At 47.1% G+C, this 144179-nt stretch overlaps 2 protein-coding genes across 2 annotated transcripts; both read right to left on the reverse strand.

The window, feature by feature from the left end:
• Positions 1 to 60964: 60964 nt before the first annotated feature.
• LOC125427894 (intercellular adhesion molecule 1-like) lies at positions 60965 to 71714 on the reverse strand. The gene is made up of 2 exons (XM_048487460.1): positions 71608 to 71714; positions 60965 to 61236 (listed from the first exon to the last, which is right to left on the reverse strand). The coding sequence occupies exons 1-2, from the start codon at positions 71663 to 71665 to the stop codon at positions 60965 to 60967; spliced, it is 330 nt and encodes a 109-aa protein (XP_048343417.1). The 5' UTR covers positions 71666 to 71714.
• Positions 71715 to 83533: 11819 nt separating this feature from the next.
• Positions 83534 to 103870, reverse strand: MRPL4 (mitochondrial ribosomal protein L4). Its single transcript, XM_048492057.1, has 9 exons — positions 103685 to 103870; positions 102747 to 102831; positions 97802 to 97970; positions 93360 to 93411; positions 89530 to 89647; positions 89261 to 89367; positions 88078 to 88187; positions 85638 to 85708; positions 83534 to 83840 (listed from the first exon to the last, which is right to left on the reverse strand). The coding sequence occupies exons 1-9, from the start codon at positions 103730 to 103732 to the stop codon at positions 83695 to 83697; spliced, it is 906 nt and encodes a 301-aa protein (XP_048348014.1). The 5' UTR covers positions 103733 to 103870; the 3' UTR covers positions 83534 to 83694.
• Positions 103871 to 144179: the final 40309 nt, after the last annotated feature.

The following is a 144179-nucleotide window of genomic DNA, read 5'->3' on the forward strand; positions in this document are numbered from 1 at the left end:
GAATGTGGCCAGCACAAAATTGCCACTGTACACCAGGGAGATTGTAGTGATGACCACCCTTTGAAAAAATCCAGTATCCATCATTTTTATGGTTTGTATTTTCCTGGTTATGCAGAGAACTGCGCTGTGTAGTCCCCAGTCTGAAAAGCCCGTAAGAACCAGAATATCCTAAGAATGGAAGGAATGTTAGACCTGCTACCAATCTGTGTCAATTATATAGGTTAAAATGAATGACGGATCTCAATATCTTTACTGGGATTAAATGTATAATTTTCATAGTTTTTTAAAGTGAACTTTTTGGGTTTTTTTTTAAGGAACACATTTCCATTTTTACATGGAAATTCAATGCAAATGCATAATAGCATCAGCCAACGCAGCAAGTTAGCAACCCACCTTCTGCTCGTAGCTGTCCACTGGATAAAAGGGAAGAGAAGGGTTAATTTTACAAGAAGGCAAAATGGCCCTGCATACCAACCATATCTGTTTGCCTGCTCAGGAAGTGTTTGTTTACTTTGAGAGCCTGCGATTGATCTGATACGTTTACTCTGCCTTCTTCAGGTGGAAATGGCAAAGGAAGAGTAGGAGAAGAGAAGAGAGGGAGGAGGAGAAAACAGAGAAGAAGAGGAGGAAGGAAGGAGGGAAGGAAGGAAGAGGGAGGAGGAGGAGGAGGAGAGGGAAAGGCAGAGAAGAAGATCAGAAGGAAGGAGAGAAAGAGGAGGCAGAAAAGAAGGAGGAGGAGGAGAGGGAAAGGCAGAGAAGAAGATCAGAAGGAAGGAGAGAAAGAAGAGGCAGAAAAGAAGGAGGAGGAGGAGAGGGAAAGGCAGAGAAGAAGAGAAGGAGAAAAGAGAAGAGGATGAGGGGAAGAAAGTGGAGGTGGAGAAGAAAAGCAGGAAGCATAGAAGAAAAGGAGGAGAGAGAGAGAAAGGCAGAGAAGAAAAGGAGAAAAGAGAAGAGGATGAGAGGAAGTGAGGAAGAAAGGAAGGAGGAGGAGGTAGAGAACAAATGCAGAAGGCAGAGAAGAAGAGAAGGAGGAAGGAGGAGATGCCCAGAAGAGGAGAAGGGAGGAAGACAAGAGAACAGTTCCTCCTTGCTATTTGTGAACACTTTGCAAGGATTTCTTATGCAATAGTTGTCACTCTCCACATAGGACTATTTCGGGCTCAAAAATATTCCACAGAATTTCCCAGGTCAGTGAAATACATGCCATACATCATTTTCTTTTTCCTGCCCAGGACAATAAAAATGTGCCGGAAATGTTCTGCAATGCAGGCAGACACAAATCTGACATGAATATTTCATAAAGTCATTCCAGAGTGGAAAGGGAGAGGAGCTGTTCCCTGACGCCTGCTGGGAAATTTTCTGAGGTCACCGTGTTTCTTCCAGTTGGGTCTAGCCCAGACATCACGGGCTCACTTGGATCATTCGTTTGTTTTTAATTGCCCAGCCTTTCCCATTTCTGCCAAAGATATCTTACAACTTCCTTTTAAAAAAGCAAACAAACATAAACCGCACAAGGTTTGGAACAGAGGTCCTCAACTTAGTGCCCTGGGCACCGGGGCACCGGCTGACACCTTTCCCGGTTCTTGCCAAATATTTTTAGAAAGTGTCAGAAGGGCCTTTTGCCTAGTACAGGGGTAGGGAACCTGCGGCTCAAGAGCCGCATGCGGCTCTTCTGCCCTTGCACTGCGGCTCCACGAGCCGAGCCGCCGGCCCCATCCTTGCCCACCCTGCAGGCACCAGGGTGGGCGCACCAACTGCCCGCGGTTGGCCGCACCGCGGGCTTCCCCTCTTGCCTGCCCCGTTGGAGCAGAGTGGGCGCTTTCCCGGCAGCCGGCGAGGCCGAGCCACCAGCTTCATCCTTGCCCGCCCTGCAGGCAGCAGGGCAGACGCATCCATGCGCTTCTCAGAATGAGCAGAGTAAAAGGTAAAAAAAACCCCAATATATACAGTGTTATCTTTATTTTAAATGTCAAAAATTATTTGCGGCTCCAAGTGTTTTCTTTTCCCGTGGAAAACGGGTCCAAATGACTCTTTGAGTATTAAAGGTTCCCTACCCCTGGCCTAGTAAGACTTCGGATCAACCAGTGGAGATTGGGTTGGCTGTGAAGATTTTTAAAAACTTTGCTTTGGCAGCAGCTGCTGAGCAATCTTCACTGTGTGAATGAAGGTAAGCGCTGGCAGCCATTTTGTGTCAGGCTCCGCCTCCAGCAGCAGCCATTTTGTGGCAATCATTTTGTGAATGGTTGCACTACACCGTGTCATTACTCCAAAGGTGCCCACATGCTCACAAATGTAGAGGAGCCCTGGATTAGAAAAGAATGATAGAAAATTATCCCATAATACAGACCATCGCCAACCAAATAAAAATAATATGTCTGTCCAGTGGACAAAGAGAATATTAATGCTATTAACAGTAGACCCTCAAAAATAGGATTTGGTTTTTCAGGTCCTCCCAAGTACTATTTGGCAAGAGCTTTTAAAAACATCTCTCTATGAGACTATTTCACAGAAGAGGAACAGCAACTGCAACCAGGAGCAGCAGTGGCGTAGGAGGTTAAGAGCTCGTGTATCTAATCTGGAGGAACCGGGTTTGATTCCCCGCTCTGCCGCCTGAGCTGTGGAGGCTTAGCTGGGGAATTCAGATTAGCCTGTACACTCCCACACACGCCAGCTGGGTGACCTTGGGCTAGTCACAGCTTCTCGGAGCTCTCTCAGCCCCACCTACCTCACAGGGTGTTTGTTGTGAGGGGGGAAGGGCAAGGAGATTGTCAGCCCCTTTGAGTCTCCTGCAGGAGAGGAAGGGGGGATACAAATCCAAACTCTTCTTCTTCTTCTTCAGGTGATATAAATCCCACCCACACCCCCGAAGGATGAGTCAGAATGGTTTGCTGTAAGTAAATAAGCTCTTGCATTTGGTGCTAGGCATTTTGAGATGTCTTCAAGGGCAGCCCCAAATAGAACTCGGTAGAGTAGTCTAGCCAAGAAGTTATAGCAGGGGGGATCCGTGTGGGTAGGAGAGTAATCCTAAGCAGGCTAACTCATAAACGAAGTTCCATTTTATTCAGTGGGACTTACTCCCTGGAAAGGGTGCTTAGGATTTCACAGGGGGCTGATGGGAATTGTAGTCCATGAACATCTGGAGAACCGCAGGTTGCAGACTCCTGGTCTAGGACCAACTCTTTTGGCAAACAGAGACAGGGCTTTTTCACTGGTGGCCTATTGCTTGTCGAATACCCTCTCCCATTGTCAAAAGGGGAAAGAAGCAAGATAACCACAAGATCCAGAATAATCGACTTTTATCAAGCGTAGGCAAATCAATCCCCTCTACAACATCAGGACCAGCAAGCAATCTACTCCAGATTTTGAGTCCAGCTTGTCTTTCCCCACCCATTTGGCAGCCGCAGCAGGGGTTGGCACCAGTTTGATACTCGTCTCTGGAGGCTTAGGCAATACAGAGCTGGGAGTCATCAACTCGACACCCAACCCCCAAGCTACCGATGATTTCACTTAACTGTCTCATGACACATCTAGTGTAATGAAAAGCATGAACCCTGAGGGATGCGATATTTAAGATCCCAGACAGACATTTCAACATCTGAAACTGAGCATATGTAAACCTAAGGCACTCCAGCCGCCCTTTGGCGGACACTCATGCTTTCGGTAATGTCTCATTCCGCTGGGTTTTAAAATTTTCGCTAGGTAGCGGGGAGCGCACGCAGCCTCGTAGGAGTGCACTGCCTTGGCGGCGCCTCGTTTCAACCGAGCGCCGCCGCAAAAGGCAGTGTGCTCCTGGCGCCACGCAGCGGCCCCACCGCCAGCCGCGACTGCCTTCTGGCACTTCCCCTTCCCTGACCAGGAGCTACCGCCAGCAGTGTGCTCCCTGGCGTCGTATGGTGACCTACAAGACATGCGCTCGCTGCTACAGGAGTAAAAAAAATCTGGTCACCTTATGTAACCCCATGCTCAGAATGGGTTGACCCAGTAAGGGGTGGAGACTCAAAGCAGAAGAAGGCTGCAGAGCTCATGTAGTTTGGAGGAGACAAGGCTACCAGACTCGGACCTTGGTTGTATAAGCCCTTAACACCTTGTTAAAGGGTTTTTTTAATGTTTGTAATGGGTGAGAGTTCTCCTGGAAACCTTCATCGTGTTGAACTCCTGTTCATCAAGAAGCCCCTTGGAGTCTTCAGGGAGCCAACCCACTTGCACAGAGAAGAATTAGACTTGAAAGTATCAGAAGACTGTAAATATTAAGGACTTGAAAATGCAGCCTGAACAGGACCTTGAAGTGTGACGTTAAATGTTGATGTTTGATGTCGTATGTTAAGAAGGTCTACCATTTTGTTGTTGAAATTTGTTGTTGCAAGCTCATTCCAGGTTCTGCCCCACAGAACCCACAGATAGAGGTTACACATGGTTAGGGGCAAAAAGGGTGAAAGTATCAGGGGATATTGTCAGAGTCTAAGGAAGGCCAGCCTCCACATGGGACCTGGGCATTCTCTGGAATTACCGCTCATCTCCAGACTACAGAGATAAATTCTCCTGGAGAAAATGTGTGCTGTGGAGGGCGGTCTCTATCGCATTGTACCCCACAGAAGTCCCTGTCCTTCCTAGGCTCCATATCTACATCTCCAGGTGTTCCCCAAACTGTAGTTGCCAAACCTACACCCTCATTCCCACCGGTGACCAGGAGAGACCAGGGAATTCTACAAAGAGTCCCACTCACAGAGGTGTAGCAAGGGTGAAAAGTGCCCGGTGCATCCTCCACCCCCATCCTGCCCTGGAACACCCCGTCCCACCCCAGAATGCCCCCACCACGCCCTTGTCACACCCCCACAGGGGCATGTGTAACCCCCATGCTCAGAATGGGTTGACCCAGTAAGGGGTGGAGACTCAAAGCAGCAAGAGGCTGCAGACCTCATGTAGTTCGGAGGAGACAAGGCTACCAGACTCAGACCTTGATTTTTATAAGCCCTTAACACCTTGTTAAGGTAACTGCAATGTTGTTGGGAACTACTGGGAAGGTAGTTGTTTATTTTTGCTATGTTGTAAATGTTGGAGTTTATTGTTTCAGGGTTTCTTTTTGGGATTGTAATGGGTGAGAGTTCTCCTGGAAACCTTCATCATGTTGAATCCTGTTCGTCAAGCCCTTGGAGTCTTCAGGAGCCAACCCACTTGCAAAGAAGAATTGGACTTGGCAGTATCAGTAGACTGTAAATATTAGGACTTGAAAATACAACCTGAACAGGACCTTGAGATGTGATGTTAAATGTTGATGTTATGTTATATGTTAAGAAAGTAAATCATTTTGTTTTTAAAATTTGTTGTTGCAAACTCATTCCAAGTTCTGCCCCACAGAACCCACAGATGGAGGTTACACATGCACCTGGTGCGTCGCCCCCCCCCCCGCCCCCCGGAGCTATGCCTCTGCCTGTTAGCACTGAAAGTATAATCACATTTAATCACATTTAGTCATATTTAGTGGCATTTATTACTCACTTATGTTCAATGATTGTGATATGCTTGTTCCTATGTTATGCCAGCTATTTTGGGTTGCTCATTGTGGGAAGCCTTCAGCTCTCAGCTTGAGCTGGATGGCGGAGAGCTAGACAACATGGATGTCTACACTTTCTGCTGATTCGGCAGACCCTGACGGCATAAGTAAAACATAGCCTAAAACAAGCCCCTAACACATAACAAAAGAAGGCCTTCAAGGGTACACCAGCCAAAGCGTTCAGCAGTAAGTCCTCCTGCCTGAACCAAGGTCGGAGACAGAGAGTTGAGTTAGAGTTGCACTTTGCCTCCTGTCAAGTGCATTCCTCCTCAATCAGATTCTGTGTGGTTTGCCATCCATCTAAGCTGGGTGAAGGCTGCAGGGGCAACCTCGAGATGTGGTGCCAGGGGTCGAGAAGCGTCGGGAGAAAGTTGTTTTAATAAAGTGGAAAATTGTTTAAGGATTGTCCTGTAATTGGAGCAGCAGTGGCGTAGGAGGTTAAGAGCTCGTGTATCTAATCTGGAGAAACCGGGTTTGATTCCCAGCTCTGCCGCCTGAGCTGTGGAGGTTTATCTGGGGAATTCAGATTAGCCTGGGCACTCCCACACACGCCAGCTGAGTGATCTGGGGCTAGTCACAGCTTCTGGGAGCTCTCTCAGCCCCACCCACCTCACAGGGTGTTTGTTGTGAGGGGGGAAGGGCAAGGAGATTGTCAGCCCCTTTGAGTCTCCTGCAGGAGAGAAAGGGGGGATATAAATCCAAACTCTTCTTCTTCTTCTTCTAATTAACCCTGAGGTAATAGAATGAACATGCAATAAAGAAGCGATCAATCTATGGGACATACCTCTCAGAGTCGCCAAAAGAAAACGTATTTATGTCAAAAGAATCATTAGCCGGGCAAAATTATGTCTGTCGTTAAGTTTTTGTATGTTATTCCAAGGTGTCAAGAGTTTTGTAATGTATAGGAATTTAATGACTTAGCAGGTGATGCTTTTCTATAAAAGGGACGGTCCCCAAAGCCGAAGTTGAGTCTTTCCTCCCAGGGTGCTATTGCAACCTGTTCCTCTCTAATAAACTTACTAACCTCTTGAAATCATTTTCTTTGTCTGTCTCTTTGATTCTCTAAATCTGAATTGGGTAACTTATCCTGTTCCCTCTATTCAGGGTAACATGCCCACTCAACTTCCAAAATCAACATGGCATTAAAAGCTGCAGTTAAATGTAATGTAACAACAACAACCCAGTAGGCTAGTTGAAAACAGAGAATGTCCACCAGTGTGAGCTATGCTTTTTATTTTCAAAAAAGTCTGGATGATGTCGTTGGCCCTTTCCACACGAGCCCCTGAAAACATTTTGCAAACCTTTTCAAAGCCCACTGTTTGTCCACAGTCGCCTCTTCGAAAATGTTTCCTGGCCATCATTTTGTGGTTGTTTTGATTTTGAAACCTCTTCTTAGATTTGTAGCTATGAAGTCTCAAAGCCTCGTGCTGCGATTCTCTAGGGGCCGTGTCTACATAGGTGCTTACCTTTAAGGCCTTACGCGGCCTGGGACCTTCGTACCTTCGGGACCGTCTTACCCCATACGTCCCTACATGGCCTCTACGTTCGTCAGAGGCCAATTTGCTGGTGGTCCGTAGCCCCTCGATGATGCGGCTGGCCTCTACCCCGGGACAGGGCTTTTACAGCCCTGGCCCCTGCCTGGTGGAACACCTTACCACCAGCTATTCGGGCCCTGCGGGACCTTGGAGAGTTCCACAGGGCCTGTAAGACCAAATTGTTCCACCGGGCGTTTGGGGAGGCCGGCCGCTGAGGTGCGCCCCGCCGCTTCCTTTCTCCCTTTCCCCTTTACTTCCTGGGTTCTTCACTTCTCTGTTTTGTTTTTCCAGGGTGGATTTATGAAGTCTGTGTTTATGTTGGATGCCACTGCAATGCATTGTTATTAATCTGTTTTAATGGGGGTTTATTGTAATTATTGTTTTTATCATGTTGTTCACCGCCCAGAGCCCTTCGGGGGAAGGGCGGTATACAAGACCAATTATAAATAAATAAATAGATAGATAGATAGATAGATAGATAGATAGATAGATAGATAGATAGATAGATAGATAGATAGATAGATAGATAGATAGATAGATAGATAGATAGATAGATAGATAGATAGATAGATAGATAGATAGATAGATAGATAGATAGATAGATAGATAGATAGATAGATAGATAGATAGATAGATAGATAGATAGATAGATAGGCACAACCCCCAAAATTAAAGAAAAACTTTGATGGAAATACAGCACAGGGCGGTTAGCGTGAGGTCAGAGAATGATGCCGACAAGGAGGTCCGTGGACTGTGGAGAGGCACGGGAAACATTTTAAAGAGATCATGCAACACGTGAAAACTCCCCCCCCCCAAAATAAATCACCAGGGAACAGCATGCAAATAAAACATTCTCAGGCAGGAAATAAAACATTTTGGGATAAAAACCATGCAGAACTCCAAGGAGGAAACGTTTTATTTCCTGCCTTAAAACATTTCATTTGGTTTGTGCGGAAAGGACCGTTGTCTACTTACCACATTTCAGTAAACCGAGCAGAGGTTGGGTGCCATCTTGCATTTCCATGGCAACCATGGTATACTTTGAGGCTAGGTGAGGATCTCCTGGAATTACCACAGCGGTCAATTCCTGTCAGGGGGATTCTATCTATGTGACTGAGATGCATTCCTACCTCAGTGTAACTGCTTGCAACACTTAATCAATGCTGCTACAAGATATATGACACCAGCCTGCTATATGTTGCCATTGCCATCTGGGGCGTTCTTTCCTTAATACTGCAGGTATTGCGGGTGTAATATTATCAGCCACAGCTTTGCATAGCAAGTTCCACCCAAACACTTACTGACTGGTTCCCCACCCTGGGACATGGACAATATATACCCCACTAAAACATTCCCTTCTCACTGGACACAGAATGTAACAGACTTCTCTCTGTGATACACCTCTGAAGATGCCAGCCACAGATGCAGGAGAAACGATAGGAACAAGATCCACCAGACCACGGCCACACAGCCCGGGAAACCCACCAGAATCAGTTGAATCCAGCCGTGAAAGCCTTCGACAATACAGAGTCCGCTTATTGGCTTAAGGTCCGAGACTGAACGATTCCGCTGGAGAAAATGACTGCTATGGAGGACGGACTTTATGACGTCCCTCCCCTCCCAAGGTGCTGCCCCCAAATTCCAGGGACATTTCTGACTCAGAGTTGGCAGCTGGGGTAGTTGCCTCAAATTTCAGCCCAGGAACTTCTTCTTTGAGGCAAGATAAACAGAATGAAGTTTTGAAGATATGGCTAATATATGCGGATTGGGTGGAAGAAGCTCGAGTCAACAAACATGGGAGAAGAGGCTGCAGCAGGGGTCTTCAAACTATGGCCCTCCAGATGTTCAAGAACTACAATTCCCATCAGCCCTGCCACTTGGCCATGCTGGCAGGGGCTGATGGGAATTGTAGTCCACGAACATCTGGAGGGCCATAGTTTGAAGACCCCTAGGCTACAGAGAATGAACTTACTGCTGTTTGTGTGACAAAACTATGCAGAAGATGAAACGGGGGACGGAGAAAAGGGGGAAACGTATTGTTTGAAAATGTAGGGAGAAGGAATTATTATAAACTGTAAAATTCAAATGATACAATAATTTTTTTTTTTAAAGAGGACTTCTTCTTTGGGGCCGATGTCCTCACTAGAGGTTGAGGAGGCAGCAAGGGGACGGATGGGGTGGGAGAGGGCAACGGCAATTCAGTAGGGATTGCAGAGGCCACCATGAGTTAACAGGAAGTAATTAGTTAATCGGAGGAGCTGAAGGGCTCACCACAAAGAAGAAGTGAGGCGAGTAACAGGGCCGTCCTGTGTACAGAGAAGTATAGCCATTGCTCAGCAGGATTCACTTCGCTTCTAATTCTGAGAGTCAGTGCGGTGTCATGGTTAAGAGAAAGTGGATTGTAATCTGGAGAACCGGGTTGGATTCCCCACTCCTCCACCTGTGTGGCAGAGGCTTATCTGGTGAACCAGATGTGTTTCCGCCCTCCTACATTCCTGCTGGGTGACTTTGGGCTAGTCACAGTTCTCTCAGGGGTCTCTCAGCCCCACCTACCACACCAGGTGTTTGTTGTGAGGGGAGAAAGGAAAGAAGCTTGTAAGCCACCTAGGGGCTTTCCGCACTGACAGAGTTGTACTGGTTTCTATCTAGGTTCACCTCAGTGTATCCGCACTGCAACCGAGCTCAACGTTGTTTTGCCTCCCCTCAGAACTGCGACATCCCTGTCGCAGTTATGAACTGCACCTTTCTGCTGGAACAAGGTCGAGCACGCTCAAGCTTCGGCGCGGACGATCGGTCCACACCTCATCCATTCAACCAATCAGGAGCCGCTTTTGTGGCATTTGCAGAACGGCAGAGTCGTGGCGGGCATGTAACTGTAAACTGTAAACTGTAAAAACTGTAAAAAAAAAGAACTTTCCTGTTTCCCATGGTAACACAAGCTCCAATCACGATCGAGGAGCGAAACAGGCACCAAGATGATCCCGCCCACTTAGCTCGGTTCCAGGGGGCCAAGTAAGTTGCTGTGCGATTGTGCCTGGAATTTCCCCACAAAGGGAACCGAATGAATTTTGTGAAGCTCCTTCTGAAAGGAAAGCCCCCTAGAGTTTCTTTACAGGAGAGAAAGGTGGGATATAAATCCAAACCCCTCTTCTTCTAATTAAACAAAGTCCATGGAAATGGGCACCAGGGTTGCTGATCACTGGTAGGGAATGGTAGGGTAGAGTTGCCAGATGCAGGTTAGAAAACTCCTGGAGATTTGAGGATGGAGCCTGAAAGAACAGAGACCTCATTCGGGTATGATGTCATACTGTTGAGTTGCCACCTTCCAGATGATACCTGGAGGTATCCTGCTGTTACAGCCAAGATCTGTTCCCCTAGAGACAGTGGCTGCTTTGGAAGGTGGAATCTATGACCTCACATCCCACTGAGGCTCCTCCCCATCGCAACCCTCCCCAGACTCCACCTCCAAAACTCCAGGTATTACCCAACCCACAGCCAGCAACTCTATGCCATGGAGTTCACCCTCCAACACATCCACTTTCTCACAGGGGTCTGCAACCTGCGGCTCTCCAGATGTTCATGGACTACAATTCCCATCAGCCCCTGCCAACATGGCCAATTGGCCAAGAACATGTCCATGAACATCTGGAGAGCCGCAGGTTGCGGACCCCTGCGAGGAACTTACGGGTCTCTGTATTCTGGAGATGGGTTGTGAAGTCACTTGGAGGCTGGCACAACTATCTGCCCCAACTACTGGCTGGTCACCCTGGTTGATAGGGTGAGTAGCTGCGGCAACTTGTGTTTTGAAAATTTAAGTGGAGACTTTTGGGAGGGACATGCTCCCCCCTTCCGGGCCAATCGTTTGCTTAGGGTCCTTTTCCCGAGATCAAAACAGGGTTTCCCTAGATTACCATAGGGTTTCAACTTGTTCTCCCAATAAAAACTGAATGGGGAATTTGTTTTAATGTGCAGTCTTGAGATTCTGACTGCTGCTTGGGGAAGAAGAAGAAGAAGAAGAAGGAGGAGGAGGAGGAGGAGGAGGAGGAGGAGGAGGAGGAGGAGTTTGGATTTATATCCCCCCTTTCTCTCCTGTAAGGAGACTCAAAGGGGCTTACAATCTCCTTTCCCTTCCTCCCCCCCCCAACAAACACTCTGTGAGGTGGGTGGGGCTGGGAAAGCTCCGAAGAACTGTGACTAGCCCAGAGCCCTTAGGGGAAGGGGCGGTATATGAATTTGAAGATAAATAAATGAATAAATAAATAATAAAATGTGTTGGACTGCACAAGCTAATCTAGTTCCCCAGATAAGCCTCCACAGCTCAAGTGGCAAAGTGGGGAATCAAACCCGGTTCTCCAGATTAGAGTACACCTGCTCTTAACCACTACACCACACTGGCTGGAGATCTGAGGACAACTGGGGAGGGCAGGGTTTAGGGAGTGGAGGCACCTCAGCAGGATATGCGATACAGTCCATCCCCCAAAGCTGTCATTGAGGGAGCTCCACATAGTGTTTACCCCAAAAGTTTTATTTCCAGCCTGAGAACGTTCTAAATGTATCCTCAAGAATAGTGTTTCTTTTGCTGCAATGTTGTCAAAACGTTTTGACTCCCTGTGTGATCTCTTTAAGATGTTTCCAATGCCTCTCTCTGCAGTCCCCAGATTTTGTCCTCGGTTCCATTTTTCGAGCTCACTCTGTTCTGTCTCACCTGTTTATTTTCGTCAGTTCTGGGGTTTTTTTTATTATTTGGGGGGCAGGATGAAGCGTTGCTTACATGAGCTATGACGAATTGCAGCACGAAGCATTGATGCATCAAAGCCACAAAGATTTTTTTTTAAACCCTGAAGAATCACAAAACGGCAGCCAGGAAGCATTTTGAGGACAGGAGTGTGGATAAATGGGGGGAGGGGAATCAAAAACTTTTTGCAAACATTTTGCAATTTTTTTCGGTGCCTTGACAGAAAGAAGAAGAAGAAGAAGAAGAAGAAGAAGAAGAAGAAGAAGAAGAAGAAGAAGAAGAAGAAGAAGAAGAAGAAGAAGAGGAGGAGGAGGAGGAGGAGGAGGAGGAGGAGGAGGAGGAGGAGGGGGAGGGGGAGGAAGAGGAAGTGGAATATTGGATTTATACCCCCCCTTTCTCATCTGTAAGGATGTTAATTGATGCATGCTAATCAGTGAGTGAGGTCAGAAGTCACTGACCAGGTAGTTGATCCCTATTGGCCAAGCAGACCCGGCATGGGCTACATGCAGGTCTGCACGTCGGCTATAGATTTATATTCTTTGTTACTCTCTGCACATGCTCTCTGCACATGCTCTCTAGCCATGTTATAGTCAAGCTGAGAGCTAGTTAATGAAGCCAGCCAGTTAGAAAGATATTTTCCTTTTCTATTGCCTCCAAGTTCCCCCTACCCTGTCTTGTAGCTAGTAAACATCATTTACAGTAAGCAACTGGCTCTGGAGCAGCAGTGGCGTAGGAGGTTAAGAGCTCGTGTATCTAATCTGGAGGAACCGGGTTTGATTCCCAGCTCTGCCGCCTGAGCTGTGGAGGCTGATCTGGGGAGTTCAGATTCGCCTGTGCACTCCCACACACGCCAGCTGGGTGACCTTGGGCTAGTCACAGCTTCTCGGAGCTCTCTCAGCCCCACCTACCTCACAGGGTGTTTGTTGTGAGGGGGGAAGGGCAAGGAGATTGTCAGTCCCTTTGAGTCTCCTAGGGGGGATATAAGGGGGGATATAAATCCAAACTCCTCCTCCTCCTCCTCTGTCTCATTATTATGCAAACTCTGCTTTTTAAGTCTCACAACACAATTCCAGTGGAGTTTCCAAGTGCCGGGAGGGGGGGAAATGCCTCATTCCTTTAACACAGGGGTCTGCAACCTGTGGCTCTCCAGATGTTTGTGGACTACAATTCCCATCAGCCCCTGCCAGCATGGCCAATTGGCAGGGGCTGATGGGCTGCTTTCTCAAGCAGCACAGGACTGGGGAATGAGAGGAGGAGGAAGAAAGCTACAATTGGCCATGCTGGCAGGGGCTGATGGGAATTGTAGTCCATGCACATCTGGAGAGCCACAGGTTGCAGACCCCTGCTTTAACAGAAGCTCAGGGGGTGTTATTTACCAGGTGAGATTCTTTCCCTCTGTGCCATGAAAGGTTTCACTTGTCCATTTCCACACATTTCACCTCTTTTAAAGGGAGAGGGCATCCCCCCCCCCTTTTGGACCTATTGGGAACGTGAGCAGCACCCAGGTCCGTGGGGGTGGGAGAATGAATAACCTTCATGCAGGATGAGTCACAAAGCCACTCTGCCGAGAGGAACCGGAATAGAAAGCAAGAAAGCCGCTTCCTCTTCCCTGAAAGGAAAGCCCCCTTTGGCCTTCCTTCCAGCGAAATTTCCCTTCCTTCCAGAGAATTCCCCACACTTCACACCCCAGCCCCAGCCTATGATCAACCAACCCAGCAAGCATCTGAGGGCGTAGCAGTGGCTAAGGCTGCCGAGCTAGCAATCTCTCTCTATTACAACTGATCTCCAGGTGACAGAGATCACCTGGAGAAAATGGCTGCCCAAACCCAGGCTCCACCCCCAAAATCAACAGGTGTTTTCCAACCCCAAGCAAACAACCCCAGTAGTGCTGGGGTTTCACACAAATTCAGTACCAACCAGCCAAAAAATGGCGTGTATGGCGGAGAGAGGGTCCACTGCATATTTCCGCCGTGTTTATTTTAAAGGATATTTTTTGCACAATTTATCTGCTCAGAATTGCTTTCTCAAGCAGCACAGGACTGGGGAATGAGAGGAGGAGGAGGAGGAGGAGGAGGAGGAGGAAAGCTACAACCCTTTCCACCCCTTGCCATTTTGTCACTGGAAAAACCCACCCTGCGCTGCTTCCATTGTGGTTGGGGGAAAGAAAGGGGGTACTTGCAAGTTTTCCCCTGAAGAAGTATAAATAACATCATATACATAACGCCTCATTAAGCCTCTGTTAAGTGGGCAGGACATTTTCCCTTGAGGTTTTTAGAAACCTTAATATGGCCCATCCACCCACCCAGACATACACATGTGGATTCCTCTTGAGTCTTGACATTTCTCACAGCCCGGTTCCTTGACATAGCCTCGTGTCTCCACCATGTGGCAGATTTGGGAACCAACAGAAGGAGGATAGTGAGAAATATTTTTGGGGAGGTTTACTCCCCCCGCCCCATCACTAAGGTTCTCACACAGAGTTAGAGGCTGATTATGCACTTGCGCTCTGCCCCGCCGCAAAGAGATTCTTGTACTGACGCCATTCACGTGTCGTTACTGGAGATCCCTGACGCCCCAGGTTTGCGAGAGTGGGGAAACTGTGAGGTTTCTCTAGCTGCATGGCTTGCCTCCTTCAGGGTGGCAAGATCAAAGGTTGCCTATTTTTATTTTTTAAAGCCCTTTAAAGCTAATGTTGATTTTGATTATATTGATATTGTGGAGGCTGCTTCCGTGGCTTTTGCACTTCAAGGGAAATGCCGGCCATCGATCTCTAAGGGCCTTTCCTCACTTACCTTAAGCCCCGCGCTACTCTCCTCAAGTAGCATGGGGTCCCCAGGCACTCCCCACAACAGGGGCGGCGACAGCGCAGCCGTCCCAACGCTGTTGCGCCCCCTCAGCGCGTGGCATCCCTGGCGCGCGGCATAGGGGGGATCATGGAGAGTGGGGAAACGCCCTAAGAAGTACAGTGGGGAAAGGTCTCTCCTTAGGGATCGACAGTGGACTTTCCCCTTAAAATGCAAAGCCATGAAAGTGCCCTCCACAATATTGATATAATCAATATCGATATTACCTTTTCAGGATAATATCAATCTTTCCTTTTGACTGGATGCAAGATTGGAAGTGGGGACTAGAGAGACTTTTAACTGGGGAAATGTGGGGGCATCGTGAGCCGTGCAGCAGACGGTGGGGCAGCCCCTTCTGTTTAAACAGGGAAACGGGAGGAGACCCCGCTGTGGAGGGACTGCGGGGCTAGCACCGCCGAGGAAAGTGTTCCTTGCACAATGGGGTCAGGGTGTTTTACGCTTAAAGAGAAACATAAACATGAATCCACGCATTTCAAAACTAGTGTAGTAACTGGGGTGTCTGGCCTCCGCCTGGTGACTGGCGATCCCGCAGAATTACAGCTGGTCTGTTCCCAGCTCTGGGTTAGAAAATATCGGGAGATTTAGGTGGAGCCTGCAAAGGACGGGGTTTGAGGAGAGACTTCAGTACAGTATAATTGTTAGGTGAATTCTACGTACATCAGAGTAGGACAGAAGACGCAGATTCTCAACTGCTTTTGTATAAATGAGTTTACTAACTAGTAGGGAGGGTTACATGGAGAAAAATAATACATTCTTTCCTGTTACATATCTACAGTACTACACTTGGTTACACCTTGTCACATGGTGTCTGTCTATCCTTCTTGGTGTGCTTTCTTCTGCGCTTCCAAACAAAGAAACAGAGTTAACTGTATAACTTCTGGCTACGTGCTTACCAGGCACTGCGCAAGGCTGAAATGCATACACAGACAAGTGGGGTGGGAAGTCAGAGGACTTGGGAGGGGGGCTTACCTTGGAGCCAGCGTGGTGTAGTGGTTAAGAGCAGGAGCTCTCTAATCTGGAGAACCGGGGTATTTGTTGTGAGGAGGGAAGGGAAAGGAGATTGTCAGCCCCTTTCAGTCTCCTTACAGGAGAGAAGAAGAAGAAGAAGAAGAAGAAGAAGAAGAAGAAGAAGAAGAAGAAGAAGAAGAAGAAGAAGAAGAAGAAGAAGAAGAGGAGGAGGAGGAGGAGGAGGAGGAGGAGGAGGAGGAGGAGTAGTTTGGATTTATATCCCCCCTTTCTCTCCTGTAAGGAGACTCAAAGGGGCTGACAATCTCCTTGCCCTTCCCCCCCTTCTCACAACAAACACCCTGTGAGGTAGGTGGGGCTGAGAGCTCCAAAAAGCTGTGACTAGCCCAAGGTCACCCAGCTGGCGTGTGTGGGAGTGCACAGGCTAATCTGAATTCCCCAGATAAGCCTCCACAGCTCAGGCGGCAGAGCGGGGAATCAAACCCGGTTCCTCCAGATTAGAATGCACCTGCTCTTAACCACTACACCACTGCTGCTCCTTTCATGTTCACAGTTAACCCTTTCATGACTGAGTTGTGACAGACACTTGCAAATATCCCAACAATAATGCCATAGATCTGACTCTCCAAAGCAGCCATTCTCTCCAGGGGAATTGAGCTTGGTCGTCTGGAGATCAGCTAGAACAGCTGGAGATTGCCAGATGCCACCTAGAAGTTGACAACTCTGTCTCCAGAGGACAGAGCCCACTTACCTTGGAGGAAACAGCTGTTTTGGAAATGGGTCTCTAGGGGATTGTACCTTGCCCCTCCCCTCCCCAAATCCCATCCATTCCAGACTCTACTCTCCAAATCTCCAGGAATTTACCAAAGATGGCAACCAGTTGGAACACCCATCCTAGGAAGAAAGGCTTAAGAGTCCGGGGCTTTTTAGTTTAGGGTACAAATGACTGGAGGGCATTTGAGAGGCTTATGGAAGAGGAAGAAGAGGAGGAGGAGGAGGAGTTTGGATGTATACCCCACCTTTATCTCCTGTAAGGAGACTCAAGGTGGCTTACAAACGCCTTTCTCTTCCTCTCCCCACAACAGACACCTTGCCAGACAGGTGGGGCTGAGAAAGTTCTGAAGAACTGTGACTAGCCCAAGGTCACCCAGCAGGAACGTAGGAGTGTGGAAACGTATCTGGTTCAACAGATAAGCCTCCACCAGTCAGGTGGAGGAGTGGGGAATCAAACCCGGTTCTCCAGATTAGAATCCACCTTCTCTTAACCACTGCGCCACGCTGGCATGGAGTTAAGCATGGGGTGGAGTGGCAGGGTTCCTAGGCATTGGCTTAAAATGAGAGGGGAAGGAAATGGACAGGGATAGGGGAATGACATCACACCAACAGCATGACCCTAAGCAAATACCTGGAAATGACATCATGGAATTGATGTGATGTTGGCACAGCACTAGACAGAGTCAGAGGCATATTTATTTATTTTATTTATTTATTATTTAAATTTATAGACCGCCCAATCCCCAAGGGGCTCTGGGCGGTGCACAACATCATCTATGTACAATATATAACAAGGGTCACAATAGTGACCATATGTACTAAAATTCGTTAAAACCATTAAAACCATGTAAACGGCGGTCAAAAACAGTAGCAATAAAAATGGCGTCCCGCAATCCGATTCCTTTAAAAACCACCCCAAAAAGAAGGGAGCGACCAAACTCCTCCCTAAAAATAACAATAAATATACAAGAACAGGTTACAAAAATAGGGAGCAAGAGAGCCAGGGGGCAAAGCAGAGAAGGGGGGGGTGGAAGGAATGTAGCCAGGAAATGTAGCCAGGTGCAAAATCGGAGTTTTTCACCCCTCTCCGCCCCCCCCCCCCGCCCCCGTATGGGCAGCCGCCCTACCCCACCACGACCAAACAACTTTTTTTGCACCAAGTCAGTGTATGGATCCGGGGGGGTAGGGGGAAATTTTCCGCCCTCCCACATGACTAAATGGCTGCAGCCTGGGGACCCCTGGCGGTACGCCCCTGGACAGAGTTGCAAACTCTAGGATGTGAAATCTGTGTAGATTTGGGGGTGGGACCTGGGGAAGGAAAGGGCTGGAGAAGAGCAGGACTTTGGTTTGGTATCACACCAAAGAGACCCCTCCCCCCTCTAAAGAAGCCAGGTTCCTCCAGGGGAAATGATCCCTGTGGCGTGGAAATCAGTTGTGGTTCCAGGAGATCCCCACACCCGATTCTAGAGCGTGCCTACATCAGACCGGCAGACCAGCAAAATCACAGCACTTCCGGGTATTTTGTGCAAGTGACTTCCCTATGAGGAGAGGCTGCAGTGTTTGGGACTCTTCAATTTGGAGAGGAGACGTCTGAGGGGGGATATGATTGAAATCTATAAAATTATGCATGGGGTAGAAAATGTGGACAGAGAGAAATTTTTCTCTCTTTCTCACAATACTAGAACCAGGGGGCATCCATTGAAAATGCTGGGGGGAAGAATTAGGACTCATAAAAGGAAACACTTCTTCATGCAATGTGTGATTGGTGTTTGCAATATGCTGCCACAGGAGGTGGTGACGGCCACTAACCCAGATAGCTTTCAAAGGGGCTTGGACTGATTTATGGAGGAGAAGTCGATCTACGGCTACCAATCTTGATCCTCTTTGATCTGAGGTTGCCAATGCCTTAGCAGACCAGGTGCTCAGGAGCAGCAGCAGCAAAAGGCCATTGCTTTCACATCCTGCCTGTGAGCTCCCAAAGGCACCTGGTGGGCCACTGCGAGTAGCAGAGAGCTGGACTAGATGGACTCTGGTCTGATCCAGCAGGCTTGTTCTTATGTTATGTTCTTATGTTCTTATGTTCTTATGTTCGTTCGTTCGTTCGTTCGTTCGTTCGTTCGTTCGTTCGTTCGTTCGTTCGTTCGTTCGTTCGTTCGTTCGTTCGTATGGTGAACTGCAAACAGCCTGAGTGCTGAGTGTTCTTATGTTCTTATGACTTTATGGCATCAACAGGCTGTTGTGGGGTTTTCCGGGCTGTGTGGCTGGGTCAGGTAGTTTGTCTCTTACCTTGACCTGGATGGTCCAGGATAGCTCAATCGCATCAGATCTCAGAAACTTAGCAGGGTCGGCCCTTGTTGGTACTTGGATGGGAGACCCCAAGGAATACCAGGGTCTCTATGCAGAGGAAGGCAACGGCAAACCACCTCTGTTTGTCTCTTACCTTGATTTGGATAGTCCAGGATAGCTCAATCAGATCTCAGAAACTTAGCAGGGTCGGCCCTTGTTGATACTTGGAAGGGAGACCCCAAGGAATACCAGGGTCTCTATGCAGAGGAAGGCAACGGCAAACCACCTCTGTTTGTCTCTTTCCTGGAAAACCCCATAAGGAGTCACCATGTTAGCATTTTACACACACAGCTGAAGAACAGGGCTTTGCCCTGAACAAAAATAAAAATAAATTAAAGCTTGCAATTGTGCTGATGTGAACAAAACCAACATATCAATGGCAGGGAACGCACTGTGAAAATGCACTCCAGGCATTACCTTTCATTAGGCATTTCAGGTAGGTGCACCTTAGTTTCAAGACATGAAAAACAATGAAATGTCTGAAAAAGTTGGTTTTTTTCTGGTTTGAAAACAAGAAGAGTTTGCCATGACCTGGATAGCCCAGACTAGCTTTATCACATCAGATCTCAAGCATTTGAATTAGACACCTCCAAGGAATACTGGGGTTGTGATGCAAAGGCAGATAATGGCAAACCACCTCAACTCATCTTCCCTGCCCTGGATAGCCAAGTTAGCCCAATTCTGTCAGATCTTGGAAGCTAAGCAGGGTTGGCTGCGGTCAGTATTTGGATGGGGGCAGGCAGTGGCAAACCACCTCTGAATATCTGGCTGTTTTTGCACGGCACAATTACTCCGGGGTTGAAATGGAATCATATGTACTGGGGCTGTTTTATCCCAGTTTCTGCCTGTGCACGGTTCTCCACTTCAGCCCAAGAGCAGAGTTAAGACCAGTAGGAAATGCTCCAGTTTGCTCTGCACGAACCAGACTTCTCTATTTACTTTGGAAGCATTTTTGAACATGCCCAGTTTCCCACATTCTGATTGGCTATTGTTTTTGCGTGTCAGCTTGAATGGACATCTAGCAGGGAGATCAGACAGCTGGGCGGGAAAAATACACTTGGTCTGCTCCCGATCGGTGTTTTTGTGTATGTGCTGTGGGAATGGAAGAAATTGATCTGTGTTTTTAATGGTTTAAAATAAGATTGTGCTGTCAGAGGGATAAAATTAGTTAATAGGTGTGCTAATTGATTTAAAATAAAGCTTGTACTGAGGAAAATATACCAAGTGATTGTTCTGACTGGCTGTTGCTTTTGAGTGACAGCTGCAAGCGCCTGTGAGCTTGCCCGGCAATTCCCGCGTTCTGATTGGCTATTGTTTTTCAGTGGCAGCTTGAATGGACATCAGGTGGGGAGATCAGGTGGCTGGGTGGGAAAAATAAACCAGTTCCGCTCCTGATTGGTTTCTGCACGGTACAGGCACGAGCAGGGTCACACCGGTACTTTTTGAAAGAACCTCCAAACTGACCATTTTTGAAAATCCTGGCTGGCTAAGGTAAATATCGTACGGCAACACCAGGGCAGACCCTGTGCAGCTTTGGGAGCCATGCAGAATTCCTGGCTGCACAGGGATATTTTCCATGCTCACCCCAGGATATTTTGACCGTGCAAAAACGGCCTCTGTTGCCTTGAAAACCCCACGGGGTTGGCATTAAGTCACATGAGTCTTGATAGCAAAACAAAAACGAGTTTTCCGCAAAAGAGTCAGGCACAAAACATTTATGTGTTAATAGAAGAAGAAGACGTCACATGGAGGGGAACCCCACGAAAGAGGATGACCTGGGTTGCTAAAACTGGGATATGCTGGATAATGGGAGTTCCAAACTGCGTCCCTTACGCAGCCCTGTGCTTAGAACTGGGGCAAGACACCCTGGAACATAAAGCTTGGCTTAGAGCCTTCAGATTTTGGCTCCGCCTTCACTACCTGCCATCTGAACGCTCCCTTGTCTCATTGACACTACAGGACACGCAGGCTAACCCCTGGTTCTCTCTAATTGAGAGGAAGATTATTTCCATCGGCCTGCCTATTGAATCACTCTACCTAATGTCCTACTCAGAAGCATACAATAGGCTCAGAGATCGGCCTTTAGATCTAGAATTTGCAAAATTGCATCTAGCAGCCAAACGAACCTGCTCTCCAACACAACTCCTAATTCCATTTGAGCAGAGACGTATGGCCTACTACCTCCATACTTTAACAAACCCACGCACAAGGAGAGCCCTCACCATTGCGCGTTTTAACGTTATGCCCTCTGCCCTATACAAAGGTAGAAGTCTAGCAATTTAGATAAATCTGCTAAGGTTATGCAGGCTGTAAACTTAATGTGGTTGAAACCCTGACTCACCGGTATTCATGCACCGGTAACTCATTTGATAACATCAGACCTAAATATACCAACCTACATTTTTTCTTCCAATCTGGGCTGCCTGATCTGACTAGGTTATCTCTATTGTTAAACAACTCGGACCCCGGTCCTTGTGAAGAGATCGCCAATTTCATTGCGGAGATAGTTGAGAGTTCCCAGTAGAACATATTTGTTGTGCTCCCCGTGGGGCTTTTTATCTATCATGTATCCATGCAACTGTTCCTGATTTATGTAACTTTTTTCTATGCCAATAAAGGCTTATGTATATATGATATGCTCACAATGGAGATACCCCACAGAGGCAACATTATCCGGTTCTTCCCACGTGAGCATTCTTTCAGCCAAAAGCAGTTTTAAGGGAGAGGGCAAGTCAAGAAAGGGAAGCTGAACGCCTATTCCTGCTGCTCCCAAAAGCTAAATTCTGCTGTTATGCAAGTCAAGCAAACTGACGTGTTTGGAATACGCTGCCACAGGAGGTGGTGATGGCCACTAACTTGGATAACTTTAAAAGGGGCTTGGACAAATTTATGGAGGGGAAGTCCATCTATGGCTACCAATCTTGATCCTCTTTGATCTGAGATTGCAAATGCCTTAACAGTCCAGGTGCTCGGGAGCAACAGCCGCAGAAGGCCATTGCTTTCACCTCCTGCACATGAGCTCCCAAAGGCACCTGGTGGGCCACTGCGAGCAGCAGAGAGCTGGACTAGATGGACTCTGGTCTGATCCAGCAGGCTCTTTCTTATGTACTTATGTTCTTATGACGTAGCTGTTTTCTGTGTGATACATCATGCATTTTTAATCTTATTATAATTTATCTGGGATCAGATCACTTAACAATGTTTTTTCTGCAAGCTCAGCTTACTCCTAGCAATAGATCCACTAGCTCCGAAACGAGTCCAGGCATGGTTCTTTTGCATTTGCATTTTCATGTACTTTATTTTGGACATGTTTCCTTAAATATCCAGGATTTTCAAGGGACGGCGTGGGTGTCATCGTTGGTGTCACAACACACATTCATCTTTTTTAAATTTTTGCACAAGCTTATGTCAACATACATTTATTATTTCATTAAAACATTTATATCCTGCTTTTCCTCTTAATTTAAGGAAGCTTACAATAATGATAGGTCTAGCACAGGGGTAGGGAACCTTTAACACTCAAAGAGCCATTTGGACCCGTTTTCCACGGGAAAAGAAAACACTTGGAGCTGCGAATAATTTTTGACATTTAAAATAAAGATAACACTATATATATAGGTGTTTTTTTACCTTTTACTCCGCTCATTCTGAGAAGCGCATGGATGCGCCTGCCCTGCTGCCTGCAGGGTGGGCAAGGATGAAGCCGGCGGTTCGGCCTTGCCAGCCACCGGGAAAGTGCCCGCCCCACTCCAACGGGGAGGGCGAGAGGGGAAGCCTGCAGTGCGGCCCAGCCGACCGTGGACAGTTGGTACGCCCGCCCTGCTGCCTGCAGGGCGAGCAAGGATGGGGCCGGCAGCTCGGCTCGTGGAGCCACAGTGCAAGGGCAGAAGAGCCGCATGTGGCTCTCGAGCCGCAGGTTCCCTACCCCTGGTCTAGCATGTTTTCTGAATTCTCAGCTTTCTTTTTTTTAAAAAAACAACAATAACAGGGCTCTATTTCCTTCCTTTGTGGAGACGCATCTTTTTCCATATTTCTTTAAAAGGATTGGGGGTGGACTTTTTAAAAAAATGGGAACCTACCACTATAATGGCATATCGATATATTAATATTTTTAAAAATTGACCTGAAAATGAAACCATTCGTTTTCAGGGCAGGGAAGGAGCAATGAAAGTCTAATTTTCGAAAGGTGGGCGGGACAAAGAAAACTGACAGAAAGACGTGTGGGGGAACAGGTGACTCAAAACTGACTTCCAGAAACAGATTGGGGTAAAAGTAGTCTCAAAAGAACCAGATAAAACTTGAGTACTTGGGGTGGGGAACAGGATGGGGCAGAAATGAAAATTAAAGGAATATAAGTCAGTCAGTCATTCGTTATTGGCATGCAAAAATATGTGAAGAAAGCAGGGGAGAAACTTTTCCTTTCTTTCAAGCACCTGTGATCTACTGATCTTGAGCAGCAAAGAAGAAGCCATTATTTCTTTAAGGGGAAATATGGCAGAGAGATACTTGGCCACTGTTAATGTAATCCTCGGTCACGCCAGCTGGGTGACCTTGGGCTAGTCACAGCTTCTCGGAGCTCTCTCAGCCCCACCTACCTCACAGGGTGTTTGTTGTGAGGGGGGAAGGGCAAGGAGATTGTAAGCCCCTTTGAGTCTCCCACAGGAGAGAAAGGGGGGATAAAAACCCAAACACCTCCTCCTCCTCCTCCTCCTCCTCCTCCTCCTCCTCCCCTTCTTCTTCTATCTACCAACAAATAGGGGACTATGTTATCCTTTGTTTCAGTTAAAGATGATTTAATTAAAATAAGGGCAACAGTGAAGAAACCAAAGTAGCATGGGGCCAGGACAGACAAAAAATAATTTGCAGAAACGCCCCAAAGGAAAAGAATGCAGCCGAGCACGGAACCGTTCCACTCAGCCACTGGGAATCTTTCAGAAGATAATGTCCACCCCCCCCACCCAGTCAACCATTTCTTCAGAGCCATGAGGGTTAGAAAGTTGGTTTCTTTTTTCCAAACGAAAAGCAGATTATCAGGAAGTTAAATTCCATGCCCATTGCTGTATTCTTCCTGCGCTGTTTAAATACTCTTCATTCCAGATGAAAATGAGGTATTTGCTTCGGTGTAAGAACAGACAGAGTGGGAATCAGGTCCACCAAGCAAAAGAACATAAGAACTAGCCTGCTGGATCAGACCAGAGTCCATCTAGTCCAGCATTCTGCTACTCGCAGTGGCCCACCAGGTGCCTTTGGGAGCTCATGTGCAGGATGTGAAAGCAATGGCCTTCTGCTGCTGCTGCTCCTGAGCACCCCGTCTGCTAAGGCATTTGCAATCTCAGATCAAGGAGGATTAAGATTGGTAGCCATAGATTGACTTCTCCTCCATAAATCTGTCCAAGCCCTTTTTAAAGCTATCCAGGGGAGTGGCCATCACCACCTTCTGTGGCAGCATATTCCAAACACCAATCACACGTTGCGTGAAGAAGTGTTTCCTTTTATTAGTCCTAATTCTTCCCCCCAGCATTTTCAATGAATGCCCCCTGGTTCTAGTATTGTGAGAAAAGCATTATCCAGTGTCTGATACCTATGATGTCTCAAACCACACAAAGATTCTTTTGTAGCATCAGTTGCAGCTTGTCAAAGGAAAAAAAAATCATGTACAGAGGAGGGCAAATAAAATGGTAAAAGTTCTGGAATGCATGACCTGTGAGGAGAAACGTAGGGAGCTGCGGATGTTTAGTCTGGAAAAGTGAAGGTTAAGGGAGGACATGGTAGCCATGTTTAGATATTTGAGGGGATGTTATGTTGAAGAGGGAGCAAGCTTATTTTCTGCTGCTCCAGAGACTAGGACCAGGAGTAATAACGGGTTCAAGGTGAAGGAGAAGAGATTCCACCTAAACCTCAGGAAAAACATCCTGACAGACAGGGCTGTTTGACAGTGGACTAGGCTGCCTCAGAGGGTGGCAGAGTCTCCTTCTTTGGAGGTTTAAACAGAGGCTGGGTGGCCATCAGTCAGGAGTGCTTCAGTTGTGGGTTCCTGCATGGGGTTGGACTGGATGGCCCTTCTGGTCTCTTCCAACTCTGTGATTCTATGGATCCGCAGTAAGCTTTGTGTCCCCGAAGAGGTCTAGATCTGTCCTCTTCCAAGTGATCATTTTCGGCATAGGTAGCAAATGCCAAAGACTGAGGCCACCAGGACCAACACCACCACAACCACCACGGTGGTGACCCAGTTGCGAGACTTCCCTAAGCACAAAAGAGAAATAGGACAATGCTTATATTGAAAACCATGAAAAATTGTAGAAAGAAAAGGCAAGCACAAACACAAAGAGTGAGTATCCGCGAGAGGGCTACTTGCTACACTTGTCTCTATCATCCAGAGGTTAGAGATATACTGCCTCTGATCTTGGAGGTTCCATGTAGCTAGAATGACTAACCAATTTGGACAAAAGACCTGGAAAGGGACAAACCTCTCTGCTAGATCCAATGGAGAGCAGGCAGGTTCAATGGTCTGAGTAACTCAACAAAGAAACCCAGTTGCCAATCCAGAATCCTGAGCCATCCTTTACAGGAAGTCTTCAAGCTCTGGTTAGAGAGATCCTCGTTCACAAATTTTCTAGCTCTGGATTCCCTGCATTCAGCAGGAAGTCTGAACTATCAGTCCACCAAACATTTATTGCAGTCATAAGCTAGCAGGAGTCTGGACTAGATCCTCTCTCCCAGCTCTAGGACTCCACAGCGCTCCATCTTGCCAAAGACCAGCGTGGTGTAGTGGTTAAGAGTGGGTGCACTCTAATCTGGAGAACCAGGTTTGATTCTCCGCTCTGCCACTTGAGCTGTGGAGGCTTATGTGGTGAACCAGATTAGCTTGTGTATTCCAACACATGCCAGCTGGGTGACACTTGGGCTAGTCACAGTTCTTTGGAGCTCTCTCAGCTCCACCCACCTCACAGGGTGTTTGTTGAGGGGGAGGGAAAGGAGTTTGTCAGCCCCTTTGAGTCTCCTTACAGGGATATAAATCCAAACTCCTCCTCCTCCTCCTCCTCCTCCTCCTCTTCTTCTCAACTCCTGCATTGGCAGTTGTGAGATCACGGAGGTCTAATGAACCCGTTAGCCATGCTAGCTACATGGAACCTCCAGTCTCAAGGGTAGTATTTCTTTGAAGGCCACCTGTGGAAAATGAACAATGGGCCGGTTATAGTAGACAGTTCAATGAAAGTGAAATGCTTCTTTGCAGTGATTAAAATGTGGAATTTATCGTGAGGTGGTAGGCGTAGACAGCTTTAAAAGACAGATTAATGGAGGAGAAATGTCTGTCAGCGGTTACTAGCCATGGTGACCAAAGGGAACCTCCCAGCTCAGAGGCAGTCAACCTCTGAATCCCAGTGCCAGGAGGCAACATCAGGGGAAGACCTTGGCCTCTATGCCCTGTTGTGGACCCTCCAGAGGAACTGGTTAGCCACTGTGTGGGAAAGCATGCCGGCCTAGATGGAGCCCCACTGGTCTGACCCAGAAGGGTTCTTCTAGTGTTCTTCTGGGGGATTCACAGTACCTTCATACAGGATATCAATGTGCGCTGACGTTTTGCCGTAAGTATTTTGTGCACGGCACTGGTACGTTCCATTATTGGGGCTCTGAGCTGAATGGATTGTGACCGTCCTGTTGTAGTCGGAGAACTCCACGTTGTCCACGGAAGGCAGAACCCACGTGAACTCCGGGAAGGGTTTTCCGTCCGCGTGGCACCTCACTGTGATGCTCGAGCCAGCTTTGTATGACGTGACGCTCGATGTGAGGTTGATGTTGAAAGGCCTGGCTGTGGAAAGAAAGGAAGGAGCCGTTGAGTTGTGAGAGCCTGAAGTCCAAGGTATTTCTACAATATATCTTCGCCGTACCTCCGACGTACCTTAATGCTAGCCCGACTGAACGTCCTACCCTCAGCAGTCCTGAGCGGCAGATTTCTCCAGATCCCATACCAACAAAGAACGTGTCCCTGCTCACAAAAAGCCATTGAAACAATCGAGCACATCCTCCTAGATTGCGAACTATATGCTTCATCTAGAAGACAATATATAGACCCATACACTGAGAACTATGCCTACTCATCAGACAAGGTCAAAGCTTTCTATCTGCTTTGTGATCAGTCTCCTCAGAGATCCCTAGACGTTGCCAAATTCCTGGCGCTGGCACAACAGATTCGCCACAGATTTTAGTTTATTTGTTTATTTATTGTTTTAACTGCTGGAAATGTCTTTTACTTATTTTATTTACTTATTTTAACTTGATTCTCCTCAACCTCTCTGTTGTATTTTAAACTCATGCCAATAAAAGGTTGATGATGATGATGATGCAACGCTATGGCTCTTCTGTGCTTCCGGAGTCCCAGGGAAAAGGAGCTCGTAGCAAATGCTTCCAGATGTTCCAGCCCAGAGACTGACATAACATTTCCCCGGGAGCTCAGCTTGGCTCGAGAGCTCCAGAGTTTGGGGAAGCTATCATCAAGAAGGGCCCCTACACTCCGAACAGTTTGATTTGCGCCCCGACCAACAAGATATGAGCTTCTAAGAGTCAAGCTGAAGCTCGTGCAAAATGCAGCCGCCAGGTTTCTGGCGGGAACATCTATTAGGGACCGGATTACTCCGGTCCTGCACCAACGACACTGGCTGCCGATCGAGTACCGGGTCATGTTTAAAGTTCTGGTTTTGACCTTTAAAGCTATTTGTGGCCTTGGACCAGCATATCTACGGGACCATCTCTCCCTATATCGCCCTGCTAGGCCCCTCTGCTCCTCGGAGGCGGACCTTCTGGTGATCCCTGGCCCCAAGGCGATCCAGCTGGCCTCTACAAGGGCCAGGGCTTTTACGGCCCTGGCCCCTACCTGGTGGAACAGGCTCCCAGGTGAGATCAGGGCCCTGCGGGACATACAGAGTTTCCGCAGGGCCTGTAAAACGGACCTGTTCCGCCAGGCATTTGGCCAGCCGGGATAACACCACACTTCTGTGACAAATATCTGGCCTCCAGTGGGTGCAAGAATGGGGAAGGGGAAACAATTTTAATCGCCATCTGAATTCTTATAATTTATATATGGTTTTAATGGATTTTAATTGTTTTTATATAATTGATGGACACTGCCCTGAGCCCTTCGGGGAAGGGCGGTATAGAAGTTTAAATAGATAGATAGATAGATAGATAGATAGATAGATAGATAGATAGATAGATAGATAGAGAGAGAGAGAGAGAGAGAGAGAGAGAGAGAGAGAGAGAGAGAGAGAGAGAGAGATAAGACTCCCTCCAAGCCTTCCAAGGTATGGCAGACTTGACATTGTAGCAGAAGAAATTCTAGTTGGCTGCCCACACACTTGGCGTTCCTTGGCAAACGTGCCCTGGTCTAGTCTGCTTACTACTAGGAATGCCACAAACTTAGTAGCGAACAACTTACTTTGGTGGACCTAATTCAATTGCTCCAAACTAAAAGAATTCCCAATGACTGAGACACTGTAAGATTTTGCCATAGCAGGTAATTAATAAATTTGGATGTTTGATCGCTGCACAGCTAGACATTGGATGTAACACAGTGATGGGATTCAGCCGGTTCGCACCATTTCAGCAGAACCGGTTGTTAAAATGGTGCTTGTAAACAACCAGTTGTTAAATTATTTTAATCCCTCCACCAGAACCGGTTGTTAAATTGTTTGAATTCCACCACTGACGTAATATAAATTCTGCCCCAGTTTGAAATAATTAATAATTTGGTTTCTTCATGCATTCTCTTCTTACGAATTGGACATGATTGGCCCATTGCATGATACTCTTTAAGAGAACATGACCTTGTGTGGAAGACCTGGGTCAATTTCAAACAACTTTCAGAATTTGTGTTCATTGATTTTTTTTATGTATATTTAAAGTGTTACATCAAATTGGGTAATTATATTTTCTCCTTGTTTGTTTTTGTTTACAGACAATTGCTCCCAGTCATAAAAATGTTATAATTGTAATTTGTAGTCAGGAACTAATACATTATATTGCTATATTACTTCTGACCACTCAAAAAGGCCAGAAGGTCGGAACGCCTCTGATTTTAAGGGTAAGAACATAAGAACATAAGAACATAAGAACTAGCCTGCTGGATCAGACCAGAGTCCATCTAGTCCAGCATTCTGCTACTCGCAGTGGCCCACCAGGTGCCTTTGGGAGCTCCCGTGCAGGATGTGAAAGCAATGGCCTTCTGCTGCTGCTGCTGCTCCCGAGCACCTGGTCTGCTAAGACATTTGCAATCTCAGATCAAGGAGGATCAAGATTGGTAGCCATAGATTGACTTCTCCTCCATAAATCTGTCCAAGCCCTTAAAAAAAGTGTCCCACGGGACCCTTTTGTGTATTGTCATTGTGATATTGTGTACATAAAGCAGGCTATTTTGGGCCTTCTACAATATGCTGATGGTTGCAATTTGTAATAAATACATATGTGTTTTTGATACTTAGCAGTTTTATATTTAGTGGGACTTTTAATTACTTCCGGAACTTTTAGGTACTTAATTCTCATTTGTATGGATACGTTTGTTCCTCTCTCTTTTGGTTTGTGCATTCCATGTTCACCAGCTATATTAATAATAATAATAAGCCTTTATTTGGCATAACAATAATCATAACGCAATAAAAAACCTGAGATAAAAGGTATACGAGTACATAGGTTTAAGGTAGAATATAAATTATTGATTGTGCATCACCTCCAGTAAAAATCGTGCTACCAAGTCACAAGTTTCATTGTCAGAATTGTCCAGAAGGAAAGGGAGTCTACCTGATTCTCCCACTTCACTAGGTATCCTAGAAAGAATATTGGAATATTTTGATCTGATATTAGCAAATTTAGGGCAGCAAAGCAGTTGATGTGCCAATGTTTCAATTTGTTGTGGCGAACCTTTGGCACTCAGATGTTATAGACTACAATTCCCATCAGCCCTGCCAGCACCTTGGCCAATTGACCGTGCTGGCGGGGGCTGGTAATCCTCTGGAGTGCCAAATTAATAATACCTAACCTAGATGGTTTTGCACTTTTTTGCACTGAATTCTAGTTAGAAATAATTTCACATCATCTGGGACCCAAAGGTACATAAAATATCTTCCAGATGTCAAAAAGACTGATTGGAATGCCGTGAGCCATTTGCTGGAAGTAAGCCACACTAAATGCAGCAGGATTTACATTTGTGTAGATATGGATAGAACTGTGCTGTCTTTTAAAGGTTAAAGTTTACTCCCCTCCCCCCCACCGGCAAGTTGGTACTTTAATTTTTTTGGATGTTTTACTTTTGCTTGTCGCTGAAGATGAATATGAATTACCCCTGTAAGACATATGTTTTATTAATCAGACACCTGAACATAAGAACATATGAACTAGCCTGCTGGATCAGACCAGAGTCCACCTAGTCCAGCACTCTGCTAGTCGCAGTGGCCCACCAGGTGCCTTTGGGAGCTCACGTGCAGGAGGTGGAAGCAATGGCCTTCTGCTGCTCCTGCTCCTGAGCACCTGGTCTGCTAAGGCATTTGCAATCTCCGATCAAGGAGGATCAAGATTGGTAGTCGTAGATCGACTTCTCCTCCATAAATCTGTCCAAGCCCTTTTAAAAGCTATCCAGGTTAGTAGCCATCACCACCTCCTGTGGCAGCATATTCCAAACACCAATCACACGTTGCATGAAGAAGTGTTTCCTTTTATTAGTCCTAATTCTTCCCCAGCATTTTCAATAGATACTGATTCTAGTATTGTGAGAAGAGAAAATTTCTTTCTGTATGTGTTTTACCCATGCGCAGGTACATAGACTTCAATCCTTATCCCCAGTCTCTCTCCCAAACTAAAGAGTCCAAAATGCTGCAGCCTCTCCTCATAAGAAAGATGTTCCAATCCCTCAATCATCCTTGTTACCCTTCTCTGCACTTTTTCTATCTCTTCAATATCCTTTTTGAGATGTGGCAACCAGAACTGAACACAGTACTCCAAAGTGTGAATTACAGCACCACTGCCCCATATAAGGGCATGACAATCCTTGCAGTTTTATTATCAACTCCTTTCCTAATTATCCCCAGCATAGAGTTTGCCTTTTTCACAGCTGCCATGCATTGAGTTGACATTCCCATGGAACTATCAACTAAGACGCCCAAATCCCTTTCCTGGTCTGTGACTGATAGCACTGAACCTTGTAGCGTGTATGTGAAATTTGGATTTTTTTGAAACTACTCATGAATCTTTCCTAAAGAAGGCTGAGACCATTCTCTGATTTTGTGCATTTCCCCCCTGTGTTTCTGCACATAAGAAATCACAAAGTGACCCTGCTGCATATACATAATATGACTAGGGTGTAAACATACTGCGAGGCAAAGATAGTTGCTGAAGAAATGAGCAAGAGTTGAGGTCCCTTCTCACAAAACTCATGTTTAGACTGTTCATTGCTTGCTCTTTTGAGAATGGAAATAAAGACCAGAAGATATAGTCAAATTCTCATAAAGTAGAAGTAACAAGGGATTCTGAAGAGTTGTCCCCCCACTGCAGTAGTCAGGACAAGTTTAAAAAGCTGTCCATGTACATCTAGGCTAGTTTTGTGGGCTGAAAACAGTGCACAATGCCTGACCTATGGCAAGTCTATTGAATGATGAGACATGGCCGCAAAATATTGGCTGCATATACATTTTCTAGTGGGGATCCAATAGCTATATTCCTCTCTGTTATCAGATCACTTTATTTCAGAATGGTATGCTGATCTTTAGAAAGGTTAGGCTATTGGTTTTCCCCTTGGAATCACTCCTTATGCTCACAAGGTGGAAGCCTTCAGACTAATTAGAGGCAGGCTCTTGGATCTTGATTTTCCTTAATTTGACTCGTGCTGCCAAGAACAACCTGTTCTCGACTACATTATTAATCCCATGCGGCGTGGAATTATGGCAGCATATCTTCGTCTGCTGATTAATCCCACCCAGAGGAGAGCCTTGGCTACTGCAAGATGTAAGGTGCTGCCATCAGCTCTGCTGGAGGGAAGATTTAAGAATATGGAACGTTCTAAAGAGTTTGTTCATGTGATATATTCACGGTTGAAACACTTGACCATTCTCTGTTTCTATGCCTAAATACAATAAGATATGCATGAAATACATGAATTCCATTTTCTTGCAATGTTCTGATGGCATGAGTGTTATAAGATACCCAATCTCTGAACAGCTCCGATGTGCTCTTTTGTGAAACTGTTGCAAATTTTATACTGGAAATTAGTAATTTTAGCAATTTTAACTGTATTTCTTAACCTTGTTTTTCCAAAAAAATTTGTCATATTTTATATGCCAATAAAGGCTTCGTGTGTGTGAATGATGAGACATAGCTTAGAACAGGATATTTTTTCATGTGTCTTTGTAGTCCTACTTGGCTCTGCTTGATGACAGAAAGGAAGGCAGGGCGTGGGAATATGGTTTCTAGCCACCACCCAAATAACCAGCGAGAGCTCACAAGAACAGTCTTGTCATAGCACTGCGTATTTTAATGTAATTGGAACTATTGATTTTGTTCTTCCTTTTTTTAATATTTCAGATTTTCTGGAATCGCTTGAGACTTTCCTCAGATTTTAAAGGGCATTCCCCACCCAGCTTTCTCCCTGGCTGCATTATGTGGATTTCCTGATCCCAGTCAGTGGCTCCTGGTCAGAATAAGATTTTTCATGATATGAGACTTGAAGGAAATGCTTCATGGGTCTTGCCCATCTTTTTTACCTGAGGTATCTTGTAGATTTCTAAGATATTAAGCCATTTAGGCAGATATTTCATGGGTAAAAGCCCCAATGACGCAATCCAGATTCTTTGACTTCGTCATTTGAAATTAAAGACCATCCCAGGCTGGTTAGAAGTCTCAGGGTGTTCAAGAAGTCATCCTTGTATTCAAGTAACTGTCATATATGTCAAATCCCAGACTGACGTTTGGGAGAGGATGTTAAGGGTTCTCATTATCTCTTTCACAACCATGCAGGACAAGAACCTGATGGTAGACCTTTGGTACAGATCCTAAAGGAAGAATCACATTAGGTATGACAGAAACATTCAGTGTACATGATACGTTTTTTAAAATGTACCAACTATGCATATCATCATGATTCTTGGTATATATGGTACAAAATTAACATTTCCTCAACTTCATATATATATAGAAAAGTTCTTTAAAATCTTTTAAATGCTGCAGTTCTTTGACAGTTCTTTTTTGATAATCTTAATATATTGGCTGCACTTTGGTCGTTTCCCCACTTACCATGACCACAGTTTTCTTGTCGCTACTCTCGCGTCATTTCTATAGCCCAGCATCCCTGGCTTCCCACGACCCAGCGCAAAGCGTTTGAGAGTGCCAGGAATGGCCAGCTGAGGGCCTTGAAGCGTACCCGGCGTCGGGTAACTGCGTTAATGCGCCGCCCTAATAGTTAGGAAGTGCGGAGGGACCCGAGCAGCAATGGTAAAGATGGAAAACTACCTCTATATGTTGTTTCCAACTGTCTCCTGAAGATATGATGTTTCTTTAGAGTATTCTGCAAATGTTCAAGTAAAACTGAGCACTGAGTAGAAAAAAATGAGAGATCACGGAAGAGGATCCAACAGACCATGAAGAGATTCTACATTTTCAACATGCATTTGTAGCCATTCATCCTTCATCTCTGGATCCCCTTAATTTACAATATTTACTTCACAGATAGTTTGAAACAGAATAGGAAATGTCAAATGCCAAACAACTGAAAATGGATCTTCAATAATTGCAACCATCAAAAGATAAATGATTCCTTAAAAAATACTCATCATGTATGTTCTAAAATCTGCTTGGGACACAGACAAAAGTGCGATTATTAAAGTAGGGGAGGGTGGGGTTTAATGTTTTATCAAATCAAACATGTTCATCATGGGGTATGATTGAAATAATTTGTGGAATACACAGCAGACAACCAAAATAGGAAATGCCACAGCTTAGAAAGTGTGTGAACATTTTTTTTAAAAAAAAGATTAATAATAGACACTACATTTTGAAAAAAGATTTAGGCAACCTCAGATTTATTTATTTATTTTAAAAAAACTTAATTTATAAGATACTGAATAGTTTAAAAGAGAATTGGAAAAATCAAGCGACAGGGAATTTGAATGGATCTTCACTAATTGCAATCATCAAAAGATGGATGATTCCTCAAAAAAAATACTCATCATGGGTGTTCCAAAATCTGACTAAATGTCTAAAAATTTAGGACTAAACATACAAAGGACTAAATGTACAAACATACAAAGGAAGAAGTGTTGTTTTAAAACAGGGGAAGGTAAGTATTTGATGCTTTTGTAAATCAAATTGGAAGAATTTTGGAATAGACAATAAATAACAGGAGCAAAAATACCACAGTTTATAAAGTGCGTTAACTTTTTTTTTTTTTAAAGGCTTATAATAGTCATTACATTTGAACGAAAATTTAGGAAACCATGCATTGGACATAGCGGTTTGATCTCAGATATATTATTAAAGAAAAAGTAAAAGTTTTATCTTACATATCCTTCTTCTATTTGAATTTGGGGATAATGCCTGAAAGATATTAGTTCAAATAGGTCACTGAAAAACAGAACCCAAAGGCTCAATTATTTGGTGCAAGCTGATAATATTTATAAGTCAGTGGCTGTGGTCTGTCATCATTACAAGGCACCAGAGCTGTTTTACCAGTTGGAAGTAGGGTAGTTCAAAAATTAAGAGCAACTGAAAGATTATTGCCATCAGAGGAATCTGAATGTAAGCGTAGCTTTTTCTTATCCAGCTTCAAGCCAGTTACCAACTGATTATTTTCTCCTGACTTCCCCATGTTTTAATAAGAAGCAACTGGCAAAGATTTTGCTAGTACCCTGATCTGCTACCAGTCTGTCAGCCGGGATCTACAAGAGTGGTATTTGTCATAAAATTTCAGCCCTGACGTGGGCCTTGAACTATGCCTATGGGATCTGTACGACAGAAGCTCATTTAGTCATTTGGAATAATCCACAGTATTTAAGTCAGCTGTCCAGATCATAGTGTTGGATGAGGCCTGGATTCATAGCAGAAAGCCAGAAGCTTGAGTTTTGTTGTTCTCTCTCTCTATCCTAACACTGGTCCCCAACTTTTGAGCATGTGGTGTTCTGGAATTCCTGAAAGAAAATGTGGGGGGTAACTACCGTCTCCCACCTCTGGCTAGCTGAACCCACTTTCTAAAAACTCTGAGTGCCAGAAAAGGTGTTAGAAAGGTGTTGGCAGAGGTGTTGCCCAAAACAGTGGGGTCTTCCCTTTAAGAATGGGGGGGAAATTGGGGATGGACCTGAGTAGCAAGAGGATGGGTAAACTCTACATCTCTGTTGCCAACTTTCATGTAGATTAGCCTTTGCAAGAAATCACTTGGGAGAAGCCCGAAGCAAAGGTTTAACTTTAAAGTTTAAAAGGTAAGAATAATAAATGTACAAGCAATTTGCAAGGCAGATTTTGGCAGAGTTTTACTGTCATATTGGTGTCACTGAGATAATGTAGAGGATGGCATCCATGTGGAACTGCATCACTAGGCTACCCTGCAAGGTTAGCGATATGAATAAAAGTTACATACTTCAAAGTTGACCTCTAATGGTTTGCCTAGTAAAAGTAGTGTCCACTGTTTCCAATTTAGGAGACCCATAGCCTAATGGGGGGGGGGGGGCAACTCATCTGTAGGAATCGATTGCATCCTGCATAGACATGGGTTCCCACCCTGCTGGGACAAGGGGCAAATGCTCTGGCAAAATGGGAGAGATATGTTTGTGGTGACACAATTGTAGCTCTGCAGTGCTTAACTCTAGAAGCCAATGCCATTCTCTAGCCCTGCTGGCTGTAGAAAGATGTCTTGGTGTCACTAGGGAGGGCATTCTGTGGGGGATTTCAGGGGAGGAGCCGACTTACACTGCTCTCCAGCCCCTGCACACCTACAGAGCTGTCCTCGGATGCTTGAAATGCCACATTTTTGTGGGTAATTCCATTATCTATGGAAGGATTTAGCCAGCTGTTGCATTTCTTTGCAAAGTTGGAAAGGGCTTTCCACACTGCAGAGAGAACCTTTTAGGAGAGCAGACTGGAATCCCCATGAAGGACTGGATTGGGCTTATAGTGTTGTGCAGGTGTTAAAGGGTGAATTTAGCGGAAAGGACATGGGAAACCAAGTTCCACAGCCCAACCCTACACGAGGAAGCTCAGTTAGTGACCTTTGACCAGACACACCCTCTCCTCCTGACACTGGCTAGTATTTGGATAGAAGACCTCCAAAGGGAATACCAGAAGAATTGTGGCTCAAGAGGCAGAGCAATGGCATATCACCTCCAAAGTGTTAACATTTCTCTCTGATAAGAGATACCTTTTCATTACAACAGAGGTGCACAGAGAGGCAAAAACACGATTGATCTTTCATATTAGCTGCTCTTTGCTGTTCAACCAAGGCCTAACTTTAATTATGTAGCATTTAGAGCAGTGTTTCCCAACCTTTTCAAGGTCAGGTGCCCTTGACCTCACTCTTCATCTTCATGGTACCCTGCATACCCTCCACCTTTCCCTCCCATTGCCCCTGCCACACACACCCACCTTCCCTCCTCCCAGGGTGAAGGAAGCTTACTGAGCTGCTGACCTTGTGGCAGGCCCTGCCCATGGAGCCAGCTCCATGTCATGCTGGTGCCGGTGGGAGACACCACCACCACAAATGAGGTGAGTAGGGGTGAGTATGCCCGTGAACCTGGGACATGCTCACGGCACCCCAAGGTACCACAGAACCCTGGTTGAGAATGGCTGAGTTTGAAAAGACAAAGGCCAGCAATCCAGTACTGAAACCAGGATAAGCATAGCTATATGATTTTTTCTCTTGACAAGAGATGGAATGAAGGCAACCAAACCCTGCAAAACTGACATGCTGAAAGAGATGAAGTTTACTTTTAGATCTGGCAATTTTCTGGCTGAAAACCATCATGAAGCTGACAATGCACAGAAACCCCAGTTCTCTCACCTTTGCCATAAGCTCACTATCAGGAGTCAAGGAACTTCCTGTGATGCCAAAGGGGTGGTGTCATCAGCCAGGCACAGTTTGGGGCAGATATGGCACATGAGGCATAAAAGGGTTGCATCCGCCTGGTCCTATGAAAGCTAGCTCAGGCCAAACTCCTCTGACATTGTGTGTCTTTAACTGAGCAAAGGGGGCCCAAGGACTTCCCTTTGAGCAGTGCTCAAGTTGGGGAGAAGCCCTGCTTTTCACCTGACCCATCTATGGCAGAGGCAACAATCACTGCTTATTCATATCTCATGGCCCAGTTGGGCTCTAGTTACATGGAAAGGAGAGAGTGACATTTTAAAACATCAGAGACAGTGGTGGAGGCTGGCATGGGGACACTTTGGAAGTCTAACCAAGTTGCTAGGGGCCACAGTTGAAGGTCTCCAGAAACCAATGTCCTCCCAAAGTCCTTGGCAGTGGAGCGAAGCAGGATGAGGCCTACCTCTCTTGAGGCCTCTGCTGCTAGCTGACTCTGCCACAATCCTCCTGCAGCTGAAGGATACATATTACTCCCCAATGTCCCACCTATGCATCCCAGAAACACAAAGCTTTTTCCTATTAAGGCAGTCCCCAGGAATGGGACATTGATGATCCGCTAGAGGCAGTGAGCAGGGGTAAGGTTAGTAATTCAAGTATTTTTGTCGTTGCTAATGAAGAATAAGAAAGTTATATATATATATAAACCTTTAATGGCATAATAATTAAAACAGCAGCAATATACCAGAAAAATGAAGACCTCCAGTGTAATGATACAATCTCAGAACAGTTATGGCTGCCGTTTGCTGATGACAGAGCACAAAAAAAAAGTTAATGGCGCTTCAATACACACTTGCAGAACCACAATCAACATCGTTACACCACAATTGATAGATTAATATTATTATCAATGGGGGGTTTTAACCGAGTTTAGATATTTATTCCTGGCTAAACTGTGTAGCGGGCAGTGTAATATCCGCGTGTTGGATTGATTCTTAGAATAACTGAACTGCGAGGGATAAAATCTTTCATTAAAAAAGGCACTTTCTGTATTCTGCCTGAGTGGTATTTAGCTGAAGGGAGAATGTTACACCTAGCAAGGTCAGGGCTCAAATGCTTAATTTGGGTTCTAAGACCAAATGGAAATACTTGGCCATGGTATAGGGTTTAATGGTATACCCAAGTGCAAGGAGAGCTTAGCGTTTATTAGCCTGCTGCATCAGGTGACTATACTCGAGATCATACAATCTCTTTTTGATAGTCAGCTTTAGCTCATTGGCATTCATTAAACCAATGCATCCAAGGATAGACCCATTTCATGGATTTTCGCCTCAGAAAAGGACCACCACTCGGTTTTGGCTATGAAAGAAAGAACGTGGTAGGTAAAGCTTTGTGACAGTTGTTAAAAGCACAATGGTATCAGAATTGGAAGGTCATGCACCATGCTCTTGTATGGAGTAGATGTTGGCCACCTCAAACAGACGCAGCATATGGGACTGAGTAGAGGTAAGCCAGGTATACTATAGAGAAAGCATGACTGAACTCTTTCCATGCTCGCAGCTCCATGCTTGTAGTATCCTGGTGGGATTCATTATAGTAATTGCATGGTGATTTTTAGCATTAAATGCCTTAATGGCTGCAGATTTACAAATTCATGACCTTTAGTGCGAAAATGGCGACTAATGGCCTTGCAACTAAGTTTGCTTGATTCAATAGTAATTTCCTTTGGGTAACTTAAAGAGGAGTTATAATTAAGTAAGGAGACCCAGGTATTTAAAATGTTTGACCTGTTCAAGCTGTTCATTATTTATTGGCCAACTAAATGGTCTCCAAGAACAAGCAAAACCATTATTGCGGCACCAAAGTGAAAATAGAGTTATTATGACTGCAATATTCAACACAGCGTGCCAGTAAAAAAAGCGTTTCAAGCCAGCTTTTATGCGGGAGAAGTAATATAGGTTCATCCCAGCATACAAAAGTAAGAGATATGGTCATATGATTCAAAGCAGGGCAGTCTTTGAGGAATCCTCCATCAAAAGGAAACCCAGATCACTTAAAAAAAAGATTAAATAGGGGTTGGGGTGAAACACCTGTTTGACACCCTGATGGTGGTATATAGGACTAAGTATACCATCAGGAGCATTTGACTTGACAGGTAGTGTGTCATGATGTAAAGGCCATTACTAATAAGAAGAGTTTAGATTTATACTCCACCTTTTTTCTCCTGTAAGAAGACTGAGGGTGGCTTACAAACTCCTTTTCCTTCCTCTCCGCTGAAAACAGACATCTTGGGAAGGTGGGGCTGAGAAGAGAGTTCTGAGAAGGAACTGTGGTTAGCTGAAAGGTCACCCAGAAGGCCTCATGGGGAACAGCAGGGAAAAATGGGTTCACCAGCTGAGTGTCCTCATATGGGGGGGCAGAATCCAAACCCAGTTCTCCATATTAGAGTTGGGCCAGTGGGGAATCAAACCCAGTTCTTCAGATTAGAGTTTGTGGCTTATGTGGAAGAATTAAACCTGGTTCTCCAAAGTTAGGGAGTCCACTGCTCTTAATCACTACACCATGCTGGTTCTCAACCAGAATGAAGAAGAAGAGGGAGAAGAAGATGAAGAAGAGGGTAGGAGTAGGAGTTTGGATTTACTTTCTCTACTGTAGGAGACTCCAAGGTAGCTTACAAACTCCTTTCCTTCCTCTCCGACAGCAGGCACATGTGAGGTGGTGTGGCTGAGAATGGCTGGAAAAGAACTATGACTGGCCCAGGATCACCCAGCAGCAATAGAGGAGTCAGGAAACGTCTGGTTACCAGATAGAAGCCTCGCCCTCAAGGTGGTGGAGTGGGAATCAAACCGATTCCGGGTCAATTCATCCTGTTCTTATTAAATTTCCACATATACCCAGGACATTCCTGAGCATCCTTCACAGCTGTGTTGAGGTTGTGTACAGGTCCAGTGTGCATACAAATGCACATATATGGAGTGCCTGTCCATAACCCGGCGTGCATACATTTGGATCATGCATTGCTAAGCAATATGTGTAGCGAGCATATGGTGTCTCCACCTCATATGTGATGCAACAGGGTTTCATCATGCAGCATTGAAGGAAGGATGCAGTGGGACTCCTCCCACATTTAGGGACACAGCTTTCAAATATTCCCAGTTGAAGAGACGTGTATGTTAAAATGCAGATAACAAGTGAGTGCTCTATAACCATTTAGCCCTTGGAGGGAAGCAGGCAGGACCAACACACAAGTCATTCCATGCCCAGCTACCTGTGGATCAAACACCTGATAGAAATGTTTGCTGGACTAATGTGATTGGGTGGAAAAAATCCGCTGCGTAATGTGTGAGCGTCAGGCCTTTAACGCTTTGTAGAATGAACATCTGAAATCCTGGTGGGGTGTTCACAGAAATGTGCCCACTCCCAGTACATTCTATAAGCCCCTGAATATCATGTCGAAATCACTTATTGTTATTTTATCACATACACTTTCCTTGGAAACTTTTTCTTTCCAATAATGGGCTGTTGGAGGAGTGAGCAAAGGGAGCAGCAAGAGAGCGGATCATTTAAAACTCGTCCATTGTGTACCTATGCACCGGGACTCAGCATAACAATATAAGAAGGTTTGCAATACAGCCTATTCACCTGCATTGCGGGTTGCCTTCAGGGACCCACACCACACAGAGACAAGTTAGACTAGATCGCTTGATGAAAGCGTTCTCGTCTGCGAAACCTGCATCCTTAATGAGCGGCGACATGTAACGTTATCCGGGCAGCCTGCTGAACCACGGCTCAGAAGGAGGGGCAGCCCCCCCCTCAAGCACAAATCAGCAAAATCCACCATAATTAGGTCTAGTGTACTGACCAGCGGAGTCAGAAGCCCCGGGCATCAGGTGTTCCACCACCTAACGAGACTCTGACAAGCATCTAATTATTAAGCAGGGGTGTACTTAGGCATATACACAGTCCTTTATGATGCTACAGTTTATGTATCTAAAACACTGCATACCTTTTAGATGGATGGATGGATAGATAGATACCTGAATAAACCGAAAGATATATAGATTAATGAGCAGCTTTAAATATATACTATTTTAGTGTAAGGACCATTTAAACGAAGTGCTTTTGAAGTGGGCCGGTGGCCCTCCAGGGAAAAGAATTCAGGTTGCAAGCTGGTTGGTCGTCAGTTCCAATGTTTCGGGGAATAGCTAACTTTGTTGGACATATGCCAATAACCATGTCTTCCATTAAAAGGGCCTGCTGCGGACGTTTAATAATTCTCCAACTGGAACCGATTTAAACATTGTATCCTGTTAACTGGTTCCAAATACAGATAGATCTAATAGAGAGATAATAACAATCTCTAAATGCAGGCAACTATCTCCAATAGTTTATCTGCATTGGGAACCAACCATGATATTGTCCTTGGAATTTGATCGTGTGAAACAATTCAAGCAAAAGTTCTTTCAAACCCCTGTTTGAACATTGGGAAAAATCCTTAAATAGGACCCATATGTAAAAACTTCCGCTTCCTTGTACTCATTGATGCAAATTGGTCTATGATGTGATCAAAGACAATTTCTGCACAAAATGATCAATTGGTTTAAAGCGTGTTATTTGGAGTGCTGTATCTTAAGAGCCCTTTCTACATGGGCCCAAAGTGAGTGGTCATTAAAAGCATGCATTTTAGCGAGGAGACGTTCACACAGCCGCCACTACTTAAAAGTAACGTAGGCAGGTTCCCACCCAAACAGTGTTTCGAGAAACTCACTCCAGGGGCGAGTTTTTTTTGCAACCGCCGGTTTCCATTCCCGGTGCCATCGACCCGGCACGAGGTGGAAGCCGGCGTTTTCTCCGGCCCTCCCAAATGCTGCTTACCTCGGTAAGCCTTCTGACACATTGTGCAGGCCAGGAGACGCCCCTGGCCTCATTCTCCAGAGTCGTGGCTCTGGCCAGGGGGGGCGTCCCTGGCTACAACATGACAGAAAGGAGATGGGAGGTAAGCAGTGTTTGGGGCTGGCGCAGCCTGTGTGAAGAGCTGTACCAGCGTAGCTTCCGGCGGAGGACTGTCCATTGAACAGTCCCGCGGGGAGTCGCGCCGGCAAAAAACTGTGCCGGCGAACCCCCCCCCACCACGTGCAGAAAGGGCCTTAGAAATTTGCTTGCATTGGTTCATATCTAATGGGGGGGTGAGAATTATTTTCATGTTGTTCCATAATTTTTTCATTAAAAGAGTTAGAGACAAATCCAGTGGGGCAATCCCCACACCTTGGGATGTGGAGTGCAGGTTCACGCTGATGGGGGGTGCCCCTGGCCAGCACCAAGGGTTGCAGGTGAGGGAAGCAAAACCTCCAGGGTTGCCTCAGGCTCCAGAGTGTGTGTGTGTTTCCCCTCCTGTCTGGATTAGGTTGTAAGGAGCTTGACCTGCATTTTTTTAGTTCATATTATGAGCAAAGTTCATCTAAAAAAGACGTATTATACCAGTGGCACAACATGAGTCATGCCTAGGCACTATTTTCCATGGATGATGAAGAAGAAGAAGAAGAAGGAGGAGGAGGAGGGAGGAGGAGGAGAGGTTTGGTTATATCCCTCTTTCTCTCATGTGAGAGAGGACTCAAAGGGCTTACAATCTCCTTGCCCTTCCCCCTCACGACAAGCACCCTGTAGGTAGGTGGGGCTGAGAAACCGAAGAGCTGTGAGCTAGCCCAAGGTCACCCAGCACAAGCGTGTGGGAGTGCACAGGCTAATGCAGGTGCGATCGCCTCCACAGCTCGAAGGCAGCAGGCCCGAGGAGAATCCAAGCCTGGTTCCTCCTGATTAGATACGAGCTCTTAATGGCTATGCCACTGCTTTCATGGCTGGATGCACCACTATGCGCCACTTGCTACCATGCAATTTGGTAACTTACCCAGGTATAGCAAATGCTGAGCGTGCAGCCAAATGCTATGACTGGATGCCACACAACTCACTCAAACCGTGGTGGTCCTCCAGCCCAGAGACCTGGGTGGAGTCGGCAGGAGCCATCCACGGTGCCTAGAGGCAGCTTGCTGCATGCATCTACAAGCATTTGGGAGCTTCTTGAATAATTTCTGAATGGTCAGCAGATGGCCTGAGACACGACCTGAGAGGTTGTGGTTAAAAGATCTCTAGGATAACTTCGAGAGACCCCTGCCCTCTGTGCAATCCCAGCTATGCCATCTTCAGTGAGTGAGTGATAGCGGTTGCGAAATACTATACAAATACATTAGGGGTTGCTTTAGATTCTTGAAATATGCTAAATGCATTTCAAACATGATGGAGGAAAAGGAAAAAAAACAGATCTAGTGATGATTGTAAAATAGGCAAAGGATACAAGGGGAGACCCATGGGTTTTGAGGGGGCATCTCATTCTCTCCTCTGAAACCGGCTGGCCTCTTCTCAGCAAAGCTCCTTCCACCTCCCTATCTCCAAGCACCTACTGGCAGCCCTCTGCTGAAGTCTCCTCCTTACTACCTAGCAACCTTGTTCTGTCTTAACACAACACATGAAGCTGTTTCAAAATTTACAAGGCCAAGTCTGCTTTGAGCTGTTTGTCATTGGACACAGACCTCATAATTAATATTCCTGTGCAAGCTGGTGGTGTGCAGGGGCGTAGGTAGAATTTTATGGGTGGAGTGGGTTTGGGGTGGGGCCACACTACCCTTGCACACCCCTGAGGCATAGCCACCTCCCCAAGCCCCGCTCCCGGCATAGCACTTATAAAGCGGCTCCAAGGCGGGATGGCCAACTCCCCTGCCCACCCTGCCCTGCCACCTGCCCTGCCCTGCCCCTGGCTGAGGCTCCCCAGCAGTGGTTCCTCCCTGCCCTTACCCTCTGGGCAGAGGCACAGAGGAAAATGGAGGCGGTGCAAAATCTGAGTCCCCGGCAGCTGATGCAGAATCCACTTTAAACAGCATCACTTTCAATGGTGTTTAAACTAGAGAGCCCAAATTCTCCTTTTAAATCCACCTTAAAGGGAGAATCTGGGGTCCCCAGTTAGAACAACATGGAAAGTGATGCTGTTTGGGGGGTGGATTATCCCCCACCCTGAACCAGCATCACTTTCAATGTGGCGTAGTGGTTAAGAGCAGGTGCATTCAAATCTGGAGGAACGGGTTTGATTCCTGCTCTGCCATGAAGCTGTGGAGGATTATCACAGAATTCAGATTAGCCTGTGCACTCCCACATGCCAGCTGGGTGACCTTGGGCTAGTCACAGCTTTTAGAGACTCTCTCAGCCCACCTACCTCACAGGGTGTTTGTTGTGAAGGAGGAAAGGGAACAGGAGATTGTAAAAGCTCCTTTGGAGTCTCTACAGGAGAGAAAGGGGGATATAAATCCAAACTCTTCTTCTTCTTCTAAACTGAGGACTTCAGATTCTCCCTTTAAATCCATGCCGGAAGGGTGGATTTAAAAGGAGGAATCTAAGGGGAAATGAAGTGCCTGCTGTCAGGAGGTGCAATTGTTAAGTGAAGCACCAAACTTTCAGGGTATCTTTAGGAGACTCTCTAATGATACCACGGGATTTAGTGAAGTTTGAGTTCAGGGTCCTAAAGGTGGACCCTCAAAGGTGTAGCCACCATCTCCTATCGCTCCCATTGGAAACTATGGAGGATGGGGCACCCCTTTGGGGAATCCCATAACTGGCCCATCCTCACTAACTGGGTAGTATCATCAGAAGAGTCCCCAAACAATCCCTGAAGGTTTGGTGCTCTTAACTAACAATGCGCCCTGCAGACCAAAAAACCAAGCTAAACATGTTTTAAAACAAATGTCTAAAGCTTACCTGTCACTCTTGCTACGTCAGATCTGCCCTTGCTATTTCTCCTACTCCTGAAGGGGAAGACCCCAGTATTTCAGGTAACACTATGGCCTCTGCCAAAACCCTTTCCTGGAAGTCACAAGGTTTTTTTAGAATGTGGGTTCAGCCATTAGTGGCTACAGGCTGTTAGCTGGCAAGAGGAGTGGGAGGTGGGGTTACCCCGACCACTTTTTCCAAATTTCCAGGGGCCTTGTTCAAGATTGGAGATCTCTGAGTTAAGAAGACCTAACAAACTTGTTTCTTCACGAAGCTCTCCTGTGAGAGCGAGGCCTCATACAACCCTATGATCGGACAGTTGACTTAAAATGCAACAATTATTCCAAATTACTAAATGTGCTTTCTCTGTTGTGCCAGATCCTGTAGGCATAGTTGAAGGCCACTTACACAATCAACAACTCAGAGCAGAAATTTTAGATATAAGATCCCTCTTCCACTCATCTCTTTGCTGAAGGCCTGGAAACAGATCAGAGTGCACCAGTGAAATCTTTGCCAATTCTTATTGAAATATTGGAAATGTTTTAGTAATATTGGAAAATGATCAGTTGGTAACTGGCTTGAAACTGGCTGATAAAAACTGTGCATGCTACATCTAGATTCCTCTGAAATGGCAATAGTATTTCAGTTGTTGTTCATTTTCTCACTGCACGAACTTCCAACTGCAAAAGCTGCACCTGGTGTCTTGTGTACCATGACAGACTGTAGCCAGGTGACTTATGATTATTATCAGTTTGGAGACCAAATCATTGGAGCCATGGGTTCATTTCTTAGTAGCGTATTTGGTGAAATATCTTTCAAGCATCATCCCAAAATGAAAATGGAAGAAGTAGATGTGTAAGATAAAACTTACCTTTTTCTTTAACAAAACATCTGAGGTGAAGCCATAATCTTTACAAATAGGTTGTACAACCAATGGCATGGCTGCCTCAATTTCATTTCAAGATGTAATGACTATTATTTATCTTATTTTTAAAAATGTTCATATTTTTTTAAACGTTGGTATTTCCTATTCCAGTTCTCTATTGTGTATTCCACAAATTCTTTCAATCATACCTCCCATTATGAACTAAAACATCAAACCCTCACCTTCCCCTGCTTTAATACCACACTCCTTTGTCTGTATCCTTAAGCAGATTTTGGAACGTATCTGATCTTTAATTTTTTTAGGTTTCATCAAACTTTTGATGGTTGCAATTAGGTAAGATCCATTCCAATTCCCCGTCATTTCATATTTCCCATTCTGTTTTAAACTATCTGCCTAGTGAAGATTATAAATCAAGGTGATTCAGAGATGAAGGACAGACTAACGCCTAAATGCATGTTGAATATGTGAGATCCTGTTCTCCGTGGTCTGTTTGGTCCCCTTCCCTGATCTAATAATTCTACAGTGCTGAGTTTTACTTAAACGTTTGCAGAGTACTCTAAAGTAACCTCACATCTTCAGGGAGACGGTTGGAAACAATAAATAGAAAGTATAGCCTATACGTTAAAGTCATCAAAAGAGCATCAAAGTCTCCCAAGAATGATAGCATTTAAAAGATTTTCAAAGCATTCTTTCTTACACATGTGAGGTTCAGAAAATGTAAGCTTGTATCCTAAATATATGTTCAGTCATGAGGTGAACAGTGGGAATACTCTTCAAAATGTACCAGGAGCACTGAATATTTGTGTCATACCTGATGTGATTCTTCCTTTAGGACTGTTCCAAAGGTCTACCAACAGATTCTGTCCTTGGTATTTGCTGTGAAGGAGATAAATGAGAACCTCAAAATTCTCCCAAATGTCAGTCTGGGCTTCCACATACATGACAGTTACCTGAATACAAGGATGACTTCTCTGAACACCCTGAGACTTCTAACCTGCCAAAACAGGATGGTCTTCAATTTCCAATGTGACAAGTCAAAGAATCTGATTGCGGTTATTGGGGGGCTCACCTATGAAATATCTGTTCAAATGGCGACTATCTTAGAAATCTACAAGGTACCTCAGGTAACAACATGGGCAAGACACATGAAGCATTTCAAGTCTCATATCATTATACCTTATTGTGACCTGGGCCATTGACTGTGAATCAAGAAATCCATATAATGGAGCTAGTGAGTGGGGTGGAGGATTTCCCTACAAATCTGAAGGAAGTTCAAGGTCTCTTGAACAATCAGAAATGTTTAAAAAAATGCAAGACCAGGATTAATATTTTCTAATTAATTTAAAATGCTTCAGTGTTATGAAAAGAATGCTCTGTGAGGTCTCAGTAGTCATTTGTTTGGCTGCTAGGAAACCATAGTGCCAAGCTTCCCAAGTCTTGGTTTCTATATTCAATTCAATTCAATAAGCCTTTATTGGCATATACACGATAGTATAAAAATACAGTTCCAGTTAAAAAGTGAATAGTAAAAAAAGCGTTAGCGTTTGTGTCATACATTCAGTTTACAAACTTCTAACAAAAACTTTGGCACTTTAAGGCAACAATGAAAATCCTGACAATTTAAAAAAGCATAACTGCTTTATCTGATTCAATTATGATCAATCATAGGGTCTATAGTTTGGGATAACGAGTTGGAGTTCTTGGTAATAAGCAGTTCAGGAGAACATTGTGGGATGGAATCCAGCTGTCTATGCTACAGGGACAGAACCTCTTATCGCTTGGAGGACCTTTAAGTCTTCCTCTATGTAGCGGAGATGGCATGATGTTAAATCTAGCCAGCATATAGGCTCTCCTGTGTATGGGATTTGTGAGCCCTGTAATATAATAGGCTGGGTATCCCTGCATGAAAGGAATTGACATATTTGTTGGTGAACAAGATTTATTTGCCAAGCTCTGCAGTTGTGGTTTCTATAAAAGGGAGCTAAGTTGGACTACGAAGGCAAACTACCCATGGAAAACGTCCTGCTCCTGTTATGTCCAGTCTTCGATTAGGAGTGAGGCACAGCCTTGTTTTCAACCCACACAACTAGCCCAGGTGTGGTTCTTCATGGACAGCTTTTTAAAGTTGTCCTGACCACTGAAGGGGAAGGGAAAAGTACTTTCAGGCCCCTATTTTACTAATTAGATTTTTACTATCTCTACCGGCCTTCATTTCCATTCTGAAAAGAGCAAACAATAAACAGTCTAAGCATGCGTTTTGTGAGAAGGCACAAAAACTCTTGCTCATTTCTTCAGCAAATATCCTTGCATCAGAGTATGTTTATACCCTAGTCTTATTATGTGTGTGCAGCAGGGAAAGTGCCAACTTGAGGGGGGTGAATTCATGTTTATCCTTTTAAAGATAATAGTGCAATTCTGTCCATATCTACTCAAACCTAAGCCCTGCTATGTTCAGTGAGGCTTACTCCATGCTAAGGGCTGATTGCATTCCAACCAGTCTTTTTAGGGTATGAGAGATAATTCCTTTGGAGCACAGATGGTGTGACAATATGTGCAATTGGAACTGAATGCGGAAAAGTGCAAAACAAACCAGGCAAACACAAACCTTACCAAAAAAAAATATGAATCCATGTTTTCGGTGGAAGCTGCTAAGCAAAATGTTTTTCTGAATCTGCACAGCCAAGTGCAATTAAAAAGAAAAGTTACCCACAGAAACTCTAAGGGATAAGTGCCCGTGTAACCTCTATCTGTGGGTTCTGTGGGGCAGAACTTGGAATGAGTTTGCAACAACAATTTTTAAAAACAAAATGGTTTACTTTCTTAACAAATAACATATAACATCCAACATTTAACATCACATTTCAAGGTCCTGTTCAGGTTGCAGTCTACTGTTCAGGTTGCAGTCTATTTACAGTCTACTGATAACTGTAGAGTCCAATTCTTCTTTGCAAGTGGGTTGGCTCCTGAAGACTCAAGGGCTTGATGAACAGGGTTAACATGATGAAGGTTTCCAGAACTCTCACCCATTACAACCACAAAAAGAACCCTTAACAAGGTGTTAAGGGCTAATACAACCAAGGTCCGAGTCTGGTAGCCTTGTCTCCTCCAAACTATGAGCTCTGCAGCCTTCTGCTGCTTTGAGTCTCCACCCCTTTCTGGGTCAACCCATTCTGAGCATGGGGGTTACAGTAGCATTGCGGGGGGAAACTCCAATGGACTTTGCTCACTTTCCTAAAAAAACTTGATGAGCATCAGCAGTGGTGTCAGTGGGGTCCATGACACCCCTGGGCACCGTGTTGGAGACTCCTGGTTTAAAAGTTTAATGGTATGTGGAGGAATGCCATTGATACAAGAACATTTTTTTTCACAGCACATTTTTTCAAACAACTTTGATTATTTGCTTGTGGTTTCACACTGGATTTTCCCACCAACTTTTGAGAAGCACTGATTACAATTTAGCACCATGTCAGCTCTGCCTTGGAATAATGTATTCTGTTTTCTTTAGATCGCTTCCTGTCTATTCACTCCAGTAATGAATATTCAAACCCAGTTGCCTTCCTTCTATCGAATGGTCCCCAAGGAAGAACTGGCGCTGAGGATGGTCAGCTCCTTTTGCGGTTCAATGAATCGAATTAGGGACCATAACGGGAGATTATGACCTGGGAGATAAGTTTCTGCAGATCTTCTTACCTATGCTCTTTGAGAAAAATATCTGTGTCGCCCTCATGGTCAAAATACCAATAATAAACCATGCATTAAACGTGGTGGAATTATGGATAATCTGGAAACCACTATACTATTCTTTAATAAGATCCACAGCAAAAGCATTTATTGTAAATGCAGACCGTAAAACAATTTCACATTTTCAATGGATGCTATTCATTAATTCAATGTATGAAGGCATTCCAGAAGGATCCTTAGCTAAAGTGTGGATCATGACAGCCCACTGGGAATTCTCATCACTTTCACTGCATGGAGGTTTGGATATCAGTGTCTTCCAAGGGGCCTTATCTTTGCCGTTCCTCAAGGAAATCATGGAGTTTCGAAATTCCTTCAGTTCCTGCAACCTAGTTCACCCGAATGGGATGGTTTCTCAAGAACCTTCTGGGAACAGGCATTCCAACTGTGTGTTTGAGGACTCCTCTGAGATGCTAAAAGCAGTGGTTTTGTACAGGGAAGAAGAAACTGGAGAGAGTTTACCTGGAGTTTTCTTTGAAACAAGTATGACAGGCCTCAGCTACGAGTGTCTACAATGCGGTTATGCAATAGCACATGCTTTACATAAGGTTTATGTGTGCAGAGGGAAAATTGGGATTAAAAGGAAGAGAGAGAGGAAGTGTGGATCTTTCACATCTTCAGCCCTGGCAGAGTATTTTTTAAACATCCCAGTAGAAGTTTTCTTGACATGATTATCTCAGTTTTGTAAAAATATTCAATTTTAAATAATATATCTAAGTATGTGAATAAGGAATTGTCGAATAGAGGTTGAAGGATCATGTTTAATCAATTATATTTGCTTTTCCTATAGGCAGGCTGTAGTACAGTTTGTATGATCCAAAGTGTTATGTTTTTTTTCCTTGTGTATTGAGTGCTATATTTATAAAAAAAAAAGTTTCTCCCCTAAATCTGGAATTTTGGCATCTGTTTCAACCATACAATTACCTAATGCTTACTTGAGAACTCATCTTAGGTGGAATCCCCTACCGTCTTAGCCAGTTTCAGAACACAAACTAACCAGGTTTGAGGACGACCTCCCAGTCCCGAATCCCACTACGTCTTAGCCAGGTTTCAGAACACAAACTAACCAGGTTTGAGGGCTGACCTCGGTTGAATCCCCACTACCGTCTTAGCAGGTTTCAGAACACAAGCGACCGTTGGTTTGTGTTCTGAGAGCCACCAGCTAAACGATAGTGAACCGACAAAGGAATTGTCCCTCAAACAGACCAGGTGTGTTCTGAAACCTAACTAAACTGACTGAGTGACTAGACCCTGAAGGATGAATAGGACTACCAGCTTGCAGAAGAAACTTGGAGTTCTGCTGGAAGTACATTTTCAAGATGCTTCTTCAAAGTCAATGAGTCTATAGGTCATCTTCTCATTCCTTAGGTTTAATACACTGTGTTTGTATATATTCCAAATGTAGTATGTGTTTTTTAAGAGATTAGTTGGAAGGTTAAGAATGGAATGAACTGTTTATTTCCATCCTTTCTTTAAAATATTAGAGCAGGGGTGTCATACTCTGGCCCTCACAAGGGTCATGAATTATGATTCCATGAACTCATAGGTGGATTCCTCACAGCACAAATATAATGTCTTTAGGATGTTACAAAAAGAATTTTGGGGAAGAACTTTGCACAGCCTTTTCCCAAAATGAGTTCAACCCATTATGTTCCCCTCAACCCAGGTCTTTCAAACATCACTAAACTAGCAATCGTTCCCCCCAGCCCAGGTTGAAGATGATTACTGACTACTGACCAAACATCAGCAAGCAGGAAATTCTTCATTTCTCCCACCCAAATCTTTACTTTTCTTTGTGTCACTCATGCCTGCCATTTTGTGTCCTGCAGCAGATATTCCATGGAAATTCCCCCTCTGCTTGCAGCTCTTTCACAGACAATTTTGTTGTAAAATTATATTAAGAAAGTTTTTTATATACACCTCATTTTTCCTTTTTTGGTTTGAGGGGGACGTCTGCAGAACTACGGTGACACAAATATGCACACATTGCAGCTTCTCTATTCATGTTGCCCTAGCTTTGCAAACATCCTCCTGAAAACAAAAGGGAAAAAAAGAAAAATGACAAATAAGCAGGATCACTGTGGAAAAAAACACAACTTTCTACTTGTACTTTTTACAGTGAAAGACGAGAAAAGCTCTGTGGGGAATTTTCATGGAAAATTTGCAGCAGCACACAAAATGGTGGCCGCCACTGTTAAACTGACAAGAGCTCTGTGCAGCTGGCAGGGGAAAAGATCTGTTTTGGTTTGCAATGCTTGTCTTCTCAAGGGCTGTGGGAACACAAAATGCCAAAATGGATCCATTTATAACATCGTAACGGTGTTACATTTTGTGCTTTGTGGAATCTACCATTATCCATAAATATCTGGAGGACCAGAATTTGACACCCCAGTATTACAGGAAAGGATGAAAAGAACAGCACTTCCTTTTTATCATTTAGCAAAATCAACATTTCTCTCTTTCTTTTTAGATGCACCCCTTCCTGAGAAGTATCTCATTTAACAACAGTGCTGGGGATCTGGTGTATTTTAATGAAAATGGGGAACTAGCAGCTGGGTTGGATATTATAAACTGGGTGACTTTCCCCAATCAGTCCTTCTTAAGAGTCAAAGTAGGAACGCTGGATCCACAGGCTTCACCAGGCAGCGAGTTGAGTGTTAAAGTGGAGGCCATCACTTGGCCCAACACATTTAATCAGGTGGGACTGAGGAAGAGGTTACCAAGTAGAAATGCAAACCATCATTAAGAGGCTCTTTAGTGTGTGTTGTAGTCAGAGCTGTACAAAAAGCGAAGGGAGAATAGAATGGAAACACTGCTGTATAATGCATAGGAACAGAGGGCAGACATCAGGTATCCCCAACACCGCAAAAATCACAAAAATAAAAAAGTGCTTAAAGAGGAAGAAGCAAAACTTTATGTAAATCTCTTGGAGTCCAGGTAACTGGAATGTGGGTGGGAGGGGAGATGAGGCCAACAGGAAGCCATTAATGCAGAAGCCAGTGGAAGATGTCACATTAGGCAATGGCGTGGGCAGTTAAACAGACTTATCCCTTATGCTTGCAATGTGTCATCAAGTCACAGCCTACTTATACTGACCCTGTTTAGATTCTGAAATTTGTGCTTCCAATATCTGATGAGGTCAGGGCAGCTTGTGCTGTCCAAACTGGATCGCCCAGCCACAACACTTGTTGCGTGTGCTCTTTCTCCTGTGCAAATATCTGCCTGAACGAGGCATTGGCGAGGAAAACTCTTTCTAGCGCTAGAGTGTATGGTGATAAATGGCAAGACATGGTGAAGTTGAATCAAGGGGCTGATCTTTTAACATCATTTAAGTTTAGAAGATGTTATTATCAGGTTCAGACATTAGTACCTTTATTGGCATTTGTACAAAAGAAATCCAGTCAAGAAATAAAAGACAAATAAAATAGTGCCTCAACAGTTACAATTGTTAGGTTTTGATTACCTGTTTTTATGATCTGTGAGTTTATGCAGGATTGGGTAGTTAATGCGGGATTTTAATTAATAACTTTCAATGTTTTCTTCTCATTATTTTTGCTTGCTAAGCATCTTCAGGCAGACATTTGTTTATCGGTCCTTGTCACTTTTTCTATCTTTAAGGCAGACCTGCCTGAAAATGCCTCACTTGGTCATCCCTGGACAGGAGAGACATTTTCCTCATAATCCAGATCATGGCATATCATGACAGCTCTGCATATGAGAACATGATGCTTGAAAAACTAGAGGCCCTTTCATCTATTGACTTCAACAGAGAAGTTCTCCCTCGAGTTTGGCCCTTTCTGCGGGCCATAAGCAGGCGCCTGAGGGGCGGCAAACGCCCGTCCCAGGAAAAACTGACCATACCGGGGTGCAGCTGCTGCACAGCCGCGGCGTGAAGCCGCCGTTTTCCAACCTCCCAAGCGAGGTTTTCCCAAGCAGACTGCGGAAATGGCAGCAGCGGCTTAAATACATCCTCCCGGCCGTCGACCTACTGTCTCGCGGCCGTCGGTCGTCGCCAAGGCAGGGACGCCTCACGGCGGGCGATGCAGCGCCAGGGCAGAGGCGTGTCCCCTATTGCTAACTACGTCGAGACGACGCGCCCAAACGTATCGTCGGCTCAGGCAACCAGTACCTTGTGGCGCCCGATAAATCCCGGTAGTTTTCACGGGACCGTTGAACGAAACGGTCCCAGAAGGGTTGGGTTGGCATCATGTGCGCTGACCCAGCACTTTCCGTGGCGTTTTAGAAAGCGTGCCCCAATAAAAGATTTAGAAACCATAAACCAGTAAAACATGAAGGCCAACATCTATTTACCATTGACATCAGTGGAAAACAATAAAATAGGAATTATTATTTTTAAGATAAAAGAATTTTTTTAATGAAAAGATCTATATAAATTTTCCTGCTTCTCCTGACCTTCAACTCCTCACGGTCCCAGAAACAAAGCTGATAGACTTCTCATGAAGGCAAAGTGCAAAATTTTCTCCTCATTTTATGACTAGGTGATGCCCTGGCTGTGTGACGACAACTGCCATCCAGGCTACTACAAAGAAGAAGGAGGATTTGACAGTTCTGTTGCTACAATTTGTGTTCCACCGTGTCCAGAAGATTTCTGACCAGAAGGGTAGGTGACATCAAGCCTTCTCTCATGTGAATCTGGTAGGTAATAACCCTTCTTGTTTTACCACGCCAGGCTTCAACAGAACTAGGATGCTGGCGGCCCAAAGATGCACAAATTTCACAGTGCGATGTAGAAACCAGCATTCATTACAGAAATTCAGCATATCTAGAGGTATGGCAGCCACAAGGGATTGGTTTAGTTTAGACATTTGCTGAGTAAATCCAAGGGCATCACCGCAGGATTATGTACACCCTGGTAAATGTTGTAAAGAAGACAATCCATTCTATTTGGTCTGGGGTAGAGGGGTGATGTTTTTGCTTCAATCCTTGGAAAGACTGGAGCAAAACCAACCAGCCAATGCAGGGGTAAAGTATAATGCATTTTCAAGGGGTATGCTACCTTGTACCAAGTTACCTACATAATTGTCAATGGGACTACATCTATGGGTTTTTTTGAAAAAAACATGGCTATAGGAAAGGGCTGTTTGAAAACTTTGCTGTTTCATAATTGCTTAATTAATTTGGCTTTACAATAAATCGGACAGGGTTTGATGAAAAGATAAGCAAAATGGATGATCGTGAATACCATGAGACTTCAAGTTGTTGAAGGAAGGGAAAAGGTCTTGGTGGTTTAAGAGAGACCTCCATTTGGGCCTTCATGGGCCCACTGATTATAACACAGCACACAGCACTTTATTAGGCATTTAAAAATGGAAACCACAGAGTGTTACCAGACATTTATAAATACAAATCAAGAGTACGACCAAAACACAGGCAGAGAAAGACTGTATATAGCAGTATACATTACTTGAAAGTTTGTCGCTTGTAAAGAAATCTTGCTACTTTTCCAGAGCCTGACATCTGTGTTGTTTTTATGAAGCTCCTGTAGAACACAGTCAAAGTCCGCGTTCGAGATTGTCTAGAGACGCTGGGAGAGAAATTCCTAATGCCCCCATATCTCGGACAGTTGAGTATAATGTGGGCAAAAGTCTCCACTGATACAGCCCTGCTTTACTCCGTTACACGAGGGTATAGCCTTAGTCAAACATTCACAATAGCATTTAATCTGGCCATTAGGATTTGAGTGTAGTTGTCTGATCAAAATTAAAAGCCTCCTATCCATTTTTAATGCAAGCATTCGCCAGTTTTGTGCAGTGATATGAATGTTGGTCTGCAGTCAGGTATATGCCGGTTTAAGAACATAAGAACATAAGAACTAGCCTGCTGGATCAGACCAGAGTCCATCTAATAGTCAGCATTCTGCTAAGTGGCCCTGGGAGTGCTTTGGGGAGCCTCACTTGCAAGATGTGAAAGCAATGGTTTATTGAATTACCACTCTGCCGCGGCGAAGCTCGCTGTGGCAGTCCTGGCATAGCGAATCTACTTCATATAGTTTTGTGATGATAATGGAGGCACAGTTACCATTGATCAGAAAGAGGAGAATTATAAACTAATGTGGCCCTTTCTGCCTTTCTGTAAAACGCTCGTTTGGGGGGGATGCTTAACTGCAGGCAGCGTAAATGATGCAAAGGTTTTTTTAAGTGATCGCGGGGGAGCGAGGTTTTCGGAATATGCCGGCTTCCACCCATTGCTGAGTGAACGGCAGTGGGTGGAAGCCAGCGTATTCCCTGCGCCAGCCCCAAATGGCTTCTTACCTTGTCCTGGCTCCCGTCACTCTTAGGAGGCCAGGGTACATGCTTCCAGACATCCATCGCTGCAGCCATCACTCTGGCCATTGGGCGTGTCTCTTAGCCTCCTCAAAGTGATGGAAGCCAGGACAAGGTAAGAAGCTGTTTGGGGGGCTGCACCCGGTTGTCGGGCCTGTTCTGCCAACTCTTTGCGCCAGCCCGTGGGGCGGTCGTCGTAATGAGAGCGGTTCCAGGGTTGGCATCAGCATGAATCATGCCGATACAACCCCGCAAATCTGGCCATTCAGAAAAGGCTAATATAAAGAAATAAACTGGAGTATTTCTTCATTCGGGTACCCGGGAGCATGAAAAGCAACGACATGACTGACATCTTTAAAAATCATATGCTCTCTCTTGCAGATATGGACGACTGTTTCAAATGCCCGGAAGATCAGTATCCCGATATAAACAGAGACCAATGCCTTCCCAAAGCTCTAATCTTCCTCTCTTTCTCAGAACCTTTAGGGATCACTTTAGTGTTCTTGGCACTGTCCTTTTCTCTGATGACATCTTTGGTGCTGGGAATTTTCATCAAAAAAAAAAAAAAGTAAAGGACAGCCCATCGTCAAAGCCAACAATCCGGGACATGGTATTTCATACTGATTTCCTTCTGCTTTCGGCTTTCTTTCTTCCCTCCCTATGCATTTGGCAGGGGCCTCGGCGGTGTTGTTGACTTGCTATACATGGAAACCTCCTCGCCATCTCTTTCACAGTGACAATTTCTTGTGTGTTGTAAAAGCGCATGGTTGTGGCGTTCATAATAATACAAGCGGGGGAGCAGGCTGAGGAAATGGGTGGGAGAACTCACCATTCAATTCTTTTGTTGCTCCCTCATTCAGGCCATCCTTGTAGTTTCTGTGGCTTTGTACTTCTGTTCCCAGAGGTTGACATGCATTCTCTCGGAAGAAATCATACATCGCCAGGATGCAGCGAAGGGTCTGTGGTTATGTTTTATAGCGTTCTGGGGTACACCGGACTTGGCTGTGGTCAGCTTCACTGTGGCTTTCTAATGAGGAAGTTGCCAGGCTACTTTCAATGAAGCCAGTTCATTGCTTTCAGCATGCTGGTCTTTTGCAGTGTTTGGCATGCTTTGTTCCTCTTACCTCTGAGTACCAAGAACTGATGCATGGTGGCTGTGGAGATCACCTTGTTTTGGCCTCTGGGGCTAGGTTAACAGCTTTCATTTTTTCCCCAAGTGCTACATAATTGTTGTGAAGCCTGGCAGACCACAAAGGGCCAACTTATGAAGAGAGATAAGTAGCCTTTACAAGTCCAGAAAGTGGAAAAAAAAAAAACAACAGAGCGGCTATTTTAGATTTGTGCTCCCTACTGTCGCATTGAGTTTCGTTAGTGATTCTGGGCTGTTTGATGCCTCAAATCATAACTTTTGTGATTGATCTCTAAATACTCCTTCTCTTTTGTATTTTTGACCACAGGATGCAGCACCCAATAGATGCCTCACCGGATCACGCTTCATTTGATGATCATATTCTCCTGAAATGTGAATTGTTATACAGTGGAAAGGGGATGCACCACGTTCTGGAATTTTAAGATAGCAGATTTCAGTCCAGCTTAGCGTCTATAGTACGTGATCCTGTGAGGTGAAATACTAAAAAGAAGAAGGAAGTATTCTAGTCTAGAAATCAGATCAGGATTTTTTGTTGCATAACCCTCTTATACTTCTCCCAGATATTTAATAATGCCTTTTCGCATTATTATGTGGTCTCTGAAATGCTCTATTCCCCTGCCAGCATGGCCAATTGGCCATGCTGGCAGGGGCTGATGGGAATTGTAGTCCATAACATCTGGAGTGCCAAAGGTTCGCCACCACGGCTGTATGGCATTCCGGTGGCGGAACTGCTGGTGACCCCTAGCCCTGCGACGATGCGGCTGGTCTCGACCCGGGCCAGGGCCTTTACGGCTCTGGCCCCTGCCTGGTGGAATGCTCTACCTCCATCTGTCCGGGCCCTGTGGGACCTTGGTGAGTTCCGCAGGGCCTGTAAGACAGAGCTATTCCACCGGGCTTTCGAAGAGGCTGGCCGCGGCTTTACTGCCCCCCATTGAAATTGGAACTGAAATTGAGGCTGCCAGTTTCCATCTTTTGCCATCTTGGTTGGGCCTGTTGCTGATTCCATCAGGGCCCTGCCTGTTCCCTCCCTTTCTTCTTTCTTCTTTCCTTTTGGCCTTTGGATCGGGCGCCTGTTTTTAAACTGTTTTAAACTGTTTAATCTCTACTGTTGTGAGTAACTGCTGCTTAAGTTTTCATGGGTTTACTAAGTTTAAGTTTTATGCTGTTTTGAGTTGCTGTTTGGAGAAGAGCCATTCTGTGAGCCGCCTCGAGCCCTTCGGGGAAGAGGCGGCCTATAAGTCTAATAAATAAATAAATAAATAAATAAATAAATAAATAAAATACCCCACTGAGATCCCTCCCCATCCCCCAAACCCCACCCTCTTCAGGCTCCAGCTCCAAATATCCCAGAATTTCCCAACCGGGACTTGGCAACTGACCGTGCGTCGCTTCCAGGATCCGATAAGGCTAGCCTGGGCTACCGCTTGTTGGATCAACCCATGTGAATTTGGTCGGGATTGTCCAACACAGTTTGATTTTGGGCAGAAGGAGAAAATCCAAGTGGCGGCGCAAGTAGTGGCTGATCTGCAAAATTTGAAATAGTTCCATCGCTTCCATAGACTTTAGCGGGGCTTTTGAGGGAGAATTTCCCAACAGATTTTGCCCCATGGGTTAGAGCCATATCTTTTCCACCTGAGCTGAGCAGGTCTTGGGTGCCATCCCCCCGCCCCGCCCTCCCCCCCCCCCACGCCTTTGGGGCTAGGGTTGGGATTTTAACTTTTGTAACATTTTAAAGAGACGAATTATGTATGGGGATGGGTGCTGTGTGGTTTCCAGGCTGCATGGCCGTGTTTCGCCTGCATCTGTGGCTGGCATCTTCTGAGGATCTGTGGCGGGCATCTTCAGAGGATCCTCCGAAGATGCCAGCCACAGATGCAGGCGAAACGTCAGGAGAGAATGCTGCTAGAACACGGCCATACAGCCCTAAAAACAACACAGCACCCAAGTGATTCCGGCTGTGAAAGCCTTCGACAATACATATGTATGAGGATAAGAACATAAGAACATAAGAACATAAGAACTAGCCTGCTGGATCAGACCAGAGTCCATCTAGTCCAGCATTCTGCTACTCGCAGTGGCCCACCAGGTGCCTTTGGGAGCTCACCTGCAGGATGTGAAAGCAATGGCCTGCTGCTGCTGCTGCTGCTCCAGATCACCTGGTCTGCTAAGGCATTAGCAATCTGAGATCAAGGAGGATCAAGATTGGTAGCCATAGATTGACTTCTCCTCCATAAATCTGTGTCCAAGCCCTTTTTAAAGCTATCCAGGTTAGTGGCCATCACCACCTCCTGTGGCAGCATATTCCAAACACCAATCACACGTTGCGTGAAAAAGTGTTTCCTTTTATTAGTCCGAATTCTTCCCCCCAGCATTTTCAATGAATGTCCCCTGGTTCTAGTATTGTGAGAAAGAGAGAAAAATTTCTCTCTGTCCACATTTTCTACCCCATGCATAATTTTATAGACTTCAATCATATCCCCCCTCAGACGTCTCCTCTCCAAACTAAAGAGTCCCAAATGCTGCAGCCTCTCCTCATAAAGAAGGTGCTCCAGTCCCTCAACCATCCCGTTGCCCTTCTCTGCACTTTTTCTATCTCTTCCGATATCGCTTTTTTGAAGATGTGGCTGACCAGAGACTGAACACAAGTACTCAAGTGCTGTCGCACCTGGCTTTATATAAGGGCATGACAATCTTTGCAGTTTTATTCTCAATTCGCTTTCCTAATGATCCCCAGCATAGAGTTTTGCCTTTTTCACAGCTGCCATGCATTGAGGACATTCCCATGGAACTATCAACTAAGACGCCCAAATCCCTTTCCTGGTCTGTGACTGATAGCACTGACCCCTGTAGCGTGTATGTGAAGTTTGGATTTTTTGCCCCTCGATGCATCACTTTACATTTCGCTACATTGAACTGCATTTGCCATTTCTGAGCCCACTCACCTAATTTATCAAGGTCCGCTTGGAGCTCTTCGCTTTGGTTCTTACCACCCTACATAATTTGGTATCATCTGCAAACTTGGCCACCACGCTACCCACCCCTACTTCCAGGTCATTTATGAATAGGTTAAAGAGCACTGGTCCCAAAACGGATCCTTGGGGGACACCACTCCCCACATCTCTCCATTGTGAGAACTTCCCATTTACACCCACTCTTTGCTTCCTGTTCCTCAACCAGTTTTTAATCCATAGGAGGACTTCCCCTCTTATTCCTTCATTGCTGAGTTTTCTCAACAGTCTCTGGTTTTATTCTTTATAAGGATGTTTTTAATGTTGCAGCCGTCTACTGATCTTGCATACAGGTGGGGTATAATTTTTTTTAAAAAATAACAGAGATCAGTTCCCCTGGAGAAAATGGCTGCTTTGGAAGGTGGAGCCTATGGCATTCGGCCCCTCCCCAAACCCCTGCTCAGTTTCACCCCCAGAATCTCCAGGCGTTTCCCAACCTGGAGCTGGCAGTCATAAAGAGCAACTAATCTCTGTAGTCTGAAAATCAGTCATAATTCCAGAAGACCCTACCTGGAGGCTGATAACCCTGTGGAAGAATCTAGACCAGGGGTAGGGAACATGCGGCTCTCCAGATGTTCAGGAACTACAATTCCCATCAGCCTCTGTCAGCAGGGCCAATTGGCCATGCTGGTAGGGGCTGATGGGAATTGTAGTTCCTGAACATCTGGAGAGCCACAGGTTCCCTACCCCTGATCTAGACATTAGGGCAGTGATGGCGAACCTTTTTGAGACCGAGTGCCCAAATTGCAACCCAATAACCCACTTATTTATTGCAAAGTGCTAACACGGCCATTTAACCTGAATACTGAGGTTTTAGTTTAGAAAAAAGAGTTGTCTCCAAGGCATGAGTTACTCAGGAGTAGTCAGTGGTAGTCAGCTGCTTTGCTTTGAAGCAACCGGGCAACTCTTCCAACAGGTGAATCACAACCCTGGGAGGGTTTACTCAGAAGCAAGCCCCATTGCCAGCAACCAAGCTTACTCCCAGGTAAAGGATCGCGCTTTAGTTCTTCCCATGAAAATCAGTGGGGTTTAACAGCGCTTAATAGAGTTACCTGCACTGCTTCCCCAAAACTAGGTCTTAGGTTTAATGCTAATAATCGAGCCCAGTGGCCCAGGCCAGCCTAGATGTGTATGGGAGGGGGACTCTGTTTGCGCGTGCCCACAGAGAGGGCTCTGAGTGCCACCTCTGGCACCCGTGCCATAGGTTCGCCACCACTGCATTAGGGCATGTTAGACAGGCTTCACGGCCTCTCAAGATCTCATGGGACTGTAACTCTAGGCATACATACGATAAAGGTAGATGGGCATCTTGACAGGGTTTCCTGACGAGTCTCCATAGCATACAGGCTGGAAATCCCAAACGGTTATGTTGACAAAGCTCACAGACGTCCACCTGTCTGCTTTATGGACCTCCCCTTGGGTAGATATCTCCCAATTCAGCTGGGTATTATTTGCACAGGAGCTGGTACAGTTAAGGGTCACAGAGCCCCCAAATGGCACTATAGGATCTACAGGGTGGATGCTCAGACCACAAGGGACAGGGTGCACTGTGAAAAGAGAAGATTAAAAAAACAACAATTAGGAGGGTGTATTGCTTGTTTCCATGCCAGTTCTTTAACAGTTTGCCTGTTCTTTAACAGTTTGCCTGTTCTTTAGCAGTTTGCCTGTTCTTTAACAAATCCTCTGACATAAGTTAGGAAGGGACTAGAACAGGGGTCTGCAGCCTGTGGCTCTCCAGATGTTCATGGACTACATGCTGGCAGGGGCTGATGGGAATTGTAGTCCATGACCATCTGGAGAGCCACAGGTTGCAGACCCCTGAACTAGAAGAAACTTGACTGGGCTGCCTGCCAGCCCTCATCCTGTCGGCAGGCAGAAGCAGTCAACCTGAAAGAAGGAGTGATCCCTGCTTCCAGCATGATGACATAATTCTGGGTATACCCTGGAAGTGCTAGTATTGCAATGGGGTGCTTAAGCATGCTCCCCCAAAATCTCTATGGAAAGCATAGAGTTTTTGGAGGAGAGTGCTAGAGTGAGTATAATGCTGGCACTTCTGGGGTAAACCCAGAAGTTAGCTCATCGCACAGGGCGTGTGGATCACTACTCCCAGCTCCAACCCCATGAAGCTCACGCTGGTTGCCATGAGGGACTTGGCAACCCTACTTAACAAGTTGTGGACGCCTCACTTCAAAAAAGATGCAGCCAGAATGGAGCGGGTGTTGAGGAGAGATGGAGGATCGGAACCGGAGACCAAGCCCTACAAGGGGACTCTGGGGGACTTGGGAATATTTAGTCTGGAAAAGAGGGGATTGAGGGGGAACATGATAGCTCTCTTTTGGAAAAGTTGTCACTTGGAGGAGGACAGGGAGCCGCTCCTGTTGGTAACAAAAGACAGAAACTCACAATAATGGACACAAATTAGGGGTGGAAAGGTACCAGGTGGAAATTTACAACACGAGTAACATGGGTACACCCCTGCCCCCAGCCCTGGGAATGTCAACTCAATGCATGGCAGCTGTGAAGAAGGCAAACTCTATGCTGGGGATCATTAGGAAAGGAGTTGATAATAAAAATGCAAGGATTGTCATGCCCTTATATAAAGCCGTGGTGCGACCGCACTTGGAGTACTGTGTCCAGTTCTGGTCGCCGCATCTCAAAAAGGATATCGAAGAGATAGAAAAAATGGCAGAGAATGGCAATGAGGATGATTGAGGGACTGGAGCACCTTCCTTATGAGGAGAGGCTGCAGCGTTTGGGACTCTTTAGTTTGGAGAGGAGACGGCTGAGGGGGGATAGGAATTTGAAGTCCTATAAAAATTATGCATGGGGTAGAAAATGTTGACAGAGAGAAATTTTTCTCTCTTTCTCACAATACTAGAACCAGGGGGGCATTCATTGAAAATGCTGGGGGGAAGAATTAGGACTAATCAAAGGAAACACTTCTTCACACAACGTGTGATTGGTGTTTGGAATATGCTGCCACAGGAGGTGGTGATGGCCACTCACCTGGATAGCTTTAAAAAGGGCTTGGACAGATTTATGGAGGAGAAGTCGATCTCTGGCTCCCAATCTTGATCCTCCTTGATCTCAGATTGCAAATGCCTTAGCATACCAGGTGCTCAGGAGCAGCAGCAGCAGCAGGCCATTGCTTTCACATCCTGCAGGTGAGCTCCCAAAGGCACCTGGTGGGCCACTGCGAGTAGCAGAGTGCTGGACTAGATGGACTCTGGTCTGATCCAGCAGGCTAGTTCTGATGTTCTTATGTTCTTATGAGTAGTCCGCCAGTGGAATTGGCAGTTATTGTATTGAATTGTATTGTATTATTTGATTTGTATACCGCCCTCCCCCGAAGGGCTCAGGGCGGTGAACAACAACAGCAAACATCAGTAACCATAACATCAAGCGACAAAACATTCAATAAACATAGGATCAATAAACCCAACATTATAAACATAGAATTATAAACAAGAACATCAATAATCATAACGTCATAAGCCATAAGGCAACAATAATCATAGCAGCATATATAATCAACAGAGATAGTCATAGTCATAATAAGCATAGATGGTGACTTTCCTATTCTGTAGCCTGATGTATACCCCATATTTCTGCCCTCATAGGGTAGGGCAGGGGTGGCCATGCTGGCACGGGCTCCTGGGAATTGTAGTCCATGAACATCTGGTGTGACATAGGTTGGCCGCCCCCGGGGTAGGGTATTTACCACAGCCTTGAAAATAGCAACTTGCCAGCTCTGCTCCGGCAGTTCAGTTCAGTTCAGTAACCTTTATTAGGCATTTTCAAGAAGAAAAGACAAAGTGTCAAAACGTAATACAAGGCTAAGCTTAGCAAAACCTGAGGTATTTTTCTAACTCCACAAAACTTTCAAAAGAAATTTAGCTACAACTTCAGATAGCTCGGCTTCTGTACTGTTAAAGCAAATTAATCGTTTTAATGTTGTCTGATAATGATATTGAAAATTTGATTCTGTGCCAAATAATGATAAACCAATATGGTTTAGTGTACTGGTATAATATATATAGATATGTATTTTTAAAATACAGTTAAAAGTAATAAAATGGGAATAAATTAGCACTTTAAAATGGTTGACAGGTATAGAGCTACCATACGTGTTTATGAGCATTGTAATCTCCAAGAAGAAAACGTATGGCAACAGTAGGGTTAGAAATTTTCCTTGCCACTAATAAAGGGTGGATTAGTCTGAGACGCGCATCAGCATTTATTTGGCACTCTAGGAGGACATGGGTAAGAGAGTCAGTGGAGCCACAGCGACAGTGTCTTTGTTGTTTTGGAATTTGGTGATACCTTCCGTTGGTAGAGGCTGAAGGAAAACTGTTGAATCTGGCTAACATAAATGCCCGACGGTGGGCTACCGGTAAAGTAGCTGCTAGGTAATTGGCTATAAATCCGTACTTGGGAGGGATGCCCAAAGCCCGAGGAGAACAGACTGGAATTTTTGATGAATAGAAAGCCTGGCGTTCATGGTCTTTCAGTCTGTCTTTGATTAGGCAGAAAATAAAGTTCTCATTGCCGTTTTGAAGGACAGTTAGATCTATTCCAATGCTCCTAATTTTGTTGGTAATTGCATTGGACCATTTGGAGACGTAATTATCTTTAAGTAGGTGTACGGTAATGTCGTCATCCTTGGATCTAAAGTGGCAGACACAACAGAATTTCCAAAAGAGCCTCGGATGAAGAGGTGGCTCACATGGCCAGTTCTGAGGGACCTTTCTTAGTCTGCAGAGGCTCCTGGCAGTATAGACGAGACTGACCATCCCTGGCCTCGCTCCCTGTTCCTGGTAAGGCTGTTTGTGTGCTGGGAGAGCGGCCCCTAATAAACTGGAACACCGCAAAGGATCACGGCATGGAGAACCACCTGGAAATCCCCGCCCCAAACCAAGATCTCCAGTGTGGGGTAATGGTTAATAGTGGCGGACTCTAATCAAGAGAACTGGGCTTGATTCCGGGTTCAATGCCGAGCGATTCCGTGCTGAAGTGGCACAGAAGTGGCCCAAAAGCTTTCTGGCAGCTGTCACTTGTCAGGGGTGCTCTGAGATGATCTTGCATTGAGCAGGGGGGGGTGGACTAGATGGCCTCTTCCAGCTCTATGAATCTGAAAGGGTTTGTGAATGGGTGTACACAGAGTTGAGCACTACGGATAATCTTAAAATATCCCCTCCCCCAATGTTTAAATGTCATCAGATGACAGCAGGGTCCTTCTAATGTCAATGCCGGACAAAGTCCGTTGCACAAAAATAAATGGGCATATAGACCAAGGAAACCAAGTCCAATGAGGAAAAGCTGAGAGACTCGGGAATGTTTAGTCTAGAGCAGGGATTGGCAACCTTTACCACCCAAAGAGCCATTTGGACCCGTTTTCCACGGCCCCAAAGATCTATCGAGCCGGAGAAGCGGCTCCTCACGGAGTTGCCTCCGGCTCGGCCCCTCCACTCACCTTTCCTTCCAGTGCTGCTCTGGAGGGCTGGAGGGACATGCCTACACTACCCTCTGACCTCCAGGCCAGGTGGAGCCGCAGTATAAGGCTCAAAGAGCCGCATGCGGCTCCGGAGCCGCGGGTTGCCGAACCGTGGTCTAGAGAAGAGGAGACTGAGGGAATGTTTAGTCGGGAGAAGAGGAGACTGAGGGAATGTTTAGTTCTGAGAAGAGGTGATTGAGGTAACGTCTAGTCTGGAGTAGAGGAGATTGAGGGAATGTTTAGTTTTGAGAAGAGGTGATTGAGGGAATGTCTAGTCTGGAGAAGAGGAGATTGAGATAATGTCTAGTCTGGAGAAGAGGAGACTGAGGGAATAATTTGGTTTTGAGAAGAGGTGATTGAGGGAATGTTTAGTCTGGAGAAGAGGAGATTGAGATAATGTCTAGTCTGGAGGAGACTGAGGGAATGTTTAGTTTTGAGGAGAGGTGATTGAGGGAATGTTTAGTTTTGAGGAGAGGAGATTGAGATAATGTCTAGTCTGGAGAAGAGGAGACTGAGGGAATAATTTGGTTTTGAGAAGAGGTGATTGAGGGAATGTTTAGTCTGGAGAAGAGGAGATTGAGATAATGTCTAGTCTGGAGGAGACTGAGGGAATGTTTAGTCTGGAGAAGAGGAGACTGAGGGAATGTTTAGTTCTGAGAAGAGGTGATTGAGGTAATGTCTAGTCTGGAGTAGAGGAGATTGAGGGAATGTTTAGTTTTGAGAAGAGGTGATTGAAGGAATGTCTAGTCTGGAGAAGAGGAGATTGAGATAATGTCTAGTCTGGAGAAGAGGAGACTGAGGGAATAATTTGGTTTTGAGAAGAGGTGATTGAGGGAATGTTTAGTCTGGAGAAGAGGAGATTGAGATAATGTCTAGTCTGGAGGAGACTGAGGGAATGTTTAGTTTTGAGGAGAGGTGATTGAGGTAACGTCTAGTCTGGAGAAGAGGAGATTGAGGGAATGTTTAGTTCTGAGAAGAGGCGATTGAAGAAATGCTTAATCTGGGGAAGAGGCGACTGAGGGAACGTTTGGTCTGGAGCCGGCTGCTGCCGGGCCAGCCCCCACACTTCCGTTGGAGGCTGCAAGCAGGCGTGGCCTCCGGTAGAAGTGAGGGGCGGCAGGATCATGTGGGGCGTGATTTTGTGCCCCCCCACATGATCAAATGGGTACACCCCTGCCCCCAGCCCTAAGGACATACAGCTGGCTTCCACTAGAGCCGGAGCTCTTGCATGGTGGAATGCTGGCGGACATCAGAGCTCTGCACGACATCAGACAATTCTGCAGAGCATGCAAAACCGAACATTTCACCGTGCATACCACTGAAGCTGTATATGATGCACATGAAGATAACTTGGCCCCCTTGATTGCACCCCCTCCTTTGGGTACGAACGTATTATAAGAGCAATATATTTGGATCCAAACCACCATCTGGGGAAATCTTCCATGCCGGAATGTTTTAATTGTAATTTGCAATGTATTGGTCTTAATGCGATCATAATTATGTACATTAGCCACCCTGAGCCCAGCTTAGGCCGGGGAGGGTGGGATATTAAATCTAATAAAACAAACAAACAAATAAATACCAGAACAATGGACCTGTCTCCAAGGTATAGAATTTTATTATCTCACTCTTGATGCCAATTTTCTGCCCTCAAGCATTTCCCCTCTGCTCTGATCAAGCAGATTATAATACGCACGATACTCTTGCTTCCTTTATAAGCATTCTTTATAACCCCCTTCAAAAGGCTGAATTCCCACTGAAAATTTAATCTAGATACAACTAAGTTTCAAACTTAGGAGCTGCAGTGGCGTAGGAGGTTAAGAGCTCATGTATCTAATCTGGAGGAACCGGGTTTGATTCCCAGCTCTGCCGCCTGAGCTGTGGAGGCTTCTCTGGGGAATTCAGATTAGCCTGGGCACTCCCACACATGCCAGCTGGGTGACTTTGGGCTAGTCACAGCTTCTCGGAGCTCTCTCAGCCCCACCCACCTGACAGGGTGTTTGTTGTGAGGGGGGGAAGGGCAAGGAGATTGCAAGCCCCTTTGAGTCTCCTGCAGGAGAGAAAGGGGGAGATAAAAATCCAAACTCTTCTTCTTCTTCTTCTTCGTCAAACGAATCGGAACCTTTTCATCCAGGCTCCAACATCCTCACTGCAGCATGTTTCTAGTGAAGACGTCTAGGCCTACCCCTTGGGGGGGGGGGGGTGCATGTTGTCAGGGTGCAATTATTAAGCTAGCAGCACCAAAATTTCAGAGTATCTTTAGGAGACCCTCCTGATGATACCACCCAGGTTTGGTGAAGTTTGGTTCATGGGGACCAAAGTTATGGACCCTCAAATGTGTAGCCCCCTTCTCCAATTAGCTCCCATTGGAGTGTTTTTTCAAAAAGGTGCATATACAAGCAGGTCCAGGAAAATCCCGTGATAATGGGGAGGGGGAGCGCCAGAAATGGGACTGATCTGTGTTCTACGGTTCGGCAGTGGGGAGATCGCGAGGAAACCTGGATATTTCGGGTGACTATCCCAGGATTAATCGCCAGTGGGAAATCACCTTGAGATCTGATTCCTACCGTGTTTCCCCGAATATAAGACAATGTCTTATATTAATTTTGGCTCCCAAAGATGCGCTATGTCTTATTTTCAGGGGATGTCTTATTTTTCTGTGTTCTGTTCGTCGGGCATGCTTCCAAACAAAAACTTTGCTGCGTCTTACTTTCGGGGGATGCCTTATATTTCGCACTTCAGCAAAACCTCTACTACGTCTTATTTTCCGGGGATGTCTTATATTCGGGGAAACAGGGTACTTGCATCGGACGAAGGTAGCTTTGGCTCTTGAAATATCATACCCTGAAAATCTTTGTCTCTGAGGTGCTAGTTAAATTGACTCTAACTCCTCCACCCCCCCCCCCCCATCCATTTCAGGGTCTTGGAAGTCGGAAAATGCTGTTGTTGATCCGTTTCTTATTATTAGAGAGGGAGATCAGTTTTTCTGGACTCCTGCCCACCCCCCCACCCACCCCATTGCACCACTCTGACTTTTCTAAAGAAAAAAAAATCTAAAGGAAAAAATCCGGTTATTTCCTTTTCTCCTTCCAAAGCGTGACGCCCCCTCAACCATTAGCTTGCCTTTTCTCGCTTGCCTGTGCATATTGTTTTGCAATGGAGGGCAGCCAAAACCTGAACAGAGGATTCCAAATGCGGCCTCACCCTAGACTGACATAATGGGATTATTTGTGCTGTTAATCTTACAGGGCAAAATTGGCTGGGTTGTGGCAAAAATGAATATGTGGATGTGCAACACACAACTCCTGACAACTACTGCAGGGAAAGTGACGGAATAGAGCTGACAATGTAAAGTGAAACATTAATCGAGGACACGCTGTATTTACAAGGCCTTTAGGGACTATTTAGGGGGAAATGTGTTGCATCTGTGCAATTTATTGCAATAGTTAGAATGCTTGTTCAACGTAACGGGCAAAGAGAAGAAAGAAAGTATTTTCTCCAGCAAGGAGCAGTATGTACTAAGTTGCTGATATATGTCGTTAGAGGACATTCCATAGGTCTATCTGGTTTCCTACTTGGACATGTTCACTGGGACTTGACCCCCAAGAAGAAGAAGAGTTTGGATTTATACTTAATGGACCATTTCAGTCCTGCTGCTATTTAAATAAAATTGGGGGCTTTTCTCAACCGTAAGGAGTCTCAAAGTGGCTTACAAATTCCTTCCCTTCCTCTCCACCCAGCAGACACCTTGTGAGGCAGGGGGGGCTGAGAGAGTTCTGACAGAACCGGGACTAGCCAAAGGTCACCCGGCAGGCTTCATGTGGAGGAGCGGCAAAAAGGAGTGGAGAATCAAACCCGGTTCTCCAGATTAGAGTCCACCACTTTTAACCACTCCACCACACTAGCTCTCATATCGCTATACCATACCAGTGGGTCTGGGGCGTGCATTTAGCAAAGCTGAACCGAAAAAACCTCAATGTCGGCCATTTCAGTCCTGCTGCCATTTATATAAAATCGGGGGCAATCCTCTCTCTCCCCCTTCTCCATCAACTGCCTGGTGGGGTCTCAAAGGCGGCAGGCTCTGCACCGACATTGATTCCAAACTCCTCGAGGAATTCAGAAGTGACTAGAATTTTTCCAGACCGGGTTGAACAGACCCGAAAAATTTCAAATATTTGAAAAAGGCCCCCTTTGTGCCAGCATGGAGATTCAGCGCCCCCCCCCCCCGCAAAAATTCTGGGTTTATTAAACACAACAAAAAAAATGGTGCACAACCCTAACCCCAGGACAGTTAGACTGACGTCCAGTATCACCTTAGAGTCCAACAAGAGTTTCAGGGAAAAGTAGGAAAACCGGGATTAAAAGAGGGGAGGGAAAACTCAGTAGGTTAAAATGCCATATGCAACCCACCTCCCAAAGCAGTCATTTTTTACAGAGAAATGGAATACAGGATTTAAATAAAAAATAGGTAAGTGATTCATGTAGTTGGAAGATCTCCAGTTCTCATCTGGAGGTTGGCAACTCTAGGGTACAAGCTTGCAAGAGGGATACTGTCAAAAGGACCCTTTATTAATGCTGGTTCCCCAAAATCTATTTGGGCTCTAAAGTGCTACTAGACTCAAATGTAGCTTTTCTAGTGCAGACCAACACGGCGACCCTCGGTCACATACTTCCAGCAAAGTTTAACTGTACCACAAATGTAGTTTTAAAATATCATGAATGGGAAGCACCACATCCCAAACCTGTTGGGACCCTACCCCCCACCCCCAACAGGACATCTTCTGCTTGAACCTGGGAGGGCAGCCAATAATTGAGAGGGAGAGCTTTTGGATTCAAGGATTTCTCTGCACATGTTTCAAGAGATGGCAGAGAGCCAGGCTGGTCCAAAGCACAAGCCGAAAGCAAAAGCCATAGAGGTGTTTGCTGTTGTTGTCAAGAAAGACGCACTGCAAGGAAGACGCACTGCAAGCTTTCTAATCTTCAAGATTTAGGCTGTTCTGCCTTGTTTGGGTGGGCCTTAACAAAAGATGCTACATGAATGTGAGAATATCAGAAGAGCCCTGATGGAGCAGACCGGTGAAGGTTCCTCTAGTCCAGCTTCCTGACTCACACAGTGGCCAACCAGTTCCTCTGGAGGTCCAACAGCAGAGAGCAGCAGAACTGGGGATAAACGATAGCTGTACTACCCTAGGAATCAGTTCCTAGTTAAAACTTCCTGCTGTACATGCAACAAACCAGTTGCTAGACACATGTTTGTTCCGTGGGCACATGGCCTATGGACGCACCACAGTGACAGCTGTGTAGGAAGTCCATCACACTTCAATGCATGGGGTAGAAAATGTGGACAGAGAGAAATTTTTCTCTCTTTCTCACAACACTAGAACCAGGGGGCATTCATTGAAAATGCTGGGGGGAAGAATTAGGACTAATAAAAGGAAACACTTCTTCACGCAACGTGTGATTGGTGTTTGGAATATGCTGCCACAGGAGGGGGTGATGGCCACTCACCTGGATAGCTTTAAAAAGGGCTTGGACAGATTTATGGAGGAGAAGTCGATTTATGGCTACCAATCTTGATCCTCCTGAGATTGCAAATGCCTTAACAGACCAGGTGATCGGGAGCAGCAGCAGCAGCAGCAGCAGCAGGCCCTTGCTTTCACCTCCTGCATGTGAGCTCCCAAAGGCACCTGGTGGGCCACTGCGAGTAGCAGAGTGCTGGACTAGATGGACTCTGGTCTGATCCAGCTGGCTTGTTCTTATGTTCTTATGTTCTTATGTTCTTATGTTCAAGCCAAAAACAAAGTTTTCGTGCAAATGCATCCCGTCCTCAGGGCTGGGAAATTTCTGAAGATTAGGTGATGGAGCTAGTGAGGGAGGGGAGGGACCTTAGAGGGGGATAATGCCCCCTCCAAAGAAGCAGAACAAGAGCTTGGATTTACATCCCCCTTTTCTCTCCTGTACGGAGACTCAAAGGGGCTTACAATCTCCTTCACCCCCCCCCTCCACAACAAACACCCCCCGTGAGGCGGTGGGGCTGAGAGAGCTCCAAAGAACCGTGACTAGCCGAAGGTCACCCAGCTGGCATGTGCTGGAGTGCACAGGCTAATCTGGTTCCCCAGATAAGCCTTCACAGCTCAAGTGGCAGAGCAGGGAATCAAACCTGGTTCTCCAGACCAGAGTGCACCTGCTCTTAACCACTACACCAAAGCAGCCTTTCCTCCAGCAGAAGTGATCTCTGTCATCTGGAAAACAGCTGTAATTCCAGGAGATCTCTGGACACTGGCCGCCCCGGCCACCCTGGATGACACTTCACAACCCCATCCCTCAGCTCTTTGAATTAAACCAGCTTCCAAGTTTTAACCATTAATTTTAAACAGAGTAGAGGATCTGTCAATCCTAGCCATCTCGAGTTTTGAGGACTCACCTGCGGGCCACCAGATGCTGGAGAGGAGAGCCGCTTGCAGTAAAGGGGCAGCTGTCATCTTAACCAGCGGGAACAAACAGAACGGTTTGGAAAGATGAAACCACTCAGCCAACTAAGAGCGAGGCGGAGAGGCCTCAAAAGCGAAAGCTTTCGAGAGATTTCCTTCCTGCTCCCACCCTCCTGACTCAACCGCGCCCGTTGGTCGAGCATTTTTGGGCCTCAGACCGAGCAGCGTTCTCTTCTCTTGTCAAAAGTCACACGGGAAAAAGGAAAACCTTCGTGTTTGCGAGAAACCCTGAGAAACTCTGATGCCTTCCTTTGCAACTGCTAGCAGTAAACCACCCTGTCAGACACTGTGGCTGGGAAGCCGAACAAAACCAGCCTGTTAATGAAGGACTTGAGAAGCCCACCACCCCTGAAGATCGAGACACCTGCAAATGCAATTCAAATGTTCTTTTGTTGGGGGAAACGATTTAGGGAGGCCAGCCTCCAAGGGGGAGACTTAGGGGTCCCCAAGGATTACAGCTCATCTCTGGACAACGGAGATCAGTTCTCCTGGAGAAAACGTGTGCCTTGGAGCGTGGCCTTGCACCCCACTGATGTCCCTGTTCCATCTCCAGGTTCCATCCCCAAATCTTCTGGAGTTTTCTCCCCTGGAGCCATCTGGTACCCCCGCCCATCACCCCCTGCCAGTGGCCAGTCTTAGAAGACTGCCTGCCTTGGCTACTGTGAATGAACCTTCTTCAGTTGCACCCATTCTTTCATTCAGACACAATTTGTTGTTGTTTTTTGCCAGAAACGCATTCTCTAATCATAGAAGCAGGATAGAGTTGTAACTTTATTGCAGAAGCCCAAGTTCTTCAGGGATAGCAAGAGGGGTAAGTGGTCACTTTCTGTACGTTTCCCAATCTTGAAGGAGTGGATGAGTTCACATACACGCTACAAGGGTCAGTGCTATCAGTCACAGACCAGGAAAGGGATTTGGGCGTCCTAGTTGATAGTTCCATGGGAATGTCAACTCAATGCATGGCAGCTGTGAAGAAGGCAAACTCTATGCTGGGGATAATTAGGAAAGGAGTAGATAATAAAACTGCAAGGATTGTCATGCCCTTATATAAAGCAGTGGTGCGACCGCACTTGGAGTACTGTGTTCAGTTCTGCTCACCACATCTCAAAAAGGATATCGAAGAGATAGAAAAAGTGCAGAGAAGGGCAATGAGGATGATTGAGGGACTGGAGCACCTTCCCTATGAAGAGAGGCTGCAGCGTTTGGGACTCTTCAGTTTGGAGAGGAGACGTCTGAGGGGGGATATGATTGAAGTCTATAAAATTATGCATGGGGTAGAAAATGTGGACAGAGAGAAATGTTCTCTCTTTCTCACAATACTAGAACCAGGGGGGCATTCATTGAAAATGCTAGGGGGAAGAATTAGGACTAATAAAAGGAAACACTTCTTCACGCAACGTGAATATGCTGCCACAGGAGGTGGTGATGGCCACTAACCTGGATAGCTTTAAAAGGGGCTTGGACAGATTTATGGAGGAGAAGTCGATTTATGGCTACCAATCTTGATGCTCTTTGATCTGAGATTGCAAATGCCTTAACAGACCAAGTGCTCGGGAGCAACAGCCACAGAAGGCCATTGTTTTCACCTCCTGCAGGTGAGCTCCCAAAGGCACCTGGTGGGCCACTGCGAGTAGCAGAGTGCTGGACTAGATGGACTCTGGTCTGATCCAGCTGGCTTGTTCTTATGTTCTTATGAGTTCTATGAAGTTAGGTGTGCAAATTCCAGTCTATTATGCTGCATCCCCTGGTGGAAAAGAAGGTAAATTGGCCAGAGTCAGGAAAGTGGGTGGAGCCATTAAGTATTGATTTATTTTGACACTGGCAAAAATCGATTAGGAAATGACCACTTTTATTTGATTTTGTATCCTTGAAGTTAGCTGGATCGAGTCAGTTAAGACCGTCGGTCTCGTGCAGTTTTTGAGGATCGTTGATTCCTTTGCCTATTAAAGGTTAATAAAGATAAAGAAAGAAGCAGGATATGACAGGCTCCGAGTTCTGTCCTCGGTTCTATTGACCGCCACCAGCCTTTCCTAGTTTGTGGGAGGCACACCCAGAGCCCTGCTTGCTGCGACAGGCTAGAAGAGACTCAACAATGCTGGTACGTTACAGCCAAAAAAACAGACCAGAAAGGCAGTAGGTTCGTGTTCACCTTCAACAGAGATTTGAAAGGATGGAGCAAATCTCCAGGCTGCAAACTGGCAACTGTGAAGTGGCCCACGCTTTGATTTCCTTGGAAGTCACAGAGCACTGGACAGCACACAATTAATGCACCTAACCAATGACATGCTAATTTCTTTTCCAGAAGTTTCAAATCGTGAACAGCAGCAATTCTTTCTGGAGATACTCGTTCGCTCGTGAAACAGTTTGACAAACAGAAACGACCTGGTTCAAAAAGAACACACCAGAGACAAAGTAGTGGCACACAGATGCTTTTAACATTCACACCCCAGAAATAAAATTGGTCCCCAAACCACCAACTTTCTAGGATAGCAATAAAGGCTGGCCAACCTACTTAGAAAATGTCAGCGGCCTGGTTGGCTACCCCCTCCTTCCCCCCCCACACACCCCCTTTGTCCTGTTTTAGTAACTTTTGCATCAGTTCGGAGCATGCTCAGAAAACCTGAAACTTTTCCAGGTACAGGAGTGAAATGATGGGAAGAACTTCACCTCCTTTTGTGAGTCAAGTTGCTGTTCCACACACAGGTTCATACCGTGTTTCCCCGAATATAAGACAGTGTCTTATATTAATTTTGGCTCCCAAAGATGCGCTATGTCTTATTTTCAGGGGATGTCTTATTTTTCTGTGTTCTGTTCGTCGGGCGTGCTTCCAAACAAAAACTTTGCTATGTCTTACTTTCGGGGGATGCTTGATATTTCGCACTTCAGCAAAACCTCTACTATGTCTCATTTTTAGGGGACGTCTTATATTCGGGGAAACAAGGTAGTACCGAGAGCTCTCAGACTTTTTCAGGCTATCCATTTGGAATGAGTGACATTCTTTGTGAGATGAGGTTCCTCTCATTCAAAAAAGGACACTCTTTTATAGGATGATTTTTCCTGAGGTCCTCCAGACTTTCCACTGGAAGAATGGGAAAAGTCTCCAAACTCTTCTATGCTGTACATTTCGAGTCTGAAAAACCTTGCCTCAAGAAACGCTATAACCTGTTCTGAAAGAGAAATTATCTGATAGGACAGTGATGGCGAACCTGTGGCACGGGTGCCAGAGGTGGCACTCAAAGCCCTCTCTGTGGGCATGCACAAACAGAGTTCATCATGTGGGGGATGGAAAATCACCCACACTCACACACACACATCTAGGCTGGCCTGGGCCACTGAGCACAACGTGCATCCACCACAGTGAGCAGGGAGGACTCGGCTGGCAGGCCTGATGCCTGTGCTCTGGGTGGCTGCTGCCCGGAAGTGCAGAGGAGGCAGAGATGCTAGAGAGGCACAGAGTGGTGCGCCTGGGACTTGCTGGAGGCTAGAGCAGGCTGGCCACTGCTCGAGTGTGTGGGGCAGAGGAAGAGGGAGCCAACCGTTTTTTTCTAAACTAAAACCTCACCATTCAGGTTAAATTGCTGAGTTGGCCCTTTGCAATAAATAAGTGGGGTTTGGGTTGCAATTTGGGCACTCGGTCTCAAAAAGGTTCGCCACCACTGCTTTAACCTGTTCTGAAAGAGAAATGATCTGATAGGAGTTTGTTTTCGGTGTTCCCTCAAATGCTCCAATTTTTCCATTGGAAAAACTTGGGGGTGATTAGACACTGGTCCTCTGCTCCACTCTGAAGGGAGATTCTTTTCGATTCCCTGCTTTGCAAGGAAAACAAAAGAAATGGCCCTGAGTTATTCTTTGCTTCAGGTTTTTTTGGCTGCACCCCACCTTCCCTGCCTACCCGAAGATCGGAAGGCCTTTTTAATTTCCCCTCCACTCTAAACACTTGTACAGTATTAGATCTACTGAAATAATGATAGATCTAATACAGGAATATTGAAATAACCACAAACCTGTATCTCCTCCCGCTGCAGTGAGTTGACGGGCAGAGTTAAGAGAACCAGGAAAAGCAGACCCGGGAGATTTCAGCAGGTGAGCCAGGCAGCAAGCAGTGGGGTGTCTCCCCGTGTGTAAACAGAGGAATGTGAGGAGACCCCACTACAACCCCACTGCACAGGTAAGGGCCCAAAAGACAGCGTTTCATGAATAATGGACCTTGTTTTCCCCATTGGAAGAACTGGAAAGGTGTTTTCTCCCCAGAATTTTAAAGGTGTTTTCTCCCCAGAATCTTAAAGGTGTTTTCTCCCCAGAATCTTAAAGGTGTTTTCTCCCCAGAATTTTAAAGGTGTTTTCTCCCCAGAATCTTAAAGGTGTTTTCTCCCCAGAATTTTAAAGGTGTTTTCTCCCCAGAATCTTAAAGGTGTTTTCTCCCCAGAATTTTAAAGGTGTTTTCTCCCCAGAATTTTAAAGGTGTTTTCTCCCCAGAATTTCAAAGGTGTTTTCTCCCCAGAATTTTTCTGTGTTTTTTTTTCCTGGGCCCTCACAACTCTACTTCAGCAAGTAAGTTTTTCGCTAGCTGCCCTCTGAATATTGAAGCTGCAGGGACTGTACAGTGTATTTATGTATTTCATTTATATCCCACTTATGTATTTATGTATTTCATTTATATCCCAAAAAGGCTCATATCATTCTCCTCTCCTCCATTTAATCCTCACAACAACCCTGCAAGGTAGGTTAAGCTGAGCTAGCATGACTGTCCCAAAGTAACCCAGTGGGCTTCCATAGCAGAGTGGAAATTCGAACAGGCTCTAACCACTATGCCTACAATCTATGAACCCCCAAGTCAAATGCAGCGCAGTAATCCTGTACTGTAGGCCTGGGTGGTTTGAAAAATCTCTTTACTGTGCTGCCTGGCAATTAAACTTTTGGGGGGGGGGGGTCGGTAAAGTGCCTGGGCAAAGCCACAAAGCCATCAAGTTTTGTTTGCAAAGACCTGTTTTCATGAGAACTGGAAAATTTCTAGAAAGTATTTTTTGGCATATATAGGCTGGAAAAGCCACTTAGCAGAAGGGGAAATGAGAAGATCTTCAAACCATTGTGATAGCTTGTTTTTGTACGTTGCTCGGAAGATCTGGAGAAAAACTCGGACCAAATTGTCCATCGGTCTGTTATTGTTCCACTTATTTCCCAGTTGTCAACCCAGCAACATTGTACCTCTCTGCTGAGCAGCAAAAGAAGGAAATCACAACTTTCCTTCGAACAGGTCCCAGTGAAATATCTGACCAACTTGTTAACGGCTTGGCTCTGAAACCATTTCCAAGAAAAGGAAAAGAATTCAGCAAAACATCAGAGATAAAGAACCTCCGATTGGCAACGTGCCCAGCAGACCCTGGACACCACAGAGTCAACAGAACACAGAAAGCAATTTGAAAACGACGTTGTGTCGGATAAGAACACTGTTTTGGTAAAGTGGTCCAACTTTTTTTATTTTATTTTTTACTTCATCTTCATCAGGGTCCCCAACATCGTGCCCTTGGGAAACCACAACACATTTTTTGGTGCTCACCAACCAAACTGGAGGAAAATGTAGCCCAGGGCAAAATCTGAGTTTTCCGCCCCCTCCCCCTGTATGGGCGGCCGGCCTCCCCCACCATGACCAAACAACTTTTTTTGCACCAGATCTTGAAGTCAGTGTATGGACCCAGGGGAAGGAGGACTAAATGGCCACAGCCCTTTTGACCCCCTAGGTTCCCCTGGCTCAGGGGAAGGGAACCTTTAACGCTCAAAGAGCCATTTGGACCCGTTTTCCACGGGAAAAGAAAACACTTGGAGCCGCAAATAATTTTTGACATTTAAAATAAAGATAACATTATATATATATAGGGTTTTATATAGGCTTTGAGCTCCCAAAGGCACCTGGTGGGCCACTGCGAGTAGCAGAGAGCTGGACTAGATGGACTCTGGTCTGATCCAGCTGGCTTGTTCTTATGTTCTTATGGTTTTTTTACCTTTTACTCCGCTCATTCTGAGAAGCGCATGGATGCAAGGATGAAGCCAGTGGCTCGGCCTGCACCGCCCGGCTGTCGGAAAGTGCCGCCCGGCTCCAGCAGGCGGAAAGCCAGCGGCACAGCCGACGATGGGCAGTTGGTGCACCAGCCCTGCTGCCTGCAGGGCAAGGATGAGACGCTGGCTCAGCTCATGGAGCCACAGTGCAAGGGCAGAAGAGCTGCATGCGGCTCTCGAGCTGCAGGTTCCCTACCCCTGCCCTGGCTGGTACGCCCCTGCCGACAACATTGTTTTTAGGAAGTAGCCAGGGCCAGCCATTTTGCGGCCAGCTTTACCTCCTGCAGCACCCATTTTGTGATCGCCATTTAGTGGTTGGGCCCACCACCCTTTACCACAATCCTAAAGGCAGCTGCAGACTCGAAAAGGTCGAGGATTACAGAACTGAGAAAAACGCAAACAAATTTTAAAATTACCAATCAAATTACCAATCAAATGAATAATAAAAAGGCATGACAAAATGCAGAACTTGGGTCAAGACAACCCAAGCGTGAGGATAGAAGAGGGGCATTTTAAAGCGAGAGCTGGTGGGTGAGGGGCCGGGAGCTTCCCTGCATCCCATAGTGGGGGCCATCCTGCTGGCCAGGTGTATGCATGCAAGGAAGCATATGAGATTGTAACAGGAAATGACATGGGTCGGCATTGTGTAGGCTGACCAGACGTCCCGCTTTTGGCAGGACAGTCCCGCCTTTAAACAATTTGTCCCGCGTCCCCGGGATTTCTTCAAATTGTCGATTTTTTGGGAGGCTGCCGCTGCCTTCTGGGAGCAAGGCAGTGCGGCGGCCTCCCGCTGTCTTGGCGCAGGAGTGCACTGCCTTCTGGGGCTTGCTGTTTCCTGCCCTGTCACAGGGCGGCAAACGGCAAGCCCAGAACTCCCGATGTCCTGCTTGACTCTTAGCATCTTACTGTTCCGCCCCGCCCGGATCACAAAGGTGACCATCTGGTCACCTTAGCATTGTGGCACGCAGTGGTAACCCATTGGGGAACCCTAAGGAAGCTGATATCTGGCTGTACATTGAGTTAATCCAGTGGAATTCCGGGTCACCTTTAAGGTGTTGGTGTTGACCTTTAAGGCCCTTCGCGGCTTGGGACCCTCATACCTTCCATTGACCGTGTCACCCCCCATATGTCCGGGTGGGCCTCTGCGCGGTCAGCAGAGGCAAATTTACTGGTGGCCCCCAGCTCCTCCATGATGCGGCTGGCCTCTACCCGGGCCAGGGCTTTTATGGCCCTGGCCCCTGCCTGGTGGAACACTCTTTCATCAGAGGTGCGGGATCTTGGTGAATTCCACAGGGCCTGTAAAACAGTTCTGTTCCACCGGGCTTTTGGTGAGGCCAGCCACGGATTCCCCTTCTAGGATGCCCTTGGGTTGTGTGCCATCATTGGCGCCTGATATACTATCTAATCGGTACTGTCCCCTCCCGGCCTTGGGATCGAGGCCATATATTATTGCTGCTGCTGTGTTCTATGGTTATAGATTTGTAAATTGTTTTACTAAATTACCCTAGTTTTTTATGGTAGCCAAATGTTGTTTTTAGCCTGCTGCGTTTAATGTTATTATGTATTGTTGTTGCAGGCCTGCTGTACGCCGCCCAGAGCCCTTTGGGGATGGGCGGCTTAAAATCTAATACATAAATAAATAAATAAGGAACATCACCAAACAGAACACAGTGCCTTTTCCACATAGCCAAAATAAAACGTTTTGTGCAGTGAAACAGGAAACGTTTTATTTCTTCCCCCGAGTTTGAAGTTCCATGCCCCCCTTTGACTTGCTACTTTTGTTTTTCTGGCCATCCATCATTTTCTGCTGCTTCAGAGATTCTCCGGCTGCCCACCATTTTCTGACGCCATTTCCTATGAATGTTTTCTCATCTGGCATCACGGCCGCCCGCCATTTCTGTCATCGCTATTCATTAATAAATTAATACTTGCCTGCCAATTACGCGAACATGCCGGTTTTCTTTCTTTTTTTAAAAATCCCTATGATGTGGATTCGATGCTCCGTAAATTCGACGTCAGAATCAGCAAGACTTCGGAGATCGAGTCTTTGTAGCATTGAAGTCACAGATGGGGTTTTTTTTTAAGGGTCATTTTCACCTGAGACATTTTATTTTTACGGACTATGCGGACAGAACACATGAAAATGTTTCTTTTCAAAACATTTGCCAAACAGTTTGCAAACGTTCTAAAGGCTTTGTGTGGAAAGAGCCATGGTCAATGTATTCTAAGATAGAAGGAGCCCATGTTGCACCCTTGTCCCTGACGTGACGACATCTCTTCTCACATATTATATCAGTGGCAAAGCCTACTGCCCCATTTGTTGCTTTATCCCCAAAGGGAGATTTAGAAACCCAAACATGCAAATTCACATTCCCAAAAAGCACAAAGGTAGGCGTGTGCTCTCATTCCCCGGGGCTCTGAACAGTTTTGCAGGCAACTGAGGCGTAACTTCATTCATTGAGCTTGCAAACACATTCAAGAACCACCCCAAACCACCAACGGCTGTGTCTAAACCTCGCCTGCCATCGCAGGAAGTTCTAATGAGGCGCTTCCTGTTTTGTTCCCAAGTTTGGTACTGCCATTACTCGAGGGGAAATGGTTTTTGGAAGTGCCCCAACTTCCTGTGTTATTTTCCTGGAAAAGATAACTGCAAAAACATCAGTCCGATGTTGCGATGCTAATTTTTTCCCCCTCGTATTGTTTGCTCTGAGTTTCAGTCCTTTGACAGCTGGCTGTCATCATCTTGAACTTTTATTTTGTTCCGCACGTGTCTTGGGGTCTGCCTCACTCTGCTCTACAGAGTTTAGAGTAGGGGTCTTCAACGGGGTGCCCCGGCTCTCACCAGCATCTCTGCTGATGCTTGCCCAGTCTGCTGATGCTTGAGTTGTGAGCCACGGCCGCAGGTTGGCTCTTGGGCAGGAGCTGGTCTGCAGCCACTGCTCAACAACAAGCAGCTCAGGCGGGCACCTGAGGCTGGTTCCTGCCCTCCCCGGCCTCCCTGCTTGGTTTTACCCCCTTCTCTACAGAAACAATACTCTACAGGGCTTTGGGGGGGTTGGCCCCCTCTTCCAATTAAAGCTGCACCTTGTCATCTACCCTGTCATAGGGGTCCTGCTCTGGACCCCTATGCCATGTTTTCATGACTGTCTGAGGCTGTGGAGGCTTGACTGGCCATAAGCGGCACGCTGGGAGGTGATTCTGACCAAGCAATTTCATTGAGATACTACCCTAATGCGTTTCAGAAGGTAGCCATGCTGGTTTGCAACAGAACAGCTGGATATAAGTCCAGGCACACCTTAGAGCACAGGTGTCAAACTCGCGGCCCTCCAGATGTTATGGACTACAGTTCCCATCATCCCCTGCCAGCTGGCAGGGGATGATGGGAACTGTAGTCCATAACATCTGGAGGGCCACGAATTTGACACCTACGCCTTAGAGAGTCTCCTTACAGGAGAGAAGGGGGGGGGGGGGGCATAAATCCAAATTATTCTTCTTCCACAAACGAATCACTTACAGAAAACTGTTTTTAAAAAAGAATAGCTTGGGAACAGCATGCAAATGAAACGTATTCAGGCAGGAAATAGAATCGTTCTGAGCTAAAAAAAACAACAACCACATGGAACTCCATGGAAGAAATGTTTTATTTTGGACCTGAATTTTTTTTATTCTGTTTGTGCTGAAAAGACCCGTCGGAAACAGGGTGCGGTTGGTTGATCCTGATCCAACAGGTCTCTTCTTCTGCACACACATTAAGTTGACTTTTTACTGAATCAGGGCATCCATCTATCAAGGTCAATGCTATCTACTCCAAGGGTCTGCAACCTGTGGCTCTCCAGATGTTCATGGACTACAATTCCCATCAGCCCCTGCCAGCATGGCCAATTGGGGCTGATGGGAATTGTAGTCCATGAACATCTGGAGAGCCACAGGTTGCAGACCCCTGATCTACTCAGGCTGGCAGCCACTCTCCAGGGTCCCAGGAGGAGCTCTTTCACATCTCCTACGGTCTGGTCCTTTTAACTGGAGACGGAACCTGGGATCTCCCAGGTGCCAAGGGGATGCTCTCCCACTGAAGAAGAAGAGGAGTTTGGATTTATATCCCCCCTTTCTCTCCCGTAGGAGACTCAAAGGGGCTGACAATCTCCTTGCCCTTCCCCCCTCACAACAAACACCCTGTGAGGTAGGTGGGGCTGAGAGAGCTCTGAGAAGCTGTGACTAGCCCAAGGTCACCCAGCTGGTGTGTGTGGGAGTGCACAGGCTAATCTGAATTCCCCAGATAAGCCTCCACAGCTCAGGCGGCAGAGCGGGGAATCAAACCCGGTTCCTCCAGATTAGATACACGAGCTCTTAACCTCCTACGCCACTGCTGCTCCTGAAGCTGCGAGCTAGAGCCCCTCCCCAAACACACAAACAAACACAAGCCCTGAGCTAGAGCCCCTCCCCAAACACATGGCAATCTGTATTGGCAGCGGTTCTCCTATGCGTCAGGCAGAGCTCTTTCACACCACGGACTGACTGGTCCTTTTAACCGGAGATGCCGGGAATTGAACCTGGGGCCTTCCGCATGCCAAGCAGATGCTCTGCCACTGAGCTATGGTTCCAGCGGCATAATGTAATTAAGGAACACACACATGCTTTTTACTGAGCTAGACTCTTGGTCCATCAAGATTAGCACTGCCTGTTCAGACTGGCCCAAACACTCAGCAGTACTATGCCCTGTCAGTGGTCGATTCCCCACTGGCAGAGTCGACCTAGGTTCAACCTAGGTTTGACTTAGGTATTCCCCACAGCCGCTGAGTTCAACACGATTCTGTCCCAGCTTCACCCCCTCAAACTGTCAAATTCCGACTCCCCCAGGAAGGTACAACTTTTTCAGCGAACCTAGGTCGAACTCAGGTCGAAGCCGGTAAAGTGGGGAATCATCGAGGAACTGTTCCCTCCGGTCAGCCAATCACAGTTCAGTGTTTTGGGCATGCTCAAAACGGAAGACTCGCGGCGGGGAAAAGCGCACCCTTTAAAAAAAAATCCTTCTTGTATATGAAGCGATGGCCATACATATAAACAGCACACGTTTACATGCTACTTAAAGCTACATAGAGCACTGATGTTGCCGTTATGTAAAAAAAAACAAAAATGGACGCACGTTCACGTTCCCATGGTAACACGACAGCCAATCGGGAACAAAGAGCAGAAGAGGCGCTGAGGTGATCCCGCCCTCTGAGCTCAGCTCTGGTGGGACGAACTCAGCTGCTGTGGGGAGGAACAATGGAGTCGACCTAGGTCAGTTCCTTTTCAGGGAACCGGGCCGAATCTAGTCAACTCTGCAGTGGGGAATCAACCCTTGGGTGCTTAATGTCTGGGGCCTCTTTGGGCTTCTGAGTCTTCCTTCATTCCTTTGTTCTCCCTTTGCTGGCAACACTAGATAACAGAGGCATCTCTGGCCTTCTCTGCGAAGGGAGGGGTGACCAGATGGCTCCATATCTTTCCCTGACCTTTGGGAAAGGACTTTTGCTTTCCTCTCACTTTTCCCGCTTTTACTTTACATAGTTGGGGCCAGGGGAGGGAGTGGACAGCAGAGGTAATAAAGCGATGGGCATTGGGGGGGGCGGGTGTGTGCTTTAGAACTGGCTTTGCAAAAGCCAGGGCTTCGGTGCTCGTTTCAACAAAGGCGACTGCATCAGGGTCCGTCACTGAATGAATCCTAGACCTCACATTCCCCCACCCCCCTCCCCGGTTGCTTAACCCTTTGAAACAAACCACAAACCCGAAAGAAGAGCCCTTCCTCCCACTGGCAACACTCCTCTGTTCTGCGTAACTTTTTTAATTTAAATTTTTTGGGGGGCGGTTCACCTCTGCCGAGGGACAGGTGAGGATTTCCGCAGGAGAGTTTGCTTTGGCGGGCGGAACAGGAAGCTATTTTAGCTCCCCGTGCGGCCCCCGGCCCAGTCCGTCTCCGGTGCAAAACGCTACGGGAAGTCACTGTAGGGCAGCCGGTAAGGGTACAGCGGGCGGTATCGCGCGTCATGCCACAGGAGTTTCTCTTCCAGGAAGGCGACAGTATCCAGGGTCAGCACCAGACTCTCATATTTCAGCATGCTGTGCACGTTGAGGCCTGTGAGCGGGGAAGAAAAGCAAGCGTGTGTTTCTTCAGAGCCTTTTTTGGCATGTCATAACATTAAAGTAAAACTGGAATAATAAAAAGAGGGAAAAAGATATGTACGTTTGTTCTAATCTATTCCTACAAATACAGTTCATTTAGTAATTCATTTACTTTCGATGACTTCAAGAGAAAAGTTTGCAAACCATCTCAGTAGACACAGAATCAGGATTATTCAAAAGATTTGGGATAGCAACCGAGTCTGCAAGAGCCAAGGTAAGTAATGGGATGGAATTTACATGTCTGGCTCTGACTCCCTTAGTTCTCGGACAATGGAGGAGGGAGTGGGCAAGGGTTTCAATCTGTGGAAGTTTATCTGGGAAATTCAGATTAACCTGTGCACTCCCACACATGCCAGCTGGGTGACCTTGGGGTAGTCGCAGCTTTTCGGACCTCTCTCAGCCCCACCCACCTCACAGGAGTTTGTAAGCCCCTTTGAGTCTCCTACAGGAGAAAAAGGGGGGGCGTATAAACCCAAACTCTTCTTCTTCTATTAATTTTTGCTCCAAAAGATACGTTAGGGCTTATTTTCAGGGGATGTCTTATTTTTTCCATGATTTTGTGCCCCCCACGTGACCAGATCAGCTGCTCCGGGGAATCTGTAACTAGGGCTTATTTTTGGAGCAGGGCTTCAAGCATCCTCCAAAAATCTAGAAAAATCATGCTAGGGCTTATTTTCGGGATAGGGCTTATTTTTGGGGAAACAGGGTACACAATGTTTTCACGTTTTGGATGTATTTTCACTCTGTTTTAACTTTGCTTTGTGTGCACTTTAACAATGTGTATTTATGGGGCGGGGTTGATTTTAGTGGTTTTCAATTGTGATTTTTTCATCAGGCATGCTTTCAATTGCTAGCTACCTTCAGGCTCTTGTAAGAGCAGGAGGGCAGGATATGAATATAAATTTCGCAGCAGCACATACATTTTTGCAAATAAATAATGAACTCCCCACAGAGACTCTAAGAACATAAGAACAAGCCAGCTGGATCAGACCAGAGTCCATCTAGTCCAGCACTCTGCTACTCGCAGTGGCCCACCAGGTGCCTTTGGGAGCTCACATGCAGGAGGTGAAAGCAAGGGCCTTCTGCTGCTGCTGCTGCTCCCGAGCACCTGGTCTGCTCAGGCATTTGCAACCTCAGATCAAGGAGGATCAAGATTGGTAGCCAGAGATCGGCTTCTCCTCCATAAATCTGTCCAAGTCCCTTTTAAAGCCATCCAGGTTAGTGGCCATCACCACCTCCTGTGGCAGCATATTCCAAACACCAATCACACGTTGCGTGAAGAAGTGTTTCCTTTGATTAGTCCTAATTCTTCCCCCCAGCATTTTCAATGGATGCCCCCTGGTTCTAGTATTGTGGGAAAGAGAGAAAAATGTCTCTCTGTCCACATTTTCTACCCCCTGCATAATTGTATAGACTTCAATCACATCCCCCCTCAGACGTCTCCTCTCCAAACTAAAGAGTCCCAAACGCTGCAGCCTCTCCTCATAAGGAAGGGGCTCCAGCGAGTCAGTTCCTTTAGGGCCCTTAGATGCCATTCATCTGGCATCCAGAAGACTTGAATTTGTTGGATGTTGTTGAGTATTCCCAGAACCGGAGAAACAGGAGGCGGAGGGGCCAAAATCTCTGGAGGAAGGAAATGGCTGTGCTGGGTGGAGATTTGAAATGGGGTGGGAGGGCAAGAAGGGAACCAAGAGGCGAATCAGCTTGCTGGAGTGGTAACCTCCCCCACTTCAAAATAACAACCCCTTACCTATTGCGGGAATGACTGTGATAGTTTTAAGACTGCTAACTGCAGACTTCATGTCCTCTGGTATCTCATTGCTACAAGACAGAGAAAGGGAGAAAAGCATCGTATCAGATCGAGGCTCCCTTGGCATAAAATATGATCAATTCTCTCCCCGCACACACTCTGGCACGGCGTACGGGAACCCGGGAGTCACTGTTTCCCTCTCGCAGCTCTCTGGTGGGAAACGCCCGTACCTGGGGAACAGGCCTGGCATCTTTTCAGCAGAAGTTCCACCAGAGTCCAAGCAGTTTCGGGGGGAGGAGGAGGAGGAGGAGGAGGAAGAAGAAGAAGAAGAAGAAAAAGAAGAAGAAGAAGAAGAAGAAGAAGAGGAGGAGGAGGAGGAGTTTGGATTTATATCTCCCCTTTCTCTCCCGTAGGAGACTCAAAGGGGCTGACAATCTCCTGGCCCTTCCCCCCTCACAACAAACACCCTGTGAGGTGGGTGGGGCTGGGAGAGCTCCGAGAAGCTGTGACTAGCCCAAGGTCACCCAGCTGGCGTGTGTGGGAGTGCACAGGCTAATCTGAATTCCCCAGATAAGCCTCCACAGCTCAGGTGGCAGAGCGGGGAATCAAACCCGGTTCCTCCAGATTAGATACACGAGCTCCTACGCCACTGCTGCTCCTTTTACGGTAACAGCGTAAAAGGAATCTATGTCAATCTGCTGCAGCCAAAACACCGAGAATCCGATGCCAATTGGCTGTTGTGGGGAAGTCAATATAAGATGCATAGTGGGCTGTCGGGTTCTGTCTGTATTTTTTTTTGTCTGTTTTATGCATGAGAAAATAAAAATTATATTTGGGGGGGGGGGGGAGTCGCTTTAGCAGTAGCTGTCCCCACAGCACAAGGAGCTTAACTGAAGGTAAGCTGTGAATACCCAAAGAAATCTTTTTAAACAACATGTTCTTTTGAAAGGGCATCTTGTTAAACAGAGCTTCTGCCGGAAATGTTGAAGTCACTATTAAGAGTTAAACAAGACTTCATTTCTGAATATTTTGTAGTTAGCTCCACAGCAGTGGCGTAGTGGCTAAGAGCAGTGGCTAAGAGCAGGTGCACTCTGATCTGGAGGAACCGGGTTTGATTCCCAGCTCTGCCGCTTGAGTTGTGGAGGCTTATCTGGGGAATTCAGATTAGCCTGAGCACTTCCCCACACGCCAGCTGGGGGACCTTGGGCTAGTCACAGTTTCTCGGAACTCTCTCAACCCCACCCACCTCACAGGGTGTTTTGTTGTGAGGGGGGAAGGGCAAGGAGATTGTCAGCCCCTTTGAGTCTCCTGCAGGACAGAAAGGGGGGATATAAATCCAAACTCTTCTTCTTCTTCTTCTTCCTGGGGCAACCATTTTGGTTCCGCCTCCCGGGGCAGCCATTTTGCTTGTTGGTACCACCCCCCCTGTGGTAGGTCATTTCGTGCTTGCGCTCACCGCCCAATATCAGAACTCCTAAGATGACTGCAAGCTCAGAAGGGTTGGAGACCCCAGCACTAGAACCGGCCCAGCACCCGAGCAGGACTGTATACTGCCAAAGTTGAAGAGTGGTAGTGGGTGAAATATCTTTCAAGGAAGTCTGCCCTGTGTTGGGGGGGGGGGATTCCTCATCCTGAAACCCCTGCATTCCCAGAAAGTTCTGAAAACCACAGATCTGGAGGGAGGAAAACGTCAACGCCATGCCTCAGGGTGCAAGGAGGCCTCAGCCAAACAAAACCGAGTGCCTTCTCCTGCCAGAAGGGCAGTGTGGCAAGTATTGCATGCCTCTGTAGCTCTGACCTCCCACCACAGGGTGGAGCCATTGCGTGCGGGCGAGGGTTTTCCAGTATACACTCTCTGGGCAACCAGCCACAGCCACAACCACAGCCCAAACCTCTAACGCAGTGGTGGTGAACCTTTTTGAGACCGAGTGCCCAAACTGCAACCCAGAACCCACTTATTTATCACAAAGTGCCAACATGGCATTTTAACCTGAATACTGAGGTTTTGGTTTAGAAAAAACGGTTGGCTCCAAGGCGTGCATTACTCAGGAGTAAGCTTGGTGGTGGAAGGTGGCTTTGCTTTGAAGCAACCATGCAACTCTTTGAACGGGAGAATCACGACCCTAGGAGGGTTTACTCAGAAGCAAGCCACATTGGCAGCAACTTAGCTTACTCCCAGATAAAGGATCACGCTTTAGTTCTTTGCATGAAAATCAGAGGGGTTTAACGGTGCTTAACAGGGTTACCTATACTGCTTCCCCAAAACTAGGTCGTAGGTTAAATGCTAATAATCGAGCCCAGCAACCCAGGCCAGCCTAGATGTGGGGGGGGGGGGCACTCTGTTTGCGCGTGCCCACAGAGAGGGCTCTGAGTGCCACCTCTGGCACCCGTGCCATAGGTTCGCCATCACTGCTCTAACGGGAGCCCAAAACAGACTCACACATCCACAATCAGCACCGATCCCCCCCAGCGTCTGTAACGGGCCAGATCAGTCAGATACTGGGGGTCTGAGGTTGGTATCTCTAGAGAGTCGACAATGTGGAGATTCTCCTGAGAATTGGGGTGGGGGAAAGGAGAGAGAAACAGAAGACTCAATGAGATCGAGATACATGCAAGAAAGCGGTGCCCCCCCCCCCCCCAGCCCTCTCCTGGGGATCCCTTCGCCTGAAGCTGCTTCCCAGAATCCTCCTGCGATGCCATCTCTCCTCTCCAATTCCTCCCCCTCCCCCTCCCCCTCCCCCTCCCGGAGGCAACACAGTCCCGAGGCCCAGCGCCTTCTCTGCATCTGGACCAGGGGTCTGCAACCTGCGGCTCTCCAGATGTTCATGGACTACAATTCCCAATTGGCCGTGCTGGCAGGGGCTGATGGGAATTGTAGTCCACGAACATCTGGAGAGCCGCAGGTTGCAGACTCCTGATCTGGACATCCCAAGACCTGATCCCTAGCCTGCCTTGGATGACCCCAGCAGGTAGGAAGTGAGCCTCCTCCTCTCTCCGTCGCCCAGTTCTCAGCTCTGTTTCTTGGCCGTATCTTGAGCACGATGGAGCGCCAGGAGAGAAAGGGGGAAAGCTGCACGCAAACCACAATGTGCAAATCCCCACTCTGAATCCTACCCCAGCTAAAAGCTCACAAGGCGGCCTCAGGCCCATCACTGAGGTGGATCCAGCCCCGGCCTTGCTGAGTGAGAGCCAGCAGGGTGAAGTGGAGCAGGTGGATTTCAATCTGGAGAACCGGGTTTGACTCCCAACTCCTCCACCTGAGTGGCAGAGGCTTATCTGGTAAACCAGATGTGTTTCCGCACTCCTACATTCCTACTGGGTGACCTTGGGCTAGTCACCGTTCTCTCGGGACTCTCTCAGCCCCACCTACCTCACAAGGTGTCTGTTGTGGGGAGAGGAAGGGAAAGGAGCTTGTGAGCCACCTTGAGTCTCCTTACAGGAGAGAAAGGTGGGGTATAAATCCAAACTCTTCTTCTTCACTAGGGTGGGTGGGCCATGTCCAGATGGCGGGCCCCCTCCCCCTCCTCCCTTGCATGCCACCTTGACATATTACACTGTGCATATGAACACCTTGACATATTACACTGCCTCTGGAGACAGTGGGTAAAATCTGACTGTGCTACCTGCATCAGCTTGGTCGTCAGTGCCACTTTGAGGCCCAAGACGCGCATCCTCATGGGGAGCATGTAGTAGTAGCTGGTGGGGCCACGGGGACCATGGGCCACGCCACCTAGGAGGAAGCAAGGAGGGTTCTCATTGAAGCTGGATACAAGCAGGAGGGTTAGGACAACGTTTGGGGCACCCACATCCAAGCCACAAACTCACTGTTGTCCACTAGGACTAAGAAACCAACATCCCCCAACGGCTACGGGAAACAAAGAGCGCCACTCACCCCCACGCCACAATGGCGAACGGATACTGCCATGCCGGGCCCGTCCACTCCCCTTCTGTGGCCAGGGTTTCCTGCCCCCGCCACGCACCTCGGCTCGTGTTTTGGTCCTGGCATGACTCTGAGAAGACAAGGTAGATCAGGGAGCATGACCCCAAATAGCACGCGCCACAGATGCAAGCGAACCAGAGCAAACTAAGCGTTTCCTAACAATGGCTGCACAAGGGAGGCCGGTGTTGTTTTCAACCAGTTGATGTTTAGCGTCAGCAAATTACCAAGTGCAAACTACAGGTGAGGTGGGTGGGACTGAGAGAACTCCGAAGAACTGTGACTAGCCCAAGGTCACTCAGCTGGCGCGTGTTGGAGTGCACAAACTGATCTGGTTCCCCAGATAAGCCTCCACAGATCAAGTGGCAGAGCGGGGAATCAAACCCAGCTCTCCAGATTAGAGTGCACCCGCTCTTAACCGCTAGGCCACGTGAGCCAGAGGCTTTGGGTGGAGGCAAAGTATTATTGAAAGAAGGATTCTGCTGCTGTAGAATCTTGTTTTGCTTTTGCTTTCTAAAAGGAAGCTCTGTCTTTCGGAAGCTGAACACAGCAGCCGGGGTAACAATGCCCTTTCACAACCTCACAAGATGAAGAGACCTCGTGGCACGGCTGCACCAGAAATTACCACTGCCCTGATGGTCTATCTATGTCAGGGGTAGGGAACCTTTAACACTCAAAGAGCCATTTGGACCCGTTTTCCACGGGAAAAGAAAACACTTGGAGCCGCAAATAATTTTTGACATTTAAAATAAAGATAACACTGTATATATTGGGTTTTTTAAACCTTTTACTCCGCTCATTCTGAGAAGCGCATGGATGCGCCCACCCTGCTGCCTGCAGGGCGGGCAAGGATGGGGCCAGCAGCTCGGCCTCACCGGCCACCGGGAAAGCGCCCGCCCTGCTCCAATGGGGCGGGCGAGAGGGGAAGCCCGCGGCGCAGCCCAGCCGGCTGTGGGCAGTTGGTGCGCCTGCCCTGCTGCCTGCAGGGCGGGCAAGGATGGGGCCGGCGGCTCAGCTCGTGAAGCCACAGTGCAAGGGCAGAAGAGCCACATGTGGCTCTCGAGCCGCAGGTTCCCTACCCCTGATCTATGTAGTGCGTTACAGATTTCCCATGCATCCTGTATGCAGACGGCCAAGGAATACATATGGCAATAAGGGGGAACTGAGCAGAACAGAAAAGGAGGCTGCCCGGATCAGCAGTATACATAAAAAGGGGGGAAATCAGGAAACAAAACTAGACAGTCTTGGCTCTGTGCAGGCCAGCATTTTTTCCAACGTAGCTGGGTAGGAAGGAAGGCACAACGTTGCTTGTAGAACTCATCTCTGTAACTGAATCTGCCCCAGTTTAAAGAGAGAATGCCAGTCCTTGCTGCAGCACAGAAGTGCTCACAACTGAGTGGGATCAGCCGGCTAAAATACTAGAAGTCAGCAGCTGTGGCAATATCAGATTTCCAGCAGATGGAAATTATTAGCAGATCGGTGGAACTAGAAAGACGAGAACGAATCTTTCGAAATGGTACGAAAGATCAGCATTACAAAACAAATGACAACACAAAATAAATGCTGCCCGGATGTATAACTTTCAGGTACGGTCACAGAGATCAGTTTGTGCCGACGGACTGCCTCGGCAAAGAATTTAATTGGGGTTTTTTTTCCCAAGGGGCAGGGGCAGGGAACAAGTGCACGTGCACAAATAAAAATGCCTGAGCTCTGAATGGGATGGCCCAGGCTTGCCTGACCTCATCCAATCTCAGAAGCTAAGGAGGGCCAGCCCTAAGGAGGGAGACCATCGAGGAAGTCCAGGGTGGCTATGCAGGGGCAAAAAAAGGGCAAACCACCCCTGAGCAGCTCTTGTCCCTACAGTGTGGCCGTAAATAAGCTGTGATGAAGCGCAAATAGTCAAACTTCTGTCGCTAAGGCTACTTGACGCCGAAAACCAACTGCTTTCTACTCAGCACATGAAGGGCATTTTACCGGAGGGCTCCTACCTTCCCCCCTTCAGTAAAGGGCTACCAAGGTATTTCTACAATATATCTTCGCCGAACCTCCGGCGTACCTTAATGCTAGCCCGACTGAACGTCCTACCCTCAGCAGTCCTGAGCGGCAGATTTCTCCAGATCCCATACCAACAAAGAACGTGTCCCTGCTCACAAAAAGCCATCGAAACAATCGAGCACATCCTCCTAGATTGCGAACTATATGCTTCATCTAGAAGACAATATATAGACCCATATACTGAGAACTATGCCTACTCATCAGACAAGGTCAAATCTTTCTATCTGCTTTGTGATCAGTCTCCTCAGAGATCCCTAGACGTTGCCAAATTCCTGGCGCTGGCACAACAGATTCGCCACAGATTTTAGTTTATTTATTTATTGTTTTAACTGCTTGAAATGTCTTTTACTTATTTTATTTACTTATTTTATTTACTTATTTTAACTTGATTCTCCTCAACCTCTCTGTTGTATTTTAAACTCATGCCAATAAAAGGTTGATGATGATGATGATGATGATGATAATAAGCTGTGACATGCCAACACTTTCCTCTACCACTGTATACCTCAAGAGTGAACTTTCCTGGGTCCCATTAAATAATATGTCAATGTATACAGCCCAGCGGTGGGATTCAGCCGGTTCGCACCACTTCGGCAGAACCGGTTGTGAAAATGGTGCTTGTAAACAACCAGTTGTTAAATTATTTGAATCCCACCACTGATATTGCCCAACGATATAATGTAACTATTAGATAACGAAACCAATCAAGGGTGTCAGATTTGGGCTAGTTTACAAGTATTTGCCTGTATATACTAGTTTAGTTATAATAAGATCGGTTAACTGCAGGGGAAGTTGATATAATTGTGTTTTATGTAACTACTAAAAATCTGCTTTTTATCTTGTAAATATCATCTTCTACCATCCTTTCTTATACTCTTCTGTTTCTTTATAATCTTCCTTTGTTTTCTTCTTTTTCTTTGAATCTGACTTTATCTTTTTAAATTATTAACCTTTTCATTTTTCTTTTGATGGAAAATCAATGTAATATAACGTTTTCAAATAGTTCAACTATGTTGTCTAATAAATTCACGAAATGTTTATTATTATTATTATTATTATTATTATTATTATTATTATTATTATTATTATTATTATTATTAATTGTATTTATAAACCGCCCTCCCCCAGAGGGCTCAGGGCAGTGAACAAACAGATAGAGCACAATAAAAACAAGTTATAGATAATCATTAAATATGGCTCTATATGTTAAAATCAACCCCCAATTAAAATGCAGCATCTTAATATCAGAATTACCGATGGCGTCCTACTCATGGTCCCCTAAGAAAGGGGGGAGGAAGAGGGAGGGGGGGAACAGCAGGGTCCACAGGTGTTAGAAAAAAGGGGGGGCATTAGCGGCCGGGCTCCCCAAAGGCCCGGTGGAACAGCTCCGTCTTGCAGGCCCTGTGAAATTCAGTAAGATCCCGCAGGGCCCGCGTAGCTGGAGGTAGAGCGTTCCACCAGGCAGGGGCCAGAGCTGTAAAGGCTCTGGCCCGGGTGGAGGCCAGCCGCATCATTGAGGGGCCAGGGATCACCAGCAAATTTGCCTCTGCTGAGCGCATTTTCTTCCCCATTTCCAGTTGTGCACCACGGGAAGCTTCCCAATGGACAAGCTCTTCTACAGCCCGGCTCAAAGTCCTCTCAGATGTCGCCCTCTGCTAAGGAAAACCCCCCACCCACTCCACCCCCAGGATGTTCCCAAAATATGTCCCCGCCTATATTTCAGTACTCACAATTCTTTTGAAATTCTTCTGCCAAATAGCCACCGTGTGCAAGATATCAATGCTGGATTGGGAAGGAGGAGAAGCAACAGTTAGTAGAAAAACCTGGGAAAGAGCAACCATCAGGCTGGGAAGAGATGTGGCTGTCTTGGTTTAAGAACTGAAACACAAGAGAATGGCCCTTTTCGAACAGCCAAAATAAAAAGTTTTGAGGCAGCAAATAAAACGTTTCCTCTGAGGAGTTCCACACAGTTTTTACCTCAAAACATTTTATTTCCAGCCTGAAAACATTTCAAATGCACCCAGGTTTCTATTTATTCTTTTTGTCAAAATGTTTTCAAAATGGGGTGCTGTGTGGTTTCCGGGCTGCGTGGCCGTGTTCTAGCAGCATTCTCTCCTGACGTTTCGCCTGCATCTGTGGCTGGCATCCTCTGTGGCTGGCATCCTCAGAGATCCTCTGAAGATGCCAGCCACAGATGCAGGCGAAACGTCAGGAGAGAATGCTGCTAGAACACGGCCATACAGCCCGGAAACCACACAGCACCCCAGTGATTCCAGCCGTGAAAGCCTTCGACAATACATTGTTTTCAAAATGTTTAGGCTTGCTGTGCATATCTTTTAAAAACGTTTCCTATGCCTCTCCACAGTCCCTGGAATTCCACCTGTGCGCCATTTTTTGAGCTTGCTCCATTGTCTCACCTGTTTATTTTCATCAGGGTTTTTTTTTTTAATGGGGGGCGGGGTATCTTTAAAGCCCTGAGGGCATGATCTATGAAGAATTGCTGCATGAGACTTCCAAGAATTGAGGCATCGAATCCAGTAGTGTTTTTTTTAAAAAAAGAAATGGAACAAGCACAAAATGGCAGGCAGGAATAGTTTCTAGGTGAGTGTCAACAAACAGGGGGCAGGGATTGAAAACATTTTGCAAATATTTCATTGACTTGTGCAAAAAGAGCCAGCTGCTGCAACCCCATTTGCAACCCAAGGAAAGCATTGCAGCCAAAAGGGCAGACAGGTGCAATGTTGTCCTCCCCAAGAGAAAATGGGAGAAGTCTGCACCTAGTTGTTCTTGTTTGGTTGTTCTTGTAGTTTGGAGGAGGGAGGAGCGTTGCTTTGGAGCAGCAGTGACGTAGGAGGTTAAGAGCTCGTGTATCTAATCTGGAGGAACCGGGTTTGATTCCCAGCTCTGCCGCCTGAGCTGTGGAGGCTTCTCTGGGGAATTCAGATTAGCCTGAACACTCCCACACACGCCAGCTGGGTGACCTTGGGCTAGTCACAGCTTCTCGGAGCTCTCTCAGCCCCCACCTACCTCACAGGGTGTTTGTTGTGAGGGGGGAAGGGCAAGGAGATTGTCAGCCCCTTTGAGTCTCCTGCAGGACAGAAAGGGGGGATATAAATCCAAACTCCTACTCCTCCTCCTTTGCAGAAGTGTGCGGGGTTTATGAAATGCCTTTCCCAGCAACGGCCTTGGGAGAGAAGCAAGTTTGGAATATGCTGCCACAGGAGGTGGTGATGGCCACTAACCTGGATAGCTTTAAAAGGGGCTTGGACAGATTTATGGAGGAGAAGTCGATCTATGAATACCAATCTTGATCCTCCTTGTTCTGAGATTGCAAATGCCTTAACAGACCAGGTGCTTGGGAGCAACAGTCGCAGAAGGCCATTGCTTTCACATCCTGCATGTGAGTTCCCAAAGGCATCTGGTGGGCCACTCGAGAAGCAGAGTGCTGGACTAGATGGACTCTGGTCTGATCCAGCAGGCTCTTTCTCATGTTCTTATGGTACAGATAGCAGCTGTGCTGTTGCTTGGTAGCAGGGCCCTGATTGCGGGGGAATGCAGTAGCTTCATTGGGATAGCTTGGCAGGAAAACTTTAGTCTTGGCAGTGGTTTTCTGACGTGTAACTTGTTGGATCTCCATTCAGACAATCTATTCCAGTACTAACTGCCTCTAGTTATTGGGAGGCACCAGAACACGACAATGGGCCTTGCGGCATCACTCCGACTTGCAAGCCCATCCCCTCACTACAGACATACAAACCCCGGAACAGCAATACAAATGAAGCTGCCTTGAACTGAATGAGACTGCTGTTCTAGCTGGGGTGATGTTGTCTACCGAGCAGTGATGAAGGGAGGGGGAAACTGCGCCTGGGGCATGAGCTGCCCTCGCCCCCCCACGTGATGGCAATGGTGGCGCCCGGGACAAGCTGTCCTGGATGTCCCCATCACCACTACGCGTCTGCTACCGAGGCAGGCAGCAACTCTCCAGTCACTCACATCCCCGACTGCCTGGGCCTTTTAACTGGAGGTGCCAGGAACCGAACCTGGGGCCTTCTGCATGCTAAACAGATGCTCTTCTACTGAGCTCTGGCCCCTCCCTTCACAGCATTTAATTCACATCCTGATTTAAAGTACTTATACCCCACCTTTCTATTGTCCATATTCAAGGCGTCTTACACAAAACAGTGAAGTCTAACACTAGTCAATAACAATAAAATCCTACCAAATCACACTATACTGTTTTAAAAAAAATTAAAAACAGAATAAAATTCACTTTAAACCCCTAAATCGCTGCCTGCTAAGCTCTTCATTGTTAGCTCTAGATCAGTGATGGCAAACCTATGGCATGGGTGCCAGAGGTGGCACTCAGAGCCCCCTCTGTGAGCACGTGCAAACAGAGTTCATCATGTGGAGGGGAAATTGTCGCCCTCAATATTACTCCATAGGCTGGCCTGGGCCACTGGGCTCAATTATTAGCATTAAACCTAAGACCTAGTTTTGGGGAAGCAGTGTAGATAACCCTGTTAAGTGCTGTTAAACCCCACTGATTTTCATGCAAAGAACTAAAGCACGATCCTTTACCTGGGAGTAAGCTCGGTTGCTGGCAATGGGGCTTGCTTCTGAGTACAACCTCCTAAGGTCATGATTCACCTCGCTCAAGAGTTGCATGGTTGCTTCAAAGCAAAGCCAACAACTACCACCAAGCTTACTCCCGAGCAACTGTTTTTTCTAAACTAAAACCTCAGAATTCAGGTTAAATTGCCGTGTTGGCACTTTGCGATAAATAAGTGGGTTTTGGTTTGCAATTTGGGCACTCGGTCTCGAAAAGGTTAGCCATCACTGCTGTAGATGTTAACGCTGTCTGAAATAGCGGAAAGAGATAACCTAATTTGCTCAGATATATTCTGGTGGCTGCAAGGGGCACAGTACAGTTATATATCCGTGGTGGCGAACCAAAGTTATATATGTTATATATTTGTTATATATGTTATATATGATTGAGCCAGCGTGGTGTAGTGGTTAAGAGCAGGTGCACTCTAATCTGGGGAACCGGGTTTGATTTCCTGCTCTGCCACTTGAGCTGTGGAGGCTTCTCTGGTGAACCAGATTAGCTTGAGCACCAACATATCGTTAAGGACACTGGGCTACAGTCAGCTGCCTTTTGGCTTCCTCTTGTCTCGGCCATTTCACAGGGTGTTTGTTGTGGGGGGGAAGGGAAAGCAGCTTGTAAGCCCGTTTGAGTCTCCTTGCAGGAGAGAAAGGGGAGATATAAATCCAAACTCTTCTTCTTCTTTGTGTGTGTTTGGGGTGGTACATAGGACATACATGTCACTCTTCTGGTTAATGAGAAGCTCAAATGTGTCTCTTTGGTGTCTGAGCAGTGAGTGCCCCTGGCGAAAAGTATCCAGACCCTTTGATATGTATGGAAAGGTGCCAGGTAGTCCCACAGGTCAACCAGACTCTTCACATCTCACAGAGAACTGGGAAGTTTACCCACATCACACTTGGCCCCATTTTAATCCAACCCCCCCCCCCATTCTTCCTCTTCCCTATCTTAGCACAAGGATCCCTGACATGGTGCCCGTGGGCCCCACAGCACCTAGCAACTCATTTCCTGGTGCCCACTTTAAGAAAGGCCAGGTGGGGCTTCGGATTGACCACTGGAGATTGAATGGGCTGTACCGATGTTGGCAACAGAGAAGAGATGTTTACATTTATACTCAGCCATTCTCTCTTGTAAGGAGTCTCAAAGCGGCTTGCAAACTCCTTCCCTTCCCCTCCTTACAACAGACACTCTGTGAGGTAGGTGGGGCTGAGAGAGTTCTGACAGAACTGTGACTAGCCCAAGGACACCCAGCAGGCTTCATGTGGAAGAGAGGGGAAACAAACCTGGTTGTCCAGATAGAGTCCACTGATTCTAACCCAGTGCTGTCCCCCCAGCACAAGGATGCTCACTTGTTGACTGCAGCTAAGCTGGGGCCACCACACTGTGCCGGAATTCCAAAGGTGCCCGTAGGCTTGTAAAGGTTGGGGTCCCCTGACTTAATATCTGCACCCCCTCCCCCAGAAATAGTACACTTTATGGAAGAGATTTTTCTTTCTAGACCACATGCACAATTTTAGGCTTCTCTGTACTGAGGAGGATTAGAAATACGAATGTTGCTGCAGGACTTACCGCGGCATGACGGCAAACACGTCTGGGTGCAGGTCCGTCAAGCCCTCAAATCGGGCATCATAATGCTTCAAAGACTCCACCCAGGCCTGGACAGGTACAAGGTGTTTGGGGACAGCACTGTTGCATTTTCGTAGGATGGGATCTCTAGAGAGCCCACCGGGGCACGTTGCTAAAAGGAAGCAAAAGAAAAAGAGACATGAGAATCATTGCAAGTGGGAGGTGCCGTTTTCTGAGAAATTCTTTTTAAAGCTTGAAGAAATGTGCACAAGTTACTAATTCCGCAGACATTTTATGAGCCCTCTGCTCACACATGCCTGCCTTAGTGATCTATGACATACTGACACTTTGAAAGGAAATATGATTCACCTCTCTTCCTATGTTACTTTTAAAAATTACAACATAGCACCATGAAAGCTTTCAAAGGAAGGCTGGAAACCTCCGTAAAATAACTAAGTGCTGTCTTCAGATTGACAGACAGGAACAGCCTCTAAAAGTGTTGGTTACACGCCTAGAAGACCGCACTGAAAATTTAAGAACACGTCCTTGGGAATGCTCCCTAGTTTTGTTGTTTTGAGTACCAGAGAGTTGGTTAGAAGCTCTGCCTAAAAGCAACCGCTGCTGCCCCCTGGAGGTTACACAAGAAATGGGTTTAGAAAGAAATGGGTCCCACCTATACCTTTTTCCACCAAAAGATCTAAGTGCGGTCAGCGGTGGGACGGTGGAAGCAAAAGTATTCCGCAGGTGAAAATGCTCCCGAACGTCTATATCAAATGTTAGGTCTTGGCACAAGGGTCAATAAACAGACTCTGGATATAAAATCGGAAGGCTTTATTGGGTTGGCAATGAGGACCCAAACTGTAAGATATCTCACAATACTAGAACCAGGGGGCATCCATTGAAAATGCTGGGGGGAAGAATTAGGACTAATAAAAGGAAACACTTCTTCACGCAACGTGTGATTGGTGTTTGGAATATGCTGCCACAGGAGGTGGTGATGGCCACTAACCTGGATAGCTTTAAAAGGGGCTTGGACAGATTTATGGGGGAGAAGTCGATCTCTGGCTACCAATCTTGATCCTCTTTGATCTGAGATTGCAAATGCCTTAGCATCTCCTCAGGATCGGGAGCAGCAGCAGCAGCAGCTGCCCTTGCTTTCACCTCCTCCTCCTGCACGGAGCTCCCAAAGGCGCCTGGTGGGCCACTGCGAGTAGCAGAGAGCTGGACTAGATGGACTCTGGTCTGATCCAGCTGGCTTGTTCTTATGTTCTTATGTTCTTAAGAAGCCAGATCTGGGGATCCTGGCTCCTGCAGATACATTTATTCCTCCTTTTTCCCACTTGATCCCCCCTCCCATCTTCCCACAGATTAGCAGAACAAGAAGGTGTGAAAAGCTTTGTTATGGAGTTCTGAGTGTCTCAAGGTCAAAGCGACAGTCTTCTGCACGCCTCCCTCCCCCCTTCTGGAGGCTCCGGGCGAGGATGTCTAGTTACGTTACCAAGCAGGAGGATGCCTAGTTAGTTACATTACCTAGCGCATAGATTTAGAACAAAAGGGTCATCAACATGTGATAGGTGGTTGCATGAAGGGCTGTCTCCCATGCCCAGGTGTGCCCAACCTCTGGATGGCTTGACCAAAGCAGGTGCCGTTCCTGATATCAAGGGAGGTGGACGTGCTAAAGCAAGATGGTGGCTATGGTGGCTGCGAGCAGGGATCGGGGGCTGAAGAGGCTCGTGTAGTGGGCTGAGGGCCAGGGTGGGTGCTGCCCTCGTCGCGTTGCATTCCTACCCTGCTTGAAAGAGCGTCCTCTTATGGAAGCCCGCCCGGCAGGCAGGCACTGTTGCGGTTCCTCTGTTTGCAGGAAGAGGTGGTTGCTGGGGGCCTCAGTCGCCCTTCTTGGCTGCCACAGGGCGAGAGAAAGGGATGGCTCGCTGCTTGCTTGTGGAGCGCTGATGGTGACATTTGGGGAGAACCGCGCTCGTTCTTCTGGCTGTTGTTAAAAGGTACAGGGGCAGAACTAGCAAAAGAAGTGGGAAAAGTAGCAACCCCAGTTATAACATTTTTATCTTGCTCTCCTTCCAAACAGGATGGTGTTTTTTGTTTTTTAGCACACGTGCCTGGGTGAACAGACGGACGAAAGGTAAATATGTAAAATTTATTTTATTTTTATTTTATTATTTCATTTTTATACCGCCCTCCCCCGAAGGGCTCAGGGTGGTGTACAACACTGACAAACAGATAAAAGCAAAATACAAAGTTAAGAATTAAAATGCAGCATTCAATTATCAAACCCAATTAAATTAAAAATAGATGGCATCCGACTATTAAAACTCCTCTTAAGAGAAGGACAGCGGGTCTTAAGAGTGTCTCTTAGAATGTTTCGGGCACCCACATCAGCAGCGGGTCTCCCCAAAGGCCCGATGGAATAGCTCAGTCTTACAGGCCCTGCGGAACTCGTTAAGGTCCCGCAGGGCCCGGACAGCTGGAGGGAGAGCATTCCACCAGGCAGGGGCCAGGGCCGTAAAAGCCCTGGCCCTAGTGGAGGCCAGCCGCATCATAGAGGGGCCGGGGATCACAAGCAGGTTGACCTCTGCTGAACGCAGAGACCGACGTGGGACATATGGGGCCAGACGGTCTCGTAGGTACGAGGGTCCCAGGCCGACGCAAGGCCTTGAAGGTGCTTATTTTCTTAACGCCCTTGAATGGGAGGCTGATCTGAGAAATGGTCCAAGACAGCTGAGAGCTGCTGTGGGATTTGAGCAAGTGGGAAATAGCAGATTGGTGGCTGGGAAACCGGGTTGGGGGGGGGAAGGAACCTCTGCTCTGCCAGCGTGCTGGCTCCACACACCACACCCCCGCCCAGCTGCCTTAAGCTAAAAGCGATAGGGTCCTGTTATAATTTGATAAGCCTCATCACAGAGATGCCGCCATCCTGGTTTTGCCGGGAGGGGCTCCTGGACAGGGGCCCACCTTTCCTCTTGAGCAGGGGTCCCCAAACTACGGCCCGGGGGCCAAATGTGGCCCCCTGAAGCATTATCCCACCGGGCCAGGCATGGCGGCGATGGCTCCATTCATGTGCAGTGGCGGCTCGAGGGAGAGGAGGAACCGGCCCCAACGGCTGTTGATTGCAATTACATGATGGCACCCCAAATCTCCATGCATTTTCTGACCCAGAGTTGGAAACCTTACACGTGGCAACTCCTGCTCCGCCCTTCCCTCTCGGCTACTCCATGTGTTGCTCTCAGGCTTTCTGTTCCTCACCACCTCATTGGCATCAGCCAGGCTGGCTAATCGCCGCTGGCTGCTGATATGAAAGAACCCAGGAAGATACCTGATCCTGGGTTAGATGGAATGCTTCATTGGGAAAGTTCTGCTTTTTTTTTTTTTTTACAGGGGAAGGTATTCCACAGCCTCCCCAACAATATTTGGAGCCCACCCTGAACTTGACATACTTTGGTCACTGTTCTAAAAATAGACCATGACAGAAAGGCTGAAAGGTGACATCAAACATTTTACGATCATTTGTGCAGAGGAATTTGTTCATAGTTTTTTTTAGTCCGGCCCTCCAACAGTCTGAGGGACAGTGAACTGGCCCCCTGTTTAAAAAGTTTGGGGAGCCCTGCTCTTGAGAATCTGCTCATTCATGCATGTGCCTGGGTCATCTCCCTGTGAGCAGGCCGTTGTCCTGGTGCCCCGAATACTCACTTCAGGAACGAAAACCCGCGCGTAGCTTAGCTTAGAAACTTGGGCAGGTCGGTCCCTCTGCAGAAAACTTCCCTCTTCGCTGGGCTGATTCCCGCACAAAGAGCTTCCCTGCGAACGAGCTTGCCTCTTCTGCAGGTTCTCTTATTCTTTGCTCCTCCCCTGCCTACAGCACAAGCAGGCACTAGCGGAGCACTCCGCCACAAATGCATTTTCATGTATTTTATTTTAATGTATTCAATGTATGTTGTGGCAATGTATTTAATCTGTATTTTAATATATTTTATTTCAATCTTGAATGCGAACCGCTGCGAGCCTTGTGGAGAAGAGCGGCATCGAAGTTTGATGAAATAAATTAAACAAAATAAATGAATAAATAAGGTCTCAGACGCCATCTTCCAAGTTGCCAGAAAACAAGCCAAATAAATATGGTCCAGGAAGAAGTGGTGTAGGAATTTACCATTTTATTTAGATCTTTCAGTGGAAAAGGGTATAGTTACAGTTATCCCTTTCACACAGCAAATTTCCCGATTGTTTGCCCTGAAGTTTTGATACATCGCAGGTTGGCATAAGAAATCAAATGACCTGTATGGCCCATTCTGGCCTGATCTTGTCGGATCTCAGAAGCGAAGCAGGGTTGGCCCAGATCAGTATTTGGATGAGAGACCACCAAAGGAAGTCCACGGCTGCTGGGCAGAGGCTGGCGATGGTAACTCACCTGTTTGTCTCTTGCCCTGCTCAGGCTAGCCCGATCTTATCAGATCTCAGAAGCTAGTATTTGAATTGGAGACAACCAAGGAAGTCCAGGTTTGCTATGCAAAGACAGGCAATGGCAAACTATCTTTGTTTCTTTCCTGCCCTGACTTGGAAGGCCCAGGCTGGCCCAATCTCATCAGATCATAAAAGCTAAGCAGTATCAGCCCTGGTTAGTACTTGGGGTGGGAGACTACCTTCCAGGGTTGCTATGCTGAGGCAGGCAATGGCAAACCACCTCTGTATGTTTCTTGCTTGACCTGGATGTCCCAAGCTAGTCTGCTCTAGTCTGAAGCTAAGCAAGTTTTGCCCTGGTTAGTATTTAGTTGGAAGACCAACAAGGAAGTCCAGGGCTGATATGCCAAGGCAGGCAATGGCAAACCACCTCTGTCAGTCTCTTGCCTCGAAAACCCCATGAAGGGCTGCTATAGCTCTGCAGTGACTTGGCAGTGCTTTCCACCACAGGTGTTCTGAAGATGTAAAAGGGGCTCACCTGGGAGAGCTGCTCCATCCACCTCATTGGCAACAACGCCAGATGTGCCCGAAAGACCCTTCTGGTTGGACACGGTGGACAAAACCTGGGGCCAGAAATGAAAAGAAAGTCAGAGTGAAACATAGGAAGACCAAAGGAACTCTGCTGATCTGAGTCTACGTGAAAGGGCAAAAATCCTCCCGTGCAGGCCCACAAGGCCAGACTGGAAGCAGGGGGTGGCCTCAGCTGGCTTGCAGGCCTGATAAGTCCTCTCAAGGCTTATCTCAAGGGCCTTTCCACTTGAGGTAGTCACCTTCCCCAGTGCCAATCCGAGTTGGGGAGACTGCTGGGGGCTCCCCAGCCAAACCTCCGGGGCTCAGCCTGACCAGGTCATAATTATGCCACATCCAACCCTCGTAACATATATATTTAAACCCCCCTGATCACCAGATTTTGGACTCCGAAGCTGTAGTCTGGAGATCAATTGTCTCCGGGAAAACGTCGGGTCTCACCTGAAGGTCAGATGAACCCCAAAATCACAACTGCAAGTACAGTTGCCAACCTCCAGGTGGGGATTGGAGATCTCCCAGAATTATAAGCCATTTTAAGAGACCAGCTCCCATGGAGAAAATGGCGGCCTGGGAAGGTATGGTATGACCCCCCTTTCCCCTGCAGCCCCTCTCCTCCACTCACAATCCCACACCCCAAACTCAAAATCTCCAGTAACTTCTAGGATTGCCAGCATCAATTTGGGAAATTCCTGGAGATACGGGGGCGGGAGGGGGAGGCCAAGGCTTGCAGGGCGGAGGGACCAAAGCTAATGCTACCCTCCAAAGCAGCCATTTTCTTCAGGGGAACGGATCTCCGTAGCCTGGGTATCAGCTGCGATTCCGGGAGATCTCCCGGTCCCGCCTGGATGTTGGCAACTCCACACCAGCCCATCCCCCTGGCAGCCTCACCCGCGAGGCCGCTCCCCGACCCAACCACGGAAGCGCGAGCCGGATCATCGCGCCAATCCCCACGAACACGTCCAACTCCAGGCACCACCACGCAGCCGTTCAAAGAGAGCTGCTTCCGGCGCACAGTAATGACGTTACAAGCGACCGCTAAAAGGTAGAAACTGCGACTAGATCGCAGCTCCTCTTTCGCCAAGCCCGATTCCCGCCAGGGCCGCTCTACCTCGCCACTTCTCTGTGGTGCCTCCTCGGTAAAGCGGCTTTTCGACGGCCAGTGTCATAGAGGTAGAAAAATAGGAAGGTTCTTACACACTTCCGGTCTAAAAATGAACGGCACAGGGGGTAGGACGTGCGTGGCGGCTTCAAATTTATAGCGGAAGTTAGGAGTCATTCTAACCTCCGAGCAAGGCGCCGTGGGGGCGTGGCCTAGGTTCAGTGGGCGGTGCCTGAAAAATACAAATACAGTAAGATGATGATCTGAGCCTGCTCATTTGCATATGCTAATTCAGCTCACTTGGAATATCCAGTTGGGTCACGGTCGTCGTAGAATATTGCAATTTGGCTTTGGTTGTTGCAGTTGTTACCCACTGCCCGGGGTAACTAGAAAGTGATTTCAGAGTGATTTCAGCTTTGGCAGCAGTGAGTGGATGCAGAGGCAGGGCCAAGCCTTCAGAGCAGAGGTTCTTTATTGTGATTTTCAAGCTCTTTTCCAGGCCAGACTGCCCAGTACAGAACGAAAACACAGCCCTTTTTATACAGTTTTTCACCCAATCCGAGGTGGAGGAAGGGGGCAGTCCCCTTGCCACATAATACAGACAAACTAAAACAAAGAGGAGGAAGACAGTCCTTGAGTGTTTTTGCTGATGGGATTAAGTCCCAGAAGAAAAAGCTGCCAATGAATCTTGAGATCCTAGAAGTGGAAACTTCAATAGTCCAGTGGGTCTTGAGATCAGAAGTGAAAAAATTCAAACAGTCTTCAAATGAGAAGCAGGGTGATGTCCTTCTCAAACGCCAAGGCACCTCCTTGTAAAGTCCAAAAAAGGTCTTTGTTGAGGTTGACAAACTTATCAGATTTGTAGCGAAGGAGTTGTCCTTACTTTGCATTTTCTTGACCTTACTTCCTTGTTACCTAGCTAAAATAAAACTACTAAAAACTCTAAGAGGGTTCTCTCTCTATTAATGGCCACAATAAAGTAAGAAGAATATTTCTAATCCATTTCTCTTCTTGTCTATCACTTAAAGTAACTCTATAGAATCCCTTAACCTTATAACAAAGAACCTCCAATACAGTACAAGCCCATATAAACATATAAGCAAGAGAATCCTAAATTAGCAGTAACAAAACCTTAAAGCAACTGGAGAACCTAGCTAAAGTATAATCATAAACATTTGGCAAATAATAAATCCAACACTGAGGGGCTTACATTAAACCTTAAAAGGGACAAAGGCAAGAAGGAAACCATGTGAAAAATCAGCACATTTGTATATAAATGTTCTTTCCAGGACTTGTGGAGGCTTTTGGACAACACTGGTCTCTTTGCTCTGATCCTTAGCCAGTGTAGTTCGGTGGCAGGCTCAGGAAAATATTTTTCCTATTTTCCTGCTGGTAACACAGTGATATTGCAATTTGCAGAGCTGGGAAAAGTGCACAAGAGAGCAGCCAGGGGTGTTTTAGGGACTTGGCGCACCAATTTGAAAAGGCTCAAAAAGGCTTTTCAGGGCGAATGCAACATGATTAAAATGTGCAAAATTATGGAAATAGAGAAAGTCGACCATCCCATAATTCTGCAACTAAGGAATCTTATGAAAACTCGTGGCAGTAGATTCAGGATAGACCAAAAAAAAGGAAGGACTGCTTCACACAATTGCTAGTTTACATGTGGAACTCCGTGCCACTGGATCTGGGGACAACCACAGATTGAGGAGTCAAACACAAACTGAACAATATATTGTCGAAGGCTTTCACGGCCAGACTCAACTAGTGGTGGTGGGCCTTCTGGGCTGTGTGGCAGTGGTCTGGTAGATCTTGTTCCTAACATTTCGCCAGCATCTGTGGCTGGCATCTTCAGAAGTGTATCACAGAGAGATGCCAGCCACAGATGCAGGCAAAATGTTAGGAACAAGATCTATCAGACCATGGCCACACAGCCCAGAAAGCCCACCACCACCAGTTGAGTCTGGCCGTGAAAGCCTTCGACAAGAGGTGGCTTGTTTTCACCTGCCTTGGCAGAGTGAGCCTGGCCTTCCTCGGTGGTCTCCCATCCAAGTATTCACCAGGAACAACCCTGCTTAGCTTCTGGGATCAATCCAGGTCAGGACTTCTTGGGTTGATGGGAACTGTGAAAGGCCAATCCTGCCGACACAAATAAAATGCTTTAAAGATGTTTTTTAAAGAACCATTTTGGCTTTTTTGTCCACATAGGCCCCTTCCGCACATGCAGAATAATCCACTTTCAATGCACTTTGCAGCTGGATTTTACTGTGCGGAATAGCAAAAGCCACTTGCAAACAATTGTGGAAGCGGGTTGAAAGTGCATTATTCTGCATGTGCGGAAATGCCTACAGAGTGGGGGAAACGATGTTTCGAGGGAAAGGTTCTTTTGTCCCCCCCCCCCCCCCCCCCCCCAGCACTCTCTTCCATTTTCTGAGCAGTTCATGCCCACCATTGTCTGCCACTGACTTCAGGATTCTCTGTACCGCCCACCATTTGCAGAATGTTCCAATGGACATTTCCTCCGCTTGCAGCTGATCTGCTTGCCATTTCAGTGTTTAACGTGCCTGAATAAAGTTAGTTTTGACTGGGGTGTTGTGCGGTTTCCGGGCTGTTATAGCCGTGTTCCAGTGGCATTTTCTCCTGAGGCTTCGCCTGCAGCTGTGGCTGGCATCTTCAGACAATCTTTATCAAGTTCAAATTTTCAAGTTCAAAGACCTTTATTAGGCATTAAAACATATCAGAGCTAAGTAATCCAAATACAGTTTTACAAGATAAAACAGGTACTCCTGTTTCAAAAATGCATACATCAGAGCGAAAGAGGAGACCAGGAAATTATTTCGTAATAGTGAGCAAGAATTTGGCCACTATGTCCAATTGCTTGGGATTCTCTGTATTCAGAAGATAGTTCAATTTAAGATTAAAAAGGCTTGGATGGACCAGTAAGGGATCCCCTAAAAACAGGTTTGGTCTAAAATCGTTAAATTTTGGACAAACTAATAAAATGTGCTCCAATGACTTCTCAGAGGTTTGACAGTATTCACAGGTACGCTTTTGCTGTGAAGGTACCGTGAATCTCTCTGGGGAAAAGGTTGGTGGAAATGTGTTGGTTCTCGCTCTGGTCAATAGCCACCTCAGCTTAGGGTCAGACAAGATGTTTAAATATGCAGCTGTCTTGCATTTCCCGGGCATGATGTTAAAATGGAGGGGAGAGAACAAGCTCCTTGCTTTACTAACTAGATGTTGGTGTTCCTGGTCGAATAGCCGTACCTTGATACAACGTTGTATCTCGCTAGGAGAAAGCATAAGGAGCTGGTCCCAAGAAAGACCCAGGGAGGAAATCTTTGATTTGATATGAGCCCACCAGGTAGAAGATTGAAGTTCGTGGAGGGTGCAATAAATGAGACTGTTAGGGTTGTTAAGGAAACAAAACCGAATCCAAAATTTAAAGGTGGCCCACCATGCTTTTGTTTCCAAGAGGTGTAATCCTGCCTCGAGGCAGAGGGCGGCGTAGGGTGCGAGAGACAATCTTTATTTTTGACTGCTGATTCCATGAACGTGTCTTTTCCCCCCAATGTGATATCTTTGAAGCCATGCAAACTTGATATGAGAATTGGCGATATGCGCATAATTCAAGTCTGCACAACTTCAAAGATGTCTCTTTGAAAACAGAAAAAGGAAAAACGACATGTGCGTGGAATCGGCAGTCAAAACTAACTTTATTCAGGTACATTAAACCCCGGAAATGGGGGGCAGATGAACTGCAAGCAGAGGGAATGTCCGTCCGGAACATTCTGCAAATGGTGGTCGGCGTGGAGATTCTGAAGCGGCAGAAAATTGGGGGGGGGGGGGGGCACAAGTTGCCCAGAAAGCAGAAGTGATTGTTGGGCAGGAAAAACAATGTTTCCTGCTCCCTGCTCAGCAAGCAAGAACCGTTTTCAAAGCAACTTCAGGGGGCAAAGTCGCTAGTTTAGCATTTTTGAAAAAATCTGTTTTGAGCAACAATAAAACATCTTCCAAACATGGGGGGGGGGGGGGGCTGTGTGGAATTCCACCCCAAAATGATTTTTTAAATTGTCCTGAAGATATTTTATTCGTGTTGTGTGGAATCAGCCAGAGTTTCTCTCCACGGTCTAGGCCAGGGGTGGGCAATTATTTTTTCCATGGGGCCGCATAAGAAACAGAAAATATTGTGGAGGGCCGGGCCAAAAGGCAGGGGGGCGAGGCGCTGCCTTTTGGCCCAGCAAAGTGATGCACATACGGGCAAAAAATCCAAACTTCACATACAGGCTACAGGGGTCAGTGCTATCAGTCACAGACCAGGAAAGGGATTTGGGGGTCTTAGTTGATAGTTCGATGGGAATGTCAACTCAATGCATGGCAGCTGTGAAGAAGGCAAACTCTATGCTGGGGATCATTAGGAAAGGAATTGAGAATAAAACTGCAAGGATTGTCATGCCCTTATATAAAGCCGTGGTGCGACCGCACTTGGAGTACTGTGTCCAGTTCTGGTCGCCGCATCTCAAAAAGGATATTGAGGAGATAGAAAAAGTGCAGAGAAGGGCAACGAGGATGATTGAGGGACTGGAGCACCTTCCCTATGAGGAGAGGCTGCAGCGTTTGGGACTCTTCAGTTTGGAGAGGAGGCGGCTGAGGGGGGGATATGATTGAGGTCTATAAAATTATGCATGGGGTAGAAAATGTGGACAGAGAGAAATTTTTCTCTCTTTCTCACAATACTAGAACCAGGGGGGCATTCATTGAAAATGCTGGGGGGAAGAATTAGGACTAATCAAAGGAAACACTTCTTCACGCTAACGCTGTGATTGGTGTTTGGAATATGCTGCTGCCACAGGAGGTGTGCATGATGGGCCACTAACCCGCTGGATAGCTTTAAAAGGGCTTGGACAGATTTATGGAGGAGAAGTCGATTTATGGCTACTCTCAATCTTGATCCTTCTTTGATTTGAGATTGCAAAATGCCTTTGAACAGTCCAGGGGTGCTCCGCAGCAACAGCCAAGCGAGAAGCTGGCCATTGCTTTCTACATCCTGCATGTGAGCTCCCCAAAGGCACCTGGTGGGCCACTGCGAAGTAGCAGAGAGAGCTGGACTAGATGGACTCTTGGTCTGATCCAGCTGGCTTTGCTCTTTATGTTCTTATGTTCTTATAAAGCCCGCAGAAGCCGGCAGTTACGCAACCGCTTCGCCGGGTCAGTTGCTCTCCCTCCCAGCAGTGGGGGCGAAGCGTTGTTCTTGAGTCTCCCTGCAGAAGCCGGGGTAAAGCCAAGGCAACCGGCTTCTGGCCGGGCTTTCAAAGGTCCGCCTCAGGCGATGTTGAAAGCCCTGCAGAAGCTGGCAGCCAAGGCAACCGGCTTCGGGTCAGCACCTCCCCAGCAGCAGGCGAGTTCCCGCAGAAGCTGGCGTTAAGGCAACCGGCTTCATGGGCTTTCTTCAAGCAGTGCCTGCCCCAGCACGGTGGGGGCCAGTTAGGGTCATCCAGCGGGCCAGATGTGGCCCGCGAGCCGTATAATGCCCAGGTCTGGTCTAGACAGTTACCCCTGAACGATACCGTTTCCAACCTGGGTTACCTTCTTAAAGAAACCAGCAGAGGGCAGCACAGATATATTTTTAAAAGCCAAAGTTTCCCTGGAAGGTATTTTTTGCCACCACTACGCAGGAATGAAAAGAAGCAAACTCTTGCGTAAACTTAAGTTACCCAGATCGCCTTCTCCCCATGCTCCGCCTCAACTGTGTCCCTCCTCTGAGCTGTGCCTTCTGCAGTTCCACTCTGCAAATGGACAAGATGGAGACCGTGTTTTCTGCCACCCCACCTTATAAAATGGCCTGTCTGAGAAGATCACGGAGGCTCTCAGTCTCTTGGCATTTCACAAACTATGCAAAACTGAATTATTCACAAAGATGTCTGTATTATTTCCCGTCATGTCGCTTCCAACTTGTGCTGACCCTCTGAATTAATGCCCTCCAAAATGTCCTAACCAGCATGGTATAGTGGTTAGATGCACTCTAATCTGGAGAACCAGGTTTGATTCCCTGTTCTGCCACTTGAGCTGTGGAGGCTTATCTGGTGAACCAGATTAGCTTGTGCACTCCAACACATGCCAGCTGGGTGACCTTGGACTAGTCACAGTTCTTCGGAGTTCTTTCAGCCCCACCCACCTCACAGGGTGTATGTAGTGGGGGGACGGAAAGAGGATCGTAAGCCCCTTTGGGTCTCCTTACAGGAGAGAAAGGGGGGGATATAAATCCAACTCTTCTTATGCTTCTTCTTCTTCTTCTTCATCATCATCATCATCATCATCATCATCATCATCATCATCATCATCATCATCATCATCATCATCAACAGCCTTGCTCAGGTCTTGCAAACTGAGGTCTGTGGCTTTCCTGATAGTCGATCCATTGACGTACTGTGTGGATGACTTTGTGACTCAGCAAGAAAGGAGGGATAAAAGTAATCAACAAGGAAATAAATCCAGGCATTATGGGAGTACAGAAGCAAGCACAGACCTCAGCCCCTTCCCGTTAAAGCCCCAGGGTGTCAGGATCTGTCAACCTCCTCACAATAACCAGACTCTTAGATTCAGAAATCGGTTTATTAACAGGAACGCAGCAAACAGCGTACAAGCAAGTCTTGCTGGAACTGAGTTCCATATTCAACTTCTGGTTAATATCCTTTCCCCAGACACCCCTCCAGCTCTGCTCCCATCATCCCAGCGGGGTGAAATCACTAGAAACGAGAGCCAGCGTGGCGTAGTGGTTAAGAGCTGGTGGATTCTAATCTGGAGAACCGGGTTTGATTCCCCACTCCTCCACCTGAGTGGCAGAGGCTTATCTGGTGAACCAGGTGTGTTTCCGCACTCCTACATTCCTGCTGGGTGACCTTGGGCCAGTCACAGTTCTTCGGAACTCTCTCAGCCCCACCTACCTCACAAGGTGTCTGTTGTGGGGAGAGGAAGGGAAAGGAGCTTGTAAGCCACCTTGAGTCTCCTTACAGGAGAGAAAGATGGGGTATAAATCCAAACTCCTCCTCCTCCTCCTCCTTCTTGTTCTTCTTGTTCTTGTTCTTGTTGTTGTGCAAAGTCTCCAGGGCCAAAACGAAGATAAAATAAGGCTAAGGGCCAGGACCATCTTGCAGGGTGAGAAAAGTTACTGCGGTTCTACAGCAAAAACACACGAGTGTAACCTCAAACTGTGGGTTCTGTGGGGCAGAACCTGGAATGAGTTTGCAACAACAATTTTTAAAAACAAAATGGTTTACTTTGTTAACACATAACATATAACATCAACATTTAACATCACATTTCAAGGTCCTGTTCAGGTTGCATTTTCAAGTCCTCATATTTACAGTCTACTGATACTGCCAAGTCCATTTCTTCTTTGCAAGGGGGTTGGCTCCTGAAGACTCCAAGGGCTTGATGAACAGGATTCAACATGATGAAGGTTTCCAGGAGAACTCTCACCCATTACAACCACAAAAAGAAACCCTTAACAAGGTGTTAAGGGCTTATAGAAATCAAGGTCCGAGTCTGGTAGCCTTGTCTCCTCCAAACTACATGAGCTCTGCAGCCTCTTGCTGCTTTGAGTCTCCACCCCTTACTGGGTCAACCCATTCTGAGCATGGGGGTTACCCGAGCATGGGGTTGGCAGCAAAACAAGCCAAGGGTTCTCACGATGCCCACAGTCCCATGGCAAGAACCAGGAAAGCGCTAAAATCTTGACAGGGGCTTGACACAAAGGTGAGGTCACCCCTGGGGGGGCCCCTGCAGATCTCCTGGAATGACTACTGATCTCTAGGCTACAAAGACCAGTCCCCCTGAAGAAAGTGCTTGCTTTTGGAGGGAGAACTCTATGGCAGTACGTATACCCCACTGAGGTCGCTTCCAGGGGCGTAACGAGGCAGCCCTGGGCAAACTGTAGCCCTGGGCAAAACCTGAGTTGGATGCCCCCCCCCCCCAATGGGCGGCCACTCCACCACGACCAAATTCTTTTTGCACCAGGACATTGGTGCCTGCAGGGGGTGCATTTTTAGACATATCAGCACCAATATTTCAGCATATCGTTTTTGGGTATTTTAGTGGTTTTCCATTTTTGGCCTGCAGGGGGCGCCGTTTTTAGGCTAGCGGCACCAAAATTTCAGCGGATCATCAGGAGACTGTCCTTATGCGACTCCCCAAGTTTGGTGAGGTTTGGTTCAAGGAGTCCAAAGTTATGGACTCTCAAAGGGGGTGCCCCTATCCCCCATTGTTTTCAATGGGAGCTAAATTGAGATGGGGGCTACAGTTTTGAGGGTGGAAAACCACTAAAAATACCCCAAAATGGAAAACCACTAAAAATACCCCAAAACGAACCCAGCATTTTGATGCCCCCCACAAGGTGATGCCCTGGGCAGCTGCCCACCTTGCCCAACGGGCCTTACGCCAGTGGTCGCTTCCCTTCCCCAAACCCCACCGCCCACAGGCGCCACCATTAAATCTCCAGGAATTTCCCTCCCAGGTTGGCAACCCATCCCAAGGCCCTACGATTTAGACACCACTTCGGATGAGAAACGAGCGGCTGCCAGAAACAGAGGTGGTTTGGGAGGCACCGCACTTCAGAGGACGACATAAAAAGGGCATGATCAAGAACAATTAAGGAGGCTCCAAAGGTAACCGCAGCAAAGTGGGAATTCGCCAGGACCCGTTTGTTTTCCCCCACGGCTAAAGTGGCAAACCGCTCCGGTTGCTTAGATTGCAAACGTACGATCCCAAAATTGACACCACGAACTGAGAATATTCCAGAGTTTTTGTTTTCCGACTGGATGGAAACCAGTCTGACAGACGGCTGGCTAGTTAAACGTTTCTACCAGAGTCCGTGCGACTCCTCGCTTCCTCAGTCCTCTGGCTATTTACCGCACAATGATTCAATTCACTTTTAAAAAAATTAGATTACGGGAAGAGGTTGGAAGAGATTGTTGCAGCAACAGACAAAAGGAAGACAAAAGAAAGCAGTAGTGGCTAAGAGCAGTGGCTAAGAGCAGGTGCCCTCTGATCTGGAGGAACCGGGTTTGATTCCCCGCTCTGCCGCTTGAGTTGTGGAGGCTTATCTGGAGAATTCAGATTAGCCTGTACACTCCCACACACGCCAGCTGGGTGACCTTGGGCTAGTCACAACTCTACGGAGCTCTCTCAGCCCCACCTACCTCACAGGGTGTTTGTTGTGAGGGGGGAAGGGCAAGGAGATTGTCAGCCCCTTTGAGTCTCCTGCAGGAGAGAAAGGGGGGATATGAATCCAAACTCCTCCTCCTCTTCTTCTTCTTCTTCTTCTTCTTCTTCTTCTTGGACAGCTTGAACAGGTGATTCATCAGATTTGAGGCTTCACGCCATGGTGACTAAAGGGAACTGCCATATCTAAAGGCAGTCAACCTCTGAATTAGCTTTTCTGCCTTCCAGGTGGGGCCTTGAGACCTCCTAGAATTCCAGCCAATCTCCAGATGGCAGAGATCCATTCCCCAGAAGAAAACGGCTGGGGGATAGACTCCATGGGATTATGCCCCACTGAAGTCCCTCATATTCTTAAATCCCATTCTTGGAAGGCTCTACCACCAAATTTCCAAACCAGAAGCTGGCCACACTGCCCCAAATCTCAGTGCCAGGAGGCAACATCAAGTGAAGGCCTTAGCCCTTACTGTAGTTTGTAGGTCCTCCAGAGGAGCGGGTTGGCCACTGTGTGAAACAGGATGCTGGATTAGATGGACAATACCGGTCTCTTCTCATGCTGCTAATTGTAGTGTTAGATTTTCATTATTTTGCAGCATTTCACGATCAGCAGTTTTCCTTAAGGACCTAAGAGGAGCCCTGATTCATCTGGTCCACCGTCCTGGCTCACACAGTAGCCAACCAGTTGTACTGGGGAGCCAACAAACAGGGCAGGGAGGCCAGGGCCTCCTGTGATGCTGCGTCCTGCCACTGGGATTCAGAGGTTTACTGCCCCTGACTATGGAGGTTCCTTGGAGCAGCAGTGGCGTAGGAGGTTAAGAGCTCATGTATCTAATCTGGAGGAACCGGGTTTGACTCCCAGCTCTGCCGCCTGAGCTGTGGAGGCTTATCTGGGGGATTCAGATTAGCCTGGGCACTCCCACACACGCCAGCTGGGTGACCTTGGGCTAGTCACAGCTTCTCGGAGCTCTCTCAGCCCCACCTACCTCACAGGGTGTTTGTTGTGAGGGGGGAGGGCAAGGAGATTGTAAGCCCCTTTGAGTCTCCTGCAGGAGAGAAAGGGGGGATATAAATCCAAACTCTTCTTCTTCTTCTTCTTCTTCTTCTTCTTCTTCTTCTTTTGTCACGCTGATAAACCTCTCCTCCATTAATCTCTTTTAGAGCCACCTCATGCCTGTGGCCATCGCAAAATTCTCCAGCATCAAATTCCACATTCCTCTGGAGATTACAGCAGCTTCGTAGGATAAAATCTATGGCATTATATTCTGCTTGCCAAAGTCTCTCTTCCCAGGTTCCACTTCCAAATCTCTAGGAATTTTCCAACCCAATGTTAGCAGTTCTAATTCCCAAGTGATCCTGGGAACGCCCTTTTAATTCTATCACAGAATGGTGTGTGTTTTTTTCAAATCACAAAAACCTGTAGATACATTTACTGCAACATGTAATGTCGGAAGCAGCAATTTCTAATTCCCCACAGAGGCAATTTGAATTATCTGCTGACGCACAAAAAGCTCAAATACTTCAAGGTTCTCTAGCAATTACACAGTTTGACGCTACTTTATCAAGTGATTGATCTGCCAACTTTAAAAGAAATAATGCTCTCAGAAAACACGCCTGCTCAGAGATGCCTTCAGAGGAGTCAGAATGGGGGGGAAAGTAAGAGATTGGATTTATACTCCGCTTTATCTACCATAAGAAGTCGTAAAGCAGCTTATAAGTTCCTTTTCCTTTCCTCTACCCATAACAGACACTTTATGAAGTAGGTGGGGCTGAGAGAGTTCTGAGAGAACTGCAACTGACCCAAGGTCACCCAGCAGGCTTCATGTGGAGGAGCGGGGAACCAATCCTGTTCTCCAGATTAGAAGTCCACCTGCTCTTAAGAAGAAAAAACAGAGTTTTGAATTTATATCCCATTTTTCTCTCCAGTAAGGAGACTCAAAGGGGCTGACAAACTCCTTTCCCTTCGTATTGTCGAAGGCTTTCACGGCCGGATTCAACTGGTTCTGGAGGGTTTTCCGAGCTGTGTGGCCGTGGTCTGGTGGATTTTGTTCCTAATGTTTTGCCTGCATCTGTGTGACTGGCATCTTCAGAGGTGTATCGCAGAGAAAAGTCTGTTTCTCACTGTGTCTAAGTGAGAAGGGAACACGGAACACCCTGGGACATGGACAATATACCACGCTAAACAGGAGCAACAGGGTCAGATCTTTTCCACCTTCCCCTGCGATGAGAGACGCTTCCCAGACATCCACCACCAGCCCTATTTGTCCCCTGCCCTTTTCAGACCAGTAGAACAGACGGGTCTGGGAAAAGGTTAGCAGAGGCTCCCCACCAGTTATTTCTGCCTGCAGGGGGAAAAAAACGCTGTGAAGCTGGCAGAGAGGAGAGAGGAGCAGCGGCTAATTTTAGCCCTGTTTGTTTTTGCAGACATGGGTTGTTCACTGCAAGCCAGACATCTCATTCCTTCCAGCTGCCCATGTTCCAGTCCAGCTGCAGGAGGGGAGCTCCTATCAGATGGAATCACGAAGAAACGTTTCTGGACCCTAGAGTTGCGAACTCCGGGTTGGAGCGTTCCTAGGGGTTTGAGGATGGAACTTGGGAAGGCTTTGGTGGGGGATAAAGCCACCTTCTGAAGCAAACCGTTTCTCTGGGAAACTGATTTCTGTAGACTTGTGATCAGTGAGGCCCCTTCCGCGCACGCAAAATAATGCATTTTCAAACCACTTTCACAACTGTTTGCAAGTGGATTTTGCCATTCCGCTTCAGCTTCAAAGAGCACTGAAAGCAGTTTGAAAGTGCATTATTCTGCATGTACGGAAGGAGCCTGAGTAATTCCTGGACATCACCAGGCCCCACCTGGAAGTTGGCAACAATCCTCAGACGTGCTTGGCGCCAAAAAAAAAGCTCTTGAAACCTTCTTGAGACTTATCATTGACTGGAGTACCAGACCCTTACACTCCTCAGGTTTCAGAGCTCTGGGGCAAAGCCGTGCTCACTGGCAAATCTGTCCTGCTCTGAGGGTGAATCAAATTAAAATCACACTAGAAGTGGTCTTGCTTGATGTGGAGAGAATGAAAAGTGAAAGCGAGGCTTGAGGAGATAACGTCAGTGGCGTACCTAGGCAAACTGGAGCCCTGGCCAAAACCTGAGTTTGATGCCCCCCCCCCCCCATGGGCAGCCACCCTCCCCCACCGTGACCAAACAAAAAAAATTTCCACCAGGTCGTTTCAAAGTCACCATCACATTATAGAACATGCCCCAACTCACAAATCTGAACACAGCAGAAATATTTTTTTGAAAACATTTTCAAAAGGCTTTCAAAATAGTAATAATAACCTTTATTAGGCATTGAGAGAATAAAAGAAATAAAAATGGATTTAGAAGGAAAATCTGGGGAAATACCTGCTGTCAGGGGTTGCCTGCTGTCAGGGGTGAAATGATTAAGATAGCAGCACCAAAATTTCCAAGTATCTTCATGAGACCCTACTCATGATACCACCCAGGTTTGGTGAAGTTTGGTTCAGGGGGTCCAAAGTTATCGACCCTCAAAGCTGTAGCCCCCATCTCCTATTAGCTCTGATTGGAAACAATGAGGGATGAGGCACTCCCTTTAGGAGTCCATAACTTTGGACTCCCTGAACCAAACCTCACCAAACCTAGGTGATAGCATCTGGATAGTCTCCTGAAAAATCCCTGAAAGTTTGGTGCTGCTAGCCTAAAAACTGCGCCATCTGCAGGCCAAAAATCCCACAGACGAACCTGCAGTTTTTGCGCCCCCCACAAGGCGGCGCCCAGGGCAACTGCCCACTTTGCCCAATGGGAGGAACGCCTCTGGATAACATCCATACAAGAAATCTTGCTGCAACAGACATTCGCCCCCGCTGCATGCTAGAAACCTTGCGTGCAATTGGCCTGCACGCACGATACGTGTAACAAGCAGGTGTGCCTAGAAGAGGCCATCAAGTCCACGAGCGAAAGGACAGTTCTGAGATGCAGTTGGTCACTTGGATGTCCTAAGCATTAGATTCTCCGAGAGGTTTTTGCCGAGTTGGACCACCGCTATCAATACCGCCAAACCCCTTTCTCAACACTCCTGACTGCTCCCATTGGCATTATACATTGCTGTAAATAGACCTTCTGTTTGGTTCTGGTGGGTTTTCCGGGCTGTGTGGCCGTGGTCTGGTGGATTTTGTAACGTTTCGCCTGCATCTGTGGCTGGCATCTTCAGAGGGGTATCACAGAGAAAAGTCTGTTTCACGCTTTCACAGAAAAGTCTGTTTCACTGTTTCATAGCAGTCTGTGAAACAGACTTTTCTCTGTGATACCCCTCTGAAGACGCCAGCCACAGATCCAGGCGAAACGTTACAAAATCCACCAGACCACGGCCACACAGCCCGGAAAACCCACCAGCACCATTTGAATCCGGCCGTGAAAGCCTTCGACAAGACCTTCTGTTTATTCAAATGTCAGATTTCCCCAAGTTTGGTTGTTTCCCAAGCTGTTCTGATTTATGAGGCGGTGTGGGATTACAGCTGCACATTTTTGATTCACAACATGCAAAGGAATCTCCTTGTCTGATACCTGGGCTCTTTCCTTTCAGGGCTTCACTGGAACGGGGCGGGGGGGGTGGTGGCTCTCACGGCACACTTCGTCTCCGAACCTGTTTCCTGTCCATGAGGGAATAACAGTTTTTAAAACTTGCTGTTAAAACCTATTAGCCACTTCCCACTAGAACACCCGAAACAATCGAAAACGAAACAAAAGAATTAAAATCTCTCTTAAAAACTAAACAGGAGAAACCGACTGTAATCATACACACCCACATAAAAAACTGCAGAACTTGTGTGCCTGTAATATTTCATGATTCTTCACTTGCTCTATAATTGAAATGTAAAACTAAGGTTAATACTTGATGTATACGATGTTATCATCTCTCCTCCGTGAATGTTTCTACGACAATAAACCTGTTGGGCTTTGGGGGCCGTGGCTCGGTGGAGGAGCATCTGCTTGGCCCGCGGAGGGTTCCGGGCTCCGTCCCCGCCATCTCCAGTTAAAAGAACATGATGTGAAAGGCCTCCTCCGTTGACACTGAAGAACTGCTGCCAGTCTGTGAAGCCTGTGGTGGTGGGGGGGGGGGGGCGTGGAATGGGAAGACCTAGGTGAGGGGAGGATTGGAAGGTGTGGCTTAGAGTGAGGGGAAACCTGGAGGGTTTGGGTGGGCTTGCAGAGTCGTGGGTGCCAAGGTGCTGCTGCTCTGTGGTCTGGGATGGCCTCTTGTGGGTGGAGGGGAGCCGGGAGGGCTTCGCCAGATCTATGGAGTAGCTGGCCAGGATGGGCTGCTGGGGGTTGTGGAAGGGTGGAGGGGGAACTGATAGGTCAGTGGTGGTGAACCTATGGCACGGGTACCAGAGGTGGCACTCAGAGCCCTCCCTGTGGGCACGCATGCACAGAGTTCGTCAGGTGGTAATAGTGTAATTGTTTCAGGGAGATTATTAGCATTAAACCTAAGACCTAGCTTTGGTGAAGCAGTGTAGGTAACCCTGTTAAGTGCTGTTAAACCCCACTGATTTTCACGGGAAGAACGAAAGCGTGATGCTTTACCTGGGAGTAAGCTCGGTTGCTGGCAATGGGGTTTGCTTCTGAGTAAACCCTCCTAGGGTCGTGATTCACCCGTTAGAAGTGTTGCACAGTTGCTTCAAAGCAAAGTCACCCACTACCACCAAGCTTACTCCTGAGTAACGCGCACTTTGGAGCCAACCGTTTTTTCTATACTAAAACCTAAGTATTCTGGTTAAATGGCCGTGTTGGCCCTTTGCGATAAATAAGTGGGCTTTGGGTTGCAGTTTGGGCACTCGGTCTCGAAAAGGTTCGCCATCACTGTGATAGGTCCTTTCCGCACATGCAGAATAATGCACACTCAACCCACTTTCACAATTGTTTGAAAGTGGACTTTGCTGTTCTGCACAGTAAAATCCAGCTGCAAAGTGGATTGAAAGTGCATTATTCGGCATCTGAGGAAGGGGCTGGAGGGTGTTTGGGGACCTGGGTGAGCCAGGCTTGCTTTTGGGTTGGGGGAAGGCGGGGGTGCCACCCAGCTGTGTCATGAGTCTTGCTTGCCGACTGGTCCTGTTCTCCAACTGGGGGTGGGGGGGGGTTTTATCATCGTAACCTTCCAGGTGTGAATTGATAATAAAACTGCAAAGATTGTCATGCCCTTATATAAAGCTGTGGTGCGACCGCACTTGGAGTACTGTGTCCAGTTCTGGTTGCCGCATCTCAAAAAGGATATTGAGGAGATAGAAAAAGTGCAGAGAAGGGCAACGAGGATGATTGAGGGACTGGAGCACCTTCCCTATGAGGAGAGGCTGCAGCATTTGGGACTCTTTAGTTTGGAGAGGAGACGTCTGAGGGGGGATAGGATTGAAGTCTATAGAATTATGCATGGGGTAGAAAATGTGGACAGAGAGACATTTTTCTCTCTTTCTCACAATACTAGAACCAGGGGGCATCCATTGAAAATGCTGGGGGGAAGAATTAGGACTAATAAAAGGAAACACTTCTTCATGCAACGTGTGATTGGTGTTTGGAATATGCTGCCCATACACAGGGAGGTGGTGATGGCCACTAACAGGATGGCATAGCTTTAAAAGGGGCTTGGACAGGATTTTATGGAGGAGAGAAGTCCCGCATTCTGACTGCTGTCAATCTTGATCCTCCTTGATCTGAGATTGCAAATGCCTCAACAGACCAGGTGCTCGGGAGCAACAGCCGCAGAAGGCCATTGCTTTCACATCCTGCATGTGAGCTCCCAAAGGCACCTGGTGGGCCACTGCGAGTAGCAGAGAGCTGGACTAGATGGACTTTGGTCTGATCCAGCTGGCTTGTTCTTATGTTCTTATGTTCTTATGTTCCATTGCTGAGCCATTTTTTGGTTAGGATGTTTGAAATTTGACTTGTTGACGTAGCATCGACGGGTCGTGAGCTGCCCTTTCACTGGGGTAGGGCGGGTTAGACATGAAACAAGAACAGACATAAAGGAAATAGTGTGATGGGAGATCGCACCAAGGAAGTCCTCCAGGATCATTGCTCAGGCAACAGCAAAACAGGCAACAGCAAAAGACAACAGCAAAACATGACTCAGGCAACAGAAGCAGGCGACAGCAAAACCCTCTGAATGTCTCTTGCCTGGAAAACCCTACTCAGTTGCCAAAAATGAGCTGCAAGTTGATGGTACTTTATTTATACACACACACACACAATTTACCTCCGAGCAGGGGCGTACCACCCAGGGGGACATATGGGGCCAAAAGACACCGGGCTGCAGCCATTTAGCCATGTGGGGGAGGGGCAGATAATCACTCCCCATACCCCACATTGTTTGCTTGTGGTGGGGGAGGGCGGCCGCCCTTACAGTGGGGTGGGGTGTGTGGTGGAAAACTCAGATTTTGCACCGGGCTGCATTTTACCTAGATACGCCCTCTGCCTCCAAGCCATGGCAAACTTCACCTGCTTATTTTCACACATCCAGGGGTGTCAAACTCGCGGCCCTCCAGACGTTCATGAACTACAATTCCCATCAGTCCCTCCCAACATGAGCATTGGCTACACTGGCAAGGGCTGATGGGAATGGTGGTTCATGAACATCTGGAGGGCCGCGAATTGGACACCTGTGCATTAGACTTTATTAAAGGTACGTGAGATTTTTATCCAGGCCTGTTGGCATCTCAGATTGTCATGCCGCAGTACAAGGAGGCATAGCCGTTGAGCGGTGTGCTACTTCCCAAGCCGACTGGAACGACGGCTGCTCACTTAGGTTTGGGTTCTTAGACCCTCTGGCTAACCTTGCGCTCACGCTTCAGTTGCCGGGGGGGGGGGGGTCGTCAGTGATTTCATCCTTGCACAACCCCCAATTTGCTGCTTGACAGCTGAGCTAATGTGAGCCAGGAAATGCAAGTTCCACCCCAGTCTCTGGGAGACCGAGAGGTTATGACAACAGAGAGGGATTGTGTCTCTCTGCTGCTTTAGTTGGCTCTGCTAAGGAATCTGCAGCCTCCCAGCCCAGCCTATACTGCAGAGAAACCTCTAAAAATGTAACATTCTTCCTCAACCCTGTTCTGTTAATAGGAGCTGCAGTTCCAGGCCCTTTGAATATGTGCCCAGATTTTTGAGACTGGGATTTTGCTTTTAACACAAGAAGGGCCCTGCTGGACCAGACCAGTGAAGATCCATCTAGTCCAGCATTGCGGCCAAGGCTTTCCCCTGACGCTGCCTCCTGAGACTGGGGCTCATTCCGCACATGCAGAATAATGCACTTTCAAACTGCTTTCAGTGCTCTTTGAAGCTGTGCGGAATGGCAAAATCCACTTGCAAACAGTTGTGAAAGTGGTTTGAAAACGCATTATTTTGCGTGTGCGGAAGGGGCCTAAGATTCAAAGGTTGACTGCCTATGGCAGTGGTGGCGAACCTATGGCACGGGTGCCAGAGGCGGCACTCAGAGCCCTCTCTGTGGGCACACGCAAACAGAGTCGCCCCCACCACCCCACACACATCTAGGCTGGCCTAGACCTCTGGGCTCTATTAGCGTTAAACCTAACACCTAGTTTAGGGGAAGCAGTGTAGGTAACCCTGTTAAGTGCTGTTAAGACCCACTGATTTTCATGGGAAGAACTAAAGTGTGATCCTTTACCTGGGAGTAAGCTCGGTTGCTGGCAATGGGGCTTGCTTCTGAGTAAACCCTCCTAGGGTCGTGATTCACTCACTGGAAGAGTTGCACGGTTGCTTCAAAGCAAAGCCACCGACTACCACCAAGCTTACTCCCAAGTAACGCGCACCTTGGAGCCAACAACATAATATAAAATAATTAAATATGAACCTACAGCAGTAGCCAAGTAAAACCGTAACTATCGTTTTAAAACGATAGCCAAAAAAAGAAGCAACCGTACAAGTAACATCAAAAGAATGATCCTGCCAAAGAAAACGTACAGCATATGACGAATTTTGTAATTTCTTTGACAGTAATAAAGGGTGAATTAAGCATTTAAACCACATTCAAGAAGAATATGGGACAGGGAATCAAGAGAGCCACAACGACAACACCTTTGATGTTTTGGAATTTTTTGGTATCATTTAGGTATGAGGTTTTGTTAACCAACAATTTTATTTTTTTTTAAAAAAGAATTTGAACATATAACCTGGTTTCCACATTCCAGTCGCGTGCTGATTCCATCTGTCTTCTGTCTTCTGAGGGAGGGGTGGCATGCAAGGGAGGGGAGGGAGGGGGCCCGGCATCTGGACATGGCCCACCCACCCTAGTGGAGGGAGGGGAAGGGGAGGGAGGGATGGCATGCAAGGGAGGGGAGGGAGGGGGCCCGGCATCTGGACATGGCCCACCCACCCTAGTGGAGGGAGGGGAAGGGGAGGGAGGGGTGGCATGCAAGGGAAGGGGAGGGAGGGCCAGCATCTGGACATGGCCCACCCACTTGGAGTGGAGGGAGGGGAAGGGGAGGGAGGGAGGGATGGCATGCAAGGGAGGGGAGGGAGGGGGCCCGGCATCTGGACATGGCCCACCCACCCTAGTGGAGGGAGGGGAAGGGGAGGGAGGGGTGGCATGCAAGGGAAGGGGAGGGAGGAATGGCATGCAAGGGAGGGGAGGGAGGGGAGGCAAAGAATACAACAACATAACAAAACCTCCCCGCAGCTGGAAAGCCCCATTGGGCTTAGAGGACTTGTGCCACTGAAGAGGTCCAAAGGCCGGGCTGCTGGTGCAGCAGGGGCAACGGCCAGGTGGAAGCTAACTAGCATGGACTCCTCCTCCAGTCATGCCCTTGGACCACCCCCACTACGCTGGCGGTGGCAGTGGGGACTCAGGGATGCTGGCGGGGTGTTCAGCACCACGTCCCACTGCTGTGGAGGGCCACACTGGCCAGCCACCAGTGGATCTGTCCCTCCCCTGGGGCACGTGCCTCAGCGAGGGAAAATCCACTTCCAATGGCGGATTCACCCCCTCCCTTTGGATGGGACTGAAAGCCAGAGACTTCAGGAGACGATAAAATCAGCCAAGAGACCAATGGTAATATAGAAGCGAGCAAATAAGAAGAAACCGTTCCCTGGAAATGCTGTTGAACTGGACCACCCCTTTTAGCTGTAAGCTACCGTAATGGTTTTGGTGTACGGGGGTGGGGGGTGAGTCTTGCACGGTGGAGGAATCCCATATCCCCGCCCATCATGGTTGAGAAAAGCAGGGTATAAATTCAAAACTCCTCCTCCTCCTCTTCTCGTCTTCCTCCTCCTCCTCTGCTCTGGGTTGGTTAACCCAGTTCCACTCCACTGAATGCCGCAAACCCCTCTCCCACCCTTGATTCTGGCACTCCATTCGCAGGGGGTCTCACCGCCTCTGGTGGGGCGGAGAGTGGCTGAGAAGGGGCCGGGCCGGGACCTTTGCAAACAGCTGGGACCACTTCACGTCTGGAGTTTGTTGACTTCACTGCTTGGCAAACACCAGATAAATCCTGGAGTGCAAATGTGCTTTTGCGGTGCCAGAGACAAATGGATTCCATGTGAGCTGAGTAACAGGGAGGGAGGGAGGGAGGGGGGGATGTAGCTTAGGCCAAGTAAGTGCTGTGGAATCTGCTGCCTCTTTTCTCTAAACAACTGTTGCACAAAGACACCTAACGCAATACCGGCCCTGGCTCAGCAGGCACGAGGGTGGTGGTGGAAACCCCCCAAGTCCACTGCTCTTTGCCTCCGTCTCTGTCTTTCTCAAGAGAAGGAAGCCCAGTTTCCCTGGAGGCTCCCACGCATGCATGGGGCTGGACCAGAAGTCAGATGAAATATGATCATGGAGTGGGGGGACCTATTCAGCGCCTCGCCCTGTTCCTGACATCTCTCCTATTGGAATTATAATTTCCTGCTCATTCGTTCCCCGTGCCCCCCCTTCGTGCCCCCCCCCCATTCCCATTGGCCCTCGGGGCTCAGCCGGGCTGGAAAACATTCCTTGGCTTCAGAACTTGAGATCTGTATATGATCCAATAGCAACGTGTGGATCCCATCTGCGAATATCGAAATCTGCACATTGGGGCCACCCCGACACGAAACGGATTTTCCAGCAAACAGGGGGAGATCCTCCTGGTTTGCAGAAAACTCTGATACCTTTTATTAAAAAAAAAACAATTGGGTGAGCTCTATTTCCAAGCCTTTATTGGCATAATAAATCAGTTAAATTAACAAAAAGCAGCAAATAGTTTGGCTCAGATTGTCAAGCCTGTAACAAGTCAGATCGAAGCACAGATGTTCATGGTCACTGCAGCCGTGAAAAAGGCAAACTATTACAAGGAGTGGTTGCGGTGGGTTTTCCGGGCTGTGTGGCCGTGGTCTGGTCGATCTTGTTCCTAACGTTTCGCCTGCATCTGTGTGACAGGCATCTTCAGAGGTGTATCACAGAGATATATCTGAGAGGTGTATCTCTGTGATACGCCTCTGAAGATGGCAGCCAACCTGATGTGAAGTGGCCAAACGTTAGGAGATGAGATCCACCAGAACCACCGCCACGCGAGCCCTCGAAAGACCCACCAGAACCAGATGAATCTGGCCGTGAAAGCCTCAGACAATACATATTATAAGGAGATTGAAAATGAAGCAGTCGATATTATGCTGCCCCTGTACAGATCTACGGTGCAGCCCAGTGGAGGGATCCAAAAATTTTAATAACAGGTTCCAATGGTGGTGGGATTCAAACAGTGGCGCCGCCGCACACACGCCCCTCCAGTCCCTATTGGGCAGGGAGGTTGCTTTAGTAGCCCCTTCTCGGCACTCAGAAAAAATTAGTAACCGCTTCTAGAGAAGTGGTGAGAACTGGTTGGATCCCACCTCTGGTGCAGCCTCTTTAGGAACACTGTGGGCAGTCCTGGTCACCGTCTCGCACAAAGGACACTGCTTGGCTGGGAAAAGCACAGGAGGAGGCAACTGAGATTATTAGGGGGGTGGAGCTCCGTGACCTTCCCTGCGTGGCCAGGCAGAAGATTCTGGGACTTTCCAGTTCAGAAAAGGGAATGACTCAAGGAGGGCATGACAGAGGTTTACAGAATTGGGCACGGGGTAGAGAGAGTTCGCGGAACTTTTCCTCTGTGTTCCAAGGTAGAAGAAGAAGAAGAGTTTGGATTTATATCCCCCCTTTCTCTCCTGCAGGAGACTCAAAGGGGCTGACAATCTCCTTGCCCTTCCCCCCTCACAACAAACACCCTGTGAGGTGGGTGGGGCTGAGAGAGCTCCGAGAAGCTGTGACTAGCCCAAGGTCACCCAGCTGGCGTGTGTGGGAGTGTACAGGCTAATCTGAATTCCCCAGAGAAGCCTCCACAGCTCAGGCGGCAGAGCTGGGAATCAAACCCGGTTCCTCCAGATTAGATACATGAGCTCTTAACCTCCTACGCCACTGCTGCTCTCCAGGGCATCCAATGAGGTTGGCAGGAGGTAGATTTCAGTAGCAGAGCTAGAGGGGGATAGAGGGGGCAGGTGACCCAGGTGCTACTTTAAGGCGTCACGTTGAGGGTGCCGTTGCTGCCGCCGCCGTCCTCGCTGCTTCTCCTGGCTTGCCTGCTCTTCTTTCTCTGCGTCTTCCTTCTGCTCTGCCACAGGGAAAGGGAAAGAATAGTGGGCCAGGCAAGCAAAGAACCGGCTGGACGGAAGTCCAATGCTGGCAGAGCAGCCTGCTTGACCCCCACCCCCCACCCCTCCCAGGGAGGGCCCAGACAACTTGAGTGGCCGACCAGGGATTGCTCAGTGCCCGAACTCGCCTCAGTCACTTGCTGCTGCGCTTGCCACCTCTCCTGTGGGCTGCAGGGGGCAAGGAAGCAGCCAGCGACTACCGTGACCCAACAGCGACTCTAGGAATTTTAAAGGTACCTACCAAAAGGGATTGAGGGGGGGGGGAAGGGGGAGTTTTGCCAGGGGGCAGCTGGGGGTGCCATTTTCAATAGATATGCCCTGGTAAATTTATGACAAATAAAAGGAAATACTTCTTTACACAATTAGAGATTAAAATATAGAATCCCTTACCAGGGGACATAGAGTTGGCCACAGGTATTAGAATGTTTTAAAAGGGGAAAAGACCAATTCACAGAGAATAGGTCCAGCAGAGGCTGTTAGGCCTGGGGAGTGAAAGGAACCTCCACAGTCAGAGGCAGTCAACCTCTGTATCCTAGTGCCAAAAATCAACGTCAGGCAAAAAGGTATGGAAACAGGCAGGGGAAGCTTTTCGCAGCAGGGAGGTAAATAACATCGCCAGGTAAACAACACCCCGTTAAACCTCTCTTAAAAGGGTCAGGTGTTTTCCCCAGGCAGCTGGCAACTCCACTTCGGCCTTCCTGCTGGAATAAAATCTTGTTTGTCTTTCAGATGCTGCAGAACTCTTGTTTATTTCAGCTTCGCTCTGAACTATTTGCTGGAGAAGGGGCGGAAAGGGGCGTCCGGGCTGCGGGGGCAGACGTGGAGGGGGGGGAGCTGTGGACATTCTGTGGTATGGGAGGGGGCAATCCGCAAGCATGACCTCCATCTGGTTTGGCCAAGAGCCCAGCTTATGTCTGTCTGCACCTTCCCCAAAGGCACCGCTTCCTCCCTGCTTCTTAAGGGGTGGGGGGGATTACAGTTTGCTGTAGCCTCCCCCTACGTGGAACCCGCTGGGCGGAGTGGGAGGAAACAGCAGGGCTAGGAGCTGTTTCCAATTAGGCCCCTTCCCTTCAGACAGAAATGAAGGAAATGTGATCGCTCCTTCCTTCTAGGGGCAATAAGGGTGGCTTATCCCCCCGCCCCCCCCCCGCCGTCTGCCGAAGGGGGAGCTGACCCTTCCTGGTTTCCCAAGCAGCGGCCAGACGTCCTGATGTCTAATGTGTCATATCCCATCTTCACCATTATTGAGAGTGAGATTCTGACTTTTCCCCTCTGGTTGCAAGTTGTGGTAGATGAGCCAAAGGGTCCCGCCCCACGCGCAACCCCCATGTCTTGAACTTTGGTGGGATGAAATCTCATGCCCTGTCTCTGCTCTGCCTGTTTTCACACAGGGGACTCCAAGCCGTTCGGGTCTCAGGGCTGTCAACCTTCAGAATTACGAATGATCACTTGGAGAAAATGGGTGCTTTGGAGAGGGGACTCCCTGCCACTGCACCCCACTGAGTTCCTGCCGAGCGCTTCCAGCTCCAGGTTGCAAAACCCAGGGGCATCCTGCAGAGGCGTAGCTGGGGGGAAGTGGACCCCGTGGCAAAATCTGAGTTTTTTGCACCCCTTGAGCTCCGTTTTCCCTAGATATGCCTCTAGGCCAGTGGTGGTGGCAGCTGGCAGGCCAAGGATGGTGACCTGACCCTGTGTCTGAGACCAGCCCAACATGGTATGAGTGGTTAGAGCAGGTAGACTCTAACCTGGAGAACCAGGCTTGAGGTGAGAAGGGGGGTCTCAATCCAAACTCCTCCTCTCCTCTCCTCCCCTGATGGCAGACCCAGAGAGAATCCACTCCTGGATTATGTTCGAACTAAAGATTAGAAATTTGTCTTGTTTTTACCATTGTTAGCTAGGTAGGAAACTAACTGTATTAGATGGGAAATAGGATTTGTAAGTTTCTTTGTATTTGTGACGGACCTCCTTGGCCCAAGGCGAGAGCCATCTCCGCTCCACCTGGGCCCATCCTATTCCGTGTAAAGGTTCCTGATACCGCAGCGGACAAAAAGGAGACCTCAGCTGAAGCCTCGCCCTGCCTAATCCACGTCCAACCCGGCAGATAAGGAGGTTTCGTCATCTCTCTCCGCTTCCTGACTTGGACATCTGGGGAAGCCTTTGTGTTTTCCCGCCAGTGGATGCGTCATCCTTCGCCCTACTCTGGTGGCTTTCAAGAAGGGGATGCCTAGCGGACTCTGATTGGTTCCTGCGTTGCAAATGAATGATTTGGTTGTTTTGGTCTGTTAATGAATGGTGGTGGGTTATTTCATTCTCCGGAGCTCCCACGACAGGAGAAAGTGTATAAAGGGTTGTAAGGCTGCTAGGCAGCGCGGTTGTTATTATTAGGCGGAGGTGCTGGCAGCACTTAGGTCAGCATCTCAATAAATCACCTTTATTTATCCGAAGGCATTGGCCGAGGGTCTTGCTTGGAGTTCCTAGGAAACGCGAGGAAATGGGAATACTTCACAGGCAAAGGAAAGTGTTACCTAAAGGCAGGCGGTAACACCCCGTTAATCTTTTCTAGCAAGGTCTAGAAGATGACCAACCCGACCTACTTCTCAATCACGAGTCAATGCCATTGCCAAAACCAAGCAGGCCAAGCTGGAACTTATCCACTTCCATGGGCCAGGAAAGGGAGATGCTGTTAGATTCTGAAATAATACAGCACCGACAGCACCTTTACTGTCAAGTATGCCCTATACAGCAGGTAGGAGTACGGACACAGGAGATGGGTGTGTAGCTAGTGGCTGCTTTAAGTACTGGACCCCCCTTCTGACCAGGGTCCCAGCATTTGAGGGTGCAGGGTGCCAACCCTCATGCCCAGAATGGGTTGAACCAGTAGGGGTGGAGACTCAGAGCAGCAGAAGGCTGCAGAGCTCTTTGGAGAGACAAGGCTACCAGCACCAGGACCTTGATTTCTATAAGCCCTTAACACCTTGTTAAGGGTTTCTTTTAATGGTTGTAATGGGTAGAGGAGTTCTCCTGAAATCTTCATCATGTTGCATCCTGTTCATCAAGCCCTTGGAGTCTTCAGAGCCAACCCACTTGCTTGAAATTGGACTTAGCAGTATCAGTAGACTGTAACTAGAAGGACTTGAAATGCAACCTGAACAAGGACCTTGAATTGTAATGTTAAATGTTGATGTTGAATGTTGTAAAAGTAAACTGTTTTGTTTAAATTTGGTTCTTTGCAACTCCTTGAGAGTACTGCCCCACAGAACCCACAAGCTGAGTTTACAAAGGCACCTCTGGGTGTCCACAAAATGAGACTGGGCACAGCCAACTATGACTGCCACACGAGGCACAGCGAGCCACAAAATGGAGTAGCTTTAAGGCCTTGGAGATTTATGGAGGAGAGTCAGACTGTGGCTGTCTTGATCCTCCTAGATCCAAGATTGCAAATGCCTTAGCAGGCCAGGTGCTGGGAGCAGCAGCGGCAGCAGCAGAAGGCCCTTGCTTTCACATCCTGCCTGTTAGCTCAGAAGTGCATCTGGTGGGCACTGCAAGGAACTAGATGGAGCCTGCTGGACTAGATGGACTCTGGTCTGATCCAGCAGGCTCTTTCTTATGCTCTCATGAAGTCTCTTGTACTGTAGGGCAGCTGCTGCCCAAGCGAACATTTTAAAAATCCGCTGCCCATAAAGGTCTTGGTGGCCCTTGGAAGCCTTGCCCAGGCGAAATCTCACTTAGCTCTGCCCATCTTTCCAAAACACTTAGAAAGCAGGCACCATGTTGAGACCACGAGGAAGAATACAGTGCGGAACACAGAACCCCAAAGTCCTTGCTATTCTGTGCATTGGTTATGAGAAGGTTCCAACAGAAGGTCTGCCCAATGTCTCCTTCTCTCTAGGAAACACTTCTTCCATAGCGTGTGATTGGTGTTTAGAATATGCTACCACAGGAGGTGAGTGGCCACTGAAACCTGGATAGCTTTAAAAGGGGCTTTGGACAGATTTATGGAGGAGGAGTGGAGTTTATGGCTACCAATCTTGATCCTCCTTGATCTGAGGATTGCAAATGCCTTAGGACCAGGTGATGGGGCAGCAGCCATGGGAGGCCATTGCTTCCACATCCCTACATGTGAGCTCCCAAGGCACCTGGTGGAGCCACTCTGCAGTGGCAGGAGAGCTGGACTAGATGGACTTTGGTCTGATCCAGCTGGCTTGTTCTTATCATTCTCCCGTAATGGAGGTAGGGTTGCCAGCTCCCTCAGGAGATTGCCAAATCTAGGTTGGGGTATGTAGAGCAGAGATATGGCAGAGCCTTGCTCAGGACTTGTAAACTGAAGTCCATGACTTCCTTCATAGAAAGAAGAGGAGGTTTGGATTTATACCTCACTGCTTTTCTCTCTCCTGTGGGAGACTCAAAGGGCCTACAATCTCCTTCCCTTCCCCAACAAACACCCTGTGTGAGGTGGGTGGGGCTGAAACTCAACTAACTGTGACTCATGCAGGTCACCCAGGTGGTGTGCTGGGATCATAAGCTAATCTAGTTCACCAGATAAGAAAGCCTCCACTGCTCAAGTGGCAGAGCAGAATTAAACCCAGTACTCCAGATTAGAAGTGCACTGCTTTAACCACTACACCATGCTAGGGTGAAATCCATCTTCCTCTTTTCCTGCTCCTTCAGCCTTTCCCAGCATTATTGTCTTGTCCAGAGACTGTTATACTCATTATGTGAACAAAGATCGCCAGCCCGCGTTCATTTGGCTACAGAAAATTCGGCAATTTGATCTAGAACAGGGGTGAGGAACCTTGTTAACACTCAAAGAGCCATTTGGACCCATTTTCCATGGGAAAAAAAACACTTGGAGCATAAAATTTTTTTTTGACATTTAAAAATAAAGATAACACTATATATGAGGGTTTTTACCTTTACTCCCACTCATTCTGAGAAGCACATGAATCTTCCCGCCCTGCTGCCTGCAGAGGCGGGCAAGAGATAACCGGCGGCTCAGCCTTCCAGCCGCCCGGGAAAGTGCCGATCCCACTCCAGAGTGAGGCTGAGAGAGAGCGGCAATGGCGACGATGGGCAGTTGGTGTACCCACCCTGCTGCCTACAGGGCCGGGCAAGGATGGGGGGCGGCTCAGCCTAGTGGGACCACAGTGCAAGGGCAGAAAGAGCCGCATGTGGCTCTCGAGCCGCAGGTTCCCTACCCCTGATCTAGAACCTACTGCTGCATGTTTTTGGTGGTCCAGGGTGTGTGTAAAACTCTCCTCCCACACCACATTTCAATGCATCAGTTTTCTTCCGGTCAGCTTTCTCCATTGTCCAGCTTTCCTCAGTCACACACATAGTAATGGGGAATACTATGGCATGCATTAACTTGATCTCAGTTACATCAGTATACTTGAAGATCTTTTCTGAATTTTGGATTTAGAAAGTTTGGGTTTATGTCCCCCTTTCTACTCCTGTAAAGACTCAAAGAGACTTTCAGTCTCATTTTCTTCTCCCCACCCACAACAAACACCCTGTGAGGTAGGTGGAGCTGAGGAAAAATTTGAGAAAACTCAAACTGTAGCTAGCAAAGGTCACCCAGCTGGCATGTGTGTTGGAGTGCACAAGCTAATCTAGTTCCTGAATAAACTCCACAGCTCAGAGTGGCAGAGCAGGGGAATCAAACCCTGAGGTTCTCAGATTAGGGGAAAGTGAGGGATGGGGTATGGAGTCTGTTGTGGAATGCTGCTGTAGAATTTAGTTATTATTGTGCACAATGACAATAGAAATGCTTATGTATGCTGGGGTGTAGTGCTCTTAACCACTACACCCGCTGGCTCTCATTCTAGATGCTTCATTAACGCTGCTTCCCAATCCTAACCTCCTTCTACGTTCTAGGACATTACAGTGCTGATCCTTAAATGTTTGTCCCTTAAAGTGCAAAGATTATTAGCGGTTCTTTCTCGGGGGGACCATCAGAGTGGCGTAACCTATGGTGGAGACCAAATTCCCAAAAAAGTCCTTTTACTGTGGTTTGTGATGCCTACCCTGGACCTGGGCAAGATCAAGATTTTTTGGACTTCCGCGTGATGCATTATCTCAGTGACTTGATAATGGTTTAGGAACAGGGATGTCCAACTCTGGCTGATTCATGGACTACACAATTCCCGTAAGCCCCTGCTATCTGTAGCCAGTGGGGCTGATGGGAATGCTGCTCCTCAATTTATCTGAGCGCCAAGTTAGGCACCAGTTTAAAACATGAATTTTCGACGGTAACTGTACTTGGAGCATTTTTTTAGCTGCAGTTTTCATGACAGACATCCATTCAGGCGAATAGCCCTCAAAGATAGTTCTACCTTACACTTTTCAGGGGCGCTGCACATGCCCCAATCATCTCAGGTGGCGTTTTGATGAAGATCTTCTGGCTCCTGGTTGGCCCATGGATAGGGAGACCACCAAGGAATACCAGGATCATTATGCTGAGTAAAGGTAATGGCAAACTACCTTGCCTTGAAGACCCTACTGGGGTGCCACAAGTCCTTTAGCCCGACTTGGCGGCACCTTACCTACATTCTGGGTCCTTGACCACAGTGATACCATGATACATTCACCATCGCTAGGTTTGCCATGTAGGGGATTGTGGTAGGTTAAGTGTGTCAGATCGATGGGAACCTGGAGGTTTGTGGTGGTGCCTGTTGAGGGCAGGTACCAGGTTACCGCCAAAGTGGGCACCTCCCGAACTGGCCTTCAGTCTTTAATCATCTTGAGAGATGTGCTGCGGCCCCTTAATTGCGCCTTCTACTGAACTATCTCTACCCAGTATCCTTTTTTGATGTCGGCAGCCAGAGCGGTTTAGTATTCCAAATGAGGCCGGAGCCACAAATCTCTCAGAGTTCCTGTTAATCTCTTGCTCTAAGTCTCCGGGCCGTGGTCACAATGTCAGACTCTCGAGCGATGGAAATAACAGAAGACCGTAGAGGAGAGTCCTAAAGCAGTTTATGTCTACAAGCGTAAGTACCAAGCTGAATCTACAGCTCTCGCTTAGATCCGGCGTTATCATAATCCCCATTTGATTCCCAAATGTGTTTCACAAAGTATAACGCATTTGCGCCGACTTCAAGAAATCTGGGGCGTTCGCACCTTTAGGAGGGCTGGCCAGGAGAGCAAGCATTGCAGGAAACATTGCAATCCCGGCAGGAACATCTAAGCACTGACAGGCATGGATCGACAGTCTGGTGCCTTAATTGTAAAAGTTACGAACCGCCTGCATCTAGATGACTGTCTGATGCACAAAACCGTTCTTACCAGAGGTGGGAAGTGGGCCAAAGAGCTGATGCATCACATCCAAAGGGGACTGGCGGTCAAGGCAAGGTGAGTAGCCAGATGGTGGGCTTTACCAGTGCCCTGTAAAGTGGAGACGGGCCTCATCTCTGGCCAGTAGCCTGCCTGAAGTTCAATACTCCTGAAGAGGGGCGATGCGAGGTGGATGTGACATCACGATGGGGTACGTGCGACTATTCCCGTGGAAGCTGTACCTTCAGCCAACCATTGAAGGTAAAGATGGGTGGGTGGGAATTAATACTACAGGGGATTGAGGTGTGATTGGTACACTGCCATTAGTGACTTGGGCCTGTATCATTATTTCCATCGTAATGCTGTGGTTGAAACAAGTGCACTCTAATCTGGAGAACTGGGTTTGATTCCCCACTCTGCCACTTGAGCTACGGAGGCTTATCTGGTGAACCAGATTAGCTTGTGCACTCCAACCCATGCCAGCTGGGTGACCTTGGGCAAAGTCACAGTTCTTCAGAGCTCTCTCAGCCCCACCTACCTCACAGGGTGTTTGTTGTGGTGGGAGGAAAGGAGATTGTGTAGCCCTTTTGTGTCTCCTTACAGGAGAAAAGGGGAGGGGGGATATAAATCCAAACTCTTCTTTTTCTCTGCAACGTAGCTCATTTCTTCTCACACTTAGCACTTTCATTTGCAGACTCCCCGTGTTTTTCAAGGATTCCCACATTTGCAGCCTCAAAATGTTTTAAGTGAGTGACCTTTTAAAACGATTCTTGAGGCTGAAAGATTTTCTAAACAGTTTCATTTGCCTGTGAAGTCTCTTTAAGATGTACCCCGGGGGTGGGGCTTGAGGGAATGGGCCCCCGTCCCTGGCCTCCATGCCTATAAAGGCACATCTCAGGCTGATCCACTTCCTGCTCTCCTCAGGCTCTAGGGAGGCGAAGCTGGACTGCTGAGGGAGGGAGGGGAAGGAGGGGAGGGGCAGGAGGGCAGCACCCCACTCTCCCCATCTTTGGAAAAGCGGCCTGCCCTCCCAGGGCCTGGGAAGGGCAGAAGCCAGGAGGGGGGCAGGGCGGGGCACCATGCTTTTGGGCTCTTGGCCCCACCCGTCCTCCGTGTGGGCGGGGCGAGGCCGAACCAGTGTTCAAGGCTGGCCCGGCCACATTGCTCAGTCACCGAATCAATCTGTTACCTAGCTTAACAGTATAAGAACCTTAAGTAGTAATAGAACGCAAGTAGTATGGGAGATATAGCTCCAGCTTGGCAGTGTGAGGGGCAGGCTAGGTGGGATCTTTTAGACAACTATACCAGAATTGGCTTTTGAAACGTTCTACAGAGAATACAAAAGAGACCAAATTGTAGTTAAGTCAAGTCAAGTCAAGTATTTATTGTTTGAGCCATTGGCTATAACAATACAGAGATACATGCAGTTAAAACAGTAACTTAGTTAAAACAATAATTTAAATTAAAACAATAACTTAGTTTTACATTAAAATATAAATTATTAGTGTTCGCAATCTCTAAATTAAAATGCCCCATCAAATAGTCAGATGTTTTGCAGCTTCTTCAGCTCGTCTAAGTTAATCTCAGTACTGGAACATCGGTTCAAACAGCTTTAAATACTTTTGCTCGTAATTTCCCTAGCTAGCCAGAACAAAGAGCCATCTTATAAACATAGGAATCAATATCAAATAATAAGAAAATCAGTTTCTCATCATTGGACAAAAAAGCTGTCCTAGGTAGTATTGGCTCCAAAAACCTTTTCCTTATTTCAGAATATAAAGGACAGGAGAGTATGTAATGAAAGAGATCCTCAGGCTCTTCTTTTCCACAGATACAAAAGCGCTGAGAAAATGGTACTTGTGTGTATCTACCATTAAGCACTGCTGAAGGCATTGATTAAAATCTCATAGAAGTATAAGCTATTCTTAGGTTTCTTGTTAGTGTAGTGGTCAGATATGTAGCTCTAATATGATCTCTTTTAAATAGTTTATACCATGGGGCAGTTTTTGTCTGGCATCTTCTCTGTACACCCAGTCTCGGAGTTCAGCATTGGATGTTGAAACTCTTAATAAATCATCTGGAATAGTGGACCGAGATCAAATTTTTTCGAAAAAGGTAGAGCGGTTTTTATTTTTTGTCATCAGGAGAGTAAAAGACTGATGACCAAAGGTTTCCTTATTATCTGAGCTGGTTTTTTTCCAGGCCTTCAAGATTGCAAGATGAGAAAATTGTAGTTAAAATGTTTTTATTTAAGTTTTTGGTTGCAAACATTCATACAGTGAGACGTTGAGAAGCATACACATTAGGCTTGGAGATTCGGGTAAACCGAGTCTCTGATTCGCCCCGAACCAGGCTGATTCGGACGCATTCGGGCCACATGAGGCCCAAATGCTCTATGTTCAAATCTGGCCCAATCCGAATGCCAGGAGTTCGGTTCGGGCCCCCTGCCAAATCAGACTTCAGCTGGCTCAGCTGTTTAAAAAAACACCCTCTGCTCCAGCCACCCAGTTCCCCGCCCCCAAAACATGACCTCGCTCACCCATGCCATTCCCTGACCGCAATTCCTCCTCGTTCCTCCCCAAAAACACCCTCCTGCTCCCGGGGCCTTACCAGTTCCCCCCCAGCACTTAATCCCCACTCACACCGCTCGCGGTTCTGCTTCTGGTTTCGCATGCAGCATGTAATGCGCCACACACACACACACACACACACACACACACACACACACACAACCGATGGCCCGGTCCCAATCCACACACTCCAGTCCAAACCCAAGACCCCACTCCTGCAAGTCCCACAAGCACCCATCCCCACCCAGCCTCATTTCCCACCCAGTTTCCCCAAATGAGCCATACTCACCTATGCCACCACTCCAGCAAAGCTGGCCCGGGATGAAGTGAGGAGTTTAAGATAAAACCCTGCTCCGCTGCAACTGGTCGCCAGCATGCTCCAATCCCCACCCCAAACCCAAGACCCCACTCCCGCAAGTCCCGCAAGCACCCACCCCCACCCAGCCTCATTTCCCACTTGGGAAACTTTAACTAACAAATTTAAGTGTGAATTCCACCTCCCTGGGAGTTTCTTATCACCTTGCCTCAAAAACATGGTTAAAAAGCATGGATCGTCATGGATCCGCATGGTTTTTTTACTTAGTCACTGCAAAATCATCACCACGTCATAGTGCAAGTCCTTAGACACATGTATGCATGAAACAATCACACATACCACACTTCGTGGCCCCACAGTGGCTCAAAAACATGGTTAAAAACCATGGATCCTCAAGGATCTGCATGGTTTTTTCACTTGGTCACCCCAAAATCACCACCACATCATAGCGCAAGTACTTAGACACATGTCTGCACAAAAAAACCATGCATACCACGCTTTGTGGCCCCACAGTGGTGCAAAAACATGGTTAAAAAGCATGGATCCTCACAGATCCGCATGGTTTTTTCACTTGGTCACCCCAAAATCACCACCACATCATAGTGCAAGTCCTTAGACACATGTCTGCACAAAACAATCATGCATACCACACTCCGTGGCAATGCAGTGGCACAAAAACATGCTTCAAAAACATGGATCCTCATGATTTTTGCAATAAGTAGCCCCTAAAACACAATCACATCACAGTGCAAGGCTTTAGACACATGTCTGCACAAAACAATCACAAATCCCATGCTCCGTGGCAACACAGTGGCCCAAAAAGATGTTTCTAAAACATGGATCCTCATGGATCCTCCCTGTTTTAGCTACAATGCTTCCTTGTTACCTAGCTAAAATAAAACTACTAAAATCCTAAGAGGCCTCTTCTATTAATACAATAAAGTAAGAAGAATATTTCTAATCCATTTCTCTTCTTGTCTATCACTTAAAGTAACTCCATAGAATCCCTTAACCTTATAACAAAGAACCTCCAATACTGTACAAGCCCATATAAACATATAAGCAAGAGAATCCTAAATTAGCAGTAACAAAACCTTAAAGCAACTGGAGAACCTAGCTAAAGTATAATCCTAAACATTTGGCAAATAATAAATCCAACACTGAGGGGCTTACATTAAACCTTAAAAGGGACAAAGGCAAGAAGGAAACCATGTGAAATATCAGCACATTTGTATATACATGTTCTTTCCATGACTTGTGGGGGCTTTTGGACAACACTGGTCTCTTTGCTCTGATCCTTAGCCAGTGTAGTTCGGTGGCAGGCTCAGGAAAATACTTCTCCTATTTTCCTGCTGGTAACAAAACCTTTAAATAAAAACCTGGCTAAAATGATGTGTTTTGGTCTGGCACCTCAAAGAGAGGTGCCAGGTGAGCCTCCAAGGGGACAGAACTCCGGGGGCAAGGGGCCCCCTTGGAAAATGCCCTGTCTCCAATCACCCGCCCCCCTCCCTTGGAAGATGGGGCTACAGATCTTAACTAGTGGCCTAGATATTTCGGCCATTCATGGTATCCATTAAGACAAGCACGGCAAATCTATGTTTGCAGTAGAGAACATTTAACAAGTCCTTAGGCAGAAGTGATTTGTGTTGACATCGAGTCAAAATTGACTTACAACAGCCCTGTAGGGTTTTTCAAGGCAAGAGATGTTCAGTGGTTTGCCATTAGCTGCCACCATGTCGAGCACCTAGTATTCCTTGCAGGTCTCCTATCCAAAAACTTGCCAGGGCTGAGGCTGAGAGCGTGTGACAGCCCAATGTCACCAAAAAGTTTCCAAAGCAGAGCAGGGATTTGAACCTGGATTTCTTAGATCAGTGGTGGCGAACCTATGGCACGGGTGCCAGAGGGGGCACTCGGATCCCTCTCCGTGGGCACGCGTGAACAGAGTGCCCCCCCCCACATCTAGGCTGGCCTGGGCCGCTGGGCTCGATTATTAGCATTAAACCTAAGATCTAGTTTTGGGGGAGCAGTGTAGGTAACCTTGTTAAGCGCTGTTAAGCCCCACTGATTTTCATGCGAAGAACTAAAGTGCGATTCTTTACCTGGGAGTAAGTTCGGTTGCTGGCAATGGGGCTTGCTTCTGAGTAAACCCTCCTAGGTCGTGATTCACCTGTTGGAGGAGTTGCACGGTTGCTTCAAAGCAAAGCCACCAACTACCACCAAGCTTACTCCTGAGTAACGCACGCCTCGGAGCCAACCGTTTTTCCTAAACGAAAACCTCAGTATTCAGGTTAAATTGCCGTGTTGGCACTTTGCGATAAATAAATGGGTTTTGCGTTGCAGTTTGGGCACTCGGTCTCGAAAAGGTTCGCCATCACTGTCTTAGATCCTTGTCCGACACCGGCTTGCAGGCAAGATGCTGGGGAGAGATAAAACACCAGGCAAAGCGTCCCCTGAATAGTGCCCCTTCGAGCTGCAATTGGTAAAAGTGTGGAGCTGGGGTGAGTAGAGTCTTTTTTATTATGTACATTTTGGGTTTTTAAAAACCCATAAATTTTCAGTAAAGCGGAATAAAGCCAATAACCATCAACTTTATTTGTCATATTACCAAAAATAGGGGTTTCCTAGGATTCCCTTTATACCTTGGATGAGTCTTATGCCTTTAGGATGCTAAAGCAAATGATATTAGATATTGTAAGGCAAACCCTGTGTTCTCATGTACTCAGGGTCTGCACACCGCTCAGTTTGGGACTATCGCTGATCTACGGATCTCCCCATCCTTATTTTATCCACCTTACCTCCCCCCAGCTTTGCTGAGCCTTCACGTTGGCCCACCTTAATATTCTCCCCACATCTAACCTGCGGAGCAGGTACCTTCGCATCCCTCATAGTGAAAGACTCTGTCCACCTTCTCTGAGACAATTTGAAACTACCCTGTTTCCCCGAATATAAGACATCCCCGGAAAATAAGACGTAGTAGAGATTTTGCTGAAGTGCAAAATATAAGGCATCCCCCGAAAGTAAGACGTAGCAAAGTTTTTGTTTGGAAGTATGCCCGACGGACAGAACACAGAAAAATAAGACATCCCCTGAAAATAAGACATAGCGCATCTTTGGGAGCAAAAATTAATATAAGACACTGTCTTATTTTCGGGGAAACACGGTATAGAGCAGGTGTTACTCCACTGTAAGTTTTATGTACCCTTTCGCAGGACACTTATAAAACCACTTTTTAAAGTAAGGCACTGTATTCACCAACAGTATGCCACCTCCTAGGCAACCAGCATCTTCAGATGACAGGGAAGGTGGCCCAGTTTCTCTTCATGGCCTGAGAATTTGAGATTCCAAATGCCGCACTCTATGATTTTAACCTTTTATGCCAATAAAGGTGGTGGTGTCGTACCAAACATTTTCGGGTTTCTAAAACCCAAAGCCAAATATTAGCAAATAAAAAAAGATGGCGGTTGCCCCCCAACCATTTCCTAAGTCCATGTAGATCTGGGAAATGGGGGCGGGGAGGGGAGAGTTGCAACAGAATGCTGGACTTCAGCATTCCGTTGAAGTTTTTGCCCCAGCCCAGCTGAAAAGTCTTGGTTTTTGTTGGCAAATTAAAAACCTGAAAAATAGAATAGAATAGAATAGAATAGAATAGAATCTTTATTGGCCAAGTGTGATTGGACACACAAGGAATTTGTCTCCGGTGCATATGCTCTCAGTGTACATAAAAGAAAAATACATTTGTCAAGAATCATAAGGTACAGCACTTAATGATTGTCATATAGGTCTAGTAAGCAATCAGGAAACAATCAATAGTAATAAAAACATAAAATGTAAAATCATAAAATAAAATAAAATAAAATGTCAGCACAGTCTATAGTCATACAGTCATAAGTGGAATGAGATGAGTAATAGGAATGATCAAAACAGTAGTGCAGTAACTATATAACAAGTATATAATAAATAGTCCACCATTATCGAGGTAATTATTCGTTTAACAGAGTGATGGCATTCATGAAAAAACTGTTCTTATGTCTAGTTGTCTTGGTGTGCAGTGCTCTGTAGCGACGTTTAGAGGGTAAGAGTTGAAACAGTTTATGTCCAGGATGTGAGGGGTCATTAAATATTTTCACAGCCCTTTTTTTGACCCGTGCAGTATACAGGTCCTCAATGGAAGGCAGGTTAGCAGCAATTGTTTTTTCTGCAGTTCTGATTATTCTCTGAAGTCTGTGTCGATCTTGTTGGGTTGCAGAACCAAACCACACAGCTATAGAGGTGCAGATGACAGACTCAATGATTCCTCTGTAGAACTGTATCAGCAGCTCCTTGGGCAGTTTGAGCTTCCTGAGTTGGCGCAGAAAGTTGGCGCAGAAATAAACAAACAAACAAACAAATAAATCCTGGAGTCAGAATTCCAGATATGTCCGCAGGCTAAACTAAGTTTGGGGACCCATGTTCTAATGCTAGATGCCGCTCTTCCACGGAGTGGCACCTTAGCATAGTGACACTAAGAAAGAGCTCTCTGGCTGAGGAAGTCCGATTCCAATCTTGCCTTTGCCAAGAACGTATGAGATAGCCTTGAGGTTTATCATGTAAAAATATGGGGTTTAAAAAACAAAACAAAAGGCACTCAGTGTGATTGTTACCTAACGGTGCGCCTGTCCCCATAATTGTGATGGTTGACCCACTTGGAGGTTGGTATTCCTTGGTCGATTCCCCACTGAAAAAATGAATGTAGATACAAACCAGTTTGGGGAAAAACCGGGACCTTTTGAGCACAGTTTCAGCGTCCCCACTGCAGCTTCTGCCCCACAAACGATCCTTGTTCCCAGAAACGCAGCAGCAACGAAGGATTCCCCACTGAGGCGGATTGAACACGCGATCCGCTCAGGGGCTATCCTGATTGGCTGCTGCATTGTGTTGGGGCAGGAATTTTATTTTTATTTTTAACCTTGCGGATCCACGCCTAAAAGCGAGCATCACAAGAGAACGAATTCTATATGGAAATGAAGAAACAGGCTTATCTGCTTAAGCCCTGCTCTCGCGTGCAATTCTCCTTGTTTCCGCGCGCCTCCATGTAGTCGGATCTACGCAGATACGATGTGTAGCACTGCTTTGTGTTGTCTTCTAATCGGTCGATCAGTCAAAACTGGCCTCATGTTGCTTCTTATCCACGTAAATCTCCGGTTCGCAAAAAAAAGGCTGTGCGCGATGCGTTTTCATTGGATGGGAGGCTCCACGTCACTACCAGAGGCGGGAAAAATGAATCCGGATTCACTCCCCCCCCCCCAACTTCCCCACCGCTCCAGATTGCCCACGCATTTTTTGAAAAGGTCTACTTTCTTGCAGGTTCTAAAATAACACATGCTGAGGAGTGTGTGTGTGTGTTTGTGTGTGTGTTGGAACAAGCGACTTCTGCATGCGTGGGCACTGAGGGTGCTGTGTATCTCATCCTGTGTTGTTGCCTCTCTTGTTTGTCCTCCTTGTCTGGGCCAGGAGACCACCCACTAACTTCCTCACTTCCCCATGCTGGTCTCTCTTCTGACCTGGCCTTCGTCCTGAGCGCATGGACAATGGCTACCTGCCTTAGTGGGGCTTTCCCACTGAAGCACTCTCTCACTTCCACACACGTGACGGTGCGTTAGAGCGCCCACTTGTCGTAGGGATAGTAATCCTTAGATTAGGGTTTCTTTCTATCTACCTTTTTCCTGGAACAAAGCTGTGAACTGGAGGTGTTTGAATAAATGTAAGTTTTACCTTTTACATTTATCTCTTGAGAAGTTTCCATAAACTGCACTCACACACACCACTGGGCTGATCCATAATTCTAAACTAAATCTAACAGGGGGAGTGCCAGAAACGGGATGAAAGCGTGTTCGGCGCTGGTGCAGTGGGGAGTTCTGCTGGAAACCTGGATATTTTGTGTGACGAGCACGCATCTAATCCTCAGTGGGGAATCGACCCTTGTGGTCACATTCCTATTTCAAGCAACGTAATATTGATGGCTTGTTATATTCCCGTTTTATGTTGTTTGGTAGGGTTTAATGCAAAGGTACAATATTATCATTTGGATATCGTCTGGGAGAAATAAAGCCCAGATCAGGAACCCCTGGTCCCCTAGAAATGGCTGATTGGAAGGAGGCAGGAACGAAAAAGGGGACAGCGACACATCTCTGTGATGGCAGAGCAGCAGTCTCCTTGAACAGCTCTATCAGCAGTCTCCTTGAACAGCTCCAAGTTCGCAGAGGGTTGCATTAAACCAACAAATCGGCCTGGTGTTAGCCTCCAAGTTTCTAAGTATTCCTCTCTGGAAACTGTGGGGTGATAATAGAGGGCTTGGAGCTTTGCAGCTGGCCACAGCTCGGAAACCACGGCGGAGGCTGTGCCAGCCCAGATGTAAATCCTGTAAATAAAAGGAAGTTATTAATAGCATGCGATTGGGACCACCCCTTGGCCGCAGCACCTGGGCTGGGCCAAAATTCCAGGCAGACGCATGAAGGATTCCTTTTGCTGCCGCCATCGACAGGGCCACAGGAATTGTGAAGGTTTGGGAAACAAAAGGCAGTCAAGGCTGAATTCAATCCAGGCTGCAATCCAGAATAAAAAGTGAACCCATAAAAATGAGCTCATCCCTACTTTTGGTTCAATTATGGGGAGTGCTGTGGTCAAAATGGGACCTTCTCTTTAGCCACTCATAGCCCTCCTACCACTATTAGGCTTTCTTTTTCCGGCAGACCAGAAGCACGCTAGCCATTTGGCTTGGAATTGAATTCCCAAGTGCAGGAAGGGCCCAGGGACTTTTCCATCTCAGAAATGAGATGGCTGAGGGGGGACACGATAGAGGTTTATAAAACTACGTATGGGGTAGGGAGATTTTTTCTTCTTCCTCTCCCAAAATACTCGAGCTCAGGGGCATCCAATGAAGTTAGCGGGCAGTAGATTCAGGACGAACAAAAGGAAATATTAGGGGACAACAACGGGTTAAACCCGGGGTGTGCATGCGGGGGACGGGACTTCGCATGGTCTGCCCCGTGTTCCCCCCCCCCACCCACCCATGTTTTTTGAGAATCATCATTTTCACTATTCTCTTGTTTGAACGTGCCTCCCAGCCACAGCCATTCGCTTGGGAGAGCCCTACTGGACCTTGCTCGGCTGCAAGGCGTGGTAAAACAAGAGAACCATGAAAATTGCAGTTCTCAAAAAACATGGGTTGTGGGGGGAACACGGGGCAGACTATGCGAAGTCCCGTCTTCCACATGCACACCCCGGGTTTAACCCGTTGTTGTCCCAGGTTTATTGGCTGTGCAAAAAGGGCCTTAGAGTGATATAGTGCCCCTCCCCAAGGTATCCAGACATGCCGGGTTGCTCACTCCAACACTATCAGTTCATCAGTTCATGAACACAGCATGACAGGGAAATCTTAAGCTCTCTCTCTTCCCATGTACTGTGGTTGTGATCCACGGTTGGCCCCTGCACAGGAGAATCTGAACTTCAGCTGAGAACTCCTAACATCAGTGGTGGGATCCAAAAATTTTAGTAACAGGTTCCCATGGTGGTGGGATTCAAACAGTGGCGTAGCGCCAATGGGGATGGGCGGGGCACGACGGGGGCGGGGCATTAATAATTTCTCTGTTCCTGTAAAAAACTCTTACTGTAAAAAAAAAAGTTCCTAATTTCCAGCTGGTATCTTTCTGCCCATAATTTAAACTCATTATAGCAAGTCCTATCGTCTACTGCCAACAGAAACAACTACTTCTCCTCTAATTGACTGCCTGTCAAATACTTAATACTTTCAAATACTTAATTTTGTTTCTAGAAATCAAAAGAAGGAGACTTTCCTTCAACAAGGAACTTTACCATATTACTAAAACATGTTTTGAAAACAGCCCAACAGGGAGAATTATCCCGTTTTCTAACCAGCCACATAGGAAACAACAGGACTTTATGATTTTTGGACCTAATGGAATATCTAATGGAAAGCAGACCCAATTAGTAACCCACTCTCGGCACACACAAATAATTAGTAACCCACTCTCGGGACTGGTGAGAACCTGCTGGACCCCACCTAGCACATTTTATTAGTTTGTCCAAAATTTAACGATTTTAGACCAAACCTGTTTTTAGGGAATCCCTTACTGGTCCATCCAAGCCTTTTTAATCTTAAATTGAACTATCTTCTGAATACAGAGAATCCCAAGCAACTGAACATAGTGGCCAAATTCTTGCTCACTATTACGAAATGATTTCCTGGTCTCCTCTTTCGCT

This window comes from Sphaerodactylus townsendi, linkage group LG03, assembly GCF_021028975.2.
Source record: "Sphaerodactylus townsendi isolate TG3544 linkage group LG03, MPM_Stown_v2.3, whole genome shotgun sequence".
NCBI classification, from domain to species: domain Eukaryota; kingdom Metazoa; phylum Chordata; class Lepidosauria; order Squamata; family Sphaerodactylidae; genus Sphaerodactylus; species Sphaerodactylus townsendi.

What these genes read in the sequence shown, in the direction of transcription:
- LOC125427894 (XM_048487460.1), bottom strand. Translation starts at nt 71,665, where the DNA reads ATGACAGCTGCCCCTTTACTGCAAGCGGCTCTCCTCTCCAGCATCTGG. An exon ending in CAGCATCTGGTGGCCCGCAG is followed by an intron (nt 61,237 to 71,607) that starts GTGAGTCCTCAA and finishes CTCTTTTCACAG; the next exon opens with TGCACCCTGTCCCTTGTGGT.
- MRPL4 (XM_048492057.1), bottom strand. Translation starts at nt 103,732, where the DNA reads ATGATCCGGCTCGCGCTTCCGTGGTTGGGTCGGGGAGCGGCCTCGCGG. An exon ending in AGAAGAATTTCAAAAGAATT is followed by an intron (nt 89,648 to 93,359) that starts GTGAGTACTGAA and finishes TTGTCTTCTCAG; the next exon opens with AGTCATGCCAGGACCAAAAC. An exon ending in TTCGCCATTGTGGCGTGGGG is followed by an intron (nt 89,368 to 89,529) that starts GTGAGTGGCGCT and finishes GCTTCCTCCTAG; the next exon opens with GTGGCGTGGCCCATGGTCCC.